The 144,179-nt window shown below is 25.5% G+C and overlaps 16 protein-coding genes and 1 long non-coding RNA gene across 27 annotated transcripts; 5 read left to right on the plus strand and 12 right to left on the minus strand.

Moving 5' to 3' along the window:
- Positions 1–52: 52 nt before the first annotated feature.
- LOC114930272 (uncharacterized) lies at positions 53–3,283 on the minus strand. Its single transcript, XM_029302021.2, has 4 exons — positions 3,204–3,283; positions 2,150–2,409; positions 1,155–1,452; positions 53–633 (listed from the first exon to the last, which is right to left on the minus strand). The coding sequence occupies exons 1-4, from the start codon at positions 3,226–3,228 to the stop codon at positions 68–70; spliced, it is 1,149 nt and encodes a 382-aa protein (XP_029157854.2). The 5' UTR covers positions 3,229–3,283; the 3' UTR covers positions 53–67.
- Positions 3,284–8,306: 5,023 nt separating this feature from the next.
- LOC114930273 (uncharacterized) lies at positions 8,307–11,686 on the minus strand. 2 transcript variants are annotated; one of them, XM_029302025.2, is made up of 4 exons: positions 11,567–11,686; positions 10,388–10,565; positions 9,414–9,696; positions 8,307–8,896 (listed from the first exon to the last, which is right to left on the minus strand). In XM_029302025.2, the coding sequence occupies exons 2-4, from the start codon at positions 10,538–10,540 to the stop codon at positions 8,322–8,324; spliced, it is 1,011 nt and encodes a 336-aa protein (XP_029157858.2). In that variant the 5' UTR covers positions 10,541–10,565; positions 11,567–11,686; the 3' UTR covers positions 8,307–8,321. The 2 variants fall into 2 exon arrangements, with proteins under 2 accessions (XP_029157858.2, XP_029157857.2); XM_029302024.2 differs by having other exon boundaries at positions 10,388–10,650.
- Positions 11,687–16,051: 4,365 nt separating this feature from the next.
- On the minus strand, positions 16,052–17,900 carry LOC114930286 (uncharacterized). Its single transcript, XM_029302037.2, has 2 exons — positions 16,915–17,900; positions 16,052–16,451 (listed from the first exon to the last, which is right to left on the minus strand). Exons 1-2 carry the CDS (start codon positions 17,806–17,808, stop codon positions 16,197–16,199), a joined length of 1,149 nt encoding a protein of 382 aa, XP_029157870.2. The 5' UTR covers positions 17,809–17,900; the 3' UTR covers positions 16,052–16,196.
- Positions 17,901–25,885: 7,985 nt separating this feature from the next.
- Positions 25,886–27,721, minus strand: LOC114930288 (mevalonate kinase-like). Its single transcript, XM_029302039.2, has 2 exons — positions 26,678–27,721; positions 25,886–26,216 (listed from the first exon to the last, which is right to left on the minus strand). The coding sequence occupies exons 1-2, from the start codon at positions 27,572–27,574 to the stop codon at positions 25,962–25,964; spliced, it is 1,152 nt and encodes a 383-aa protein (XP_029157872.2). The 5' UTR covers positions 27,575–27,721; the 3' UTR covers positions 25,886–25,961.
- Positions 27,722–31,098: 3,377 nt separating this feature from the next.
- Positions 31,099–35,197, minus strand: LOC114930280 (uncharacterized). Of its 2 annotated transcripts, XR_014926493.1 has the most exons (3): positions 34,825–35,197; positions 32,280–33,361; positions 31,099–31,708 (listed from the first exon to the last, which is right to left on the minus strand). XR_014926493.1 is itself a non-coding variant. In XM_085490073.1 (2 exons), the coding sequence occupies exons 1-2, from the start codon at positions 32,473–32,475 to the stop codon at positions 31,140–31,142; spliced, it is 765 nt and encodes a 254-aa protein (XP_085346199.1). In that variant the 5' UTR covers positions 32,476–33,004; the 3' UTR covers positions 31,099–31,139. The 2 variants fall into 2 exon arrangements, 1 of the variants encoding a protein (XP_085346199.1); XM_085490073.1 differs by lacking the exon at positions 34,825–35,197 and having other exon boundaries at positions 32,280–33,004.
- A 1,221-nt stretch (positions 35,198–36,418) lies between these two features.
- Positions 36,419–44,488, minus strand: LOC114940055 (uncharacterized). Of its 4 annotated transcripts, XM_029314534.2 has the most exons (8): positions 44,099–44,488; positions 39,847–40,054; positions 39,720–39,755; positions 39,592–39,627; positions 38,511–38,755; positions 37,885–38,302; positions 37,184–37,449; positions 36,419–37,007 (listed from the first exon to the last, which is right to left on the minus strand). In XM_029314534.2, exons 2-8 carry the CDS (start codon positions 39,911–39,913, stop codon positions 36,651–36,653), a joined length of 1,425 nt encoding a protein of 474 aa, XP_029170367.2. In that variant the 5' UTR covers positions 39,914–40,054; positions 44,099–44,488; the 3' UTR covers positions 36,419–36,650. The 4 variants fall into 4 exon arrangements, with proteins under 4 accessions (XP_029170367.2, XP_029170368.2, XP_029170370.2 ...); XM_029314535.2 differs by lacking the exon at positions 39,720–39,755; XM_029314537.2 differs by lacking the exon at positions 39,592–39,627.
- Positions 44,489–45,467: 979 nt separating this feature from the next.
- Positions 45,468–49,363, minus strand: LOC114940047 (serine protease inhibitor 88Ea-like). Its single transcript, XM_029314525.2, has 4 exons — positions 49,133–49,363; positions 47,958–48,196; positions 47,112–47,433; positions 45,468–46,285 (listed from the first exon to the last, which is right to left on the minus strand). The coding sequence occupies exons 1-4, from the start codon at positions 49,158–49,160 to the stop codon at positions 45,657–45,659; spliced, it is 1,218 nt and encodes a 405-aa protein (XP_029170358.1). The 5' UTR covers positions 49,161–49,363; the 3' UTR covers positions 45,468–45,656.
- Positions 49,364–50,692: 1,329 nt separating this feature from the next.
- Positions 50,693–54,898, minus strand: LOC114940048 (leukocyte elastase inhibitor-like). The gene is made up of 4 exons (XM_029314526.2): positions 54,607–54,898; positions 53,688–53,917; positions 52,788–53,142; positions 50,693–52,134 (listed from the first exon to the last, which is right to left on the minus strand). The coding sequence occupies exons 1-4, from the start codon at positions 54,662–54,664 to the stop codon at positions 51,584–51,586; spliced, it is 1,194 nt and encodes a 397-aa protein (XP_029170359.1). The 5' UTR covers positions 54,665–54,898; the 3' UTR covers positions 50,693–51,583.
- A 1,163-nt stretch (positions 54,899–56,061) lies between these two features.
- Positions 56,062–60,232, minus strand: LOC114940046 (serine protease inhibitor 88Ea-like). Of its 2 annotated transcripts, XM_029314523.2 has the most exons (5): positions 59,948–59,991; positions 59,611–59,755; positions 58,824–59,059; positions 58,005–58,353; positions 56,062–57,096 (listed from the first exon to the last, which is right to left on the minus strand). In XM_029314523.2, the coding sequence occupies exons 3-5, from the start codon at positions 59,040–59,042 to the stop codon at positions 56,501–56,503; spliced, it is 1,164 nt and encodes a 387-aa protein (XP_029170356.1). In that variant the 5' UTR covers positions 59,043–59,059; positions 59,611–59,755; positions 59,948–59,991; the 3' UTR covers positions 56,062–56,500. The 2 variants fall into 2 exon arrangements, with proteins under 2 accessions (XP_029170356.1, XP_029170355.1); XM_029314522.2 differs by lacking the exon at positions 59,611–59,755 and having other exon boundaries at positions 59,948–60,232.
- Positions 60,233–61,812: 1,580 nt separating this feature from the next.
- Positions 61,813–65,029, minus strand: LOC114940045 (serine protease inhibitor 88Ea-like). The gene is made up of 4 exons (XM_029314521.2): positions 64,734–65,029; positions 63,908–64,143; positions 63,133–63,481; positions 61,813–62,814 (listed from the first exon to the last, which is right to left on the minus strand). The coding sequence occupies exons 1-4, from the start codon at positions 64,771–64,773 to the stop codon at positions 62,216–62,218; spliced, it is 1,224 nt and encodes a 407-aa protein (XP_029170354.2). The 5' UTR covers positions 64,774–65,029; the 3' UTR covers positions 61,813–62,215.
- Positions 65,030–66,146: 1,117 nt separating this feature from the next.
- Positions 66,147–70,079, minus strand: LOC114940054 (iripin-1-like). Its single transcript, XM_029314533.2, has 4 exons — positions 69,773–70,079; positions 68,848–69,083; positions 67,778–68,132; positions 66,147–67,126 (listed from the first exon to the last, which is right to left on the minus strand). The coding sequence occupies exons 1-4, from the start codon at positions 69,828–69,830 to the stop codon at positions 66,507–66,509; spliced, it is 1,269 nt and encodes a 422-aa protein (XP_029170366.1). The 5' UTR covers positions 69,831–70,079; the 3' UTR covers positions 66,147–66,506.
- A 5,341-nt stretch (positions 70,080–75,420) lies between these two features.
- On the minus strand, positions 75,421–90,565 carry LOC114932906 (uncharacterized). Of its 2 annotated transcripts, none has more exons than XM_085490077.1 (5): positions 90,264–90,565; positions 89,184–89,434; positions 77,821–78,136; positions 76,517–76,630; positions 75,421–76,320 (listed from the first exon to the last, which is right to left on the minus strand). In XM_085490077.1, the coding sequence occupies exons 1-5, from the start codon at positions 90,310–90,312 to the stop codon at positions 75,749–75,751; spliced, it is 1,302 nt and encodes a 433-aa protein (XP_085346203.1). In that variant the 5' UTR covers positions 90,313–90,565; the 3' UTR covers positions 75,421–75,748. The 2 variants fall into 2 exon arrangements, with proteins under 2 accessions (XP_085346203.1, XP_085346202.1); XM_085490076.1 differs by lacking the exons at positions 89,184–89,434; positions 90,264–90,565 and adding exons at positions 78,560–78,810; positions 79,666–79,993.
- Positions 90,566–91,484: 919 nt separating this feature from the next.
- On the plus strand, positions 91,485–96,761 carry LOC114940052 (serpin SMSB4-like). 2 transcript variants are annotated; one of them, XM_029314532.2, is made up of 5 exons: positions 91,485–91,675; positions 92,597–92,853; positions 93,314–93,662; positions 95,254–95,466; positions 95,532–95,828. In XM_029314532.2, exons 1-5 carry the CDS (start codon positions 91,639–91,641, stop codon positions 95,774–95,776), a joined length of 1,101 nt encoding a protein of 366 aa, XP_029170365.2. In that variant the 5' UTR covers positions 91,485–91,638; the 3' UTR covers positions 95,777–95,828. The 2 variants fall into 2 exon arrangements, with proteins under 2 accessions (XP_029170365.2, XP_029170364.2); XM_029314531.2 differs by having other exon boundaries at positions 95,254–96,761.
- A 2,330-nt stretch (positions 96,762–99,091) lies between these two features.
- On the plus strand, positions 99,092–100,650 carry LOC146719521 (uncharacterized). Its single transcript, XR_014926498.1, has 2 exons — positions 99,092–99,488; positions 100,574–100,650. It is a non-coding gene; the product is annotated as an uncharacterized LOC146719521 (long non-coding RNA).
- Positions 100,651–101,412: 762 nt separating this feature from the next.
- LOC114940049 (serine protease inhibitor 88Ea-like) lies at positions 101,413–105,567 on the plus strand. Its single transcript, XM_029314527.2, has 4 exons — positions 101,413–101,542; positions 102,401–102,657; positions 103,108–103,456; positions 104,558–105,567. Exons 1-4 carry the CDS (start codon positions 101,512–101,514, stop codon positions 105,160–105,162), a joined length of 1,242 nt encoding a protein of 413 aa, XP_029170360.2. The 5' UTR covers positions 101,413–101,511; the 3' UTR covers positions 105,163–105,567.
- A 7,195-nt stretch (positions 105,568–112,762) lies between these two features.
- LOC114940039 (leukocyte elastase inhibitor-like) lies at positions 112,763–116,136 on the plus strand. 2 transcript variants are annotated; one of them, XM_029314514.2, is made up of 4 exons: positions 112,763–112,834; positions 113,696–113,952; positions 114,401–114,749; positions 115,270–116,136. In XM_029314514.2, exons 1-4 carry the CDS (start codon positions 112,804–112,806, stop codon positions 115,842–115,844), a joined length of 1,212 nt encoding a protein of 403 aa, XP_029170347.1. In that variant the 5' UTR covers positions 112,763–112,803; the 3' UTR covers positions 115,845–116,136. The 2 variants fall into 2 exon arrangements, with proteins under 2 accessions (XP_029170347.1, XP_029170348.1); XM_029314515.2 differs by having other exon boundaries at positions 113,699–113,952.
- Positions 116,137–123,801: 7,665 nt separating this feature from the next.
- Positions 123,802–133,593, plus strand: LOC114940057 (serine protease inhibitor 88Ea-like). 2 transcript variants are annotated; one of them, XM_085490067.1, is made up of 5 exons: positions 123,802–123,873; positions 124,733–124,989; positions 125,441–125,789; positions 129,843–130,060; positions 130,137–130,269. In XM_085490067.1, exons 1-5 carry the CDS (start codon positions 123,843–123,845, stop codon positions 130,152–130,154), a joined length of 873 nt encoding a protein of 290 aa, XP_085346193.1. In that variant the 5' UTR covers positions 123,802–123,842; the 3' UTR covers positions 130,155–130,269. The 2 variants fall into 2 exon arrangements, with proteins under 2 accessions (XP_085346193.1, XP_085346192.1); XM_085490066.1 differs by having other exon boundaries at positions 129,843–133,593.
- The last annotated feature ends 10,586 nt before the right edge of the window (positions 133,594–144,179 follow it).

Consider the following 144,179-nt stretch of genomic DNA (forward strand, 5'->3'; position numbering starts at 1 on the left):
ATAAAGAAATTTCGTTGTACTACTTTGTTTTAAAAATAATTCAAACAGAAGCTGAAGAGAAAGTCACCTAACAATTTTTATTGACAACGCCAGTAAAAAGAATATATTGTTTGTTACACAACAACCAGACAAACGAATTTTCGTATTTAGTACAATTGTTATGTTCTTGCATTGATGTAAAGGACCCTCCAGATTCGGTATAGAATATATTAATTGCATTAGCAGTAACGTCCCTTGATGTGAACTTGATATATGCACGATGATTCGCACCGCCGAGATGCAGATTTTCTTTAGTAAAACCAAACAGGCTGGCTTTCTCTGGACTCAATACATGTTTGATATTCAACATTTCCAACAACTGATCGATTGGCAATTCGTGCTCCAGTTCGAAGTTATCGGGGTAAATCGTATTTTCTTCCGGCAATTTCTCCAATTCATTTTCAAACAGTGTTTCACGGAGCATTTCGGCTTGTTCTTTAGTTGCCAATCTTTTGACCAATCCAGAAATATCTTCATCAATTTTCCATATATTAGATCTTGCTAATTCCTGAGCAGCTGGAAATAATGCGAACAGCAACATCTCGTTTGTAAATACTATCTTAGTCACGAACATGCCGAATTTGCGAGATATGTCTGAAAAAAATTGTAAGACTATAAAAAAAGAGTAATAAAAGTTAATGGAAGCGGAATTACATTACTGCATATACTATTTCTGTTTATATCAACAATTTTTAAAAATCCGTATATTGTTTCTTGCACTCTCAAGATAAAAATGTATTGACTTAATCACATTGTGATCATATATTGAAAATTTAGAAATGATATATATAAATTCATATAAATTAGAGAAATGTACATGTGTGTGCGTTTGTTTATGTTTACTTTTAATCAACTGTAGAAAATGTTTTTTCATGCTAACATTTCTATTAGATTAAAATTATTATTATAAATTGTTATATAAAACGTCATCTATAAAATAAAATATTAATAAATATATATTACTAATGTTATGTATTTCATATAGATGATAGTATATAATATTTAGAAATATAAATTGATTATGAAATTAGTTAAAACAATTTCAATAATAGAATTAGATTAAAGGGATTTGAAGTACACACACATGTAAAATAAAATTAAAATGACATATTTACTGGTAGTACTGCTAGAGGGATACGCGACTGGTGTTTGGTGGCTTTTAAGCCGCAGTCCGTACGAAAGAATAAATTCCATATTGTTATTGAATGAGTTAAATACCACAGGTTGAGGGATGTATCCCTGCATCTCGTTTTTCAATACTTCATTAATATCATTCATTACATTAGGAATATTGGAATGATCAAACAATCTGCAATTTTCAGGAGTTAAATGGTTGTTTTTTTTGTAACATTTGGTGTCTTTAATCCAACAACAATGCTCTCTGCAACAAACGTCCATCGCATGGACGTTAACCTGGAACAATAAATATAAAACAATTTTTGATTATATTCTTTTCTCTTTTAAATAAAAGACTTTATCTATGGATTACATAAATTTATTTTTAAAAGTAGAATTTTATATTATATATACAATATTTATTCATATAATCATTTTCATAATGAATTTTAGTTTAATAATATTAAATATAATATTATGTAATATTTTAATATAACAGAATCCTTATCTTATCCAGATATTTATGTATATTAGGTTATTGAACTATTTTGATTAATAAAGTAGTAATTATATACTATTTTATATTTAAATACATATTATTGTTCAAAATGCACAATGACAAAATTTAGTTAAAAATAAAGTTTTTAATTCTTGACTTTCTATTTCTCTTAAAAATGCATTCGTAATTTCGGTCCCGCTGAATAAATTATTTAACAAATTATTAAAATTATTAAAATTTTCGGTTAGTCTTAATCAATTGCGTAATTCTATACAAAGCTATCTGAAAAACTAAAAATAAGCAGAAATGATCTGTTTCATTGTGTGTTATAATATTATATAAATATTTTAATACCCATTGATCGCGCATGTAATAATAGGTCAAATTATATATACTGTGCAAAAATGTTCCTACATTAACTAAAATTTCTGAAATAAGTCCTTGATAAACATTTTGAGAAATATTAAATATAAATCAGGCACAAATATTTTTTACCGTCTCTTCCTTTCTTTTCTTCTCTCGTATCTTCTCTCTTTCCTCCATTATTTTGTCTAATGCCCAGAATTTAGTTCCAAGATGTATCGGTAATTGAAGGATACTTTTCAATTGTTCTTTAGTCTCATTGCTGGATGCACGATAAACCATTATAAGTCCCTCATATAAGCTATTCGAACTAAACACAATATCTTTCCGTGGCATTATGTGAATAATTTTCTGCAGACATTGAAAGGTGAAATCGATACCTTCGATGACAACTGTTGATAAACATGGAAGACGAAAATGTGTTAATTAAGCTAAACTGACAAAAGCAGTAAATATAGATATTACAAGTAGAAAATCATAATTCATTTTACAATATCTCATCAAAATACAATTAAATTGATTTCTAGAAATTAAATGTTAATTTATTTTATATATATAAATATATAGTAATTAATAAGAAAAGACAACCGAAAAAGAAAGAAGAAAAGAAGGCAAAATATTAAATAACAATATCCGAAAAATATTGTATAATATTTGCCCATGTTTACTAATATATCTACATAAACTCTTCGAATTATTGTGTATCGATAAAATATAATCAATGCTAACAGACCTCAAAATCAAACACATGATTCTAGAAAAATTAAATCCAACGGATCGCAAAACTTATTATATGACTATTGTTAAGTTATATTATTCAAAAATTTTAAATAAAATAATATATATAGTAAATATTTGCGAAATAACAAATGTTTGTTATTTAAAATATTATTATTATTATTCATTAAATTGTTATATACGCGAGGTAAATTGGCGACAAACTTGTGTTACTTTATAATATATTATTTTTTGTGCAACCGGCACGCGAAAAGTCGCCCTTACGCATGATGGAATTTTAGAAAGAGCTCTCTCTCCACGCACACAAAATATCGTAATTAACATGTGCGGGTCATAAATCGGCCGAGAATGCGAAATGTCACTCGGCTTCGTTTCGTGCGCCAAACTTCCGCACTCTCGGCCGATTTACGATTTCCCGCACTTGTCAGCTAATATACTATTAACTCACCACTTGTCTTATAAAGTTCTGACATCGTGGTTTATAATGACAATTTTGCTGCTTGGATTCTATCACGTGAACTGAGAGAAATGCTGATGATAAACCAATTTTAACGAATTGTTGAGTGGTGTTAGGGAATTTCATTTAGTGAAAGAAGAAGAAATATTGTTAAAATCACATGTTCTCGTTCTGATTTCTAATTGGCTAACGACGATTTTGCGCGAGAAGCCAACCATGAAAAGCTTAATTTTCAAAGAATATTCGACTTATTTCTAAGAATGTTCGAGATATTCTTCGAATATGATTCATTCTGTAAATTATTTCGAAGAATATCAATTAATCTATTAGATACTATTAAATATTATTTCATGTTTCGCAGGTTTATGAAAACATTATATTTAATTTACAATTGAATAATATGTAGCATTAATTATATTAAAATTGAAAGTTTGTGCTAGATGTAATTATTATATAAATATGCGCATGTGAAATATATATATATATATATATATATATATATGCTTTTGTAATTGTTTTATATATCAAAATCCAATAAAAGTAATATGATAAGAATAAAGGTATATGAAAAGAGTACACAGAATAAATGCCATTTTTTTATTTTGACAATCTATAGTAGATCGAAAAAATGATGTGTGAAACGAATACAGTTAAAGTACATTATTGAAAAAATAATTTAAAACTACAATATTAAGTTAAAAGAGAGAAAATCATGCTCAACACATAAGAAACTTAACACTAACAATAAGTTAATATAAAACGTAATCGCTTAATTCGTAATTGGTATATTTAACGATTAGTATATATTATGTAAAACATTTTCTGTGTTCTTTCTGTTATAGATTCGTATCTTATAATAATTATAGATATGTAGGAAACGTTTATTGAGTTAAACAACATATATATTGTAATTTACCCAGATAGCCACAGTAATTATTATGACATCAAAATGATGTCATAATAATTACTGTGGCTATCTGGGTATAATTAGTATTATTTGTTAATTAATTCTTTTAATTTTTCCTAACTTAATTGAATATATTCTAACTTTTGTATTTAAGTCTTTAAAAATATTTCAAGTTTTGATTACAATTATAAACAGAAATTGTATATAACAGTGGAGGAATTTCTAAGATCAAAAATTTATTTAGTTCAAGAAGGAAATATCTGTATGTTACTAGATATGAGAATCTAAAAATTAATTAACAAATTGTGCGAATTATAAATGTAATTATTAATTAAATATTTTAGCTCAGTAATCGACTCGTTTATATTTTTGAAGAGAAAACATACTGAGAAAATTCTTTATTAATATCGGTATTTAATATTAAGATATGCATTAAAATGATTTATTAATTTGCATATTTATTTTATATATTCATTATTATTTATTTTATATTAATTTTTTCCTGTTGTATTATCAATGCACAATTACATTTTACAAATTTAAGAATTAACTAAATACATATGTACATAAATATATAAATGAATTTTGACACCGAATCGTTATCTCGTTTTAAAATATTTTTCATAGAATACATAAGAAATATGAATTATGTTTTAGATTCTTCTTTTAAATTAATTAAAATATCAAGAAATTATAAAACAACAAAATTCAAATGCAAGAGTAAATTAATAACAATCAATCAATCGACTATAACATTTTTGAGAAATCTTTGAAAATTGCACGATCTTTACTCCTTCCCTCAAGCTTCCAAAACCTTATAAATTTAATAGCTAGGAAACATTAAAATTCGACGATCTAAAAGAACTGATTCCTTTTTAATACGACTTGCTTTTACAATTAGAATATATTACGCAATATCCAATCCATTAGAAACTTCGATGATTACGTATTATTTTCAAATGTGTGCGTGTGCGTGCGTGCGTGCATGCGTGCGTGTGTGTGTGTGTGTGACTACAAATCTACAGATTTCTACTCAAAACATTGTCCATATTTATAGAAGTGAACATCAGTTCAACTCGTGCACTCAAAAAAAAATAAGAAAATTCAAAAATATACAAAACTTAATTTCCATATTGCCATGATCGAATTAACTTTCCAGTGCAACTTGCAGATTTTCTCCTTGGTCGAAATCTGTTTGAGCAGTTGGGTCAAATCGTTGACAATATTACTTTCCTGAAAAGAGTGGTCTTGCTTGTGCATCCGCGTGCAATATTCCAAAAATAACACGAACATCGACAAGATTTCAGTCTTGTAGTGTAACACGCTTATGTGTCCAGGTCATAATATACGTCTGAAAAAATGGAGAATCGAAAAATATTTAAAAAAAAATGATCCAGAAAAAAAAAAGAAAAAGGGAGGTCAGTGGATAAGAAATCGGAACTTGTATATAAAATAGCAAGCATTTTTATTATTCAAAACATTTTCTGTGTTTTTTTTGTTATAGATTTGTTCTTTTATTTTGTTATAGATTCGTTTCTAGATCTTTTAATACTTAAAGCTTAAAAATATGTACAAGACATTTATTAAGTTATTAAATAATATTTTAAATCCTCTTTTTAAGTTAATTAAAATATTAAGAATTTATAAAACAACAAAGCTCAAATGCGAGATTGAATTAATAACAATTATTCGAATTAATCGACTTTAAAATTTTTAAGAAATTTTTGAAGATTGCATGAACTTCACTTCTTTCCTCAAGTTTCTAAAAACTTATAAATTTAATAGTTAGCAAACATTGATATCAAGTGATAAGAAACAACAGATTTATTTTTAATACGACTTGCTCTTATTATTAGTATATATTACACAAAAACCAATTCATTAAAGATTTCGAAGTATACGTATTATTTTCTAATGACTACAGATTTCTACTCAGAACATTGTCATTATTTATAAATGTGAACATTGGTTCAACTTGTGCATGGCTCCAAAAAAAATTCAAAGAAATCCATAACTCAATTTCCGTATCGCTACAATCAAATTAGTTTCCTACTCGTTGAATTTAAGTTCCCCGGCGAAGATGTTCCGATGCAGCGTGTCGTAGTTTAGCCAAACGTAGGATTTCCTGGATTCATAGATGATACGGCTGAACAGCCGAAAATACTTCTTCCCAGTGTAAATCGCAATCGTCGTCCACCACAAAATCGCTCATCTGAATTTCGCTATTCAATAATTCTTCGGCACATAAAGCTGTCAACAGCTCGTGGATCAGCAGCTCCTCCTTTATCTCGAAGTTCGATCACATAATGAAATTAAAATAATTTTCCTTGGTTGAGTTATTTTTTAAAATACAGCGCAATTTGCGGATTCCCTCCTTGGTCGAAATCTGTTTGAGCAGTTGGGTCAAATCGTTGACAATATTACTTTCCTGAAAAGAGTGGTCTTGCTTGTGCATCCGCGTGCAATATTCCGATAACAACACGAACATCGACAAGATTTCATTGCAGTGTAACTCGCTTATGTGCAAGTCCAGGTCGTACTTTACGCTTGAAAAAATGGAGAATCGAAAAAGATAAAACAAAAATGATCCAGAAAAAAATAAGAAAAAGAAAGGTCAGTGGATAAAAAATCGGAGCTTGTATATAAAATATAGCAAGCACTTTTGAAAATTTATATAATATATATACCGAGCGCATTTAAATAAGTGCGAAAAATTTTAGGAGATGATTCTTTGTAAAAAGTTAAGGGAGTTTCTTGTATAATTATATAAGTACATTTATATCCCTCTTTGAGGAATTATACTTATTTTTCAAAAATAGAAATAAAATTTTTATTTTAATTTTTTTAAAAACTATTGATTTTAACTATTGATTGAAAAAGAAATTAAATAAATAAAAAAGTTTCTAAAGAAATCAAACTTTTTAACGCATATTTTTAGATGATCATATTTCGGTCCGTTAAAAAGTTTTGATAAAAAATTAAATACAAGTTGTTAGTTTTATCCCCTTAAAAACAAGTACGCAATTCTAGAGTACTTTCAACTATCAAATTTTAAGACTTGCCAAGTAATGATCATTAAATTAATCGAAATATAAATTTACTTGGCAATATATAAAATAATACCACATATACTCGTAAAATACGTATATTTTAAATCATTATTTATTCGAAAATCGACAGGAAATTTACATTTCTAGAAAAGAATTTTTAAATTCATCAATTTGAAAATTTAGTTCCACTTCTTGTTTATACGATCAGAAAAGTAGGAACAAACACGTTGTTTGATAAAGCACACACAAGTCTCTTATTTTATTAATTCAATCGAATGTAATTTATGCACTGGTAGCCGAGCCGAGTGTAAAATAATTTTGTCTTATAAATATACGTTAGTATTGGAAGATGTCTACAAACAAAATATTTATTAATTTAAATATACTAATTTATTATTTATTAATTATTTATTAATAATTTATTTACTAGTAAATAATTTGTTCTAAAATTTAAACTTATAGTTAAAATAATCCACATTTAATAGCTCTAGATATATAGATGATGAATATTTGCATTATTCTTAATAATAAAAAGATATAATAAATTGTTTTTTAGGAATTATTTATTGCTACTATATAAAGCTACATATGCATTTAAAACAGTAAATTGAATTATATTTATGATAGAAATGACAAACAACCGTTCCAGTACAAAAATTAGTACAAAATAATTTGTGTCAACAACTAAAATGACAAAAAGGTTTTTTTCACATTATTTCACAGTCTATTTTAAAGAGATAATTTAATAAATTATATCGCAATATAAATTATATATTATCGTTATATGGAATTTGTTTCTTGATTTTTTTATACGACATATAGTAAGTTATATCTTGCCAAGTGTGAATTTTAATGAATAAAATAAAATGAAGAATAAAATAAACGTTAACAATAAATCTATCGCAACAGTTATTCAATTGTAATCATATGTGACAATGTCAAAGTTTATATAACACGAAAATTTTATATTAATTTTAAATGTTATCTCGAACACATAATGTTCTCACAAAATTAAGTTCTTGAATTATTAATATTTATTTTACAAAACTGATACTTGCAAGATATTAGAAATACCTCACGAAACTATAAAGAAATTTCGTTGTACTACTTTGTTTTAAAAATAATTCAAACAGAAGGTGAAGAGGAAGTCACCTAACAATTTTTATTGACAACGCCAGTAAAATGAATATATTGTTTGTTACACAACAACCAGACAAACGAATTTTCGTATTTAGTACAATTGTTATGTTCTTGCATTGATGTAAAGGACCCTCCAGATTCGGTATAGAATATATTAACTGCATTAGCAGTAACATTTCTTGGTGTAAAGTTGATATATGCACGATGATTCGCACCGCCGAGATGCAGATTTTCTTCAGTAAAACCAAACAGGCTGGCTTTCTCTGGACTCAATACATGTTTGATATCCAACATTTCCAACAACTGATCGATTGGCAATTTGTGCTCCAGTTCGAAGTAATTGGGGTATATTGTATCTTCTTCCGGCAACTTTTCCAATGATGTATTTTCAGACAGTATTTCATGGAACATTTCGGTTCCTTCTTTTGTTGCCAATCTTTCGACCAATCCAGAAATATCTTCATCAATTTTCCATATATTTCCCATAGATCTTGCTAATTCCTGAGCAGCTGGAAATAATGCGAACAGCGACGTCTCGGAAGTTAATACTATCTTAGTCACGAACATGCCGAATTTGCGAGATATGTCTGAAAAAATTGTAAGACTATAGAAAAAAAGTGATAAAAGTTAATAGAAGTGGAATTATATTACTGCATAAACTATTTTTGTTTATATCAATTTTTAAAAATCCGTATAATGTTTCTTACACTCTCAAGATAAAAATGTATTGACTTAATCACATTGTGATCATATATTGAAAATTTAGAAATAATATATATAAATTTATATAAATTAGAGAAATGTACATGTGTGTACGTGTGTTTATGTTTACTTTTAATCAACTGTAGAAAATGTTTTATCATGCTAACATTTCTATTAAATTAAAATTATTATTATAAATTTTTATATAAAACGTCATCTATAAAATAAAATATTAGTAAATATATATTACTAATGTTATGTATTTCGTAAAGATGATAGTATATAATATTTAATAATATAAACTGATTATGAAATTAGTTTAAACAATTTCAATAATTGATTTAGATTAGAGGGATTTGAAATACACACACATGTAAAATAAAATTAAAATGATATATTTACAGGTAATATAGTTTACGTCTATAGGTGATTGGATTTCAAGCCGCAGTCCGTACGAAAGAATAAATTCCATATTGTTATTGAATGAGTTAAATACCACAGGTTGAGGGATGTAACCCTGCATCTCGTTTTTCAATACTTCATTAATATCATTCATTACATTAGGAATATTGGAATGATCAAACAATCTGCAATTTTCAGGAGTTAAATGGTTGTTTTTTTTGTAACATTTGGTGTCTTTAATCCAACAACAACGCTCTCTGCAACAAACGTTCATCGCATTAACCTGGAACAATAAATATAAAACAATTTTTGATTTTATCTTCTTTTCTTTTAAATAAAAGACTTTATCTTTAGATTACATAAATTTATTTTTAAAAGTAGAATTTTATATTAAATATACAATATTATTTCACATAATCATTTGTTTTATATTTTAGTCTTATATTAAATTATATAATATTATGTAATATTATAATTTAACAAAATTTTTATCCTATCAAGATATTTATGTATTTTAAATTGAACTATTTTGATTAATAAGGCAATATTTATACTAATTTTTATTTATATACATATTATTGTTCAAAATTTGCTCAATGACAAAATTAAATTGAAAATAAAGTTTTTAATATTTGACTTTCTGTTTCTCATAAAAATGCATTTGTAATTTTGGTCCCGCTAAATAAATTATTTAACAAATTATTAAAATTATTAATATTTTCAGTTAGTCTCAATCAGTTGCGTAATTTTATACAAAGCTACCCGAAAAACTAAAAATAAGCAAGAATGATCTGAGTTTCATTGTGTTATAATATTATATAAATATTTTAATATTCATTGATCGCGCATGTAATAATAGGTCAAATTATATAAGCTGTGCAAAAATGTTCTTACATTAACTTAAATTTCTGAGATAAGTCGTTGATAAACATTTTAAGGAATATTAAATATAAATCAGGCACAAATATTTTTACCGTATTTTCCTTTTTTTCCTTCTCCCGTATCTTCTCTCTTTCCTCCACTATTTTGTCTAATGCCCAGAAATTTGTTCCAAGATGTATCGGTAATAGGAGAATACTTTTTAACTGTTCCTTGGTCTCATCGCTGGATGCGCGATAAACCATCATAAGTTCCTCATATAAACTAGTCGAACTGAAGACAAAATCTTTCCGTGGCATTATGCAAATCATTTTCTGCAGACATTTAAGGATGAATTTAAAACTTCTTATTGGTGTTACTAAACATGAAGAACCAAAAAGTTATGATTAAACTGACAAAGGTAGTAAATAGGGATATTACAAACTGAAAGTCATAATTTATTCTACAATCTCATCAAAATCAAATTAAATTCAATATACTACTTAATTGGCATTGAATTTATTTGACAAGTAATTTGCAAGACAATGATTTGTTTTTCAACAATTCTCAATTTAATTTTAAATTTGTTAAAATATATAATAAAATATTTGCAACTATGTATATCTTAAAAAATTATTTAGATGTTTTTGAGAGAAATATAAATAAATTGCAATATTTATAGAAAAAAGATGCAATAGAAAATATTTTATAATTTTGCAAAATATTAAATAACAATATCCGAAAGACATTGTATAATATCTGCTCATGTTTACTAATATATCTACATAAGCCCTTCGAATTATTGTGTATCGATAAATTATAATCAATGCTAACAGACCTCAAAATCAAACACATGATTCTAGAATAATTGAATCCAACGGATCGCAAAACTTATTATATGACTATTGTTAAGCTAAATTATCCAAAAACTTTATATAAAATAATATAAATTATAAATATTTGCGTAAACAACAAATATTTGTTATTTAAAATATTATTATTATTATTATTAATTAAATTGTTATATACGCGAGATAAATTGGCGACAGACTTGTGTTACTTTATAATATATTATTTTTTGTGCAACCGGCGCGCGAAAAGTCTCCCTTACGCATGATGGAATTTTAGAAAGGGCTCCCTCTCCACGCACACAAAATATCGTAATCAACATGTGCGGGTCATAAATCGGCCGAGAGTGCGAAATGTCACTCGGCTTCGTTTCGTGCGCCAAACTTCCGCACTCTCGGCCGATTTACGATTTCCCGCACTTGTCAGCTAATATACTATTAACTCACCAATTGTCTTATAATTTTCTGACATCGTGGTTTATAATGACAAAGTTGCTGCTTGGATTCTATCACGTGAACTGAGAAGAAATGCTGATGATAAACCAATTTTAACGAATTGGTGAGTGGTGTTAGGGAATTTCATTTAGTGAAAGAAGAAGAAATATTGTTAGAATCACATGTTCTCGTTCTGATTTCTAATTGGCTAACGACGATTCTGCGCAAGAAGCCAACCATGAAAAGCTTAATTTTCAAAGAATATTCGACTTATTTCTAAGAATGTTCGAGATATTCTTCGAATATGTTTATTCCGTAAATTATTTCGAAGGAATAAAATAATTTATTAGATACTATTAAATATTATTTCATGTCTCGCAGGTTTATGAAAACATATATTTAATTTACAATTTAATAATATGTAGCATTAATTATATTAAAATTGAAAGTTTGTGCTAGATGTAATTATTATATAAATATGCGCATGTGAAATATATATATATATATATATATATATATATATGCTTTGTAATTGTTTTATATATCAAAATACAATAAAAGTAATATGATAAGAATAAAGGTATATAAAAAGAGTACACAGAGTAAATGCTATTTTTTATTTTTACAATCTTTAGTAGATAGAAAAAATGATGTGTGAAAAGAATACAGTTAAAGTACATTATTGAAAAAATAATTCAAAGCTACAATATTAAGTTAAAACAGAGAAAATCATGCTCAACACATAAGAAACTTGACTCTACTATGTTAATATAAAACGTAATCGCTTAAGTCGCAATTGGTATATTTAACGATTAGTATATATATTATGTAAAACATTTACTGTATTCTTCCTGTTATAAATTCGTATCTTATAATACTTATAGATATGTAGGAAACATTTATTGAGTTACAACATTTATATATGGTAATTTTTAATTAAAGAAGTTTCTTATATAAGTATATGGGTACATTTATATCCCTCTTTGAGAAATTATACTTATTTTCTAAAAATGAAAATAAAAATTAAATTTCAATTTTTATAAAAACTATTGATTTGATAAAAAGAGTTTTATTTTAAGAGTTTTATTGCACTAGAAATAGCAAAATAATCTGAAATACAAAAGAAAACTCGCGACTGAATAGTTTGCGTGCAAAAAGAGACAAGACAATCTGGATCGAACGGTCGATAGCTGAGTGTTCGGTTTTGACGACTATCGAAGTGAAGGACCCGTCAGCTAATTTGAAAGTTGTGTGGCTCGGCGAGACGCGCGATAAGACGCGCGAGCACCAGAAAAAGCATAAACAGTCGGAAGAAGCCGCTGCATGGCCTTCGCGAAAAATTGATAAATTTAAATACAAGAATAAAGTCGAAATACATAAGTATACTTTAAAGAATAAAATATGCTTTAAGATTTAAACAGTAATTTTCGTAGAAAGTAAAATTTATAGAAATCTTTTAACAGACGGTTTCAAAAAATCGAATCGTTTTGAACTATCGATAATCATTACATATGCACACAAAAGCAAACACACTCACTCACGGATTGGTATACATATAAACAAAATATCAAAATTAATCCTTTAAAATTAATGCAAACAATTATACATTTATTTATATATTATTATACAATATTCATATCATTTTATAGGTACATCATGATACACATATATATATATATATATATATATATATATATATAAAGGAAAAATAGATATATATTCGTGCAAACTTTATGTATAAAATAAAAAACTTGTAATTCTGTTAATGATAAAAATTATATCATTTTATCAGACTCTGAACTTTAATTTATATTTGACCATGATATCTGGATATTGGATTTATCGAATTTATTGAAAGTTCCGACAAAAAGTATTTTTCTATTATATTTATCATAATTTATCCAAATAAACGGAAAATTGCACTCGCGAGAATGTTCTCTTCAGTAAACTTCGCTTACATGAATATTTAATTTGTGACAGAAAATTAAAAATTAAAAATAAACCTGAGAATATAGAAAACTGTAGAAAACTGTCAAAATGATTCAGGATGAATCAATGAAATCGAAGATACATTTTTTGATATACCATCAATTTTACCTATAAAATAACGAGCATTTTGGTGTTAAATATTTAACACATTTATGTATTAATTTAACATATTGATATTGTGTTAATTAAACTTAAATGTTAAATTATTTAAACAATTGAAAAAAGATGTAGAAATAACATATTGTGCATCTATTTTCAATTTTACACAATAAATATGTTCTATTTTATTAGTGACAAAATTTATTTGTTACAATTTGCAGAAAAAAATGTTGATTGACAAGATTTATTTGTTAAAATTTACAAAAAAAATGTTGATTTTAAATTTTATAATATAAATGAGAATAATAAAATCTAAAATTAACATATTTTTAGTTAATTGAAACATTAAAACTATATGTTATTTTACATAATTTATTTTGAATTACTTGAAGATTTTGCAATTATTTTGTGTTAAGTATTAACACAGTATTTACGTCTCTATCTAACACATCTAAATTATATATTAAATTTGATATTATATTAAAAACACTAAAATTTCTGTGTATGAACCGTTTAAGACATGTGATATCTGTCAAATTTAATACAAATTTTTTAATTGTATACAGAATATGTACAATACATCATATTTACACGTCGAAATTTTACAATATATAAATATACAATATATAATGAAATAAAAATATACTTTTTTGTCAATTAGTACATTTAATTCAAATATTTTGTAAAATGTACTGTATATATATTTATGTCAAATTATAGTATTTATTATAATTAAATTGTATAATTTCGACAAATATAATAAGCTAAATATATCGCAATCTCTATTTTTTTACAAATCTCAAATATGAGAGCTTGCTTCGACTTAAAAATTAACTTAAAAAATTAACTTAATGAATCACGAATTTCGGTTTGAGAGTACTAAAGCAGAAATATTTTATTCTAATTATTTAATTATTTTATGAACTCAGTATATAAAACTGAAGATATAGAAGAAGGAATAGAAATACGTATATGTCTTGTTACATCAGACAATTTCTAATATTATGAAAATCCAATTGTAATAATTGTCGTAATTATTTTATGTCGCAGTAATATAATTATTTTCACACAAGTATTATTTTTTTCAAATAAAAAATAATATTATAATACGTATGCTAACTTTACTAATACTTTAATATCTCTCTATTACGGTTCCTGTTTAATTTTTTTAAATTTAAGTTACTTTGAATAATAAATTTAAAAATGGAAATACGTTGTAAATTAAAGAGTTTATGAAAATAAATTATACTATTCATATAACACTTAGTCTCTCAATTGTACTAAAAAAATGGTACTAAAGCACTGACAAAGAGAATTTTTCCATTAGGTATATGTTTGTCATAATTCAATCAAATAAATAGTAAGTTATGATAGTTCAAAAATATACGACATGTTTTTTTATTTGCGCTAATGAAATAAATATTAGTGTTATATTACTTGTAAAAAAATTAAAAGTTTTGAAAAATTGTTTCAAGATCCTAAAAAAAAAAAAATTTTAAATAAAAATAAAAAATTTTATTTAAAATTAACAATTTTTAAATAAAATTATCTTATTTGTTCTATTTTTTACACAAATATATACATCAATAAAACAAAATGCGCCAAATAGTATCTAACTCGACAACTGACAACCTTGCCCAACTAACTAATAGCGAATTTGGTTGGATGCATTAGTGCGCACTGAGTGCACATAAAGGTTATTGCACACAATTTTACAATGACATAAATAATTAAAAAAATAAAATAACATTAATAGTAAAAGCTATTATATTATTATTTATATTGAATAATTATAATAATAACTCTTATACTATTAATTATTTTTTTTTTTAATTACTTTTGTCATTGTAAACTTGTGACTGATAAATCTTTATATGAATTCAGTGCGCACTAGTGCATCCAATCGAATTCGCTATAATATATATATATATATATGTATATATATATATATATATATATATATATATACAATAAAATACATATTCACCTAGATATGTTCATCAGATAAATAACCCTGTTTATATATTTTATATTAGAATTCCGTTTTTTAAACTTCGCAAAAAAATAATAATTCAAAACTTTACGATACTTTTTTTCGTCACAATTTACATAATATAATTTAAATTATAAAACATCCTGTATATCAATTAATTTACAAATTGAAAGAGTTTTCCATGTTCATTACAGTGCATAATGTTGACGCAACATTATGATCAATTATATTTTCAATGTAAAATAAATTAAAAAATAAAAAAAAGTAATATTTTTTTAAATATTTTACATAAAAACTTCTCAATAATTTCTCGCTTTTAATTTCATAATTCAATACAACATAAAAAGAATGCTATCTTTAAGCAATAGAATATTTATATTAAACAAATTAATATATAATTGTTAGTCCTACTTTCTTGAAACTACTATTAATTAAGTGATTAAGTAGTGATCAAGCTAATAATCTTATGTCACATATTTCTTACATTTAGTCATTTGTCATTTATACATAATATACTTATTATTAGTCATTTATACATAATAATCGATAATTTTAGATTAATCATTCGTCAAGTTTCATTCCCTGACAACTGATGCTAGTATTTATAACATCAAAATTTTTAAATTTTAATACCATCGATATTTCCTCGATTTCGTCGTTTGTAATGCTCGGTGGTATTAAAATGTATACATATCGAGTTCCAAAACCTATAAGTCCCTCGAATCCAAAATTGTTCGCAGTTTCACAAATACGATTGAAGATCTCATTCGATAAATTATATTGCTTCAATAATAAGTGAATCAGTTGGAAGGATCGCTGCAAAACATGAAAAATGTTAGAAAACAGTATATACTATATTTTTTTTCCTTTATAATAATTTTAACAGATAAATATATGTACTAGACAATCTTGTTAACGCAGCAGCAAGGCTAAAAATGTATATGTATATATATATATATATATATATATATTTTATATTTATATTATTATTAATATAATAATATTATTATTATTATTATTATTATTATTATTATTAGTATTATTATTATTCATTATTAAAACTAATTATAAATATTTATTAGTAATATTTATTAATAATATATTATTATTATTATTATTATTATTATTATTATTATTATTAATATTAATATTATAATTTATTATTAAAATTAATTATAAATATTTATTATTAATATTTATTATTAACAATAATTAATTATAAATATATATATATGTATAATAAAATAATAATACCGTTTAATAAAAACATAAATGATACCTGTACTGAATTGTTACGCCGATAATAATTAACCAAATTGGGATCTTCGCGTCTATTGTTTATTAAGTGGAGCCAATCATACATTTGTATTGTTACGTTGTCTAACGTATTTAATATAGGCTCAAGCTCGAGAGGAGTTTCAGCTTTCAACGTTGACATTTGTTTCGCTCGAGTCCACTTTTCCTGGCGAATATTTGAGTCAATCAGCAATATCTTCATTCTTGTTATATAGTTGCACTCTAGATTTTCTGTGTGATTGATAAGTTGACCTTTTATTATATTGCCGAATATGCAAACGCTGGTATCGACCGACGCGCATTCGTTGTCTTGCAATTCCTCGTAAAATTTAGCATAAATTTTAACGCACTCCAAAAGAAGATCATGATCAAATTCAATTGGATTTTCCGACTGTAGATTCTTCCAGTATAAAAAACACGCTGCCAGACATACCGCGAAAGATGTCGAACCGCCAAGACCGGCGCCGATAGGTATTTCCGTAGACACTCGCACGTGAAAAGGTGTTATATTTAAATTCTGCTGGATAGCGATCATATAAAGCAGAAAAAAGCATATTATTAAACTAGATCTCTGCTCGTATGTTTTCCACATACCGTTTAAAGTAATCAAGGATTTCACGTTTTTAAGAATGCAGATTGGATCTGATTTTACGTTCTCTTCTTCAGAAAAGAACCTTTGAATCTTTTCGAAAGGTATATCCAACTTTAGATCAACATTAGGGAATTCTATCCTGATGTCTCTCGGATGAGGTAGCTCCCAAAATTCCAGTTTGGTACGAAGATCTAAGCTTGCTGTGACAAAATGTTTTCCATACATCGCCGAGTGCTCTCCGGATAGAATGATTCTGCCTGGTGTGGAAATTTTAAAATTAATCATCTTTCTTATAAATAGAAATATCACTTCTTCACAAAACTGATGTAACGTTAAATGGTAAAGTGATAATTTAATTTTTGTAACTCTTTTACAAACGCACTAAAGGGTTCTTATAAATTTTGAACTATTACATCTGTATAACGTAGCAAGACAAGAAACATAAAATGTACACGTTATCGCACACAAAAAGCAATGTTTACATTTCTTGTAAAATATCACTTTTACGTCTCAGTTGTGACTGATGTCGTCTCAGAATATATATATATATATATATATATATATATATATATATATATATATAACATTATCTCACAATCTTGGCTTAATTTAAATATATAATACAATGTCGAACAGTTTTAGGAAAATATTTTAGGAAGAAATCGTTGAAACACATATATGCTTATATATAATCCAATAATAATATATTATTTTTAATAAGACAATAATCAATTCTCTTATTGTTGTAAGCACATTTCAAATAATAACAAATAATGTTGATATAAGATTATAGTTTTTTAAAAACACATGTATAATATAAATGTGTAACATTATGTTACTATTAATCAAAAATTACAATAAATTAGAATTGAAATCAATGAATTAATATTTGACAATATATATAATCAAACATATGTTAAATGCGAAGTAAAATGTAAAATTTATTCGACAATTCATATGCTTATATCAAGAATATATTTTTACACTTTAAATTTAATCATATATTCGAAGTAAAAAATTAATGATACGTAATAGTAATAAAAAAGGGAGATTTACGAATGTAGTTTTATCTATGTTTATTAACATGAATACATTTGAACTTTATTTAATATTTAACGAACTTGAAAAGCGGTATTTTATTCTGGCAAATAGAATAAATGCACAATTCGAAGTCGATGTATTAGTATCGATAAAATTTAATAATGATTTAACATTTTATATAATTTAATATTTTATATTTTATATTTAACTATAAGGAAATTATGATGTAAGTATAACAAACATATATTTTTAAATTTATTTTGTATCTAAAATGCAAAATAATTAAAAAATATAAATAAAACTAGCAGATTTCAAAACAAGTACGTGATTCTAGAGTATTTTTCAACTACCAAATTTTAAGTCTTGTCAAGTGATGATTATTAAATTAATCGAAATATAAATATACTTAACAATATGTAAAATAATACCACAAATAAAATACGTATATTTTAAATCATTATCTATTCGGTAAATTGACAACAAATTTACACTTCTATAAAAGAATTTTTAGACCCATTAATTTAAATATTTAGTTCCATTTTTGTTTATACAGAAAATTAAAATCAAACATGTGATTTGATAAAGCACACACAAGACTCTTATTTAATTAATTTAATCACAATATTAACAATTATGATTTTGCTGTAGTTATTAACAACGTTACTATCAAATGTAATTCGTGCACAGGTAATCGAACCGAGTGTGAAATAATTTTGTCCTATGGATATACCTTCGTATTCGAAGGCGTCCACAAATAGAATTAAGTATTTATTAATAATTCCTTTTTTAGTAATTAGTTCGTTTTAAAATTTAAATTTATGATTAATTATAATCAATATTTAATAGCTCTAGATATACAGATGATAAATATTTGCGTTATTTTTAATAATAAAAAGAAATATTTATTATTTTTAAAAATTGTTTATTGCTATTATATATATATATATATATATATATATATATTAAAATCTATTTTAAGTTACAATTTAATCATGTAGCATTAATACTGAAATTGAAAGTGTTTTTATTAGCTAGATGTAATTATTGTATAAATATGCGCATGTTAAATATACATACGCTTGTGTAATTTTTTATATGCCAAAATAGAATAAAAGTATCAGGAATAGAAAAGTATATGAAAGAATACATTGATTAAATGCTGCATTTCCTTTTTTATTTTTATCAATCTTTAGCAAATAAAAAAATGGTGCGTGAAGAGGATATAATTAATGTGCATTATGAAAAATATAATTTAGGGCTACAATATAGTAAGTTAAAACAGAGAAAAATAATAGAACGTTATTACTTAATTCGTAATGTGTACATTTAACTATTAACATATATTATGTAAAATTTTTCTGTGTTCTTCCTGTTATAGATTTGTATCTTATAATACTTAAATCATAAAATATGTACGAGACAATGTTTTTATTGAGTTACAGCATTTATTTAATTCAGGAAGGAAACATCAGGAGAAAACGTTCATTTGTTATTATATCAATGGCGCTAGACGCTGTCGTATTTTTTGAATATGTTTTGCAACGTCGTAATGTTCACGTTGTTCACATATTTCGTATTGGTAAAGCCAACAATTTATCATTAGTATAATATCAGTATCGTTGGAATAACCGGAAGGGATGACTAAATGTTTTCTGAAATTAAGAAATTATTTGTGAAGTATTTTATTTTTCCACAGTTAAGAAAATTTCGATCATATCTGATTTGTCTTAGTCAAATTATTCGTGCAGACAGAATCTTCGTTAAATTTTAAAATAGAAAATTTACTTTATTCAAATTAATCTATATAAAAAGTAAAATTAAATACAGAATTAAAATATAACGATTGTAGTTTTTGGAGATTAAGATTGATCGCATTAAAAATATTGCTTGCGTATAAATACATAAAGCCATACAAATTTTAATTTTAATGTATTTGATCATAATATTAGCACCTACAGATTTACTAGTATATTTTGTAGAATGCTGCTAAATCAAAATGTAATTTTTGTACACTTGAGTCGAATATAAAATAATTTTATTTTTTCAGTATATCTGAATATTTCAAATATAAAATCTAGAACTGTGCGACTTTTATTTTAAGAAAGAAATTTTTCTATCTGGATCAAAGCATGTACATTTTTTATTAATGCTATAATTATTTAATTAATTAACAACTTATATTCTACTAAATGAATATCTGTATTTCTTTATAATATAAAAAAATTAATTATTTATTAAATAATTTATTAGTATTTAAAATTCCATACATTTATAACTATAAATTTGGTTATATATATTATACACATAATAAATTTTTTAGTTGTTCCTACTCGTACAAAATAACTGGTCCGAGAAATTAAATCTCTCAAATTTGTTATTTTACTAACAATTATATATAGAGATTAATTCTAAATTATATCAATGTTTATACCATTTCAAATTGCTCAAACATTTTTACATTGTAAGTGTAAATTTTGTGAAGAATAAAATTAATAAAAACACTTACAATCAGTTTAGGTCAAGATACATTTTCTCAGTAAACATATAATGACGTTCAAATGTTTCTCAATTTATTATACTCATCACAAAAGTACAATTTTTTATAATTAAGTCTAATATAAAATTTCAAGATATATATATATAGTTTAAATTAAGCATTTATATAATTACAATTTATATATTTGAAAATTGACTCTTATAAAATATATTGTAAAATTATAAAAAATATTATTTTATTATGTCATTTTAACTATATTTAAAAATCAAACTGCCGAAGAAAAAGATTAACAAGTGTCAGCTGGAGATCCTAACATTTTTATTTAACTTTATTGATAATACCGATGAAAAGAATGGCGTGAACAAATCTGTCATAGATCATCCAAACAAACGAATGGTTGAATTTAATGTTTCTATCAAGTTTTTTGAAATTATTAAAGCATCCTCCAAATTTGGTAAAGAACACGTTAACTGTGCTGGCGGTGATAAGATCCTCTGTCACTTTGATATAAGTACGGTGCTTAACACCGCCAAGTTTTGGATTTAAATGAGTGAAAGTATGTAGATCGACTCCGTGGGGTTCCAATATTGATTCAAAATTTAAATAGCTAAACAGATTCTCGATCTGCAATACGTGCTCAAGTTTGAAGTGATCTAGATATTTAATATTTTCTAATTTTTTCGTAGATGACTTTATGTTACTTAGCATTTTATAAAACTCCTTCTTGCTTTCTGTTGAGGTCGTCAATCTTTTGTTAAATCCGTCAATATTTTTATTAATTTGCCAGGTTTCGGAATCTTGCACAGCCGAAAATAACGCGATAAATGACTGGGTCTTATTTTTGAATGGTAACTCAGTCAGCAACATATTTAGTTCACGGGATACGACTAAATAAAAATTATTGAAACTATATATAATGTAACTAACAAAAAAAGGTGAAAGTAAAAATAGAAACAAAATTGTTATCTACAATATCTTGATTTCATAGCAACATTTTTAAAAAATTCGTATAATGTTTTTGCACTTTAAAAAAAAAGGTATGTACATTTATCACGTTTCCATGAGACATTGGAAAAACAATAAAATACACATAGAGCAACACTAGACACATATAGATGTGCTTGTTTTTGTGTGTATTAATTTTAAATAATTATATCAAAAAATTATTAATTAAGGAGTTTCTTATATAAGTATATAGGAATATTTACATCCTTCTTTGAGGAATTATACTTATTTTCTAAAGATAGAAATAAAAATTAAATTATAATTTTTTTTTTAAACTATTGATTTTATGAAAAAGAAAGAGTTTTATTTTAAGAGTTTTATTGCACTAGAAATAGCAAAATAATCTGAAATACAAAAGAAAACTCGCGACTGAATAATTTGCGTGCGAAAAGCGACAAGACAATCTGGATCGAACGGTCGATAGCTGAGTGTTCGGTTTTGACGACTATCGAAGTGAAGGACTCGTCAGCTAATTTGAAAGTTGTGTGGCTCGGCGAGACGCGCGATAAGACGCGCGAGCACCAGAAAAAGCATAAACAGTCGGAAGAAGCCGCTGCATGGCCTTCGCGAAAAATCGATAAATTTAAATACAAGAATAAAGTCGAAATACATAAGTATACTTTAAAGGATGAAATATGCTTTAAACTTTAAACAGTAATTTTCGTAAAAGGTAGAATTTATGGAAATCTTTTAACAGACGGTTTCAAAAAATCGAATCGTTTTGAACTATCGATAATCATTACATATGCACACAAAAGCAAACACACTCACTCACGGATAGGTATACACATAAATAAAATATCAAAATGTATCCTTTAAAATTAATGCAAACAATTATACATTTATTTATATATTATTATACAATATTCATATCATTTTATAGGTACATCATAATACATATATATATATATATATATATATATATATAAAGAAAAAATAAATATATCTTCGTGCAAACTTTATGTATAAAATAAAAAACTTGTAATTCTGTTAATGAAAAAAATTATATAATTATATCAGACTCTGAACTTTAATTTATATTTGACCATGATATGTGGATATTGGATTTATCGAATTTATTGAAAGTTTCGATAAAAAGTATTTTTCTATTATATTTATCATAATTTATTCAAATAAACGAAAAATTGCACTCGCGAGAATGTCCTCTTCAGTAAACTTTGCTTCATGAGAGTTTCTTTCATTCGCTTACATGAATATTTAATTTGTGATAGAAAATTAAAAATTAAAAAAACCTGAGAATATAGAAAACTGCAGAAAAGTGTCAAAATGATTCAGGATGAATCAATGAAATCGAAGATACATTTTTTGATATACGATCGATTTTACCTATAAAATAACGAGCATTTTGGTGTTAAATATTTAACACATTCATGTATTAATTTAACATATTGATATTGTGTTAATTAAACTTAAATGTTAAATTATTTAAACAATTGGAAAAAGATGTAGAAATAACATATTGTGCATCTATTTTCAATTTTACACAATAAATATGTTTTGTTTTATTAGTGACAAAATTTATTTGTTACAATTTGCAGAAAAAAATGTTGATTCACAAGATTTATTTGGTAAAATTTACAAAAAAAAATGTTGATTTTAAATTTTATAATATAAATGAGAATAATAAAATCTAAAATTAACATATTTTTAGTTAATTGGAACATTAAAACTATATGTTATTTTACACAATTTATTTTAAATTACTTGAAGATTTTGCAATTATTTTGTGTTAAGTATTAACACAGTATTTACGTCTCTATCTAACACATCTAAATTATATATTAAATTTGATATTATATTAAAAACACTAAAATTTCTGTGTATGAACCGTTTAAGACATGTGATATCTGTCAAATTTAATACAAATTTTTTAATTGTATACAGACTATGTACATCATATTTACACGTCGAAATTTTACAATATATAAATATACAATATATAATGAAATAAAAATATACTTTTTTGTCAATTAATACATTTAATTCAAATATTTTGTAAAATGTACTGTATATATATTTATGTCAAATTATAGTATTTATTATAATTAAATTGTATAATTTCGACAAATATAATAAGCTAAATGTATCGCAATCTCTATTTTTTTACAAATCTCAAATATGAGAGCTTGCTTCGACTTAAAAATTAACTTAAAAAATTAACTTAATGAATCACGAATTTCGGTTTGAGAGTACTAAAGCAGAAATATTTTATTCTACAATATATATTTAATTATTTTTTGAACTCAGTATATAAAACTGAAGATATAGAAGAAGGAATAGAAATACGTATATGTCTTGTTACATCAGACAATTTCTAATATTATGAAAATCCAATTGTAATAATTGTCGTAATTATTTTATGTTGCAGTAATATAATTATTTTCACACAAGTATTATTTTTTTCAAATAAAAAATAATATTATAATACGTATGCTAAATTTACTAATACTTTAATATCTCTCTATTACGGTTCCTGTTTAATTTTTTTAAATTTAAGTTACTTTGAATAATAAATTTAAAAATGGAAATACGTTGTAAATTAAAGAGTTTAAGAAAATAAATTATACTTTTCATATAACACTCCTTCTCTCAATTGTACTAAAAAAAAATGGTATTAAAGCACTGACAAAGAGAATTTTGCCATTAGGTATATGTTTGTCATAATTTAACCAAATAAATGATAAGTTATGATAGTTTAAAAATATACAACATGTTTTTTATTTGCGCTAATAAAATAAATATTAGTGTTATATTACTTGTAAAAAAATTAAAAGTTTTGAAAAATTGTTTTAGGATGCTCAAAAAAGAAAAAATTTTAAATAAAAATAAAAAATTTTATTTAAAATTAACAATTTTTAAATAAAATTATCTTATTTGTTCTATTTTTTACACAAATATATACATCAATAAAACAAAATGCGCCGAATAGTATCTAACTCGACAACTGACAACCTTGCCCAACTAACTAATAGCGAATTCGATTGGATGCATTAGTGCGCACTGAGTGCACATAAAGGTTATTGCACACAATTTTACAATGACATAAATAATTAAAAAAATAAAATAATATTAATAGTAAAAGCTATTATATTATTATTTATATTGAATAATTATAATAATAACTCTTATACTATTAATTATTTTTTTTTTTTAATTATTTTTGTCATTGTAAACTTGTGACTGATAAACCTTTATATGCATTCAGTGCGCACTAGTGCATCCAATCGAATTCGCTATAATATATATATATGTATATATATATATATATATATATATATATATATATATACAATAAGATACATATTCACTTAGATATGTTCATCAGATAAATAACCCTGATTATATATTTTATATTAGAATTCCTTTTTTTAAACTTCGCAAAAAAAGAATAATTCAAAACTTTACGATACTTTTTTTCGTCACAATTTACATAATATAATTTAAATTATAAAACATCCTGTATATCAATTAATTTACAAATTGAAAGAGTTTTCCATGTTCATTACAGTGCATAATGTTGACGCAACATTATGATCAATTATATTTTCAATGTAAAATAAATTAAAAAATAAAAAAAATAATATTTTTTAAAATATTTTACAAGAAAACTTCTCAATAATTTTTTGCTTTTAATTTCATAATTCAATACCACATAAAGAGAATGCTATCTTTAAGCAATAGAATATTTATATTAAACAAATTAATATATAATTGTTAGTCCTACTTTCTTGAAACTACTATTAATTCAGTGATTAAGTAGTGATTAAGTTAATAATCTTATGTCACATATTTCTTACATTTAGTCATTTGTCATTTATACATAATATACTTATTATTAGTCATTTATACATAATAATCGATAATTTTAGATTAATCATTCGTCAAGTTTTATTCCCTCACAACTGATGCTAGTATTTATAACATCAAGATTTTTAAATTTTAACAGCATCGATATTTCCTCGATTTCGTCGTTTGTAATGCTCGGTGGTATTAAAATGTATACATATCGAGTTCCAAAACCTATAAGTCCCTCGAATCCCATATTGTTTGCAGTTTCACAAATACGATTGAAGATCTCATTCGATAAATCATATTGCTTCAATAATAAGTGAATCAGTTGGAAGGATCGCTGCAAAACATGAAAAATGTTAGAAAACAGTATATACTATATTTTTTTTCTTTATAATAATTTTAACAGATAAATATATGTACTAGACAATCTTGTTAACGCAGCAGCAAGGCTAAAAATGTATATGTATATATATATATATATATATATATATTTTATATTTATATTATTATTAATATAATAATATTATTATTATTATTATTATTATTATTATTAGTATTATTATCATTCATTATTAAAATTAATTATAAATATTTATTAGTAATATTTATTAATAATATATTATTATTATTATTATTGTTATTAATATTAATTTTATTAATGTTATTAATATTATTTATTATTAAAATTAAGTATAAATATTTATTATTAATATTTATTATTAACAATAATTAATTATAAATATATACATATATGTATAATAAAATAATAATACCGTTTAATAAAAACATAAATGATACCTGTACTGAATTGTTACGCCGATAATAATTAACCAAATTGGGATCTTTGCGTCTATTGTTTATTAAGTGGAGCCAATTATACATTTGTATTGTTACGTTGTCTAACGTATTTAATATAGGCTCAAGCTCGAGAGGAGTTTCAGCTTTCAACGTTGACATTTGTTTCGCTCGAGTCCACTTTTTCTGGCGAATATTTGAGTCGATCAGCAATATCTTCATTCTTGTTATATAGTTGCACTCTAGATTTTCTGTGTGATTGATAAGTTGACCTTTTATTATATTGCCGAATATGCAAACGTTGGTATCGACCGACGCGCATTCGTAGTCTTGCAAAAATTCCTCGCAAAATTGAGCATAATATTTAACGCACTCCGAAAAAAGATCATGTCCAAATTCAATAGGGTTTTTCGACTGTAGATTCTTCCAGTATAAAAAACACGCTGCCAGACATACCACGAAAGATGTCGAACCGCCAAGACCGGCGCCGATAGGTATTTCCGTAAACACTCGCACGTGAAAAGGTGTTATATTAAACTTCTGCTGGATAGCGATAATATAAAGCAAGTAAAAGAATATTATTAAACTAGATCTCTGCTCGTATGTTTTCCACATACCGTTCACAGTAATTAAGGATTTCACGTTTTTAAGAATGCACATTTGATCTAATTTTACGTTCTCTTCTTCAGAAAAGAACCTTCCAATCTTTTCTAAAGGTATATCCAACTCCAGATCGACATTAGGGAATTCTATCCTGATGTCTCTCGGATGAGGTAGCTCGCAAAATTCGAGTTTGGTACGAAGATCTAAGCTTGCTGTGACAAAATGTTTTTCATACATCGCCGAGTGCTCTCCGGATAGAACGATTCTGCCTGGTGTGGAAATTTTAAAATTAATCATCTTTCTTATAAATAGAAATATCACTTCTTCACAAAACTGATGTAACGTTAAATGGTAAAGTGATAATTAAATTTGCGTGACTCTTTTACAAACGCATTAAAGGGTTTTTAAATATTTTGAACTATTAAATCTGTATAACGTAGCAAGACAAGAAACATAAAATATACACGTTATCGCACACAAAAAGCAATGTTTACATTTCTTGTAAAATATCACTTTTACGTCTCAGTTGTGACTGATGTCGTCTCAGAATATATATATATATATATATATATATATATATATATATATATATATAACATTATCTCACAATCTTGGCTTAATTTAAATATATAATACAATGTCGAACAGTTTTAGGAAGATATTTTAGGAAGAAATCGTTAAAATACATATATGCCTATATATAATCCAATAATAATATATTATTTTTAATATGACAATATTCAATTCTCTTATTGTTGTAAGCACATTTCAAATAATAACAAATAATGTTGATATAGGATTATAGTTTTTTTAAAAACACATGTATAATATAAATGTGTAACATTATATTACTATTAATAAAAAATTACAATAAATTAGAATTGAAATTAATGAATTAATATTTAAAATATATATAATCAAACATATGTTAAATGCAAATTAAAATGTTGTAAAATTTATTTGACAATTTATATGCTTATATCAAGAATATATTTTTACAATTTAAATTTAATTATATATTCGAAGTAAAAAATTAATGATACGTAATAGTAATAAAAAAGAGAGATTTACGAATGTAGTTTTATCTATGTTTATTAACATGAATACATTTGAACTTTATTTAATATTTAACGAACTTGAAAAGCGGTATTTCACTCTGGCAAATAGAATAAATGCACAATTCGAAGTCGATGTATTAGTATCGATGAAATTTAATAATGATATTTAACATTTTATATAATTTAATATTTTATATTTTATATCTAACTATAAGGAAATTATGATGTAAGTATAACAAACATATATTTTTAAATTTATTTTGTATCTAAAATGCAAAATAATTAAAAAATACAAATAAAACTAGCAGATTTCAAAACAAGTACGTGATTCTAGAGTAATTTTCAACTACCAATTTTTAAGACTTGTCAAGTGATGATTATTAAATTAATCGAAATATAAATTCACTTAACAATATGTAAAATAATACCACAAATAAAATACGTATATTATAAATCATTATCTATTCGATAAATTGACAACAAATTTACACTTCTATAAAAGAATTTTTAGACCCATTAATTTGAATATTTAATTCCACTTCTGTTTATACAAAAAAGTAAAACCAAACATGTGATTTGATAAAGCACACACAAGACTCTTATTTAATTAATTTAATCACAATATTAACAATTATAATTTTGCTGTAGTTATTAACAACGTTACTATCAAATGTAATTCGTACACAGGTAGTCGAACCAAGTGTGAAATAATTTTGTCCTGTGGATATACCTTCGTGTTCAAAGGCGTCTACAAATAGAATTAATTATTTATTAATAATTCCTTTCTTAGTAATTAGTTTGTTTTAAAATTTAAATTTATAATTAATTATAATCCATATTTAATAGCTCTAGATATACAGATGATGAATATTTGCGTTATTTTTAATATTAAAAAGAAATATTTATTATTTTTAAAAATTGTTTATTGCTATTATATATATATATATATATATTCATTAAAATACATTTTAAGTTACAATTTAATCATGTAGCATTAATATTGAAATTGAAAGTGTTTTATTAGCTAGATGTAATTATTGTATAAATATGCGCATGTTAAATATACATACGCTTGTGTAATTTTTTATACGCCAAAATAGAATAAAAGTATCAGGAATAGAAAAGTATATGAAAGAATACATTGATTAAATGCTGAATTTCCTTTTTTATTTTTATCAATCTTTAGCAAATAAAAAAATGGTGCGTGAAGAGGATATAATTAATGTGCATTATGAAAAATATAATTTAGGGCTACAATATAGTAAGTTAAAACAGAGAAAAATAATAGAACGTTATTACTTAATTCGTAATGTGTACATTTAACTATTAACATATATTATGTAAAATTTTTCTGTGTTCTTCCTGTTATATATTTGCATCTTATAATATTTAAATCATAAAATATGTACGAGACAATGTTTTTATTGAGTTACAGCATTTGTTTAATTCAGGAAGGAAACATCAGAAGAAAACGTTTATTTGTTATTATATCGATGGCGCTAGACGCCGTCGTATTTTTTGAATATGTTTTGCAACGTCGTAATGTTCACGTTGTTCACATATTTTGTATTGGTAAAGCCAACAATTTATTATTAGTATAATATCATTGTTGGAATAGACAAACGAGGTGACCAAATGTTTTCTGAAATTAAGAAATTATTTGTAAAGTATTTTATTTTTCCACAGTTAAAAAGTTTCGATCATTTCTGATTTGTCTTAGTCAAATTATTCGTGCAGACAGAATCTTCGTTAAATTTTAAAATAAGAAATTTACTTTATTCAAATTAATCTATATAAAAAATAAAATTAAATACAGAATTAAAATATAACGATTGTAGTTTTTGGAGATTAGGATTGATCGCATTATAAATATTGCTCGATGAAAGCGTATAAATACATAAAGCCATACAAATTTTAATTATAATTTATTTGATCATAATATTAGCAATTACAGATTTACTAGTATATTTTGTAGAATGCTGCTAAATCAAAATGTAATTTTTGTAAACTTAAGTCGAATATAAAATAATTTTATTTTTTCAGTATATTTGAATATTTCAAATATAAAATCTAGAACTGTGCGACTTTTATTTTAAGAAAGAAATTTTTCTATCTGGATCATAACATGTACATTTTATAATTAATGCTATATTATTTAATTAATCAATAACTTATATTCTACTAAATGAATATCTGTATTTCCTTATAATATAAAAAAATTAATTATTTATTAAATATTATTAGTATTTAAAATTTTATACATTTAAAACTACAAATTTGGTTATTTATATTATACACATAATAAATTTTTTAGTTGTTTCTACTTGTACAAAATAACTGGTCCGAAGAATTAAATCTTTCAAATTTGTTATTTTACAAACAATTATATATAGAGATAAATTCTAAATTATATCAATGTTTATACCATTTCGAATTGCTCAAACATTTTTACATTGTAAGTGTAAATTTTGTGAAGAATAAAATTAATAAAAACACTTACAATCAGTTTAGGTCAAGATACATTTTCTCAGTAAACATATAATGACGTTCAAATGTTTCTCAATTTATAATACTCATCACAAAAGTACAATTTTATAATGAAGTCTAATATAAAATTTCTATATATATATATAGTTTAAATTAAGCTTATATATAATTACAATTTATATATTTGAAAATTGACTCTTATAAAATATATTGTAAAATTATAAAAGATTTTATATTATTATTTCATTTTAATTATATTTAAAAATCAAACTGCCGAAAAAAAAGATTAACAAGAGTCAGCTGGAGATCTAACATTTTTATTTATTTTTATTGATAATACCCATGAAAAGGATGGCGTGAACAAATCTGTCATAAATCATCCAAACAAACGAATGTTTGAATTTAATGTTTCTATCAAGTTTTTTGAAATTATTAAAGCATCCTCCAAATTTGGTAAAGAACACGTTAACTGTGCTGGCGGTGATAAGATCTTCTGTCACTTTGATATAAGTACGGTGCTTAACACCGCCAAGTTTTGGATTTAAATGAGTGAAAGTATGTATATCGACTCCGTGGGGTTCCAGTATTGTTTTAAAGTTTAAATTGCTAAACAGATCCTCGATCTGCAATTCGTGCTCAAGTTCGAATTGATCTGGATATAGGATCTTTTCTAATTTTTCCGTAGATGACTTTATGTTATTTAGCATTTTATAAAATTTCTTCTTGCTTTCTGTTGAGGTCGTCAATCTTTTGATCAATTCGTCAATATTTTCATTAATTAGCCAGGTTTCGGAATCTTGCACAGCCGAAAATAACGTGATAAATGATTGGGTCTTATTTATGAATGGTAACTCAGTCAGCACCATATTTAGTTCACAGGATACGACTAAATAAAAATTATTGAAACTATATATAATGTAACTAACAAAAAGAGGTAAAAGTATAAATAGAAACGAAATTGTTATTTACAATATCTTGATTTCATATCAACATTTTTTTTAAAATTTGTATAATGTTTTTGCACTTTAAAAAAAAGGTATGTACATTTATCACGTTTTTATGAGACTTTGAAAAAAAAATAAAATACATATAGAGCAACACCGGACACATATAGATGTATTTGTTTTTGTGTGTATTAATTTTAAATAATTATATCAAAAAATTATTAATTATTATTAATATTATTGTTAAATAATTATTATTAAAATTATTTAAAATAATTAAATTTATTAAATAATTATCAAAAATGTTTCATTATTTCTAAATTTTTATTAAATAAATATAATTCAATGTTTACAAAATATTATAGTATGCAATATATCTATCTCTTTCTTCTTTTTTTTTATTTATTTGAAAACAACTAAATAAAATTATAAATAGGGTTGATATAAATATAAAAAAATAAAAATATTTCTTATCTGATAAAAAAATAAAATTAAAATAAATGGCATCTATACCTGTTCTAGGTTGTCGTTGAAAATAACTTTCCGGCATGTTGGTAAGAAATTCATGTTGTTGTTGAAACGTGTCGTTTCTGAAGCAAAGTACGGACGACAGAATAAATTCCATAGATTCATTGAAATTGTTAAATTTTATGGGTTTGGGAACGTAATTTTGCAGCTCGTTTTGCAGTATTTCATTAATGCGATGCATTAAATTAGTCTGAACGTTGAAATCTAATTCTGTGAATTTATTTGAATTAAAAAAATTTGACGTGATATCTTTTATTTGTTTGGCCTTATTAATCCAACAGATATTTTGATTATAAAATCCGTTCGAATCTTCTCTATTCTGAAATATGTATTTTTTAGTAGTATCAATTATTCAAAAATTGCTTAATGATAAAAAAAGGGAATTCTAAGTTTTTCTAAACTTTCTGAAAAATATATTCGGATTTTTGTCATCCTTTTAATACATTATGTCACAAGCTTTTAGTATCAATGGATAATACGTTGAATATCAATGAATTTTACGTTATTTTATACAAAACAGTCTAAAACAAATTAACTCGAAACTTCTATTTCCGTCATTTCCCCATCAAGTTTTTAAAATAAAAAACTTATAAATTATTATATGTTAGTATAAATATTTTTATATTCATCCATCTCATAATAAAAAGAATCACTTTTGTTGAGCAAAACGTTCGTGCAATAAAGATCCGCAATTCTAATTGTAAGATGTATTATTTATAAAAAATTCTAAAAATTCGAATATGTAGATATGAAATGCTTTTTGACATATCTTTGATATCTCGTTATAAATAATATAATGCAATCATTTGCGGCAAAATTGGTTATCTCCTTCATTCTTTCGGCTATGTTATATGTCACCCAGAAACTTTTGAGTATATCATCAGGCAATTTAAGCACATATTTTAAACGTGTATCGGTGTCACCATCACTGGATGCAAAGTAAATCATCGTAAGTCCCTCATATAAGCTGTACGGACTAAAGGCAATATTGCCGGATCTTATATTATTCGCATGATGCAAACAATCGAGCGCAAAATCGAAACGTGCTTCTTGTAGTTCTAGAACGCCTGATTTAAACATAAAAGACAAAAGATGAAAATTAGAAAGAAAAAAGTTAAGTTGAACTGACAAAGGCGATAAAAAAGATATATATTACATAAATAAGTAATTACATTTAATTATATAATATTTCATCAAAAATTAAATAAATGCAATATACAACTCAATTGGTGTTAAATTTATACCACAGTTATTTTGCATGTCGTTAATTTATTTTTATCGCAATTCTTAATTTAATTTGAAATATAATAAAAATACTCATTTATAGAATTTTTCTACGAAAAATTGTAAATATACGAAAAATAAGATTTTGAAATATTCTCGTCAGCGATATGACGATTTTAATATAGTCATCAATGTCACGATATCATAGAATAAATATAACTTGTGTCAAAACTTTAAATACTCATTTATGTACAAATAAATTCAAAACAAACAAATTACGTATAATAAATTTAAAAAATTAGTCTGATGTATATACATTGACTCTTGGATTAAAAACAGCTTTGTATAATAAAATTATTAACAAATGTTTATATATATTATTATTAAACAATTATTAATAAATATCTAATTTTACAGACGTATACTTTTCTAAACTTATATAATGCTATTACTATAAAATATAATATTATATAATATTATAATTAAATATAATATTATAAATTGTAAACATTAAATTATATATAAATATATTAAATGTTATTTAAAATGTTATAAACATTCGATAATAAAAGTTAATCAAAAGGAGGAAAAAAAAGATAAGATTTTAAATAAAGATATAAATAACAAATCGGTCGTTTGGATATTGTTATCCTTGTTAATCTTCTAATTATTACCTTTATTTATTAATATGCTATATCACATAAAAACTTTGAATTCTGTGTATCGAAATTCCGAGATACAGTACTTGACTCATTAGTCATTTTCAGAAAGTAAAATGAATAAAAATTTCGTAATTGATAGATATATTATTTGTTATCAAAAAAATTTAATTATAATATTTTACAAATAAAGATAGAGAAATTTTATTCTGCGAAATAAATTCATATAATATTTCTACAATTATTCAAATATATTTTTATCATTTATAACACAGACCATAAAATTTTTATAAACTTTTAATAAACTAATTTTATATATAAACTCAATCTATTTTAAATTTATCTAAAAAAAAGAAACAATTTTCTAAAATAAGAATTAATACCAAGAAACATCGAGAAAGAGCACATAGTTTTAAAAGAATCGAATCTATGGGTTCGCAAAACTTATTAAGTAACAAAAGGAAAGGATGATAATAATCATTAAAAATATAAAAGCAAACATTCATCTAAATATTTTATATAAAATAATATCATAAGAAAATATTTCTATGGCAACACAAATTTTATTTTATTAAAATTATTATTATTCTCTATACCATAAAATTGACAATAAAATTACATGATTGTTTAAATATTTTTTAACTCACTATGTATGAAGTGTTCTGTTCGTGCCATGTTGATTTATAAATTGGCGAAGCTGTCGAGTTGACTAAAATCTTGAAATGATGCAACTTTAAAAAACTGATTGGATGTATACTGGTAACTTTAGTCAAGAAAGGTCGATTATATTGTTTAGACACATTTTATTTTACGATTTTTGATTGGCTAACGATGATTTTCTGCGCGAGAAACTCGTTATGTGAAACATTTCAATTTCTAAGAACCGTTTGTTTTATCCGTGGAACTCTTTAAAAATCGTTTTTTGTAGTTTAAAATTCAAACGTATTATATATATAGTTACTGCTTTATCCAAATTTATCATCTACGTATTATCCGGCAATAATATTAATGCGTTCTAATTTAAATTATGTTTTATACCCTTTAAAATACTTATTTATTACTATATAAAATGTAAATATACGTTATCTCATGCACGATATATAATGTGATTACTAAAATATAAAAAATATATTTATAATGTACACGTCAAATGAATAAAGAACTAAAATTCTATCATCGAACCTGATGATGTGTAATTCAGGAAGAGAATCACAAATTGATTTAATAATATATTATTTAAAAAATAATGTTAAATGACTTATTAGTCATGACATTATTAATAGCGTAATTAATAAAATAATTAATGACAAAATTACATAAAATAAACTATAAGGTAGAACGTACGATCAAAAATATTTGATAGGAAAAAATAGTACATTCTATTATTATTTATTACCACAATTAATACTATTAAAAATTTTGTAGACATATAAATATACATATAATATACACATTAATACAATGTTTAATTTTAAGAACGATTATTTCGGTTTTAAATTTTATTTTTCGTTTAAAAAAAAAATAAGTTAATAACATTTATGAGATGTACTATAAATAAGTAGGTACATATGTATATTTATACGTTTTGGCATTAGAATTTCTGATTCCGTTTCATTTCACGCATGCAAAATATTGTATAGTAATTGTAAAAATCACAGTACATATTAATTCACTTCCTTACTGAAAATTATCATCTATAAACAATAACAGACAATAATATCAGTGTCTTTTAGTAAAAATTGTGTTTTACAATCTTATCTCGAATTAATTGAGAAAGCAAAAAAATTCAGAAAATTATAAAATTCCAAAGCAAGAATAAATTTACGATAATCGCACAAATAGAGTATATTTTTAAAAAGATCTGAAGACTACGAGATTTTTATCTCTCTTTCTCGAGACACGAAAAGTCAGAATTTAATGGAAAGTAAATATTAACTTTGAGTAACAAAATTGACTTATTTCATTAAGCTACATATGATTAACAGAAATTTCTAATAAAATATGTATAGAATCGAATGATGCATATCAACTCAAACCTATAAAAAAATTAACCGAGAAAGAGAAAAATATAATAGCTTCGATAATTACGTAATTTTCCATATCTGTTTAAATTATTATAATATATATAATTATTTTCATATTTATTTAAAAAATATATAAAAGACGTAAAATTAATTATATTTAATTAAATAAAGTTTATCACAATGAATGAATTATAATTAGTAAATAGAAGGACAACTCTTTTAACGATTCTGAAAACTGAAGAGATCGATTTATTTAATTAAGCTACATATGATTAACAAAAATTTCTAATACATATAGAAGATAAAATAATACATGCAAAGTGAAATCGATAAGAAGTTAAATCAAAAAAGAGAAAACATGTAATAAAAATTTGATAATTACGTCATTTTCTAATACACTTTTGTTGCTGCAGTCTTAGAATCGAATCGTGCAATTGTGAAATTAATTTTTATACGATCTTCTCGAACATTTCAGGATCCGATTTTTTAGGATTTTGGAAAACACCGATAAAAAAGATTTCTCGAAATTCTTTATCATAGATAAACCAGACGAACGGATAATCGTTGTTCACTTCGAAGATGTTAGGTTTCTGTTCAATCCCTTCTTCTGTGCAGATCGAGTTGATCGCACACAAGTTGGTGTGATTCCCCGTAATGTCGACACGAACACGGTGCACAAGATTCAACTTGTGTTCATTTTTGGCGTTTCTAGTACGATCTTTCCACAGATCAATTGCGCCAGGCACGAATAATTCTTCCTTGTCTAGAAATTCCAGCAGATTAGGAATTTCCACATTTGTCTCCACCTTGAATAATAATTATTAGATCTAATTAGAATAATTGGGATAATTTCTAACTACGTGTTTAAAATTTTTAATAACACTAATTTTGTTATTTGTAATTCTTATATTTGTTTTTTTTTCCTCAATTTTTAAATTATAAATTAAAATGTGTCTTAAGCAAATAGTTCTAAATTGTTTACCTTGAAAGTCGGCCATGTTTCAATGCCTGTATCATCTCCTTCTAATGCCTTAACTCCATGTAGCAGCTCTTGCAACACCACGACTCCGTTAGGTTCCAACAATCGGAGTACTAAATTAAAAATGTCATCTTTGGTGATATTTTGTTTAATCGTCCACGTATCTGAGACCAATGTAGCAGGTAACACGACGTACAGCGACGTGCCATCTCCTTCATCTCTTAGACAGGGAAACTCGCTCACGTGTATTGCTAATTTTTTCGAGAAAACTAAAAAAAAAATTTATATTATGAAGAGCAATAAAAGATGCTAAAGATAGGTAAATCAATGAAATCAAAAATAGATTATTTGCTCATTAAAAATAAATATTTTTCAAAATACATATAAGAATTCATATTTTTAACAATTTAGAGCTTTTTGCATAAAACACATTTTAATTTGTAATTTAAAAATTAAGAAAAAAAACAAATATAAAAATTGCAAGTTACAAAATTATTGTTATTGTTTTTAAGAATTTTAAATATGCAGTTAACAATTATCTTTATTATTCTAATTATCTAATAATTATTATTCATTACAATTTAAATTATTTATCAATGCACAATTTTTTAATTTCTTTATTAATAAATTGGTATTTGGACCTAATACCTAAAAGATTATAGTAAATAAAATATTAAAATAAAATTAAAAAATGGCATCCTTACAGCCTATGCGCTTTCGTTGATAAATATGAGCCGCTAATGAAGGCATTGATGATGCGACAGATAGAGATGAGGCTGTTGAAACTTTTTCGAATTTTTGTGTATAGCGGAATATATTTGTTAATACAAGTTCCGGCGATTTTCTTCGGTTCAGAAATACTAAAGGTTCAGACATGAAAGATGTTGTATAAACCTTCATGTATTTATTAATATGTGTTATTCTCTCGATCTCATTACGGCCTGCATTGTGCATAATATCAAAAAGTTCAAACTTCTTTGTATTATTAAAATATCTTGAAACTTTAGAGTTTCGGTTTCGTCGTCTTTTTTTATTTCTAGATCTTTTAACTCTGAAACTAGTCCAACAAAAACACTGATCCATAGAATAAGAAAAATCTTCATCTTCATTTTCTCTTATCAACTGATAACATAAAATAAAAAATTAAGTGAGACCTTTATTTATTTTAAATAATAAATATTTCTTTTTTAAATCGCCTTATTAATAATGTATACTTTTAGAATTGCAAAGTTCGCGTTTGATAAAATTTTTTTTATTTTAAATTTTATATAGAATGTAAAGTTTCTAATTATTTTCCATTATTGTATTATTTTTTGTAACTATTATTTACCTGTGCAAAGCGGTGTCTATAAGATGTATAATTTTCTATCTTAGGTTTAATCCAATGTTTGAAATAACTTGATTTAAAAATGATGCGTTTCAAGAGTTCCTTACTGTCATCATAGACCGTTAAATAAATTCTAAGAAGTCCATCATGAAGGCTAAACGGACATGACACAACATCATTCTCGCTTTGCATAATTTTATACAACCATTGGATTGCAAATTGGAAACGCATTTCCTTTATTTGATCAACTAGCGAATATAAAAGTAAAAATTAAATTTATTAAATAATCAAAGAAAAAATATGTTACAATAAGAAAGTAAATTAATTATAATACACTAAATTAAACTAATCATAATTGACAAGATATAATAATTAACAATACATATAAATGCAAAATACATTAGATGCAAAAACTGTGTGTCGAATTTCATTCATTCAATTATCTTGCATATGGATCTATAAATTTTGTTACACGTACAAATAAATTTACACATGCGATGCGATAAAATCAATATAAATTAAATAACATTATATAGAAAAAAAAGGAAAAAGATTTGCAAATGTATTTTTACATTTACTAAATTAAATATATAATTGCCTATTTTCTTACTTTGTCTATATGTAAACTCGTAAAACGGCGATTTATTTATATTTCCGATACAAAAACAATGAAATAGATGGATTATTAATGTTGAAATAATGATAAATATGAAAAAAATTATTTAATATGTGTAATAATGAGAAGTTACATTTTGTAATATAATTTTATCTATCTCTTTTATTTACACAAATATATTTTTGGCTTGAACACTGATGAGCTCCTTGATCTTAAACTTGTTTTGTTTAGTATATTTAAAAATTGATACAATTCGCTAATATAATTAATGCTATCAGATTTCGAAAAATAAAGTACGCGTGATTATTCACTACATTGCATCTTAATATATATGTATTTTTCTTATATATGTATTCTTAATAGATATGTATTTTTGCATCTTAATATATATGTATTTCAGATTATTATCAATTCGAAAAATTTGACTAATATTAAACAAAAATTTTATACAAAAATCTTCGGACTTACCATCATCTTCCCAATCCGATATATCTTCTGATATATCTGCATAATATATATGTATTTTAGATTATTTATCAATTCAAAAAATTGAACTAATATTAAACATAATTTTATACAAAAATCTTCAAACTTACCATCATTTTCCAAATCCGATATGTTTTCTGATATATCTGCATAATATATATGTATTTCAGATTATTATCAATTCAAAAAATTGAACTAATATTAAACATAATTTTATACAAAAATCTTCAAACTTACCATCATCTTCGCAATCCGATACCGACGGGCCCAGTCCGTCTTTTGATGGACCTGCACACTCAGCCATTTTGTTTAAAACGTTCTAACAAAATTACAGATGAACGCAAAACACACAATTCTTTATTTAATAGCTTATCACAATTACTCCGTCCACTCGAGATGCTTTTCTCCGTGATTCTGACGACCGTCAAACTGACAACTTTGACATCTGAAACGGTTCTCCGGCTTTACATTTTACCCTTGACGAAAGGAAACATTATTCTCCGGATCAAAACATATACACATAAACACGAATACACATGAATTCATATACCCACATTAGTATATATATATTGTACGTACGAAATATATTATTTGATTCCTATTGTCAAAGATTCAGAAATTATCTATAAAATTTAATTATAAACTAATCGTCATCTTATATATTATGATACAAAGATATTATAAATAAACATGCAAATTATTGTCCAGGCATTCTCGCTAAATAGATTATATTATTTAATATTATTTAATATATATTATTATACGTTATCTTTATAGAAATGTGTTAGAAAATTATTTAAAGTTGTTAAATATACGCATGCAAATTAAATTTAAGCTTTTATTATTTTTTTTAATATTTATAAAGACGAAAAAGTATATATATATTATTTCATATATATATATATATATGAAAAGAAAGCTTTACACGTATAAAAAAAAAATTCTATTTTCAGTTACATCAATCTTTGTAAATGATAAAAAATTATTATAATTACGATATAATTAAAGTCTATTATACAAAAAGAATAACGCTATAACACTAAATTGAAGAAAAAGAATTATACACAAAAAATTTGAAGAAATATAACAAAATTGAATTTATAATTAATTATAATCGTACCTTTTCACTTCCAAATCACACACATAATATTGTATAGAGAATGTAAAGTTCATATATACACAGTGTACGTTAATTTACATCCTCATCGAAATTGACAATATATTGCGACAGACAATAATAATCTTTAATCAAAACTATGTTTTTCCCTGAATCAATTAAAAATGCAAGAATAAATTAAGATTATAATAAAATTGATGCGTTGGATGGAAAAAAGACACGTGTTGATATTATATATCCATTTGACGTCGAAAATTAATCATTTTCACTCTATTGACGTCATGTGTAAAAAAAAGTATCATAATTTGACATATACAATTATATTTAACGAAATGGATATATGTTTCGAACTATTTATTGTAATATGTTTTATTTGAACTAATATTCAGTAAGCGTCTTGTGCATTCTGGTTCGGAGACTAAGTCACGATTGGATACTACAATAGTTGAGATTGATGAACTTACAAATTCCCCCAAATAATTTCTTAAAATTTTTACTCTCTCAACAGATAGATCTATGTATGTTTAAAACTACATGTGCATGTATTATAATTTAGTTTATCTAATATGTGTGTGTTTGAAATTGCAAATTATGTAATGCGTTTATGTGGATAAAACAATTGAAAATTAAACTAAAAAATTAATATTAAAATTTTTCAAATATATTTTAAATATATTTATTTGTACGAAAATAATTTATCATAGTAATTGATTAGATTTTTTTTCATTCTGTATCGTAAAAAAAAACGATTTATTTTAACTTGTCTTTCACGCGCGAGTTTGGGACCGCGCCTTATCGCACGTAGTAAAGCGGGAAGCACACTCTTGCATAAGCGCATAAGAAATTCGATTGGTTGAATTTCTTGTGCATACATTTATAGACCAATCAAGATTTTTATGCTTACGCTTATGCTTATGCGCCTATGCAAAAGTGTGTGCTCCTCGCTTAATACTCGGCAGAGGGCGTGCTTAGGAGCCCTCCACTCGGGAGAGCGGATCAGAGCTGACTCGATCGCGGAGAGAAGCGGACGCAAGCGTGAGGCGACACGTTTGTCTCGAGAACAAAGGCGTCCAGTATATTTTACCCGCGATAACGCTATTAGTTACCCTTAAGTGCAACGAAACTAGCTTGTATTCTAACCGAAGCAAATAAATATTGTGAAAGAAGAAGAGTCAAAATTCTTTTCGACCACACAGTCGCTGACGCACTCCTTCCAGAGTCACGTGTGGCAAGCACATGCCCTCAGCGTAATCATTTTTCACGCAACACATTTTGTGATTAATATATATATAATAATGTTTGAAACTAATCAGTTTTTTTTTATCTTTTTGTAGTGAAAGAATCAGATTTGATTTTACTTCAAACAATTCCGAATCATATAAATAAATAAATATATAAATATAATTTTATTATTATATATTATTATTATAAACATATATATATATTAATATTTATATAGCATTATATATCATTATATAATAATTAGTTCTTATATAGTTATTTTATAGTACCTATTACTTTTACGATTTAACTTTAGTTAATTTGATTTAATTAACTGCAACGTACAAAATGTATATTATATTATATATGTGTTTATGTGCTTCAATGCAATATTTACTTTGTAAACACTTTGCGATAAAATACTTTGTGCAATAAATAGCATTTATTGTATAACTAAATAGTTTTTTTATTAATATTTAATATATTTACAAATTACATTTAGCGATAAAAAAGACGTTATCAAATAATTTGCTTTATGACGTATATGTAATGACATCAACAGTCTGTGACATTAATTTGTCACTTTTTATTATATTATATATTTATTTTTATATATATTTTATTTATTATATTATATATTTATTATATTATATTATATATTATATATTATATAATTGTTTTAATAAACATTTAATAAATGTACAAAAGGTAATTCAATAATTAATTACATTTATTTAAATAAAGTTCCACGTAATGAATTTAATTATAATTAGTAAAAGAAGGGGACAACTTTTTTACGAAGATCGAAGATTGTAAAGTACATATATGTATATATACATTCGATTCCGCAACTCCATGGCTCCTTTACGCTTCGACAATCAGTGGACCAAATAAAAAATGTTATCTTTAGTGTGACCGTCCATTTGTCTGGGATTATTTTAGCAGGTAACACGATTGTCGCCCAGTGGCGTAGCTATCAGCCGGGAAGTCGAGGCACGTCCCGGGGGCCCTTAAATATCCAATGGCTCGATTCTTGAATTTATTTGCAAAAGAAACGTATGAATTCAGTTTTTTGTAAAACAAATTTTACTTTTATTTTTAGCAAGTAAAAACATTTATATATTGATAAATTTAGAAACACAGAAATTAATACACTAATATTAATATTCTTAATATTCTTTTACAAAAAATGTAAGAAACGTATAAATTCAGTTTTTACAAAAAAATTGTAAGTTAATTAGCTAAAAGCTAAGCAGCTTGCAACTTTTCTATATAAGAGCCGAATTTGCGTATACGTTTTTTTTGCCACGGGGCCCCCAAAGTAGCTACGCCACTGGTGTCACCATTATTTAGTGGAAACTCATTAACTCATGAATTCATTAGTTGGGGAGGGTATAATTTCAAATCTCTCCTTGGGGATTAATCAATTAAAAAGAAAGAAAAAATGCGATAATAAGCAAATTAGGGGTACAAGATACCAAGACTAGTCTTGGTCTTGTCTCGAAATTCGAGACAAGATCAACACAAGATTTTAAATTATCAAGACAAAAATATTAAGACAAAATTATCAAGACAAAATTATCAAGATTCTTGTCAAGAAGTCTTGGTTTTTAAAAAAGTTATTTAATCGTTTCCGATCTCCGAAATTCTAATTACAAAAAATGTGGAAATAGGCGGGAAAAACAAATTTTACTTATTGTTAGCAAATAAAAACATTTATATATTGGTAAATTTAGAAACACAGAAATTAATACAGTAATATTAATATTCTTAATATTCTTTCAAGTAAAATCATGTTTAAAAGAAATATAAATATTTATAAATGAAATTGTTAATATTAAAGAAGATTTTACCCACAAAAATAAATAATTATCTTATTATATCATATCATAATATATTAAATATTATTTTAGTTTTATATTTTTAGTTAGTATTATATTTAAATATTATTTAGACAATTTAGTGAATTAGATAAAAATTGTTAAAAAATCGAGACAAGACAAGATTTTTGGTACAAAAATTTTCGGGAATATTGTCTTGTCTTGGGTCTCGTGCAACCCTAATGCAAATGTTTCAATAATAATGAAATAATAACGTATGTCCGCGTCAATCACATGGATACGCGCCTTAAGTAAATGCAAGTTAACTTACCTCGTATTTGGAGGATGTCTTGCTGCAGTTGTCTAGTTCGCTTCCTGCAGACTGACGGCCATTAGAATGATTCGAGAAAACCAAAGAAGCGTTTTATGCAAAACCCAAGCAAGAAGCAATTGCAAGCCCTTATTGTAAAGAATTTGCTAATTCGCACGTGGTGTTACTCCACGTGGTAGGCTTCTTCTGTTTCGCTTCTTTTTTGACCCAATCTCAAATACGACTTACGGCCATTAGCTGGTTATAATTGAAATTCAAAAATAGAATTAATAAAGGGGTACGATCAGCGGGTATACTGTATAATTAGGTCCACAATGGACAATGGATCACAAAGAAAAAAATGTGTGCAGACAAAACACGTTTGAACACATCAACGGACGCGAACAAACTCGTTCTGCTAGCCGGTGCTAGCACAAAGCACAGACACCATGTAGCGAGCCTGCCTGTTCTCCCACTCATTTTCATGGAGGATGGACTGAATCCTTAGTTCCGGAAACTGAAAGAAACTGCAGGACAAAATAGATGAAATGGAAATATCAAATAATATAGAAATCGATAAAATGAAAGATTTAAAAACAGAGTTTTGTTGTAATTAACAATCAAAGTTCTTATTTAAGGAGATGCCGGGACCGTTGGCCGAATTCCGACGGTTAGCGCCCTCATTTGAGTGGAACTAAAATTGTCGATAATTATCGCATTATTGCATGCGGTCGGTAAAAACATCATCCGGCATTCCCTTAATAAGGTTTATTTTGTCTGAGTTTATTGTTTTTTTAAAATCGTTGCAGAGTTGTTCATTTTTTTTGGAGCGGACAAAACCGGAAAAAAACCTGGAAGGGAGACAGATCTGGATCCCAATTCTACTTTCACGAGCTCTCGTCGAAACGATGGCAGCATCGTTTAGAGATAAATTTTAGCCTCGATTAATTTTACAAATAAATATCTAATGAATATCCCATCTATAGACGATTCGTTCAATAACTAATTAACAATAAGACATAACAATATTAAATATAATGTAAATGATGAATGTAACTCATAAACTGAATCCTATATTTAATTCGTAATACTAAATAAGATAACAAAAATATAATACACTAAAATAATAATAATGGCGTGCGTTTTTAAATATGGCACGAAAATTAAAAAAAAATAATATAAGGAGCAATAAAAGCTGGTAAAGATAAATAAATCTATGAAATCGGAAATACATTTTTCAAAATACACATAAGAATATTTGATATTTTCAAGAATTTAGATCTATTTGCGTTGAATACAATTTATAAAAATTGTTACAATAATTTATAAAATGGTTACAATAAATAAAAATTGTTGTAAAATATTTATCTATTGCAATACGAGTGTGCAAACATTTCATGATATCTAAATTTAATTAATAACACGAAAATTATAAAATAAATTCAAATACCTACAAACTTTAATATACATTTTTATATTAAGAATTAAGCTTTTATATAATTATTATTGCTTATGTTGATTTCAAAATTGAAGTTTACAAAATATCTTATCTCGTATATTATTTTATTTTAATTCTATTTTAAAATGAAACTGAAGCAGAACGAGTACGCAATAAAAGGCTGACTGGTTCCTGCTCGGGACTCTTATTGATCACGCCAGTGAAAAGAATGGTGCGGTTAAATTTATCATAAATCAGCCAAACGAATGAACGATTCTGTTTGGTGTAGCTTGTATCCTTACAATACGTTTTAAATAGTGTAAGTTCGTCTTTGGTCAGAAACATATTTATCGCTCTGGCGATGACGTTGTCTTCTGTCACCTTGATGTATGCACGATGCATGCAACTACCAAGCAGCAGATTTTCCTGAGTAAAATTATTTAGCTCGGCTACGTTGGGCTCCAATAATTGAAGAATGTTCAAATTGAACAACAGTTGACTGACCGGCAGTTCCTCCTGCACTTCGAATATATTTATTGGGTGTATAAAAGTCTCTCTTGACAACTGTTCCAACGACGTGTTGTCGTCCAGCATCGTATAAAAATCTGTCATTGTATCGTCGGACGACAATTTTTTAATCACTTCAATTAAGTTCTCATTAGTTTTCCAAGTATGAGAATTTAGCTGCTCAGCCGGAAATAACATATAAAGCGACTGCTTAACACCGAATGGTAACTCTGTCACGAACACTTTTAGTTTGGAAGATAGACCTAAAATAATTTTTTTTTGAAACTATATGCCACAAAAAAGTGAAAATAAATGAGCCAAAATAGATTGTTGGCTTATCAATATCTTGACTTTATCGTCAAAGATTTTTAAAAATGTAAAGATTATTGCATTCTTAAAATTAAATAATAATTATTATTATTTAAAAATAATAATAATAATAATTTAAATAATAAAAATAACAATTTAAATAATAAAAATAATAATTTAAAATTAAATAATAATAATTTAATATATAATATAATAGATTTAAAATAATTTTTTTTGAAACTATAATGCCACAAAAAAGTAAAAGTAAATGAGCCAAAATAGATTGTTGGCTTATCAATATCTTGACTTTATCATCAAAGATTTTTAAAAATGTAAAGATTATTGCATTCTTAAAATTAAATAATAATAATTATTATTTAATAATAATAATAATTTTAATAATAATAATAATAATTTAATATATAATATTTAATTTTGAGAATGCAAATATTGCATATGTAATAATAATTAATTACATAATTACAATTCGATCACATATAAAAAATTTAAGAATAAAATTTGTAGATATCAGAAACATGTGTGTGTTTAATCTTATAAGAAAAGAAATTAAAAATATTTTATTATATTAAAATTTTGATCTGACTAAAATTAATATTATAAAATTTAATGCTGGATTTCATAGACAAAGCTTTCAAATATATTGCCTGATCAGCCAATTAAAATTAATTGAATAAAATTTGATCAAATAAGATTTTGTTGTATACAGTTTCTGTAAAGATATAAATAAAATAATATTAAAATAAGTAATGTATTTCTTACTGATTTTAGGTGCTCTCAATGAATTATTTTCTAGCTCAAAAAGATTGTTAGCCTGTTGAATTTGGCCTTTGAAACAAAGTACGGACGACAAAATAAATTCCATATTTTCAGTAATGTTTTTAAAATTTATGCATGAAAGTAAACAATCTTGCATTTCATTTTTCAATACTGTGTTAATTTCTTGCTTAAAATTAGAAGTGGAAGGATCTAACTTTAAACACTTCTGTGGATTAAATAAAGTTGATGTGACATCTTTTAAATTTTTATTTTTGTGAATCCAACAAATCTTTTGGTCATAATATTTGTTGAATTTCTCCCTGTTCTGAAACAAAAAATATCCAAAATTAGCCGATTGCAAAATCTGTTTTAAATTCGTTTGTATAGATTATACCAGGCAAATAATAGCTTTTTTTCCAAAACTTTATTATATAAAAATGTCTTAATGACAAAATTGTAATTTTTAGCTTTTTAGATTTTTTCTTTCGCTTAAAAATATATTTCATCTTCAACTGTTAATAAATTATTTAATGTGATACAGTTTTCTAGTCTAGTTTCAATCGATTATATGTTATTTTATGCAAAACTGTCTACAGAACAAATTTAGCAATCTAGCAACCTATTTTTATCATTACTTATTAGCTTTTAAAGAAAGAATCGGAAACGTTTCATTATGTTAAAAAATAATTTTATCTTAATATTTATCCATCATTTAGTAAATAATCAACGATTTTATCACAATAAATCTTAAAATCGAAAAATTCTGAGATAATGATTTATGAAAATCTTGAAGATTTTAATGTGACGATAAATCATGTACAAATGTTTTTGACATATCTAATTACTTACATTTTTTCTTATCTCCTTTGAGTAGTATGATAACCAATTAGCTTTGGCAAAGTTATCAGGCAAATGTAAGATGGTTTTTAAACGTTTTTCTGTGTCACCATTGGATGCAAAGTAAACCATCATAAGTCCCTCATATATACTATACGGACTAAATACAAAATCTTGCAAGGGCATCATTTGCATAAGCTTTTCCAGACATTCAACGGCGAATCGATTACGGCTTAACTTTTGTTTATACGCTGATAAACATAAAAGACAAATAAGAAAATTCGACTAAAAAGTGTAATAAGCATAGATATTACAGGTAATAAATCACATTAATTATACTCATCTCATTGCAACCAAATTAAATTAATGCAAGGTGCAACTTGATCAGTGTGGAATTTATTCAACAATTAGTTTGCATGCCAATTATTCGCATTGATTTATTTTTGTCGCAATTCCTAATTTAATTTTAAACGTCAAATACAAAATACTCAAACATATTTTTATCAAATATTTATTTCTAACGAATAAAATTTTTTACTAAATAATATATATATATATATATATATGTTTGTTAAAATTAAGACAATTAAAATATAAAAAAAGGAAGTTCCTAACTTAACATAACAAAATTGATAACAATATAGAAATGACAGATTTTGGCTTGTTTTGTTTACTAATATGGCTACATAAAAACTTTGTTAAATTGTCTGTCTTTTCCAGAAAGCAAGATGAATAAAATTTGTGTGATCGATGGTCATATTATTTTTTATCGAAAAAATTAAATTATAATGTTTTATAATTTTTGTATTTAACAAAATCAGTTTAAAAATAATATCTACACTCACTTAAATAATATTTATTTATCACATACATTAGAAACCGAAATTATAGAATTTCTTGTATATAAATTTAATGGAAACGAGAAACACTTTTCTAAAATAGAATCAATACTAATATATATACGAAAAAATGCACGTGATTTTGAAATATTTTCAATTTAACATGAAAGAGTATGAATTTTAATTAATAAATTTATGTATAAAATATTAGTATAAAAAGCTTATTTCGGTGTGTATTTTTATATGTGTGTGCGTAAAAATAAATATTTTATTTAAATTTTATTTATTCGAAATTAAAATAAATCTACGCTAAAATTATGTAATTTTATCATATATTTTTCAACTCACGAATTAAAAATTCTTCCATTGTTGACATGGTTTATACAATCGCAAAGCTATCAAGGCTCGATTATAACTTGAACTATAAGGATTGCTCGAGTTTATTGTTGTTTCGACAAATTGTTTGGCTGTAATGGTTCATCTAGATAGGAAGAATCACAATAATGTGGCGGTTTCTGGTTAGCTAACAATGATTTTGCGCAAGAAACTTGCTATGTAAAACATTATTTCAATTTACACGAATATTATCCGTGAAATAATTTGAAATACTTTTTGAAGATACAAATAAAATAATTATTTATATGTATTAATATTTTAAAATTTAATAAGTATATATATAAATTTAATTTTTTTAATAAGTATATAAATTAATATAATTTAATTACATTGTAACCATTGTGGTATCTGTAGAATGCTAAACCCCAATGTTTTTAGAAACTAGAAAATAGATTTATTTAGACAAATTTAATTCACGCATCTACACATACGGTACCTTTTTTAGATTGAAAAATAATTTATAGTTATTAACAAATACGCATGCAAATAAAATATAAGCTCTTGTTATTTTTTCAAATATTTTAAAGAAAATATATGAAAAGAAAGTTTTACATGTGAAATAAAAGGTAAAATTTTTATTTTCATTTACATCAAATTTTGCAGCTAAAGAAAATTATTGTAACTGTAATATATTTAAAGTCCGTCATACAAATATATTAACGCTGTAACACTAAATAAAAGAAAAAATTATGCACACAAAAAATTTAAAAAACTACAAATAAAGAGTTGTATTTATGATTAATTATAATCATTCTTTTTCACTTTCAGATCGCGCATATAAAATATTGTATAGAGGTTGTAAAACACTTTACATAATATACATATGCAGTGTATATTAATTCACTTCTTTATCGAAAATTATTATCTATGGCAATATATGATAATATCAATATTTCTTAATAAAAATTATATTTTCAAATCTTGTCCTAAGTCAATTAAAAAAGCAAGAAATTAAAATTGCGGCGTTGGATGAAAAAAGGACACATAGGCTGATATTATATATTATATAATATTATATAATTATTTTAATATTTATTTGATAAATATATATAAAAAAGGAAAATCAATAATTAATTATTTTATTAAATAAAGTTACATTTAATGAACTTAATTATAATTTGTAACAAAAGGGGCAATTTTTGTTATGATTATAAAGAACGAAGAGATTGACTCATTCAATGAAACTATATGATTATAGAAATTTCTAATAGAATATATAATATATAGAACATAATATAATGCATGCAAATTGAAATTGATAAAAAGTTGAATCGCAACCATTAGATAACATCTAAATTTAATTAATACGAAAAAAGTATACTTGAATTCAAATATAAAATTTAATATAATTTTTGTATAAAAAGTATAAGCTTTTATATAATTATTATTTATCTATATTTTGAAATTGAAACTTATAAAATATCTCACATCATATAATCTTGAAAAACTCGTGTTATTTTTTTAACAATTTTTAAAAATTAAATTAAAGAAGTGTGCGAAGTAATGCTGTAATTCCAGCTCAAAATTTTTATTAATAATGCTAATCACATATTTAAGAGGAGAAGAGAGTATATTTTCTATTATATTTTTTATATCACTTACACAATTAATACTATTATCAATTTTGTTGACACTATTTAAATACATATGTATAATATGCGCATTTATACAATATTCAATTATGAAAGCAATTATGAAGTTTGTTTCTGCTCTAAATATATTTTCCAATTAAAAAATAAAATAATGGCATTTAAAAAGTATTATAAATAATTACGTAGATATATTTGAATATTTTTACATTAGGATTTCTGATTCCATTTCAAAATGCGCACATAAAATATTGTGTATATATTATAAAACACCCTACATATATACGCAGTACATATTAATTCACTTCTTTATCAAATAATTATTGTGTGGCAACAGACAATAATATCAGAGTTTTTTTTACTAAACACTATGTTTTACAATCTTGTTCTGAATCAATAAAAAAAGTAAGAAATATAGCAATAAAATTATAAATAAATTTATAAAGTATAAAAATAAAATTGTATTCCAATACAAAAATAAATTTACGAGCATCGCAGAAATTTTCAAAAAGATCTTTGCAGACTACGAACCTTTCTCTCATTCTCGAGTTTCGAAAATCTATAATTTTAATAACAAGCAAATATTAAATTTGAATGACGAAGAGAGTGATTTATTTCATTAATTAAGCTACGATTAATAGAAAACCCTAATAAAATAAATCGAGAATAACATATAATGAATTCTCGTAATAAAAAGTTGACTCGAGAAAGAGAAAAAATGTAAATCGCTTTCATAATTACGTCATTTTCCAATACACTTTTGCCATCGCAATTTCTCATGATGGACCAATTAATTTATATACGACCGTCCAACTTAGAACTTGTCGGATTTTTCACAAACACCTATAAAGAGAATTTCTTGAATTTCTTTTTCATAGATGAACCAGATGAACGGATAATCGCAATCCACATAGACTTTTCTGGGACTCGGTAAGAACGCTCGTTCTTTACAGATCACGTTAATTCCACCAGCTTTGGTGTTCTCTTCCGAAACTTTGACACAAGCACGGTGCACACCTTGGATTATGTGTTCCTTGCTCCTATTTCTCGAACTGCCGGATGATTTTTCGAAGGCCTTAAGCAGGTCATGGATTTTCAGACTTATTTCCAACTCGAAGACCGGGCATGTCAGGAGATCTGTATCATCTTCTTTCTTCGATATCGTCTTGAGCAGCTCCCGCAATTTCATGATATTCTCATAGTCCGAAAAATGATCGGTCAAACGGCGTAGGTCATCGTGTCTGATATTTTCTTTGATCTTCCATTGCTTTGAAATAAACGAAGCCGGTAACAATATATATAGCGATGTGTCACTTTTCTCGTGGGGAAACTCGCTCACATGCATTTTAAATTCGGGCGAGAAGGCTAAAAAAGGTATTTATAATATAAGGAACAGTAGAAGATATAGATGAATCAATGTAATCGGAAATACATTTGGTTATTGAGAATGAAATTTTTAAAAATTGCACAGAACAGTTCACATTTTCAAGAATATAAAATTATTCGCGTAAACACAGATTTTAATTTAGTATATAGAAAATAAAAAAGTTACAAAATTAGTGCATTTAAACATTCCAAACATTTAGCAATTACTTTCATTATTTAAAAATGTATCATTTATTCAAATTAAATCATTCATCTCAATGCATATAATATTTTAATTTTTTTTTTATCGATAAATGCACATTTTACATACATTCTACTGTGACAATTTCTTTACAATTGCTGCCCATAAAATAATTTTTTCTGTTGTCTTTTAGGCTTTTCAAGTACAAAGATATATTTATATTTTATTTTAAATAGACAAAAATTCAACATTTTCTTAATACTTGAAAAGACCTTATTAAGACCTTTTTATTTATTTTCGCGTTATTTTATAAAATGATTAAAGCCGCGTGCTTATTACCAAATAAAATATATTTACAAAATATAATTTGTTTATAATAAATTAAAAAAAATAAATATTAAAAATATTATGGTAAATAAAAGAGTTAAAATAAAAAGTTTGGCATGCTTACAGCTTCTGCACTTTCGTTCTAAAAAAATCCTTTTTGCTGATTTGCCAGATGAACTGGCTATTGGCATTGCTTCGAACTTTCTTTCATCTAAACGGAAAGTATTTGTCAATATAAGTTCTATCTTCGTGGTATTTTCGTTCAGTTCCACGGGATTAGAAATGATCCCTGATATATATTCCTTCATAATTGCATTAATTTCCCTTATTTGCACTTGCGGAGACTCGGTAAAATGTATTTGTTCAAACTTGTCGAAACAATGATTAATCTTAAGATGTGAATATTTTGAATTATTTTCAATCCAACATAGAGAGTCAGCAATATAATAAGCGTCAGACGCGTTTTCACATTTATCTAACTAAGAATGTCAAGAAAAAGATATAAGTTAGAATTTTTTTTTTTTTTTTAAATAATAAATATTTGTCTTCTCAAAATTGTTTTATTAAAGCTTTAATGAAACAATTTAATTTAATAAAACCTAGGTTTTATTCTTATATGCATATCTTATGTGTGTACGTATTATACTCTATAATAGTTAATTACTTCATTTAAATTGATCTAAATAAACAAATAGTCATATGTATCGAAATGTTTCAATAAATGTCTCTGAATTTTATTAAAAAGCAACTCTTTATTTGAATTAATCGATGGCAGATTTAACATTTTAAAGAATTTCAAGAACTTTTATTTCTCTTAAAATTATATCTGTATTTCATGTCATCGCTATCATTGTTGAATAAATCACTTTTTTAGAGTTGCAAATTTTGCGTTTGATAAAATTGTTTTTACGTATAATTGAAAATAGTCTAGGATGTAAATTTTTAATCTTTTTTTATTATTGTATGCATTATTATTATTATTATTATTTTTTTTTTTTACAAAAAATACATAAGGATTATTTACCTCCTTTTTTCTTTTATTGTGCATATATTTTTTTAACGTATCACCCGATAAATTTTTTAGTTTAAGGAGTTCTTTTAGGTTATTAATGTTACAATCGAGCATTGCACAGAGTCCGTCATACAGGCTATTTGGACATAAGACAATATTTTTCTCGATCTTTATAACTTTACGCAGACATTGTATCGCAAACTCGAAGCGCCTTTCCTTTATTTTATCATCTATGAAACACACTTAAAAAAAATTCAATTAATTAGAAGAAAAAATATTACAATGAGAAAATAATTTCATTATAATGCAACTATTAACTAAACTTATATCATGAATTATAACAATTTGCAATATATGTAAATGAAAAATACATTAAATGCAAAAACAATATATTGAAATAAATCTTTCAATTATCTTGCATACGTAGAGATAAAATTACACTTACATTTAATTTCACACTGGTAATGCAATAAAATCAACATGAAATAACAATAAAAAGAAAAAGGTAAAAAAGAATCGCAGATTTATTCTTACGTTTAAATTCGAAGTAGATTGATTATTATTGATGAAACTTGAAAGTAATATTTAATTTTTAACAACAAAAAAATTGTATTCTGTAACATAATTTTATTTATCTCATTTTTTCTCAACTCAAATATACTTTTTACTGTGGATGCTGACGAAGTTATATCTCAAACTTATTTTGTGTATATTTAAAACTATAGATACATTTTTTTTAATATATGCTTAATACAGATTTTACACGAAGTGATGTTCACTGAATTTTATCCGAATGTAAATTTACTTGAAAACAATATTTGACATATTAACACAAATATATATTAGCATCTTAACGTATATTTTAGATAATTATCAATTTAAAAAATAGACTGCTATTAAACATAATTGTATACAAAAATGTTAAACTTACTTCTTTTTTCTTCTTTATCGTCCTTAGCGCATTCTATTTGCTCCAAATTCTCGCTCATATTGTTTAAAAATAAATGTTATAACAAAATTGTGTAAAAAGTTATAACAGATAAACGCGAAACACAATTCTTTTATTTATTAGATTCTCACAATATTATTTTGCAACTCTTCTTCTCACGTATTATTAGTTATTTTGAGTGTGAGTTTCTTCGCGAAAAATTGTATTTAGTGCCAAATAATTTCGTCCGCTCGATACCTTGGTCTGTGATTGTACTGAAGAACTTGCAAATCTGAAGCCGTTCTCTGGCTTTACATTTTGTCCTCAACGAAGGAAAACATTACTGTCAGAATCAATACATGTAGAAATAAACACGCACGAATACACACACACAAAGCATCACATATATAAGAAACATACTATTTGATTTTTAGTGTCAAAAAATTCACAAATTATTTATGAAATTAAATTATAAAAATTATAAATATTTTTTATTTTATACATATTAAAAATATATTATTATATATTAATATATATTTATATATAAATTATATTGTTAATTATATTACTATAAATTATATTACTACTACATTATAAATATAAATTATTAAATAGACAAAAGATTTCAAATTCGAGTTTGATGGATTATAATTGATAAAATTTAAAAGAAATATTTAACTTGTAACAAAATGAACAAATTTTATTCCGCAATACTTTCCTTCACGCGTATCCCTACACATTATTATATTTTAAAATTAAATTTCCTTTTTATATATTTATAAAGCTGCAAACAATTCGATAATATAATTTTTGTATTTTATTAAAATAAGATGCTGCAATCTTAATTTATCTTCTATACGTATTTTAAATATTTAAAATTGGAAAGAAAATATTTTAATATTATATTTGATTTACCTTTTGTTGAATCCCATTGAATTACTCGCCAAAAGTGTACCGCTTTTGATAGATCTTATTATTTCGAAAGACCACTTAAAATTGACGATATTTGCCGCATTTGCGGTATGATAACATACGAAAATGAAACACAAGTTATCATGTAAAAATCTACATGGTTATAAAAGCAAGAGTCTTATTTGGTCATTTATCAGATCGGATGTTTTATATCTTTCTATTTTTTACCGGATTTGTTTTTTAAAATATATTTTCTTAAAAAAAATTTAACTGCACTAAATAAAACTGAAAGAGATCTATTTCTGGTACACGATTTAATAAGGAAAAATAAAAGGAATTTTTTATTTATTACAAATAAACAACATTTGAGTCATAATTTGATCAAAAAGATACATATTGTAATTATTTTAAAAAAAACTGAATTTTCACTGGTCTATCGAAATTAATAAGTTATAATCAAATAAAATGTTAATGCTTTCTAATGTATGTTATGTTTTATGTCCTTATTTATATATGGGAAAAATAAAAAAATGTTAAACAGTAAAATTCAAATTATACAATAATTTAATCCTCTCTGATAGCACTCTAAATACTTTTTTACAACTGTAGAGAATACGAGTTTTCATTTGTTTAGTTTAGTTCTTAAAGTTTGCAAAACAAATACAGACGCACAACGCACATAAAATTTTTATTAGTTTTTGAAATTTACAAAATTAAGACAAGTTTACAATAAATTAAAATGACGATACGATTACTTCGTTAGCCTCCTAAACTTTGAACAAAAGTTGTTTTAGTTGTATTTAGCGCACAAAATAAAATACATGTCAATTAAATCACCAAGAGGTTAAATCGCATAAGTGGTAAAAAGCGCTTCAACAATTTCCTATCATTTTGCAATGCGTAACTACGTAGATCTGTTAAATAAAATCGTTTCAAATTGTATATTCTATTCGTGTATCCTCCGAATGAAATTTGTATCCGATATCTAATATGTACTCGCAAACTTATTAAAAGCGCCAATAAAGAGAATTTCTCGACGCTCTTTGTCATAAATCAGCCAAACGAAGGGATGATTACAATTTTCGTTTTCTATTTCGGTGCTCGGAGAAGATCCCGGTCCGTGGTGAATCAAGGTTGCCGCACTCGCCGAGATGTCCTTCTGCGTGACCTTGACTTGAGAACGGTGCATGACATTGCCGATGCGCACACTGAGTTGATCTCCCTCAACGGTGGAAGGATCCAAATCGATCGCGTCCGACTCCAACAATTGTTTAGCGCCTAATGCTAGCAGCAACTCACGGATTGTCAGATTTTTCTCCACTTCGAAGGACGGCAACAATGTGAAAGGTGTTTCGACCTCTTCTGATAACGGTTCACTTCTATCTAGCACTTTGTGCAATTCGCTGAATTCCTTGGTTAAGAATTTCTTGATCAAAACGCAAATGTTAGTTCTGGAATCCTTATACTTGCTGATCCTACATTTGCCTGAGATTAATGAAGCAGGTCTGAACACGAACAGTGATATCTCACGGCTCTGATAATAGTGTTCGTTCACGTGTATTCCCAAATTCTTATGGAAGTCTAAAATAAAGCATTATAAATATTAGTAAACTACAGAAATTAAATCCATCATATTTTATATGAATGAAAAATTTTTAACACGTAAACACATTTTAAGGAAATATTGAACAATTAAAAATAAACTAAATGTCAAAGTGGCGAAAATCAAAATTATCTTTTTCACATTTAAAAAAAAAAAAAAAATACAATTGCAATTTTATTTAATCTAAAGACAGTTAAAATCTTGAAGATGAGTTTAACTGGTTTTAGAATAAATAAAATGGCAATTGTTTTTTTTTTATATATAAAAAAATTCATTTTTCATTGTTCAATATTTCTCTTGAAGAGTTTAACTATCTTCAGAATAAATAATATTGCAATTGTATCTTTTTTTTGAAAATAAGATAATGATATAATTTTGGTTTTCGCCACTTTGATAATTATTTTATTTTTAATTGCTCAATATTTCATCAAAATGTGTTTGCGTGCATATATATATATATATATATATATATATATATATATACACACATATTTTCCTTTTAATACAAGAGGACCAACTGATAAAAAATTTTTTCATTGCATTTTTTCAAATCCATGTTTCATATAAATGAAAAGTCTTTGACACGCAAACTTATTTGAATCGAACATTAAACTATTAAAAATAAAATAATGTCAAAGCGATGAAAACCAAAATTTTTTTTTAATAATTTCAAAAAACATTTAATCTTAATTCTATTTTTACTAAAGAGAATTTAACTCTTCAATACATACATATATATATATATATATATAGATATACACTTTTTCCTTTTAATGCAAATCAACACCAATTGATAAAATTTATGTTTTGTTTCAAAGTAATTGAAAAAATTCTGTCATAATTTATATTATTTAAGTTAAGAGACATGAAAATATGATATGCTCACAGCTAATTCTTCGTGCGTCAATGCGACTTGCTACAGTTCGTGTATCAGCTTCAGCAGCCGGTAAATATCGAAATTTTTGAAATCTGCCACGGATGACTGTCATCAATGTAAATTCGGTATCTGGTCTAATTACGGCTAAGCTCGAGGGATCACTCATGTAATTATGTACCGCATTCTTTAATACTTTATCATTAATGTGATTTGTTTCCCATTCATGATACGTGGACAAATCAAATTTTATGACTGATGTGTATATAAAATGATATAATGCATAATATAAATCTAAATCAAATTGAATAAGACATCTAACATCGTAACTGTAATGTTCGGGATAATCCTGAGATGCATTCTGGAATAGAAAATGTTAAATTAATATTTATAAGATATTTATTTCTTCCTTGAAAATAGATATATTATATTTATAAACTGCTATCTTTCAAATTTTTATTGTTGCAAACATTATATTTATATGTAGCTATATTCGTTAGCTTACTTTATTTCAATTAATCAAAGTGAAATAATATGTGAGAATAATAAAGATACTTTAATGTAAAAAAATTTTAGAATTAAACAAAAAATCTACCATTAAAAAACTGCTCATTAACAAATTTAAGATGCGACAAAGAGTTGAATTATAATTAAAAAAATATATTTCTCTTTAATTAACACAATTAACTATTTATTGGTCTTTCAAATTGGCGGTTCTTTTTACGAATTTATTTTTATATGTTATTTTATATACAAACTGCAAATGTTGACACTTTTCTATTATATTATAAAATACTGCATCTAATTCAAAAATGGGTCAAAAATATTTACCTTCGAATATTTGATATGATCACCGTAATTCATCAAATCTTGTTTGCTGATCTCCGTTAGGAGAAGAATATTTTTTAGGCGCTTCTCAATATCACCTTTAACCATTAAATATATTATTAAAAGTCCTTTATATATGCAAGGCGGACTAAAGACAATATTTTCCTTTGGATTGATCTTCATTATAACATCCAGACATTTAAACGCAAACTGGAAACGCATCTCCTTCAATATATTTTCTAGCGTATAGAACAGATAAATAAATTAAAAAATAGAATTAAAAGAAGGAAATATTAAAAACAGTTAGTAATTGAATTGTAATAAATTAAAGTTAAAATTTATAAACACATTTTGTAAACTCCCTCAATTAATACAATTAAATATATGTCGAAATCAGAAGCATAATGTATCGAAATTTATTCGACAGATGCTTTTTAAACACATACAAATAAATATCACAATTCATATTTAATATTAAAATCAAAATGATAGAATCAATAATAGACATTGAGACATTGAAAACAATATAAAAACGGATAATAACTAATATATTGTTATCATTGTTTAATAATATGACTTCTTTAAAACATCATTTTTACCATGACTATGTTTAAACATGGTTCAGTATACATATCGAATTTAAAAGACGATATTTCCTTTTAATTTAAAATTTTTTAATATATAATATATAAAAAATTTAAAATCAATGGAATATTGTAATAAGACTAGAAAGTAATATTTAATGTCAAACAAAATAAATGTTACATTTTGTAATGTTTATATATCTTACGTTATAACGTTCTCTTAAATATATTTTCTACCGTGAAAACAGACGAAGTCATACGCCAAAATTAATCTTACATATATATATATATCTAAGTTATAGTTGATGCAGATTTAGAAAAGATTATGTTAATTAAATCTTTTTTAATTACCTGTCAAGAAATAGACATTAAATTATATAAAAATATAAATTCTTTAGGCAAATGCAACAAATGCTACAATTTATGTATATGCATAATAATAAGTGAAAAAAAAGATATATTCATAACAAGATATATTTTAGATTATTGTTTCGATAAATTAACCCTATAATTATATAATTATACAATAATTTATGAACTTACGAATTCTTGTTGCTTCTTCCGGAATCATCTTTTTCTTCATTCTGTTTTAGTTACAAAAAAGCAAAGGAAGAGAGAAAAGTGTACGAAGTCCGCAAATGTTTAGTTTAACAAATTTTAATGGAAATATTATTTTGCAATTGCAGTCTCACAGCTTTGTTATGGAATCTAACTTGTATGATAATTATAATTAAACCAAATGTAAAATTAATTTGTCCTTTTGGTATATCTTGTTGCCCGATATACTTTTATATATAATTTTTAATCTGAAACTGTCTCTCACTCCATTCTTCATAGACTGAAGGTAACTGTTCGAGCAGTATCATAATATATACACGAACACACTCACACAGAGATAACAATATACCAAACATATTTTACTAACGTCAAAAATTCGAAATTTAGTTATATCAATTTTTATGATTATAAATATTTATAGTTAATAATTATTTACAATTAAAATTTTTTAATTTTTTACATTTATGTAATTATACTCACCCACACACATATACGTACGTAGTGTACGTAAAATTTTAAAAAGTCAAACATTCATCGATTCTGTTCATGTTGGACAATAAAAAGTTAATAAAATATTTTTGCAGAAGAAAAAATAATTATAATTTATATTAAACTGTAGCAACATTATAACAGATTTAATATAAAGTCAAGAACATCGCATTGTTACATATATTTGATGAATCTCTCTTTTCTCTTTTAAATTTTGATACTACAATTAACATTCTTACAATTTTATAAGCAATATATAAATATATGCACATTAATATATATCGTTAAATTTTGAATATGTACAATTTCTTCGTTTCTAAATGATATCCTACCATAGAATAAAAATAAAATAATTTAAGGAATTATATCTATCTATGAGGTCGAAAAAAATATGTCTTTTTAGGGATTTTTATTTTAAACTGAAAAATTTTTTTAAAATATATGATTAATCATTTAAATGTATACATTTTGAAGATTCTATAATATTTTTTATTACAAAATAAGAAAAAATATCAGCGATTTTTACGAAAGCACTTTGTAAATTTTTTGCGATGACCACTGTAGCTTTGAGCTTGTTCATCTAAAATGAAAAATTGGAGCAAATTTGGTTAGTATATTAGTTTATCTAGTGCCCGATTGTTCATTATCGCGAAAAATTAATTTGGGACAAAATGGCGGTTGTTTAAAGTTAAAGTATCGATTTTTGACCCAAAAAATCGTTCATTTTTATCTGTAAAAAAACTACGCAACGAAAAAAAAGCCAGGATCGGGCACTAGATAAACTAATATACTAACTAAATTCGCTCGAATTGTTTATTTCAGATAAACGAGCTGCAGTGGTCACTGCAAAAAAACCAACAAAAAAATGCTCTCGAGGAGATCGCTGATATCTTTTTTGTTCTTTATATTTTGTAATAAAAAAAATACTATAAAATCTTCACAATGTATACATTCGAATAATTAATCATTTATTTAAAAAAATCTTTCAGTTTGAAAAGAAAAATTCCTAAAAATACATGTTCTTTTCGACCTCACAAGTAGGTATAACCACTTAATAAATGTTATGACGAAAATGTTATACAAAAATGCATACATGCACAAGTGCATAAATGTATACGTATGAATACATATGAATTTATAAGTATGTGTCTGCAGGTATATATATAAGTATATATTTTCACTGGTTTTTATCGAAATTTATAAGTTATAGATATAATCAAATAATAACGTCAATGCTTTCTAATGTAAGATGTGTTCTATGTTCTTGTATAGGAAATGTAAAAACGTCAATATATAGGAAAAGTAAAGAAATATAAAACAACAAAATCCAAATTATAAAATTATTTAATCTGATAGTACGCTATATATATATATTTTTTTTTTACAACTGTAGAGAATACAATCTTTCATTTGCTTTTAGTTTTTGAAATTTGCAAAATTAATACGGGCGCATAGCGCTTTATTAAATTTTTTAAATTTTCGAAATTTATAAAATTAAGACACGTCTACAATAAATTAAAATGACGAAACAAATATTTAATCAGTCCTTAAATTTTGAACAGAAGTTTTTTACAGTTGTATATTGCGCAGAAAATACAATACATGTCAATTAAATTACCAAAAGATTAAATCGCATAAGTGGTAAAGAAAGCTTCGACAATTACCTATCATTTTGCAATACTTAACTACAGATCTGTTATATAAAATCATATCAAATTGTATATCCTATTCGCGTATCCTCTGAATAAAATTTGTATCCGATCTCTAATGTGTACTCGCGAACTTATTAAAAGCGCCAATAAAGAGAATTTCTCGACGTTCTTTGTCGTAAATCAGCCAAACGAAGGGATGATTACAATTTTCGTTTTCTATTTCGATGCTCGGAGAGGATTCTGGTCCGGTGTGGATCAAGGTTGTCGCACTCACCAAGATGTCCTTCTGCGTGACCTTGACTTGAGAACGGTGCATGACATTGCCGATGCGCACACTAAGTTGATCTCCCTCAACGGTGGAAGGATCCAAATCGATCGCGTCCGGTTCCAACAATGGTTTAGCGTCTAATGCTAGCAGCAGCTCACGGATTGTCAGATTTTTCTCCACTTCGAAGGACGGCAACAATGTGAAAGGTGTTCTGACCTCTTCTGATAATGGTTTACTTCTATCTAGCACTTTGTGCAATTCGCTGAATCCCTCGCTGGTTAACAATTGCTCGATCAAAACGCAAATGTTAGTTCTGGAATCCTTATACTTGCTGATCCTACATTTGCCAGAGATTAATGAAGCAAGTCTGAACACGAATAATGATATCTGACGGCTCTGATAATAGTGTTCGTTCACGTGTATTCCCAAATTCTTATGGAAGTCTAAAATAAAGCATTATAAATATTAGTAAACTTTACAGAAAGCAATTAAGACGAGAAATACACTTGTCCTCTCCGTATAAATCATTATGCATTTTTTCGAATCCATAATGTTTTATATAAATGAAAAGTCTTATTTGAATTGAACATTAAACTATTAAAAATAAAATAATTGTCAAAGCAATATATATACACTTTTTCCTTTTAATGCAAATCAATACCAATTGATAAAATTTATGTTTTGTTTCAAAGTAATTGAAAAAAATTCTGTCATAATTTATATTATTTAAGTTAAGAGACATGAAAATATGATATACTCACAGCTAATTCTTCGTACGTCAATGCGACTTGCTGCAGTTCGTGTATCAGCTTCAGCAGCCGGTAAATATCGAAATTTTTGAAACCTGCCACGGATGACTGTCATCAATGTAAATTCGGTATCTGGTCTAATTACGGCTAAGCTCGAGGGATCACTCATGTAATCATGTACCGCATTCTTTAATACTTTATCATTAATGTAATTTGTTAAATGCTCAGAATTTCTGAACGAATCTAATTTTGTGGCTGATGTGTACATAATATGATATAATGCATCTTGTAAACATATATTAGGTGTAATAAAACAGCAAGCATCGTAACTGTAATGCTCGGGATAATCATGAGATGCATTCTGGAATAGAAAATGTCAAATTAATATTTATAAAATATTCATTTTTTCCTAAACAATATATCTATTATTTTTAAACTGCTTCTTTGGAATTTTTATTGTTGCACATATTATATGTATATGTAGCATTCGCCTTATTACTTTATTTGAATTAATCAAAGTGAAATAATGTGAAAATAATAGAGATACTTTAATGTAAAAAATTTTAGAAAATTAAACAAAAAATCTACCATTAAAATTTTGCAAAAAATTATATTTCTCTTTAATTAACACATTCAACCATTTATTCTGATTGGTCTTTCAAATTGGCGGATTCTTTTACACATTTATTTTTATACGTTATTTTATATACAAACTGCAAATTTTGATACTTTTCTATTATATTATAAAATACTGCATCTAATTCAAAAATGGGTCAGAAATATTTACCTTTGAATATTTGATATGATCGCCGTAATTCATCAAATCTTTTTTGCTGATCTCCGTTAATAGAAGAATATTTTTTAAGCGCTTCTCAATTTTACCTTTAAGCATTATATATATTATTAAAAGTCCTTCATATATGCAAGGGGGACTAAAGACAATATTTTCCTTCGGATTAATCTTCATTATATCACCCAGACATTTAAACGCAAACTGGAAACGCAGCTCTTTCACTATATTATCTGGCGTTTAAAATATATAAATAAATTGAGAATTTAAGTCAGAAGTAAGGAATATTAAGAATAGTTAGTAATTGAATTATAATAAATTAAAGTTAAAATTTATCAAAACATCTTATAAACTCGCTCAATTAAAAATATATAATTAATGTACAATTATGTATTCTATATATATTTACAACAGTGAAAGCATACCAAATCATATTTTTAAAAAATATTCTATATATATTTACAACAGTGAAAGCATACCAAATCATATTTTTAAAAAAATCTGACAAATATATATATATATATATATATATATATATATAAAACAATATACGATTAAGTTAATTATAGTTGATGCAGATTTAGAAAAAAATTACGTTAACTAACGTTAATTAATCTATTTTCAACACTTGCTATGCATTAGCCTTAATTACATTATATAGTAATATAAATTCTTTAGACTAGCGCTACAATATATATGCATAATAATAAGTAAAAAAAAAAGATATATTTACAACAAGACATAATTTAGATTTTTTTGTCGTTTCGAATTATAAATTAACTCTATAATTATATAATTATTATACAATAATTTATGAACTTACGAATTCGTGTTGCTTCTTCCGGACTCATCTTGTTTTTCATCCTGTTTCAGTTACAAACTAACAAAAATGTAGAGGAAAAAATGTGTCGTACCAAGTTAACAAATGTTTAATTTGACATCTTTGGTCTTACTGTCTTGCTTGCGTATTAATAATAATTAGAGCTGCTATGTAATGTAACTTTAATGAGAATTAAGACGAATATGAAATTATTTTCTTCTTTTGGAATATATATTTTGCCGGATATTCTTTAATATAATTTTATATCTAAAACTGTCTCTCGCTCGATTCTTCGTAGACTGAAGGTAAATGTTCGAACAGAATCCTAATATATATAGCAACACAATCACACCCGTACACAGATAACAATATACCAAAACATATCATTTTACTAACATCAAGAATACAAAATTTAGTTATAATTATATCAATTTTTATTATTATTAATATTTATGATTAATAATTATTTATAATTAAATTTTTTTTACAATTATACACACCAATTATACATTACACATGTAATAATATTATAAAAACATAAATTAATAAGCAAACGCACAAATACATACACACACATATATGCATATAGGGTACGTGAAATATAAAATAGTTAAACATTTATCGATGTTGTTAATATTGGACAATAAAAAAATGAAATAAATAAAATATTTTCTAAAAAAATTGAATTATAATGCATATTGAGCTGTGGCAACATTATAACAGAATTAAAATAGAGTCAAGTACATCGCGTTGTTACACATATTTAAAAGAAAAAGATGTGTTTATCTTTTTTCTCTTTTAAATATTGATACCACAATTAACATTCTAACAATTTTGTAAGCAATATATAATATGTATATGTATGTATACGTATGAATATGTATTTATAAGTATGTGCATGCAGGTATATATATGAGTATTTATTTTTACTGGTTTATCGAAATTTATAAGTTATGCACATAATCAAATAATAATATCAATACTTTTTAATATAAGTTTTGTTTCATATCTTTACCAGTAGATAAGTACTTAAAATACAATTTTTATTTTAATATACTTATTGGAAAAGTAAAAAATAATAAAACGATAAAATTCAAATTATAGCATTAATTAATCGAATAGTACGTTTTATATATATATATGTATATTAAAAAAAAATATACAATAATTTATGAACTTACAAATTTGTGTTGCTTCTTCCAGACTCATTTTGTTTTTCATCCTAAAAAAATATGTCAAATATATATAATATATAATATATATATATATATATATATATTTTATATATATATATATATATATTATTTTTTCAGAATGAAGAAAAAGATGAGTCTGGAAAAAATATTTTTTTCTCAACAGTTGTTAAAGCATATACATATATATATTTTTATACAACTGTTGAGAATACAGGCTTTTATTTTTCATAGTTTTTGCAAATTTGTAAAATTAATACAAACGCGCATTACATTTTGTTTTAATTTTCGCAATTTTTACCATTAAAACAAAGGCGCACAATAAATTAAAATAACGAAACAATTATTTCGTTAGCCCCTCTAAAATTTGAACAGAAGTTATTTATATAGTTGTATATTGCGCACGAAATACAATGCATGTCAATTCAAATCATCAAAAGTTTAAGTCGCATGAGTGGTAAAGACAGATTCGTCAATTACATATATCATTTTGCAATACTTAACTACAGATCTGTTATATAAAATCATTTCAAATTGTATATTCTCTTCGTGTATCCTCTGAATTAAATATGGTATCCGATCTTTAACGTGAACAGGAAGCTGCACTCGTGAACTTATTAAAAGCGCCAATAAAGAGAATTTCTCGACGAAACTTATCATAAATCAGCCAAATGAAGGGATGACCGAAATCGTTTTGGTCTATTTCGATGCCCGAAGAGGTCTCTAATCCGCTGTGGATTAAGGTTATCGCACTCGCCGAGATGTCCTTCTGCGTGACCTTGACTTGAGAGCGGTGCATGACATTGCCGAAGCACACTACGGGCAGGATTCCTTTAACGGTTGAAGGATCCATAAATATAGCGTCGGGCATCAACAATTGTTCAGCTCCTAATCCTTGCAGCAGCTCACGCATTGTCAGATCTTTCTCCACCTCGAATTTCGGCAACAAATTGTGTTCGGTGAGAAGTGTTTCGACCTCTCCTAATAATGGTGCACTTCTATCTAGTACTTTGTGCAACTCGCTGAATCCGTCGCTGGTTAACAGTTGCTCGACCAAGACGCGAATGTTGCTTCTGGAATTCTTATAATTGCTGATCCTACATTTGCCTGAGATTAATGAAGCTGGTCTGAGCACAAATAGCGATATGTTGCGATGCTCATAGAAGTACTCGTTCACGTACATGCTTAAATTCTCATAGAAGTCTGAAAAAAGGATCATAAATATTAGAAAACTACAGAACGTAGATAAGGTATATAAAACTGAAATACATTTGTCCTCTCCGTATAAAACATCATTCATTATTCAAAATTCATAATATTTTATATGAATCTTTAACACGTAAACACATTTTAATCAAACATTGAACAATTAAAAATAAAATAATTGTCAAAGTGGCGAAAACCAAAATTATATCATTATCTCATTTTCAAAAAAAAAGATACAATTGCAATTTTATTTATTCTCAAGATAGTTAAATTCTTTAAGAAAAATATTAAACAATTAAAAAGAAATTTTTTCATATTTAAAAAAAACAATTGCAATTTTATTTATTCTAAAACCAGTTAAACTTTTTAATTATATAATTAAATAATATATTAATATAATTAAAAAAATTAAACTTTTTAATAATATCTTTTTAATAATTTCAAAAATTTTATTTCAAATTTATTTATTGTAAAAAGAGTAAATTTTCTATAATATTTAACACTTCAATTTATATATTAATTTTTTTTTTCTTTTAATATTTGCGCACCAACTGACAAAAAATTTATATTTTGTTTCAAATTAATTGAAAGAATTATATCAAAAATTTAAATTATGTATAAGTTAGGTAAAATATAAATAGTGCTCACAGCTAATTTTTTGTGCATCAATAAGACTCTCTACATCTGGAGAATCAACTGCAGCAGCCGCTGAATCTTGAAATTTTTTAAACCTGCCGGTGATAGATGTCATCAAAACAAATTCAGTATCTTGTTTGACTACGGTTAAGCTCGATGTATCGCAAAAGTAGTCATTAACCGCTTTCTTTAATACTTTATTATTAATGTAATTTATTAAACACTCAGAATTTTCGAACAAATTTAAGTTTGAGACTGATGAAAACATAAAAGGAAATGATTGCTGATGTAAACGTATATTAGGTTTAATAAAACATCTAACGTCCTGACTGTAATGGGGAATGTTGATATGATCCACAGATGCAATCTGAAATCGAAAATATCGGAATTAATGTTTATGAGATATTCATTTCTTTCTAAACAATAGATCTATTATTTATAAACTGCTTCTTTCGAATTTTTATTCTTGCAAACATTTAAGTGTAACCATATTTGCAAGGTTACTTTATTTCAATTAATCAAAATAAAAAATGTGAAAATAATAGATATTTTAATAAAGAAAATTTCTGAATTTAAAATAAATCTATTATTAAAGAACTCATTAACAAATTTATGATGTGACAAAGAGTTGAATTGTAATTTTGCAAAAAATTATGTTTCTTTTTTATTAATTATTTACTTATTATTAATCTACAAATAAAAAGGCAATAAGAGCTAAATAAGTTCTAAACTAGAATTATATTTGTGAAAAGATTTATAACATAAATTATTAAATATTATACAGAAGTAAATTCGATTCGTCGAACAATCGAATCGAATTTACTTCTGTATAATATTTAATAATTTATGTTATAAATCTTTTCACAAATATAATTCTAGTTTAGAACTTATTTAGCTCTTATTGCCTTTTTATTTGTAGATTAAAATTTTCTAAAAAGCTGTTACAAATTATATTACTTATTATTAGTTTTTCAAATCGGCGGAGTTTTCTACAATAATTTTTACATGTTACATTATACACAACTGCAAATTTTGACTTTCCCATTATAGAATACAACATCTAATGCGTCAGGAATATTTACCGTGGATATTGTGGTAAAATCGCTGTAATTTATCAAATCTTGTTTGCTGATTTCCGTTAATAGAAGAATATTTTGTAGGCGTTTCTCAATATCATCTTTAACCATTATATATATTATTAAAAGTGCTTTATATATGCAAGATGGACTAAAGACAATATTTTCCTTCGGATTGATCTTCATAATATCATCCAGACATCTAAACGCAAACTGGAAACGCTTCTCTTTCATTATATTTTCTAGCATATAGAACAGATAAATAATTAAAAAATTAATATAAAAAAAAGGAATATTAAGAGTAATTATGATAATTGAATTGTAGTAAATTAAAATTAAAATTTATAAATACATCTTATAAATTCTTTCAACTAAAAGTACATATAATAAAAAAATGTAAAAATTAAAAGCATAATGTACCAAAATTTATTCGACATTTATTTTGAACACTTAAAGCAAAATTTTATTACAACTTATATTTAATATATATTGAAATCAAAATAATGAAATCATTAATATACATATTAAGACCATCAAAATATGAAACAATAAACAAGTTATACTTTGCAATATTTATATCTGTTTATAACGTTCTTCCAAATATACATTCTGCCTTAAAACCTGACAAAGTCATACTTGAAAATTAAACTTGTGTACGTATATATAAAACGCTATACGATTGGTTAAATTATAGTTGATGCACATTTAGAAAAAAATTACATTAGTTAATCTAATTGCAAGACTTGTCAAATCATAGCCATTAAATTATATCAATAAATAAATCTTTAGACAAATGCAACAATGTATAAAATAATATACTAGTAAATGAAAAAAACACTTTCAAAGCAAGATATTATATTTTGTATTATTGCTTCGATAAATTAACTCTATATATAATTATATGCATAATTTTTATAATCCATGTACATACCAATTCTATATGCTTCTTGCAATTTGTATTCTTGTAATGAACTCGTCTGGTTTCCCATCTTGCTTTAATTACGAAATAGCAAAAGCAAATACAAAAATGTGTCTTACGACGTTTGCAAATGTTTTATTTAACAGCTTTGATCGAAATATTACTTAACTATTGCAGTCTCACTCGTATTGCTAATTAGCGTTGCTATAGGATATAATACAATATATAATATTGCGATAATAATTAAACCAAATGTGAGATCAATTTGTCCTTTTGTATACCTTTTCGACTGAAATTTTTTATGTTATATTCAAATCTGATACCGTTCTCTTACTTGATTTTTCGTAGACTAAAGATGTCCGTTCTATCAAAATCATGATATATAAACATGAACACATTTCATATACAAATACACATAAAGAAGACAAGAAAACATATCACTCAATATTATGTAAAATTCCAAAATTTATTTATACTTATATAGTTTAACTAAGTTATAGTCTGCAATATTTATACTAATAAAAACGTTCTTTCAATTATACTTCTTGCCATGATAGCAAAGTCACACTTTAAAATTAAACTTGTCTGTATATGTATATAAAATGCTATACAATTTGCTAAATTATACTTGATGCAAATTTAGATCAAAAATTTTTAAATACAAGTTTTTTTTTCTGGCTTCTCGCGTCACGTCATAACAATATTTGCTTGTATAAAAGTTTCACAATTTATACGTACAAAATAAGACAGGTTCCTACAAAAGATTGCATAAAGGAATATTAGTGAGCTTGCAGAAATAAGTTTAGAAGTCTAATAAAAAAGCTATGGCTATGAGAGCACAGCCTATATTCTTTATATTAAATTCTGATAGGATAATTAAAATTCTTACAATTTTATAAGCAATATTAAAATATGGACACAATGATACATATAAGTATTGTTAAATATCGAAATAAACAATTTTTTCGTTTATAAACTGTTTTAGCATAGAATACGAATAAATTGATTTAATGAAATATATGACAGAAACAATATACATAGATGCATATACGTACATACAAACACTCATACACAAGTGCTTAAATTATGATGTATAAATATTTATATATACTTACATAAAAATATACTTATATAAAAATGTCTTTATATGTATGTGCATATGTGTACCTTTGAGAACGTATTTTAAATAATTTATCAGAACTTATAAAATATACATATTGTTACCTGATAATATCAACGCTTACTAATGTAAATTATGCTTTATGTCCTTATCAATAACTTAGAAAGATGAAAAATTATAAAATATTGAATTACATTGAAAAATAGATTAATTATAATCGAGTAACATCTACTCTATATATAATATTTTACATACATATTTTTTATACAACTTGCATGCTCAATTTTTCATTGTAGTCTTAAAAAAAAAACAGTATTAAAAATATAAAAAATTACATAAGTTGTTGAGAAAGATAAAACTAGAAAAACATGCATTTTTAAAAATTTATTATATTTAATAGTCTTAATGGAAATGTTTACAGTCTGAAAAATGTTTTACGTAAAACCACATTTTGATCAAATGTTGGGCAATTAAAAATAAAATAATTGTCAAACGGTGAAAATCGAAATTATATTTTTAATTTTGAAAAAAACATTTAATTATATTTTATTAATTTTATAATTTATTTTTTTATATTTAATTTTTTAATTCAAATTTGTTTATTTTCTCATTAATGTATGGATATCCGGGTAGAAACTTACAATTAGTGTCTTTGACAAATACCAACGCGACAAATTTCTTATAGCCACTGTTAAGCATCAAACATCTTTTTTTTATTATATATTTTTTACTATAACTGTTATTATATATTTTTCACTTACTATTATATATTGGTTAAATATTATATATTTTTATTATATATATTTTATTATATATTTTTCACTTTTTGTTATATATGTTTTAAATATTATATACTTTTATTATATATTTTATTATATATTTTAAACTTTTATTGGGTACCCGGTGACAAGTTTATTGAAAATTAATTTTAAGCAGTGTTTTCTTTACAAAACACAATATGCTTTGTTTAGGAATAATAAAAAGTTATATTATAATAAAATTTATATTATGTAAGTTAAATAACATGAAAATATGGCGTACTCACAGCTAATGAATAAATAGTTTATAATTGGTATAACATATTGAGGATTCAAATTCTGGAATTCGCAACAGATGTAGGTAATTAAAAGAATATCATTAACTTGTTCACTCTTGGATAATCCCACGGGATAATGAAAGCATTCCTTTTTTATCGCTCTGCCTATTAATTCATTAACGTAATCTACTTTCAATGCAGAATTTTTATTCGCATCTAAACGAGTGATTGGTGTGTTAATAAAACGACGTAGTACACTATCTATTTCCGAATCATCTGTTTCATATTTCATCCAATACATAATGTTATGAGAGCACAATGAATGTTCCGGATAAACCACCAATTTTTTCTGCAACCAAAAATATCAAATAAAAAAATAAGATTTTTATATCATATTCCCAGTCATCAAATACTAATCATTTACAAAAATTGCTTCAAATTATTATTGGCGCAAATATTGTTTTCATAGATGCCTGTATATTCTTCAAAACAAAGTTTCTTTATTTTAAGAAATCAATATGAAAAAAAGATGATTAAAGGGTCTTTCATTTAAAACTAATTGCTGAGAAAAAAATTTAATTGTGACGAAGCTTCAAATTTTAACTTTGGAAAAAAATTTATTTTTCTCAACGCAATTAACTTTATTAATCTTTCAGATAAGAGGAGTTTATATAATTGCTTTTACATATTATTTTATACATAAACAGCAAATTTCGGCTTTTTTCCATAATGAAATGTATTATTTAATGCAAAAATACGATAGGATTGTTTACAGTTGACTCTTTTTTACTATCGCAGTAATCGATCAAATTTGCTTTGCTGATCCCGTTTAAAAAAAGAATATTTTTGAGACGATTTGCCATTTCTCCCCTTTCTCCTTTAATCAGTATACTTGTTAGGAAAAGACCCTCATATATGGAAGGCGGACTAAAGACAAAATTTTTATCCGGACTGACTTTCATAACTTCATGGAGACATTTGATCGCGAAATTGAAACGCCCCTTCTTTAGTTGAGTTTCTAGGAAAAAGAATAATAGATAAGTAAGTAAAAGATCAAATTCAGAAGAAAAAAACTAAAATAAAGTCAACAGCATGTAATATATTAAAAATTAATCGACAATTATTTTTAACGCGCATAGCTAAATTCTATTATAACTCATATTTAATATAAACATATTTAAAATAAACATACAACTGAATCAACAATAACTATATAAGAACACTTGAAGCAGTAAAAAAAGGAAAATAACTTATGAAATGTGTTTAACAATATGACTATGGTTTGAACACCGTTTCTTTAATAACGAATTTTACTTACATTTAAAAAGTCTATGCAAAACTTAAAATCGATTAATTTTATTATTAATAAATCTTGAAAGAAATATTTAATGATAAATAATAAAGAAATTACATTCTACAGTAATTATATCTAAAATTCTAATGATCTTTTCTTCTTTCCTGAAAGCTGACTTATTGTTAGTCATATTTTAAACTTCAATTTATTGTGCAATATATATATATATATATAACGTTTTACAATTCCCTAAATTATAATCGAGGCAGATTTAGAAAAAAATTATGGTTAGTCAACCTAATTGCAAGACTTGTTGTAACAGCAAGCCATAGTTATTAAATTACATAGAAATACCAATTCTTAAGTTTCTTCAACAATATATAAAATAATAAATAAAAGCAGTAACGTTTTTATTATACTTTATACTTTAGATTCTTAACTTCTTGATAAATCAACTCGATAAATATATAATTTCATAGAATAATATTTAAACTTACCAATTTCTCTTGCTCTCTCCTCACTCATTACGTTTTCCATTCTTTATTGTTATGAAATAAAAATTCAAAAACAAAAGTGTATGCCACAAAATTTGCAAATTTTATTTAACAGTTTGAATCGCAATATTATTTAGCAATTGCAGTTTCATTCAAGTATTGCTAATTAGAGTTGCTATATGATGTAATATTTGCAATGATATTTGAGGCAAATGTAAGATTATTTATTCTCTTTTAGGTATAAATACTTTCTTTTTCGCCTAAAATTTTGTAATATAATTTTCAAATTTTAATCCGAGCTTTTCCTCGATTCCTCGTAAACTAAAGATAATCTATCAAAACAATAACATATTCACAAAAATACAAACAAATTCACTCACGGATACTTAAACAGAACAAAACATATAATTTAATTTTAATGCCAAAAATTGAAAATTTATTTATAATTATATAATATTACATCTCACTTTGCGTAATACAATTATAAGAATATATAGTAATAGATAGACATACATATATGTATATATGTATACAAGTACATATATAGCGTACATCTAATGTAAAAGAATAAAAATTCATCGATTCTGTTAATGTTGGACAATTTAAAAGGATCTAAATAATATTTTACAAAAAAATTATATTATAATGCACAAAACGCTATACAATTTTATAACATAATTAAAATGAAGTTAATGACATCGCATTAATGACACACATATTTGAGAAAAAAACGTTCATTTATATTTCTTTTTATTAAAATAAATACAATCATTAACCAATTTGGCTATGAGAGCACAGCCTATGTTCTTTCTATTAAGTTCTGATAGAAAATTAACATTCTTACAATTTTATAAGCAATATTAAAATATGGACACAATGATACATATAAGTATTGATAAATTTCGAAATAAACAATTTTTTCGTTTATAAATTGTTTTAGCATAAAATACGAATAAATTGATTTAATGAAATTTATGACAGAAACAATATACATAGATGCATATACGTACATACAAACATTCATACACAATAAGTGCTTAAATTATGATGTATAAATATTTATATATACTTACATAAAAATATACTTATATAAAAATGTCTTTATATGTATGTGCATATGTGTGTATATATGTATACATATATGTATGTGTACCTTTGTGTCCATAAATAATACGTCATAATTTTTATGTAATTATATCCTTATGTGCATTACTATCTTAATCGTGCATTTTTTTGTTTAATTCAATATTTTTCTACTCAGTTTTTTAACAATTACATTAATGTTTAAACTTTTGTCAGTTTAATTTCTATTTTAAAATCAAATTGATTAGCATAATTACACTTTTAATATATTTTATGCATCACCTTTTGTAAATTACATATAATATTCAAAACTAAAATTTATATACGAGATTATATATAAAACATTACAGAAAAAAATATTTATGTTATTTGTATAATTATATATAGGAGAGTCAATCAGCAATATATGAAATTATATACAAAGTAATAAAATGATATATATATATAAATAATTATATATACAATTATATATATAAACAATTATATATATATACGTAATTTTATATATTTTTTATATAATTATACATTATGACAAATAATTACATACAAAAAAATTATTATCAGGATACACAATAAGTATAAATATAAACAAAATATTTATACATATGGATATGTATGTACATATATGTATCCTTATATATTTTCAGTGCTTTATAAAATATACATATTGTTACTAAATAATATCAATGCTTACTAATGTAAGTTATACTTCATCGCCTTATAATGAGTAAGTTAAAAAGACAAAACCATTTTGCTCGGCACTATTACAAGTGCCGACATAGAGAATTTCTTCTTGTAGTGTGTCATAGATCAGCCAGAGAAAAAATTCATTGCAATTTACGCTGACTACTTCGGTGTTTGCAGAGGAGTCTTCTTCCCTGTGCATCAAGATCATCGAGACCACATCGCTCCCATTTTTTGACATATCTACAATTTCAAATTTGGGTTTATCGATAGAATTTCAAGAAGACTCGTCGATCCGCCGCTTTTTGCTTGGCGAGCAGCCTGATGTACTTGGCATATCCGCCGATACAGGTTTAGTAACACGCTCGGTATTATTACAACTGCCAACATAGAGGACGTCCTCATAAAATGGTTGAGCGATCATCCAGATGACTGGATTATTGCAATTTATGTCGACAATATTGGAATTCGAAGGAGGGTCTTCTCCTTTGCTGCTAATCAATGTCGTCGCATGCACGACCACTTCTTCACTTGTAGCCTTAATGTGAGAACGATGCACGGCATTGCGGATTTTCACACGGGAGTTATCCCCAAATATAGTATCCAGTTCGATCATTTCGGACGTTAATAATGGTACATTTAATGTTTCGAGAAGCTCACGGATTGTCAGATCTTTCTCCAACTCGAAAGGCAAAGCATGCATAGAATTTGTTGTTGTAGTACTGTCTATCGCACCTGGTGCGTTACATGTTAACACATTGCGCAGTTCTCTGACTCCCTGCACGGTCGACAATCTTTGGGTAAAATTTAAAAGGTCAGCGTGGCTGATGTTCTGAGTGATCTTCCAATCTGAAAATAAGTTTGTTAAATTAACAAATATTTAGTTCAAATGGATCAATTATTTGAAACAAATAAATATTTATTTGTTTTGAAAAGGATTTTCTTATATTAAATAAGTATTTTTTATATCAAATAAATATTTAATTGTTTCAAATAAATGATATATTTAGATGTATTAAATTAAATATTTGTTAATTTAACAAACCTGTTTTTTTATTGCACTTTTCGGTTGACGAAGCAGGTGCGAAGATATATAGCGACAAATTTGATTTTATGTCAAATAATTCGGTCACGTGAATGTCCAATCGTGGATAAAAATCTAAAAACAATATTAAAAATGTAGATAACTGTATAAATATAGTGCTGATATAAAAATCCCGAAATACATTTGTTCTTTACGATTAGAACATTATACATTTTAAAAAATTCATATTACATTAATTTCGCTAAAGGAAACTTTTCTTTCTCGTAAACACCATAAACTTTTTATTAATCTTTTATTTTGGCGGAGTTTACACAATTATTTCTATGTTATTTTACACAAAAACTGTAAATTTTTACTCTTCTCCATGATAGAATATATTATATGTAATGAAAGAAATGCATCAGTAATAATTATCTTTCTGTTTTTTTACTCTTCTGTTGTTTTATAATAGCAATAGTATTACGTTCCGAAATAAATGTTTTTTACGTAAACACATTTTGATAAAGCGTTCAACAATTGAAAATGGAGTAACTGTCAAAGCGGTAAAAATTAGAATTACATTTTTAACAATTTTAAAGAGAGAGAGAGAGAGAAACATTTATTTACAATTATATTTATTCTTTCTTTTATATTTAATGTTTCAATTCAATAATTATTTACATTTTCATTAATATAATGATATAATATAAAGATATTAATTGAATTTTTTCGACAAATTCCAACTGTTACATGTTTTTTACAGCAGCTGTTAAGCATTGAACATCTTTATCATATTACGTCAGAGACGACAAAATTTTACAAAGTATAATATTAATATTTTAACTTTTATTATGTACCCGGACAGAAGTTTATTGAAAATTAAATTTTGAGGTAGTGTTTCCTTCAAAAAACATAATATATTTTATTTAGAGATAATAAAAAAGGTCACATTATAAAAAGTTTTACACTATGTATGCCAAATAAAATGAAAATGATAATTATTTTAATTGTTAGAAACTTACAATTTAAAATATATATATATTTTTATATCTCTTTTATAGTTTATATTTCTTTATAACTACGTTTACATAAGCAATCTAAAACTAATATTATCTACAAGTTATCTAGATAAACCATCATATAATTGTTATCTTTTATCTATATATATTTTAAACAACATTATCTTCACACATCTTATCTAAGTTAATATTTTATCTTATCTTTATTTGGCTAATTTTAGCTAAATAATTTAAATTTTATAAAATCATCTAAGCACAATATAGATTATATATGTTAAATAAAATGAAGATATATGTGATACTTACAGCTCGTAATAAGTCGAATTGTTTTTGTGGCAGCAAAATCGAATTTGTTACTGATAGAGGTCATCAAAATAATATCTTGTTCGTCATCAGGTAATGTTATGCGCTCATTAATTAATCCTTCTACCGGTCTGTTTAATAATTTATTAACGTGGTTTATTTTTGCCTCACAACTTATGTACTGTTTTGAGTTGATCATTGGATTGTTAAAGAAATAAAATATTGTCTCACCGAGTTTAGATGGACATTTTTTTTTGTTAAGGTCCATCCAACATCTAACGTCATAATTGCAATTCTCGGAATAGGGTTTCCATTTTAGCTGAAACCGAATATATAGAATTAATGTTTGTAACATATTCACTTTTTCTACATAATGGACAACAATTATTAATAAATCGCTTCATTCAAGTTTTATTTTTTGTTTGCAATTATTGTATTTATATGTTAGCATATATATTTTTACAGTATATATATATATATTAGTATATATTTAACACGAAAAAAGCCAAAATTATAGATTTTTCGGATAAGAAAAATTTCTAAAATTGAAGAAGCTATTGTTACAAAAATTGGTCACTGACAAATTTAAATTGTGACAAGGCGTTGAATTTTAATTTTGCTAAAACATTTTCTGTCAATGCAATAAAACTTTTAATAATCATTCAGATTGACGGTGTTTACATAATAAATTTTATATGGCGGAATATATCATACAATGCAACAATGCGTCAAGAATATTTACCTTTTTGTCTGTTCTATAAGAATAATAGTTAATAAAATCTGTTTTGCTGATGATATCCATGTATTCTGGTCCTAAATAAAGAATCATTTTCAGGCGCTCCGAAATTTCACCTTTACTCAGAAGAAATGTCAGAAAAAGTGCATCATGTAGGCAAGCCGGACTGAACACAAAACTTTTATTCTGATTGGCACCCATGACCTTATGCAGACACTCCATCGCAAAAGCTAAACGTCCTTTCTTTATTGTTTTTTCTAGTGAATAGAATAGATACAGAATAAATAATAAACTTAAGAAAAAAAATTAATATTAAGTAAAGCTATAGTAATTTAATTATAATAATTTGCAATAAAAAATATAAATGAATATCTTAAATTAACAATTTAAAATATTTATTTATATTATTTATTGTAATTTACTATAATTAAATATTTTTAATTAAACATATGTTAAAATTAAAAGCGTAATGTACTGATACATTTTTGATAATTATTTTAAACGCGTAAAATAAAATTTTATTATAACTCACGCTTAAGTTTAAAATCACAAAACAACAAAATCAATAATGTATATGTGAAGACACTCGGGACTATAAAAAATTAGTAAAATAACTAATGTGCTGTTATCAATATTTAACAACAGTGCTACGTTTGAACGTCGATAAACATGACAAATAAAGAACCGGCAATTATATTTTGAAAAATTGTTAATATACAAAACTTAAGTCGAGATCGACGAATTTTATTGTTCAAAAATCTTTAATATTTAACTGTAATATTTAAAGACACAAAATAAAAAGTTTTATTCTGCAATAATTATATCTAAAATTCTAATGTTCTTATTGCGTTTATATGTTTATATATTTAAAACGTTGTTCTATTATTTTAATAATAATTGATACAATTTTAGAAAGAAATTACGTTAATCTATCCAAGACCTGTCATTAGCTATTAAATTACAATACATAGAAATGAATTTATTGGGTAACAATACATAATATAAAAATAAAAGCATAAACATTTTTATATTACTTTATATTTTAAATTATTATTTTTTTGATAAATAAACACAATAATTACTAAATTTTATACAATACTATTTAAACTTACCAACTTCTTTTGACCTCTCATCACTCATCTCATTTTTCTCTCGGTCCATCCTGTTTTAGTTATGAAATAGCAATTGTCAAGAACAAAAGAATGTGCTACAATATTAGCAAATTCTAATTAACAGTCTTGATAGCAATATAATTTAGCAATTGCCGTCTCGCTCGCGTCTTGTTAATTAGCGTTGATATAAAATATAAGTTGCGCGACAATAATTTAGGCGAATGTGAGATTATTTTAATGTATTTTCTCTCTCGTTCGTGATTCTTTTGTATAGTGTCAAATCAGGAAGTTTTCTTGCTCGGTTCTTCGTAGACTGAAAATAACTGTTCTAGCAGAATCATAATATAAACTCACGAAAACAAACACTCATGTACGGATACACATAAAGAAGACATTAAAACATATCATTTATTATTGATGTTTAATATTCAAAATTTATATATAATTATATAAATACATGTCATCTTACATTTTGTAATACAATTATAAAAATATATAGTAATAAGTAGACATACATACATGTGTGTGTATATATATATATATATATATATATATACAGGGTGTTCGGTAACAGGTGGGCCAAAATGTAAGGAGTGATTCTACATGATAAAATAAGACGAAAATCAAGTATGACAAAATTGCGTTCGAGACTTCGTTTATTAATTATAAATATTTTACACTTTGCAAAATATACATCAACTGTTACGATGTAAGTTTTTGTATATTTATGCGTCACAGTGTATTTTGACGGCGACTCTACCGATGTACCTTACGCACGCCAAATATCGGAAAATTGCCGTGCGTCAGGCGCCCTTAATGCGAAGTTTAAAATATTTATAATTAATAAACAAAGTCTCGGACGCAATTTTGTCATTCTTGATTTTTGTCTTATTTTATCATGTAGAACCACTTCTTACATTTTGGCCCACCTGTTGCCGAACACCCTGTATATATATTTGTAGCGTACGTCTAATATAAAAGAATAAAAAATTCATCGATTCTGTTAATGTTGAAAATATATCAAAATAATATATTTTATAAAAAAATTACATTATAATGCATAGAACTGTGCTACATTATAATAAAGTTGAAATAAAATTAATGACATCGTATTGTTACACATATTTGAGAAAGAAAGGTTTAATTATCTTTCTTTCTATTAAGTTTTGTTAGAATAATTAATATTCTTATACAATATTATAAGCAATATTGAAATATATACACAATACATAAGTATTGTTCAATGCATAAATATTTTTAAATTTTGAAATAAACAAGTTTTTTTTTATAAATTTGTTTTAACATAGAATACGAATAAATTGATTTAATGAAAATAATTATATGTATCTTTCGGGACGTATTTTTAGTAATTTACCGAAATATACATTTTGTCACAAATAATAATAACAATACTTTCTAATGTAAGTCATGCTTTATCTTCTTATCAGTGAATTAGTAAGGCGAAAAAGTATAATACTCTAAATCCCAAATTATAAAATAGGTTAATTATAATTATGTAACATCTATTTTATGTATATACATATATACACATATATATATATATATATATATATATATATATATAATGCTATACGATTGCCTAAGATACTTGATATAATTTAGAAAAAAAGTTAGTCAATCTAATCGCAATAAGATCTGCCAAGTAAATTGCTATTAAATTTTATGGAAATATAAATCCTTGATACAACAATTTATAACATAATGAATAAAAGAAGAAACATTTTAATGTTACTTTATATTTTTAATTATTACTTTTTCAATAAATCGACTCTATAATTTCATAATTTTACAATAATTTTTAAACTTACCAACTTCTCTTGACTTCTCGTCTCATCTTGTTTTTCCATTCTATTTTAGTTATAAAATAGTAATTATCAAGAAGTAACCTTGTTAACTTCAAATCTGTATAATTCAAAAAGTACTTAATGAAAAAATGTTTTATTATAGTGTTTTGGAAAGCTCTCGAGATAAGCTATAAGAATATGCAATAAAAAATAGGAGGCAAAATGCATTCTAACTGAAGATATTAGGAGGATCCGATACTTTTCGATGACCCTGTATGTATATACACACATATTTAGCGTACGTCTAATATCAGAAAGTCAAAAATTCATCGAATCTATTAATGATGGACAATAAAAATATATCTAAATAACATATTTTATAAAAAAAAGGTAAATTATAATGCATAAAACTATACTACTTATAACAAAATTGAAATAGATTTAATGATATTGCATTGTTACACATATTTGAGAAAGAAAGATTTAATTATCTGTTTTTTAAACAGACAACTTTAAAAAATACGGGCTTTCTGGTTTTTATTTTTAGAATATTATAAATTTATTGCATGCATACTGTTATGTGGGTTGATGTAATCCGATTCAACTACACCGTGATTTTATATATGTTTTGTATTGTCTTTATTATTACTTAATTCACGAACTATAAGTCCGTGTATACTGTGCTTTTAGTGTTTCCATATAACTCTAATCGTTAGCTACTTTTAGCTTAGTACGCTAAAATCAGAACAGAACCGAGAAGAACTGTGTCGAACTGACAATCGTTCTCTTTCTTCCAGGATCCACTATCTCTTCTCTTGCTTATTCTAATAACGCCTCATCGGCCTGCCTGATCGTGGTTTAAAAACTATTGGTTTGTCTTCGGCTATTTGGTATATAATTACAATATAACTACAATATAATATATGTAATATTAAAAATGTTACATCTATGAGTGGGAAATTACAACTAACATATACGTTACATGTAACATGCTTAAGTATATAACATTTATATACTGTGTTTGCTGGGTATCTGTCGATACAATTTGATAATCGGTGCAGGCACTATTATTACAACTGCCGACACAGAGAATTTCTTCTTGCAGTCTGTCGTAGATCAGCCAGACGAAAGGTTTACAACCTTTTCTATTTGCCATCCACAGAGGCATTCTCCACCGCTACGGATCAAGGTCACTGCGCCTAGAACCACATCATTTCTTGTAGCTCTTATGTGAGAACGGTGCGAAACATTGTTGATGTACACCTCGGGACCATTAATCATCCACGGATGACATGATCGGCATTTAGTTTGCAATTCGAGCATTTCGGACATCACCAATTTTTCGACGTTTATTGATTTTAATAGATTACGGACTGGCACATTTTTCTCCACCTCGAAAAAAAAACGAAAAATTTTGGGAATATGTAAATTCTTTTAATCTCGATGCTCTACTATTTCTTAACAGCTCGCGCAAATTGTTCATTTCTTTGTTGGTCGACATTCGTTGGATCAAATAGAAAAGATCATTGCTGCTAATGTTCTCAATGATCTTCCATCCACCTGAGCCTAACACAGCAGGTAGGAACGTAAATAACGAAATGTTGGCATTATTATAGGGTATGTCCATCACATACATACATGCTCAGTTTTTCATGGTAGTCTAAAAAAAACGTTAAACCTATACTGAAAAAAATATTTGTATAAAAAAACAAGGTTATACTGGCCTTTTTTCGACCCAGCATAATCATGCGATACTACTAGCCATATGGAATATTGAATATGTTTTTGTTATATAAATATATTATTATATATATTAACAAATTACTTTTAGATATAAACCCGAAAGCAATACTTATTAAAAATAAACGTAAACGATATTCTCTCTACATAACGTTCTGTTTAGGATTTAATTGAAAGAATAGATTATAAAAATCTTGTTATGTATGTTAAATGAAATAAAAATATGGCGTGCAATTACAGCTTATAATTTGATTGTTTCTAATAGTCGATACATTTGATGCTTTAGCTTGATGAGCCGATGAATTACGGAATATGAAGACTTCGTAGACTGAAAATAACTGGTTCATTGGAATCATAAAATATATACACACGAACGCAAACTGTCTCTTATACAGATACATAGAAAAGGAAGACATCAAAAGAAATCATTTATTATTGTCTAATATTCAAAATTTATTTATAATTATATAATAAAAAAAAATACACATATATGTACATGTATATATATTTATATACATATATGTATGTATATATATATATATATATATATATATATATATATATATACATAGCGTATGGCAAATATAAAGAAACTAAAAAATTCATTAATTCTGTTAATGGTGTTACATCCTGGTAAAAAAAATTTTTATGTATATAATTATTTTATGTATATAATTATACATATAAAATATGTCCATAAATAATTAGTTATAATTATATGTAATTATATCTCTATATGCATCACTGTAACATTTTAATTATGCATGTTTTAATTTAATTTAATATTTATGTACTCATTTTTTTAACAATTACATTAATGTTTGAACTTTAATCAGTTTGATTTTTTATATTAAAATTAAATTAATTAGCATAATTACACTTTCAAAATATTTCGTGCGTCACCTTTTGTAAATTACATATAATATTCAAAACTAAAATTTATATACGAGATTATATATAAAACATTACAGAAAAAAATATTTATGTTATTTGTATAATTATATATAGGAAAGTCAATCAGCAATATATGAAATTATATACAAAGTAATAAAATGATATATATATATATATATATATATAAATAATTATATATATAATTATATATATATATATATATATACGTTTTTTATATACTTTTTATATAATTATACATTATGACAAATAATTACATACAAAAAAATTATTATCAGGATACACAATAAGTATAAATATAAACAAAATACAATATTTATACATATGTATAAATATATTAATATACTTATTAAAATTCGCAAATGCTAATTAGCAGCTTTGATCTTAATATTATTTAGCAATTGCCGTCTTGCTCGCTTATTGTTAATTAACCTTGCTATATTGCTTATAATTTTTACAATGATAATTGAGACACATGTGAGATTATTGTATCATTTTTATGTATCTTCTATTACTTGAGATATTCCTCGTAAACTAAAGATAATCTATCAAAACAATAACATATTCACAAAAATACAAACAAATTCACTCACGGATACTTAAACAGAACAAAACATATAATTTAATTTTAATGCCAAAAATTGAAAATTTATTTATAATTATATAATATTACATCTTACTTTGCGTAATACAATTATAAGAATATATAGTAATAGATAGACATACATATATGTATATATGTATACAGGTACATATATAGCGTACATCTAATGTAAAAAAATAAAAATTCATCGATTCTGTTAATGTTGGACAATTAAAAAGGATCTAAATAATATTTTACAAAAAAATTATAATGCACAGAACGCTATACAATTTTATAACATGATTAAAATGCAGTTAATGACATCGCATTGATACACATATTTGAAAAAGAAACATTTATTTATATTTCTTTTTATTAAAATGAATAGAATCATTAATTAATTTGGCTATAAGAGCACAGCCTATGTTCTTTCTATTAAGTTCTGATAGGATAATTAACATTCTTACAATTTTATAAGCAATATTAAAATATGGACACAATGATACATATAAGTATTGTTAAATTTCGAAATAAACAATTTTTTTGTTTATAAATTGTTTTAGCATAAAATACGAATAAATTGATTTAATGAAATTTATGACAGAAACAATATACATAGATGCATATACGTACATACAAACATTCATACACAATAAGTGCTTAAATTATGATGTATAAATATTTATATATACTTACATAAAAATATACTTATATAAAAATGTCTTTATATGTATGTGCATATGTGTGTATATATGTATACATATATGTATGTGTACCTTTGTGTACATAAATAATACGTTATAATTTTTATGTAATTATATCCTTATGTGCATTACTAGTCTTAATTGTGCATTTTTTTATTTAATTCAATATTTTTTCTACTCAATTTTTTAACAATTACATTAATGTTTGAACTTTTATCAGTTTGATTTCTCATATTAAAATCAAATTGATTAGCATAATTACACTTTTAATATATTTCATGCGTCACTTTTTGTAAACTACATATAATATTTAAAACTAATATTTACATACAAAATTATATATAGAACATTACGTAAATAAATATTTATGTTATATGTATAATTATGTATAGGAAAGTCAATCAGCAATATATGAAATTATATACAAAGTAATAAAATGATATATATATATATATATATAAAATAATTATATATACAATTATATATATATACGTAATTTTATATACTTTTTATATAATTATACATTATGACAAATAATTACATACAAAAAAATTATTATCAGAATACACAATAAGTATAAATATAAACAAAATATTTATACATATATATAAATATATTAATATACATATATATATGGATATGTATGTACATATATGTATCCTTATATAATTTTAGTGCTTTTTTAAATATACATATTGTTACTAAATAATATCAATGCTTACTAATGTAAGTTATACTTCATCGCCTTATAATGAGTAAGTTAAAAAAACAAAACCATTTTGCTCGGCACTATTACAAGTGCCGACATAGAGGATTTCTTCTTGTAGTGTGTCATAGATCAGCCAGAGAAAAAATTCATTGCAATTTACGCTGACTACTTCGGTGTTTGCAGAGGAGTCTTCTTCCCTGTGCATCAAGATCATCGAGACCACATCGCTCCCATTTTTTGACATATCTACAATTTCAAATTTGGGTTTATCGATAGAATTTCAAGAAGACTCGTCGATCCGCCGCTTTTTGCTTGACGAGCAGCCTGATGTACTTGGCATATCCGCCGATACAGGTTTAGTAACAGGCTCGGTATTATTACAACTGCCAACATAGAGGACGTCTAAATTTGTGTTAGCGATCATCCAGATGACTGGATTATTGCAATTTATGTCGACAATATTGGAATTCGAAGGAGGGTCTTCTCCTTTGCTGCTAATCAATGTCGTCGCATGCACGACCACTTCTTCACTTGTAGCCTTAATGTGAGAACGATGCACGGCATTGCGGATTTGCACACGGGGATTATTCCCAAATATAGTATCTAGTTCGATCATTTCGGACGTTAATAATGGTACATTTAATGTTTCGAGAAGCTCACGGATTGTCAGATCTTTCTCCAACTCGAAAGGCAAAGCATGCATAGAATTTGTTGTTGTAGTACTGTCTATCGCACCTGGTGCGTTACATGTTAACACATTGCGCAGTTCTCTGACTCCCTGCACGGTCGACAATCTTTGAGTGAAATTTGAAAGGTCAGCATGGCTGATGTTTTGAGTGATCCTCCAACCTGAAAATAAGTTTGTTAAATTAACAAATATTTAGTTTAAATGGATCATTTATTTGAAACAAATAAATATTTATTTGTTTTAAAAAGGATTTTCTTATATCAAATAAGTATTTTTTATATCAAATAAATATTTAATTGTTTCAAATAAATGATATATTTAGATGTATTAAATTAAATATTTGTTAATTTAACAAACCTGTTTTTGTATACCACTTTTCGGTTGACGAAGCAGGTGCGAAGATAAATAGCGACAAATTTGATTTTATGTCCAATAATTCGGTCACGTGAATGTCCAATGGTGGATAAAAATCTAAGAACAATATTAAAAATGTAGATAACTGTATAAATATAGTCCTGATATAGAAATCCCAAAATACATTTGTTCTTTACAATTAGAACATTATACATTTTTAAAAATTCATATTACATTAATTTCGCTAAAGGAAACCTTTCTTTCTCGTAAGCACCATAAACTTTTTATTAATCTTTTATTTTGGCGGAGTTTACACAATTATTTCTATGTTATTTTACACAAAAACTGTAAATTTTTACTCTTGTCAATGATAGAATACATTATATGTAATGAGAAAAATGCCTTAGTAATATTTATCTGTCTGTTATTTTATAATAGCAATAATATTACATTCCGAAATAAATGTTTTTTACATAAACACATTTTGATAAAGCGTTCAACAATAAAAAATGGAGTAATTGTCAAAGCGGTAAAAATTAGAATTACATTTTTAACAATTTTAAACAGAGAGAGAGAGAGAGAGAGAGAGAGAGAGAGAAACATTTGATTACAATTATATTTATTCTTTTTTTCATATTTAATGTTTCAATTCAATAATTATTTACATTTTCATTAATATAATGATATAATATAAAGATATTAATTGAGTTTTTTTGACAAATTCCAACTGTTACATGTTTCTTACAGCAGCTGTTAAGCATCAAACATCTTTATCATATTACGTCAGAGACGACAAAATTTTACAAAGTATAATATTAATATTTTAACTTTTATTATAAACCCGGACAGAAGTTTATTGAAAATTAAATTTAGAGGTAGTGTTTCTTTTAAAAAACATAATATATTTTATTTAGAGATAATAAAAAAGATTACATTATAAAAAATTTTACACTATGTATGCCAAATAAAATGAAAATGTATGATAATTATTTTAATTGTTAGAAACTTACAATTTAAAGTATAAAAATATTTTTATACGTCTTTTATAGTTTATATTTCTTTATAACTACGTTTACATAAGCGATCTAAAACTAATATTATCTACAAGTTATCTAGATGAACCATCATATAATTGTTATCTTTTATCTATATATATTTTAAACAAAATTATTTTCACACATCTTATCTAAGTTAATATTTTATCTCATTTTTATTTAGCTAATTTTATAAAATCATCTAAGCACAATATAGATTATATATGTTAAATAAAATAAAGATACATGTGATACTTACAGCTAATAAGTTGTTTTGTCTGTGTGGCGGCAAAATTGAATTTGTTACTGATAGAGGTCATCAAAATAATATCTTGTTCGTCATCAGGTAATGTTATGCGCTCATTAATTAATCCTTCTACCGGTCTGTTTAATAATTCATTAACGTGGTTTATTTTTGCCTCACAACTTATGTACAGTTTTGAGTTGATCATTGGATTTTTAAAGAAATAAAATATTGTCTCACCGAGTTTAGATGGACATTTTTTTTTATTAAGGTCCATCCAACATCTAACGTCATAATTGCAATTCTCGGAATATGGTTTCCATCTTAGCTGAAACCGAATATATAGAATTAATGTTTGTAACATATTCACTTTTTCTACATAATAGACAACAATTATTAATAACTTGCTTCATTCAAGTTTTATTTTTTGTTTGCAATCATTGTATTTATATGTTAGTATATATATTTTTACAGTATATATTTTAGTATATATTTAACATGAAAAAAACCAAAATTATAGGTTTTTTGGATAAGAAAAATTTCTAAAATTGAAGAAGCTATTGTTACAAAAATTGGTCACAGACAAATTTAAATTGTGACAAGGCGTTGAATTTTAATTTCGCTAAAACATTTTCTGTCAATGCAATAAAACTTTTAATAATCATTCAGATTGACGGTGTTTACATAATATATTTTATATGGCGGAATATATCATACAATGCAACAATGCGTCAAGAATATTTACCCTTCTGTCTGTTCTATAAGAATAATAGTTAATAAAATCTGTTTTGCTGATGATATCCTCGTATTCTGGTCCTGAACAAAGAATCATTTTTAGGCGCTCCGAAATTTCACCTTTAATCAGGAAAAATGTCAGAAAAAGTGCATCATGTAGGCAAGCCGGACTGAACACGAAACTTTTATTCTGATTGGCATTCATAATCTTATGCAAACACTTCATCGCAAAAGCTAAACGTCCTTTCTTTATTGTTTTTTCTAGTGAATAGAATAGATACAGAATAAATAATAAACTTAAGAAAAAAAATTAATATTAAGTAAAGCTATAGTAATTTAATTATAATAATTTGCAATAAAAAATATAAATGAATATCTTAAATTAACAATTTAAAATATTTATTTATATTATTTATTGTAATTTACTATAATTAAATATTTTTAATTAAACATATGTTAAAATTAAAAGCGTAATGTACTGATACATTTTTGATAATTATTTTAAACGCGTAAAATAAAATTTTATTATAACTCACGCTTAAGTTTAAAATCACAAAACAACAAAATCAATAATGTATATGTGAAGACAACCGGGACTATAAAAAATTAGTAAAATAACTAATACACTGTTATCAATATTTAACAACAGTGCTACGTTTGAACGTCGGTCAATACATGACAAATGAAAAGAACCAGCCATTATATTTAAAGATACTAATTATGCAAAACTTGAGATTGACGAATTTTATTGTTCAAACAACTTTAAGTAATATTTACAGGCACGCAATAAAAGTTTTATTCTGCAATAATTATATCTAAAATTCTAATGTTCTTATTGCGTTTATATATTTAAAACGTTGTTCTATTATTTTAATAATAATTGATAAAATTTTAGAAAGAAATTACGTTAATCTATCCAAGACCTGTCATTAGCTATTAAATTACATAGAAATGAATTCATTGGGCAACAATACATAATATAAAAATAAAAGCATAAACATTTTTATATTACTTCATATTTTAAATTATTATTTTTTTGATAAATAAACACAATAATTACTAAATTTTATACAATACTATTTAAACTTACCAACTTCTTTTGATCTCTCATCACTCATCTCATTTTTCTCTCGGTTCATCCTGTTTTAGTTATAAAATAGCAATTGTCAAGAACAAAAGAATGTGCTACAAAGTTAGCAAATTCTAATTAACAGTCTTGATAGCAATATAATTTAGCAATTGCAGTCTCGCTCGCGTATTGTTAATTAGCGTTGATATAAAATATAAGTTGCGCGACAATAATTCAGGCGAATGTGAGATTATTTTAATGTATTTTCTCTCTCGCTCGTGCTTCTCTCTTTTGTATAGTTTCGAATCAGGAAGTTTTCTCGCTCGGTTCTTCGTAGACTGAAGATAACTGTTCTAGCAGAATCATAATATAAACTTACAAAAACAAACACTCATGTACAGATACACATAAAATAGACATTGAAACATATCATTTATGATTAATGTTTAATATTCAAAATTTATATACAATTATATATAAGTGAATTCCAAGTATCCGTTTCTCTAGCTGATTTATGACAGCAACGAGACATCCTCTGCATCGGCGTTTGCAATAAATCTATTTTATAGTAGGCTTAAATCAAGATGATTATCACAGATTAAGATACGATTCGGATATGAAACGGTTATTAGGAATATAGATCTTTTAATTATTCAAAAATGCTGTAACTACATTGTTAAAAAAAATAACCGAAATGAGATTAGTCGTTTCTCATAGTTTTTTAAGTTTTTATATAAATTAAGTTTTTTAAATTATTTTATCATTTCACGATTTTGAGAAATTTGTATAAAATTGTATAAAATTTTATAATTTTACAGTCAATTTATTGAATATAAAATAATCTAAAATATAAGTTGCAATGAATAAATATTTATATATGCTGTTGTCAAGTTTTATATTTTGATGTAAGTATTATTTTAGCGTTTTAAATATATCTCAATAAATTAAATTTTAAAGTATTACTTCCTCACTTTTCATCGCAGAAAATAAATTTGAATAAACGTAAAAATTAGATAAAATATGTAGATTATAATTTCTTTTTGTTAAATATTCAATATTAAACAAACATTTAATGTAGTCATTGAATAATCATTATAAAATATATTTAGGTTTTTTTCACACATTTTTGCATTAATAAAAATGCGTCAAAATTTATATATTTATATTATATAGAAATATGTAGCTCTGGATTTAAAAAGAAAAATTTTAGACAATGCAAATGTACAAAAGCGTTAAGTCACATCTAATTTAAGTTTTCGCGCACAAATTACATTCGGCAACAATATACGCATGCGCCACATAATATAAATATATATAAAGACGGCGGCTACATAATATCGAGAACCAAACAGACAAAGCAAGCGTTTGCCACAATTTTGCTATTTTACAACCTAAAATGGAGCAGAAAGATAAAAAGAATGAAAAGACAATTGGTAAGTTGAAAGATCGTTTACAAAATTATGCAATTTTGATTTCGATTTTACAAACAGTTAAGAAAAATGTCCAATGATATTAGCCTTTGTGCAATATTATTCTTTTAACATACTTTTCTTAAATAATTTTATAAATTTCAACGTAATTTAGAGAACATAGCATAACAAGCCTCATAATTTATTAGATTCAAATTGAGCCATGTACATTATTTCGAAGACTGATGGCATTTATATTTTATGGTACATTTTTGCGTTTTAGGTATAGAAGAAGTAAATTTAATTTTAATATATGACTTTCACTGCGTAGACGACAAAATTATATTTGAATAACTGTCAGACCTTTTTAGATAAATAAAATTATTACAGATTATATTTTTTTTTATTGTTAAGTATCACATATTATTATTAAATATAATCAATATTAAAATCACACGAGCTCGAATTTTGCATTTATTCTACTTGTAGAAAATGTGAGCAAAATATTTTTCTTAGAGTTCGTTATGTATACATGTTAATAAACATAAGTAATAATAAGCTTGGAAAACTTGACTTCGACGTAACTAGCAAATTATATTTAATTATTTCACGACGTTTCTGTATATAAGTAATAATATATTTGCGAGTCTCTTTCTCTATTTTTTTTTCGATTATTTTTATATTGTTGATTTTAATGTTTCTCGAGTTTAAAATTAAATTTGTGATATCATAAATATGTATTTATCTATGTATACATTTGCAAATTACTTTCAATACGTTACATTTTTTACTTATAACACCGTTTTAATTTCAAATATTGTGATACATTATCTAATAATTAATTTATTAATCGTATTTTATCCTGACCTTCTATTTTCAATTATATACATTTTTCGTCAATTTTACTTTTTTTTCTTTCATATTATTTTTTGTATCCTCTATCAGAAGAAATATTCACGGAGGCGCTTTTCAAGTTCTCGATCAAATGTCTACATAAATATGAGTTTTACAATTCGGAAGACAGTTTTGCCTTCAGTCCATATAACTTATATAAAGGACTATTTTTGGCTTATCTTACGTCCAGTGGTGTTATCGAAAAGGACTTAAAAGAAATCCTTTTTTTAACGGAAGTGTCGGAAAAATGTGACTTGATAGATACTGTTAATTTTGATAAAAGCTTTGAAACGGAGATGACCGCAGAGGTAAATAATTTTGAAGCATTTTAGCATAAATTGATAGAAACAATATTGGAACAAAATTTAAAATTTTCATGAGATTTTGTATAAATTACAAATAAATTTATTTTAAAAAAATTAAGAACTTTACCACTCTAAATAATTTATTAAGCAATAAAAGTAATAAATAAAATATATTTATGCAAAGTAGGTTCGAAACTTTGATATTATACATTTTAAATCTTACAACAATAAATGAAATTCAGAAAAAGTTTCTTATCGAGATATCTAATTTAGAATTATTTATATAAATTAATAATTTAAATTAAATAAGTAGACGCGATTTTACAATAGAATAAAAAACGTAACATAAAGATTCAGCCTACTTGAATAGAAATGTAAATAAAGCGATTTAGATACACCACAAATATATTTTATTTATAAATGATGTGGAATCTCACAAATGTTTGATGTCTTTTTATTTTAGGAAAATGCATCTGCATCTGCGGCTGAATGCGATTACGAGAGCAAAAGTATGTGTTTTATTGAAAAAAGTAAGCTTTCCGAAGATCCTTCACAGATAAACAAAATTTTTAACGGTGGATTCGTAAACTTGGACGACGATACTAACGCGAATATAAATCGAATCAATAAAGAAATACAATGTCAGACAGAGAACTTTCATAGTCCGCAGAAATTAGGCGCGTTCAATAGAAATATGGATATTGTTTTGATGACCGTACTCCGTTTAAGCAAGCAAAAATTTCTTTCAATCGGCTATCAATCTGATGCATCAAGTGCATGGACTGATCCTGATAAACGGATGTTTAAATGCAGTGAGTATTTTTTCATTACTCATGTTTATATTTATAATAAATCTATTTATAGTTAGATTTTTATAATTAATTAAGTAAAAAAATTCTGTCAACATATTATTTCAAGCACACCATTTTATCTCTTTATCTCTTCTGGCAATAAACTGGTTTCCAAAGCTATATTAAATATTAAATATAACATTAAATATATAATATTAAATATTAAATATATAAATATTAAATATTAATTATATAATATATAAATCTAAATTATATAATATATAAATTAATATATAATATATATAATATATAAATTATATAATATATAAATTTAATATCAAATATTAAATATAATATTTAATATATAATATTAAATATTAAATATAATATTTAATCTCAGAAATAAATATTTTTATCGACTCTCAATATAAAGAATATAAGTATGCTGTCTTCTAAGCCGGGCAATAGAGCCAAGGAAACGAAACGAAAAATTAATTAAACGGAACTGTATATCAATTTAAGATCCCAAAGTTCCACATATAAATTAATTTCGAAACTTACATATGGAGAAATAAGCGGGAAAAATATAGGTCCGAAAAAATATAGGTTCCCGCTTCAGCGACTTTTCGGACCTATATTTTTCTCGCTTATTTCTCCATATGTAAGTTTCGAAATTAATTTATATGTGGAACTTTGGGATTTCAAATTGAGATACAGTTCCGTTTAATTAATTTTTCGTTTGGTTTCCTTGGCTCTATTGCCCGGCTTAGAAGACAGCATACTTATATTCATAATATTTAATATATAATATTAATTATTAAATATAGTATTAAATATATAAGTATTAAGGAGATGCTATATCTGTTTTATTGATAAATATTATTTTCATTTAACTATTTTTTGGTTATGTATGGAACGAAAAATTCTTTACTAAAATTAAAGTATCCATAATAACAAATCTTGACTAAATATGTACATAAAAAACCAAGAAAATTAAATAATTACAGTTTTCTTTCTCCTCTACATTCCCATACAGCACCGTTAGATTGCAAAAACATTACAACAATCTTTCACCGCAATATTGCAATATTGCAAATTCACTGCAAAATGTTGCTACATCATTGCTGTTGAATTGCAGCAATGTTAAAATATCCGCTTTTTAGAAGATGATAAAATTATTGATTATCGTTAACATCTTTTATTGTACAATATTGCAAAAAATTATTTTATTACAGTATTATACCCAGCAAATACCAGGTTACAGTTATATAATTGTTAGTTGTAATTTTCCACTCAACAATATAATTGTTATAATACATGTATTATATTTTTGAGTGGAAAATTACAACTAACAATTATATAGCTGTAACTTGATGTTTGCTGGGTATATATATGTATATATATTACAATATATAAATTATAGAATTTGGATTAAATGCATTATTTCCGAAATATTAATGTCATGTTGCTACAAGTGTGCTGGAATTTTGTGCACCTATATCTCTGCGATGCCTTTATAATGTTGCATTGCAACTTGCAACATTGCAACGTTGCTGCAATATAATTGCAATAATCTGTGCTGTATAAATTTTCAATAATTTTTCTTTTCCAGGTTTGCATACGAAATTAAACATGTTTGTAGTCGAGTTTCCCTATAAGAATGGAAATACATCGCTGTTCGTGTTGGCACCCTGTTTCTTCGACGCAGACGACAAGTGGAAAGTGATCCGTAACCACGTTGGCATTTCCAATATGATCAATGTATTGTCGACCAAAGAAGGAATGCTCGAATTGCGCAAGGTGTTAGATCATCAGACTTCATTAGGTAAGGTTAAAAATTTTTCATATTGGCCGGTCTTCGAATTGGAGAAAAATTTCAATATACGCCAGCTGCTGCGAGCGATAGACTGCCAACGATTATTGAGGTCCGACGCCGTCAATCTGGACAATTCCTTCGCAAAAGACGGACACAGGGTGCATTTCGGCAACGTCGTGCACCGTACTCATGTCAAGGTCACAAAAGAGGCCACCGTCGCGGGCGCGATGACTTTGATCACCGGACAAAGCTCCTTTCCGAACTTGAGTGTAGTAGTCGACGTGCAATCCAAATATCCGTTTGTCTGGCTGATTTATGACGAAGAGTATCGAAACATCCCCTTTATCGGCGCTTGCAAAGAATTCGACTAAGCTGTTTTTTTTTCTTTTAGATGAGACGAACGAATATATATTAAATTCGTAGGTATACGAATCGGACATACAATACTATGAAACGAATGCTATAATAACAGATTTGTAGTTACTACAAAATGCTGCAATTGTTGAAGCTATAATTTATTTCGAGTCAATCTTTTGTCGATTTGAGTTAAAGGGATTCTAAACGCCGTCCTGTTTTATTGATAAAACATTGGTTTCTTTTTATTGGTTAATTAAAATAATAAATGCTTTTCTATAATTAAAGCACATATATAGAAAACAAAGTGCGAACCTACTGCGTGATATTATATCCAAAATGTTTTGTTTAATTAAAAATTTAAAATTTTATTTTATTATTTACATATTGTAAAATAAAATATAATACAATATGAAATTGGTCGGTTCGCGTATTATTTCTATATGTACTGTAGTCGTGAAGAAGCATTTATTATTTTATTCAACAAATAAAAAGAAAAGGGTGCACAGAAATGATGATTTATCGATAAAATAGAAAAGAATTTAGAATCAAATTTTGTTAAGATTTCGGTGACATAAATCAATCTTTGGTAGCATAAAAATGTACATTCGCTTGATATTAAATTAAATAATTGTTATAATGGCATAAAAATTTACATTTGTTTGATTTTAAATTAAGTTACATTTATGAATCTTCGGAAGATTGAGAGAAGAAGAAAACATCGTATCGCTTAAAGTATTTCGAAAATATAATTTGTTTGAGTATAGGCATTAATTTATTCTCACATTTTTTATTTTATTCTTGAATATTATTGTTTTACAATTGTTTCGTTTTATTACTGTCGTTATTACTGTCGTTTTTTTTACTGATCAAAAGAACATAATATATTAGAAAAAGTTGATGTGATTATCTGATAATATGTAAATGTTAAATTTCAGTAAATTAGAAAATATATGTGGATATATGTATTTACACATACATATGTATGGTATATGTTTATGCATATAAATATATATATATACATATATATGCATTGAATATTTTTATATACGTACATATTGTATTTTTAAAATATGTATGTACATATATGTATATTGTATTAATATGTTATATACATATATTTATTTAAATGCATTTAACATATGTATGTATAAATATTCAATATTTTTGTCAAAATTGTCATGAAATTATTTATATCGGGAACGATAGGGGAATTGTTAGGAAAACACCATTTCTTGTATATACCATATCATGATGTACGAAATAACGTTTATTTATATAATTATAAATAAAAAAACATATTTGGCTTTAAAAGCAAATGATATGCTTTGATGTATAAAATAAATTTTATGCCGTTATTACATTATTTAAAAATATGCTATACGTCAATATAAATATATTCAAGAGTAATATAACCCGAAATTAGTCCGACTTTGCGGACTTAGCTAATTTTCACAAACGCAGTTATCTACAAAAAACGACGTGGTATTAAGAAAATTTGAAAACATTATTTAAAAATATGCCATTATAACATTATTTAAAAATGTACTATACGCAGACAAAAATATATATTTGTGAGTAGTATAACCTGAGATTAATCCGACTTAATAGACTAACGATAAGCTAACTTTCACAAAAATATATTTACCAAAAACAAAGTAGTATTAACAGATTTGACGACATTATGCATAGATATGCTATACGCCGACACAAATATATTCGTGAGTAGTATAACTCGATATTAATCCGACTTAACAGATTAAGACAGATGTCTATACTAAACTAGATTACCAACTATTTGAATAGTATGACTTGCGTTGTATGAAGTTTCCGATTGTATGAGAGAAAATTGCGGCGATTCTGTGTGTCAAACTTGACATTTATGTGAGTTTTACATATAGTGTCTGTGTGTATCAGCGTGGCCAAGAAATGTGCTATTGTTTTATTTCTTCTGACAGCAGTTTTTATGACAGCACTATTTATGACAATTTTATCGATCATGCTGACATATTCAAGACTGCCGCTATTTTCTCTCATACAACCGGAAACTTCATGCGACGCACGTCCGAAATTCATGTTAGCAATCTAGTTTATTATAGACGTCTGTAAATTAAATTAATTTTTACAAAAGTAGTTATCTACTAAAAACAATGTAGTATTAAAAAAATTTGACAATGTTATTTTAAAATATCAATACACCGACAAAAATATATATTTGTGAGTGGTATAACCTGAGATTAATCCGACTTAATGGACTAACAATAAGCTAATTTTCACAAAAATATATTTACCACAAACAAAGTAGTATTAACAGATTTGACGACATTATGTAAAAATATGCTATACGCCGACACAAATATACTTGTGAGTAGTATAACTCGATATTAATCCGACTTAATAGATTAAAACAGATGTCTATACTAAACTAGATTACCAACATGTCACTATTTGAATAGTATGACTTGCGTTGTATGAAGTTTCCGGTTGTATGAGAGAAAATGGCGACGATTTTGTGTGTCAAACTTGACATTTATGTAAGTTTTACATATAGTGTCTGTGTGTATCAGCGTGGCTATGAAATGTGCTATTGTTTTATTTCTATTGACAGCAGTTTTTATGACAGCACTATTTATGACAACAATTTTATCGATCATGTTGATATTTATGTGAGTTTTACATATAGTGACTATGTGTATCAGCGTGGCTATGAAATGTGCTATTGTTTTATTTCTTCTGACAACAGTTTATATGACAGCACCATTTATGACAATTTCATCGATCATGCTGACATATTCAATAATAATTTGTATAAAATAATAATTATAACACGAGAAAAACATTAGCGCTGTATATTTTAATTATCTATTTGTGAACCCGGAAATTAAAATTGTTTTATAATATAAAAAATTTTTATTCTTACTAGTGGATATTTTCTCAACTTCCTGCGCTCCATTTTAGGCTACATATATTGTGGCTGTATATATGATTGATTTGTATTTTTTCATGTATATTTTAAGTTGACTGAAAACTGAATAGAAAACTAAAAACTACTATGACGTTACAATAAAGGAAAACGCAAGAATAATTAGAATTAATAAAAAAAAATAAATCTATTTTTCATTTAAATTGCAAATTGCAACGAGGAAAAGAGCTCGGTCATTGAGAAATTTTATTTACTTCGTTTCCTACTTTACGCCATTCTGTTTAATTAGCTAATTTTTTTTCTATATTTCTATCAAAGTAATGTTGTGTTATCGCAAGCGGAAAAATTACACTGCTTTAAAAACAACGTCATTTATCGAAAAAATGAGTAAATAATAATTATATTGATTGCGTAATGCTTCTTGATTATTGGTTCTCCACTCATCCGGGATTTGTATAAATAACAGTCAAAGATGGCATCGGTTAGTACAGTTAATAAGCTCTAAAACCTCACAACTGAAAATGGCTCTGAAATTGATGCTCGTGGTGTGCATGTTGGCCATCGCTGGGTTAATGATGATGTCTGTGGTCGAGGCTGAATGCCGTTAAACAGGATGTCACGCTCACTCAGCTAGCGACTGGTGTAACGTTTTAGGACCAGGATATCGTGTAAAGAAATGGGAACGTTGCAATGGCCTCCTAAGGAAAAATGGAATATTGCTGTAAATAAAACGGCAATGGTAATTCAATTAAAGGTAAAGAATATTGTTAATGCACGCAGAAAATTTTCTTTTAAAATTTACCCTGAAAATCATGGTAATCGCGGATAATATACGGGAGGTCCAGCAGACTCATGAAAAAAATTCCCTCATTTTTTCGAATTTTCTTAAATCAGAAATTAATTTTTTTCTTGATTTTTTAATATTATTTTTTCCAAATATATAATTGCATATATCTGTATGTGATAAATCAATTAAATGTTAAATTATGAAATCCTTGAAATATTTTTGTCAACAATGAAAAGATTCGGTAGGTTAAACAAAAATTTAAATTAATTATACAATCTAATTGTGTACAATAATCAAAACAAACATGTAACTATAATTTAAATAATCACTTTTTTTATTTATATTATATAAATTTTTTTAGTTTTGTCTCTATCAAACACATTAAAACAAAATAATACGACGATGATAAATATAAAAGACGATGATGAAGATATAAATTAACAAACACGCTGTAGATGATTTTTAACAAGACAAGAAATTAGAGTCCTTGAAATCAAGAAAAAGTTTAAATTTATTTAATAAAAAATTTCAAATTATTGAGACAAATGTAGAATAATGTGAAAATATACAGATAAACAGTAAAATTTCCTGACTCTCCCTGACAATTCCAGATTTATAAAATTCTCTGACAATGCCCGGTTTTCCAGATTTCCCTGACCGCTAGACACCTTGATATGATATTGGAAAAATTTTATGAGTTTTTATAATTAATATTTATTATAATATATGATATTAATATGTACATAGCAAATTTTACTATGTACATAATAAAATTAATTGAATATATTTTATACATTATTGTAGTAGATATTAATACTTAATAATAATATTCTAAATAATAATAATTATATTCTAAATATTAAAACTTTTATTGTGGTAAATATTAATCAGAGAAACTCTTATAAAATTCTTCCAGTCCCATATTGTCTCATAATTATCATGATTCTCAGGGTAAATTCTAAGAGAATTCTTTCTGTGTGGTATTTGACAAAGTTGTAATTATTTGTTAACAATACATTAATTTTAATTAATTATTTATATTTTTTTTATAGACAATGACTTCGTCATAGGCCTAAAATGTACACCCAAAAGTGTCCACCAATAAACGATTATTAAATACAGAACAAAACTTGGTTTTATTTTCTTTTAAACAATTCCAACATAAAAAATCATCGAACTCTAAATGAAGACTGTCTTTTTTCGAATACTTTACTAATTACTTTTTGTTAGATTACTATTCTAAAAATTTCAATTATTGTATTTTTCATCTAATTGTAAATAATGCCAAATTGAGCAAAATATATAGAAAATATAGTAGTAGAGTTTATTCTTCAAATAAACAATATTAATATTTTTTGTGAGAAATATTGAAATTGTTCGTCATTTATAATTGTATAAAATTTTATAATTTTGCAGTCAATTTATTGAATATAAAATAATCTAAAATATAAGTTCCAATGAATAAAAATTTATATATGCTGTTGTCAAGTTTTATATTTTGATGTAGGTATTATTTTAGCGTTTTAAATATATCTCAATAAATTAAATTTTAAAGTATTACTTCCTCACTTTTCATCGCAGAAAATAAATTTGAATAAACGTAAAAATTAGATAAAATATGTAGATTATAATTTCTTTTTGTTAAATATTTAATATTAAACAAACGTTCAATGTAGTCATTGAATAATTATTTTAAGATATATTTAGGTTTTTTTCACACATTTTTGCATTAATGAAAATGCGTCAAAATTTATATATTTATATTATATAGATATATGTAGCTCTAAATTAAAATAAAAAAATTTTAGACGAAGCAAATGTCCAAAGCATTAAGTCACATCTAATTTAAATTTTCGCGCACAAATTACATTCGGCAACAATATACGCATGCGTCACATAATATAAATATATATAAAAACGGCTACATAATATCGAGAACCAAACAGACAAAGCAAGCGTTTGCCACGATTTTGCTATTTTACAACCTAAAATGGAGCAGAAAGATGAAAAGAAGACAATTGGTGAGTCGAAAGATCGTTTACAAAATTGTGCAATTTTGATTCCGATTTTACAAACAGTTAAGAAAAATATCCAATGATATTAGTCTTTGTGCAATATTATTCTTTTAACATACTTTTCTTAGGTAATTTTATAAATTTCAACGTAATTTAGAGCACATTGCATAACAAGCCTCATAATTCATTAGATTCAAATTGAGCCGTGTACATTATTTCGAAAACTGATGGCATTCATATTTTATGGTACATTTTTGCGTATTAGGTATAGAAGAAATAAATGTAATTTTAATATACGACTTTTACTGCGTAGACGACAAAATTATATTTGAATAATTGTCAGACCTTTTTAAATAAATAAAATTATTACAGAATATATTTTTTTTACTGTTACGTATCACATATTACTATTAAATATAATCAATATTAAAATCACACAAGCTCGAATTTTGCATTTATTCTACTTGTAGAAAATGTGAGCAAAATATTTTTCTTAAAGTTTGTTATGTATTAACAAAGATTAAAACGTATACATGTTAGTAAACATAAGTAATAATATATTTGCGAGTCTCTTTCTCTATTTTTTTTCGATTATTTTTATATTGTTGATTATAATGTTTCTCGAGTTTAAAATTAAATTTATAATATCATAAATATGTCTTTATCTATGTATACATTTGCGAATTACTTTTAATACGTTACATTTCTTACTTATAACGCCGCTTTAATTTTAAATATTGTGATATATTATCTAATAATTAATTTATTAATCGTATTTTATCCTGACTTTCTATTTTCAATATTATATATCTTTCGTCAATTTTACTTTTTTTCTTTCATATTATTTTTTGTATCCTATATCAGAAGAAATATTCACGGAGGCGCTTTTTAAGTTCTCGATCAAATGTCTACATAAATATGAGTTTTACAATTCGAAAGACAATTTTGCCTTCAGTCCATATAACTTATATAAAGGACTATTATTGGCTTATCTTACGTCCAGTGGTGTTATCGAAGAAAACTTAAAAGAAATCCTTTTTTTAACGGAAGTGTCGGAAAAATGTGACTTGATAGATACTGTTAATTTTGATAAAAGCTTTGAAACGGAGATGACCGCAGAGGTAAATAATTTTGAAGCATTTTAGCATAAATTGATTAAAACAATATTGGAACAAAATTTAAACTTTTCATGACATTTTGTATTAATCACAAATAAATTTATTTATAAAAAAATGGAGAACTTCACAACTCTAAATAATTTATTAAGCAATAAAAGTAATAAAAAAAATATGTTTATGCAAAGTAGGTTCGAAACTTTGATACATTTTAAATCTTACAAAGATAAATGAAATTCAGAAAAAGTTTCTTATCGAGATATCTATTTAGAATTATTTATATAAATTAATAATTTAAATTAAATAAGTAGACGCGGTTTTAGAATAAAAAAAGTAACATAAAGATTCAGTGTACTTGAATAGAAATGTAAATAAAGCGATTTAGATACACGACAAATATATTTTATTTATAAATAATTTGGTATCTCACAAATGTTTGATGTCTTTTTATTTTAGGAAAATGCATCTGCATTTGCGGCTGAATGCAATTACGAGAGCAAAAGTATGTGTTTTATTGAACAAAGTAATCTTTCCGAAGACCCTTCAAAAATAAACAAAATATTTAACGGTGGATTCGTAAACTTGGACGACGATACTAACGCGAATATAAATCGAATCAATGATGAAATACAATGTCAGACAAAGAACTTTCATAATCCGCAGAAATTAGGCGCGCTCAATAGAGATATGGATATTGCTTTGATGACCGTACTCCGTTTAAGCAAGCAAAAATTTCTTTCTATCGGCTATCAATCTGATGCATCAAGTGCATCGACTAAACCTGATAAACGGATGTTTAAATGTAGTGAGTATTTTTTCATTACTCATGTTTATATTCATAATAAATCTATTTATAGTTAGATTTTTATAATTAATTAAGTAAAAAAATTCTGTCAACATATTATTTCAAGCACACCATTTTATTTCTATATCTGTTCTCGCAATAAACTAGTTTCCAAAGCTATATTGAATATTAAATATAACATTAAATATATAATATTAAATATTAAATATATAAATATTAAATATTAATTATATAATATATAAAATATCAAATATTAAATATAATATAAGAGTTTTAACAAGACTCTGAAATATAAATATAAATTTAACGTATAAGACGGGCAACAAGAGCCAAATCGCGGATGACAATGCGTTATCCTAACGAAACTAAATAATTTTTCCGTTAGAATTAAATACCGGTGCACAAGGCACCAAATTTTACTTGGACACGGCCAAGATTTTAAATATGAAATAATCTCATATTTGAGATTTAATTTCAATACCCCTTTGAACCACCCTACGGAAAATAAATAAATGAATGCAAGAGAAAAATATAGATCCGAAATCCCGATTCAGCGATTTTCGGATCTATATTTTTCTCTTGCATTCATTTATTTATTTTCCGTAGGTAGGTTAAAAGGGGTATTGAAATTAAATCTCAAATATGAGATTATTTCATATTTAAAATCTTGGCCGTGTCCAAGTAAAATTTGGTGCCTTGTGCACCGGTATTTAATTCTAACGGGAAAATTATTTAGTTTCGTTTGGATAACGCATTGTCATCCGCGATTTGGCTCTTGTTGCCCGTCTTATACGTTAAATATTAAATATAATATTTAATATATAATATTATATAATAAATATAATATTTAATATAAAATATTAATTATTAAATATAGTATTTAATATATATATATATAAAGAAGATGCTATATCTGTTTTATCGATAAATATTATTTTTATTTAACTATTTTTTGGTTATATACGGAACGAAAAATTTTTTACTAAAATTAAAGTATCCATAATAACAAATCTTGACTAAATATGTACATAAAAAACCAAGAAAATTAAATAATTACAGTTTTCTTTCTCCTCTACATTTCCAATAATTTTTCTTTTCCAGGTTTCCATAAGAAATTACAAATGCTTGTAAGCGAGTTTCCCTACAAGAATGGAAATACATCGCTGTTTGTGTTAGCACCCTGTATCTTCGACACAGACGACAAGTGGAAAGTGACCCCTAACCACGTTGCCCTTTCCAATATGATCGATGTATTGTCGACCAAAAAAGGAATGCTCAAATTGCGCAAAATATTGGATCATCAGACTTCATTAGGTAAAGTTAACAATTTTTCATATTGGCCGGTCTTCAGATTGGAGAAAAATTTCAATATACGCCAGCTGCTGCAAACGATAGACTGTCAACGATTATTGACGTCCGACGCCGTCGATCTGGACAGTTCCTTCGCAAAAGATGGACACAAAGTGCACTTTGGCAACGTCGTGCACCATATTCACGTCAAGGTCACAAAAAAATCCACCGTCGCGGGCGCGATGACTGTGATCACCGGACTAAGCTCCGTTCGGAACTTGAAAGAAGTAGTCAACGTGCAATCCAAATATCCGTTTGTCTGGTTGATATATGACAAACAGCATCGAAACATTCTTTTTATCGGCATTTGCAATGAATTCAAATTTAAAAATTTGAATTCAAATTTAGAAATTTAGAATCAAATTCTGTTAAAATTTCGGTGACATAAATCAATCTTTAGTAGCATAAAAATGTACATTCGCTTGATATTAAATTAAGTTATTGTTATAATGGCATAAAAATTTACATTCGTTTGATATTAAATTAAGTTACATTTATGAATTTTCGAAAAATTGAGACAAAAAGAAAACATCGTATCGCTTAAAGTATTTCGGAAATATGATTTGTTTGAGTATAGTCATTAATTTATTCTTACATTTTTTATTTTATTCTTGAATATTATTGTTTTACAATTACTTCGTTTTATTACGGTCGTTATTACTGTCGTTTTTTTTACTCATCAAAAGGACATATTATATTAGAAAAAGTCGATGTGATTATCTGATAATATGTAAATGTTAAATTTCAGTAAATCAGAAATTATATGTGCATATATGTATTAACACATGCATATGTATGGTATATGTGTTATGCATATAAATATATATATATATATATATATATATATGCATTGAATATTTTTATTATATATACGTACATATTGTATTTTTAAAATATGTATGTACATATATGTATATTGTATTAATATGTTATATACATATATTTATTTAAATGCATTTATGTATGTATATATATTTAATATTTCTGTCATAAAATTGTCATAAAATTATTTATATCGAGAACGATAAAGAAATTGTTAAAAAAACACCATTTGTTGTCAAAATTTAATATTATATATTATTTACATAGTACAGCTTATACAATTAGTAGAAATATTATTTTTATAATGTGATAAATTATAACATATTATTTTTATATTGTAATAAGATATAAATACAATTGAATTGTCTTTTTCTACTTTATATATGTATAACCATATGCTTAACACTATGTTATTTCTAATTTTGCTGTAATATTGATATGGCATCATACTTTATTTTAAAATAATGAATCAAATGAACATCTTTTGTTTTTATGGTTACAATTATAACAGAATAGATAAATGTTTGATTCTTTTTTACTTGATATATGCTACATGCGTATATAGGTGTCTATCTATTTTTTTATATTTTCATAATTATATCATGATGTACAAAATAACGTTTATTTATACAATTATAAATAAAAAAAAATATTAAGTTTTAAAAGCACACACACACAAATGATATGTTTTGATATAAAAAATTAATTTTATGCCGTTATGACATTATTTAAAAATATGCTATACGCCAATAAAAATTAATTCAAGAGTAGTATAATCCGAAATTAGTTCGATTTTGTGGATTAGCTAATTTTCACAAACGCAGTTATCTACAAAAAACGATGTGGTATTAAGAAAATTTAAAGACATTATTCAAAAATATGCCATTATGACATTATTTAAAAATGTACTATACGCAGACAAAAATATATATTTGTGAGTAATATAACCTGAGATTAATCCGACTTAATGGACTAACAATAAGCTAATTTTCACAAAAAAATATTTATCAACAACAAAGTAGTATTAACAGATTTGACAACATTATGTAAAAATATGCTATACGCCGACACAAATGTATCCGTGAGTAGTATAACTCGATATTAATCCGACTTAATAGATTAAGACAGATGTCTATACTAAACTAGATTATCAATATGTCACTATTTGAATAGTATGACTTGCGTTGTATGAAGTTTCCGGTTGTATGAGAGAAAATGGGGGCGATTTTGTGTGTCAAACATTTGACATTTATGTAAGTTTTACATACATATAGTGTCTGTGTGTATCAGCGTGGCCATGAAATGTGCTATTGTTTTATTTCTTCTGACAGCAGTTTATATGACAGCACTATTTATGACAACTATTTCATCGATCATGCTGATATATTCAAGACTGCCGCCATTTTCTCTCATACAACCGGAAACTTCATGCGATGCACGTCCGAAATCGATGTTAGCAATCTAGTTTATTATAGACGTTTGTGGATTAAGTTAATTTTCACGAAGGTAGTTATCTATTAAAAACGATGTACAATAGTATTAAGAAACTTTGACGATGTTATTTTAAAATATCAATACGCCGACAAAAATATATATTTGTGAGTAGTATAACCGAAGATTAATCCGATTTAATGGACTAACAATAAGCTAATTTTCACAAAAATATATTTACCACAAACAAAGTAGTATTAACAGATTTGACAACATTATGTAAAAATATGCTATACGCCGACACAAATGTATTCGTGAGTAGTATAACTTGAGATTCGTCCGACGTAATGTGAACTAAGTTAATTTTTACGAAAATGGTTCTTTATTAAGAACAATGTAGTAATGGTATATTTTAATGACATTATTTAAAAATATACTCTATGCCGATATGACATTATTTAAAAATATATTATACGCCGACAAAAATATATTTGTTAGTAGTATAAACTAAGATTATTCCAACTTAATGAACTAATCTAATTTGCAAGAAAGTAGTTACTTACAATAAATAATGTAATATTGAAAGATATGAGGACATTATGTAAAAATATGCTATACGCCGATAAAAATATATTCCTGAGTATTAAAACTCGAAATTAGTCCGATTCAATACTTTATCCTAATTTTACGAAAGTAATTATCTACCAAAAAACGATGTAGTATTTAGAGATTTAACGACATTATTTTAAAATATGCAATAGGCAGACAATAATATATTTATGAGTAGTACAGCCCGAGATTTGTCCGATTTAATATCTTAGTTAATTTTCACGAAAAGTTATCCTATAAGAACAATTTAGTTTTGAGAAATTTTAATGACATTTATTAATTAAACCGAGGTTAACGTAACATCACACTATGGTGTTATTTAAAATCGAAAGTTAAAAGTTAAAAGAGAAACACGTCCCATCGTTATGATGTTGAAAGTTAAAAGTTAAAAAAGAAACACGTCCCATCGTTATGATGTTGAAAGTTAAAAGTTAAAAGAGGAACACGTCCTATCGTTATGATGTTTCTTCTGAAATCAAGAACAATTTAGTTTTGAGAAATTTTAATGACATTTAAAAATATATTTTATGCCTATATGACGTTATTTAAAAATATGCAATACGTCGACAAAAATATATTCGTGAGTAGTATAACCTGAAACTAATCCGAGTTAGTGGGTTAAGTTTATTTTCAGGTAAATAGTTATCTATCAAGAACAATGTAGTATTGAAAAATTTTGATGCATGATAAGATTTGATAGAGCAGTTTTCTTCTATAATGAGGGATGTAGTTAGAGAATGGTGTCAGATTTGAAAATTATACAAAAAACACTCAGACAAAAAAATTCACTACCAATGCAAACATTTCATGTAATAGCAGCGTTGATTATCATTAAGTGAGTAAGATTATAATTGTTAAATAATATAACAATCAAAACTGCTTAACTTTCCGATTTTCCTATTTTATGAACAAATTGAAAATTATAAAATTTGTCATTAGACGGGATGGGGGAAGATTTCGAAAAAATTTTAAATTTTGTAAAATTGAAGTACACAGGCATAAAGTGCATTAAAATCCGAGGTACTTCTGTTTCAAACATTTTTTTATTTTGTTTATGTGATATTCTCTTGAAAAAAAAATTTAATTTTTTTATAAGGGTGAATCACCCTTTAAACCTTCGATTGGGCACGTATAAAAAAATACGTGTACCTTGAATTTGTGTACTTTATAACATAGTTTAAGAAAAATCAAAGCGGCGTCGGACACTTGTGATGGTTTCCTTGTTAGTAACTTTATATTAAATATAAATATATGTACTGCGATCTTCTTTTGCAGTTTGTTGTAAACAATAAAAATAAAAATTACGCGTTTTCGTAGTATAAAATTTTTTTGTAGTTTAGTAACTTATTTAATTAATTTATTGAAATTTCGACCTAACTGGCCAGTACAATTTAATTAGAAACACTACGTTTCGACACTTAGGTACAAGTTCTTTTTAAGTGTAACTGCACAAAAAAAATATACAATGATTAAGATATGAAACAATAATTTACAAAGTTGTTAACGAAGAAATTTGAAATAATATAAAAATAATGTAATGTACCTTTCAAGATGTTAATTCGACAACAGTAAAATTACTAATGTTAAACAGGAGACAAGTAAATCAATTTAAGTCAAACGTTAAAAACACAATAATATTAAAGTTCGATAATACAACGAAATAAATAAATAAATAAATAGACAATTATATACTGTAGACCAACTTATCATAAATTGGATTTAGATTTCTGTGTTCTTTTGATAAAATATATAACTATACACTAAAAATATTTACTATGTACATAGTAAAATTAATTAAACATATTTTATATCATATTGTAGTAGATATTATTATTTAATAATAATATTCTAAATAATAATAATTATATTCTAAGTATTAATATTTTTATTGTGGTAAATATTAATCAAAGAAACTTTTATAAAATTCTTCCAATAATATAAAAAATCGCGAAATTTGCTATATAATATAGTTACTATTGCATTAAAATATATTAAATTACCCAATAATAATTTGTTGAAAATAATATTTATAACACAAGAAAAACATTAGCGCTGTATATGTTAATTATCTATTTGTGAAGCCGGAAATTAAAATTGTTTCATAATATAAAAAATTTTTATTCTTACTAGTGCATATTTTCTCAACTTATAAAATTCTTCCAGTTCCATAAAAAATCGCGAGATTTGCTATATAATATAGTTACTATTGCATCAAAATATATTAAATTACCCAATAATAATTTGTTGAAAATAATAATTATAACACGAGAAAAACATTAGCGCTGTATATTTTAATTATCTGTTTGTGAAGCCGGAATTTAAAATTGTTTCATAATATAAAAAATATTTATTCTTACTAGTGGATATTTTCTCAACTTCCTGCGCTCCATTTTAGGCTACATATATTGTGGCTGTATATATGATTAATTTGTATTTTTTCATGTATATTTTAAGTTGACTGGAAACTAAATAGAAAACTAAAAACTACTTAGACGTTACAATAAAGGAAAACGAAAGAATAATTAGAATTAATAAAAAAAATGAATCTATGTTTCATTTAAATTGCAAATTACAACGAGGAAAAGAGCTTGGTCATTGGAGAATTTTATTTACTTCGTTTTATACTTTACGCCATTCAGTTTAATTAACTAATTTTTTTTCTATATTTCTCTCGAAGTAATCTTGTGTTATCGCAAGCGGAAAAATTACACTGCTTTAAAAACAACGTCATTTATCGAGAAAATGAGTAAATAATAATTATATTAATTGCGTTATGCTTCTCGATTATTGGTTCTCCACTCATCCGAAATTTGTATAAATAACAGTCAAAGATGGCATCGGTTAGTACAGTTAATAAGCTCTGAAACCTTACAACTGAAAATGGCTCTGAAATTGATGCTCGTGGTGTGCATGTTGGCCATCGCTGAGTTAATGATGATGTCTGTGGTCGAGGCTGAATGCCGTTGGACAGGATGTTACGCTCACTCAGCTGGCGACTGGTGTAACGTTTTAGGACCAGGATATCGTGTAAAGAAATGGGAACGTTGCAATGGCCTTTTAGGAAAAATGGAATATTGCTGTAAATAAAACGGCCGTTTTATTCAATTAAAGGTAAAGAATATTGTTAATGCACGCAGAAAATTTTCTTTTAAAATTTACCCTTAAACATCATGGTAATCGCGGATAATATACGGGAGGTCCAGCAGACTCATGAAAAAAATTCCTTAATTTTTTCGAATTTTCTAAGGTCAGAAATTAATTTTTTCCCTAACTTTTTAATATTATTTTTTCCAAATATATAATTGCATATATCTGTATGTGATAAATCAATTAAATGTTAAATTATGAAATCCTTGAAATATTTTTGTCAACAATAAAAAGGTTCGGTAGTTAAAACAAAAATTTAAATTAATTATACAATCTAATTGTGTACAATAATCAAAACAAACATGTAACCATTATTATTTAAATAATCACTTTTTTTATTTATATTATATAAAATTTTTTAGTTTTGTCTCTATCAAACACATTGAAATAAAATAATACGACGATGATAAATATAAAAGACGATGATGAAAATATAAATTAACAAACACGCTGTAGATGATTTTTAACAAGACAGAAAATTAGAGTGCTTAGAGTCAAAAAATAGTTTATATTTATTTAATAAAAAATTTTAAATTATTGAAACAAATGTAGAATTTTAAAAAAATTCATATAAATAGTAAAATTTCCTGATTTTCTCTGACAATTTCAGATTTATAAAATTTCCTTACAATGACCGATTTTCCAGATTTCCCTGACCGCTAGACACCTTGATATGATATTGGAAAAATTTTATGAGTTTCTTTAATTAATATTTATTATAATATATGATATTAATATGTACATAGCAAATTTTACTATGTACATAGTAAAATTAATTGAACATAATTTATACATTATTGTAGTCAATATTAATATTTAATAATAATATTCTAAATAATAATAATTATATTCTAAATATTAATATTTTTATTATGGTAAATATTAATCAGAGACACTCTTATAAAATTCTTCCAATGCCATATTGTCTTATAATTATCATGATTCTCAGGGTAAATTCTAAGAGAGTATTCTCTGTGTGGTGATTGATAAAATTGTAATTATTTGTTAACAATACATTAATTATAATTAATTATATATATTTTTCTTATAGGCAATGACTCCGTCATAGGCCAAACATTTACACTCAAAAGTGTCCACCAATATACGATTAATAAATACAGAACAAAACTTGGTTTAATTTTCTTTTAGACATTTCCAACATAAAAAAAGCATCGAACTTTAAATGAAGACTGTTTTTTTTCGAATATTTTACTAATTACTTTTTGTTAGATTACTATTTTATAAATTTTAATTATTGTATTATTCATCTAATTGTAAATAGTGCCAAATTGAGCAAAATATATAGAAAATATAATTGTAGGGTTTATTCTTCAAATAAACAATATTAATATTTTTTGTGAGAAACATTGAAATTGTTTGTCATTTGTAATTGTATAAAATTTTATAATTTTGCAGTCAATTTATTGAATATAAAATAATCTAAAATATAAGTTGCAATAAATAAATATTTATATATGCTGTTGTCAAGTTTTATATTTTGATGTAAGTATTATTTTAGCGTTTTAAATATATCTCAATAAATTAAATTTTAAAGTATTACTTCCTCATTTTTCATAGCAGAAAATAAATTTGAATAAACGTAAAAATTAGATAAAATATGTAAATTATAATTTCTTTTTGTTAATTATTCAATTTTAAACAAACGTTCAATGTAGTCATTGAATAATTATTGTAAGATATATTTAGATTTTTTTCACACATTTTTGCATTAATGAAAATGCTTCAAAATTTATATATTTATATTATATAGATATATGTAGCTCTGGATTAAAAAGAAAAATTTTAGACGATGCAAATGTCCAAAGCGTTAAGTCACATTTAATTAAGTTTTCGCGCTCAAATTACATTCGGCAACAATATACGCATGCGCCACATAATATAAATATATATAAAAACGGCTACATAATATCGAGAACCAAACAGACACAGCAAGCGTTTGCCACGATTTTGCTATTTTACAACCTAAAATGGAGCAGAAAGATGAAAAGAAGACAATTGGTGAGTCGAAAGATCGTTTACAAAATTATGCAATTTTGATTCCGATTTTACAAACAGTTAAGAAGAATATCCAATGATATAAGCCTTTGTGCAATATTATTCTTTTAACATACTTTTCTTATGTAATCTTATAAATTTCAACGTAATTTAAAGCACATTGCATAGCAAGCCTCATAATTCATTAGATTCAAATTGAGCCGTGTACATTATTTCGAAGACTGATGGCATTCATATTTTATGGTACATTTTTGCGTATTAGGTATAGAAGAAATAAATGTAATTTTAATATACGACTTTCACTGCGTAGACGATAAAATTATATTTGAATAACTGTCAGATCATTTTAAATAAATAAAATTATTACAGAATATATTTTTTTTATTGTTAAGTATCACATATTACTATTAAATAAAATCAATATTAAAATTACACCAGCTCGAATTTTGCATTTATTCTACTTGTAGAAAATGTGAGCAAAATATTTTTCTTAGAGTTCGTTATGTATTAACAAAGATTAAAACGTATACATGTTAGTAAACATAAGTAATAATATATTTGCGAGTCTCTTTCTCTATTTTTTTTTCGATTATTTTTATATTGTTGATTATAATGTTTCTCGAGTTTAAAATTAAATTTGAGATATCATAAATATGTATTTACCTATGTATACATTTGCAAATTACTTTTAATACGTTACATTCCTTACTTATAACGCCGTTTTAATTTCAAATATTGTGATACATTATCTAATAATTAATTTATTAATCGCGTATTTTATCCTGATTTTCTATTTTCAATATTATATATTTTTCGTCAATTTTACTTTTTTTCTTTCATATTATTTTTTGTATTCTCTATCAGAAGAAATATTCACGGAGGCGCTTTTCAAGTTCTCGATCAAATGTCTACGTAAATATGAGTTATTCAATTTGAAAGACAATTTTGCCTTTAGTCCATATAACTTATATAAAGGACTATTATTGGCTTATCTTACGTCCAGTGGTGTTATCGAAGAAAACTTAAAAGAAATCCTTTTTTTAACGGAAGTGTCGGAAAAATGTGACTTGATAGATACTGTTAATTTTGATAAAAGCTTTGTAACGGAGATGACCGCAGAGGTAAATAATTTTGAAGCATTTTAGCATAAATTGATAGAAACAATATTGGAACAAGATTCAAAATTTTCATGACATTTTGTATAAATCACAAATAAATTTATTTATCAAAAAATGAAGAACTTCACAACTCTAAATAATTTATTAAGCAATAAAAGTAATAAATAAAATATATTTATGCAAAGTAGGTTCGAAACTTTGATACATTTTAAATCTTACAACAATAAATGAAATTCAGAAAAAGTTTCTTATCGATATATCTAATTTAAAATTATTTATATAAATTAATAATTTAAATTAAATAAGTAGACGCGATTTTAGAATAAAAAACGTAACATAAAGATTCAGCCTACTTGAATAAAAATGTAAATAAAGCGATTTAGATTTACGACAAATATATTTTATTTATAAATGATTTGGGATCTCACAAATGTTTGATGTCTTATTTTAGGAAAATGCATCTGCATCTGCGGCTGCATGCGATTACGAGAGCAAAAGTATGTGTTTTATTGAAAAAAGTAAGCTTTCCGAAAACCCTTCACAGATAAACGAAATTTTTAACGGTGGATTCGTAAACTTGGACGACGATACTAACGCGAATATAAATCGAATCAATGAAGAAATACAATGTCAGACAGAGAACTTTCATAATCCGCAGAAATTAAGCGCGCTCAATGGAAATATGGATATTGCTTTGATGACCGTACTCCGTTTCAGCAATCAAAAATTTCTTTCAATCGGCTATCAATCTGATGCATCAAGTGCATCGACTGATCCTGACAAACGGATGTTTAAATGCAGTGAGTATTATTTCGTTATTCATGTTTATATTCATAATAAATCTATTTATAGTTAGATTTTTATAATTAATTAAGTAAAAAAATTCTGTCAACATATTATTTCAAGCACACCATTTTATCTCTTTATCTCTGCTGGCAATAAACTGGTTTCCAAAGCTATATTGAATATTAAATATAACATTAAATTCATAATATTAAATATTAAATATATAAATATTAAATATTAATTATATAATATATATAATATCAAATATTAAATATAATATTTAATAAATAATATTAATTATAAAATATAGTAAGTATTAAATATATAAGTATTAGGAGATGCTATATCTGTTTTATCGATAAATATTATTTTCAGTTAACTATTTTTTGATTATATACGGAACGAAAGTTTCTTTACTAGAATTAAAGTAACCATAATAACAAATCTTGACTATATATGTACATAAAAACCAAGAAAATTAAATAATTACAGTTTTCTTTGTTCTCTACATTTCTAATGATTTTTCTTTTCCAGGTTTCCATAAGAAATTACACATGCTGATAGGCGAGTTTCCCTACAAGGATGGAAATACATCGCTGTTCGTGTTGGCACCCTGTTCCTTCGACACAGACAACAAGTGGAAAGTGATCCCTAACCACGTTGCCATTTCCGATATGATCAATTTATTGTCGACCAAAGAAGGAATGCTCGAATTGCGCAAGGTGTTGGATCATCAGACTTCATTAGGTAGGGTTAACAATTTTTCATATTGGCCGGTCTTCAAATTGGAGAAAAATTTCAATGCACGCCGGCTGATGCGAGCGATAGACTGCCAACAATTATTGACGTCCGACGCCGTCGATCTGGACAGTTCCTTCGCAAAAGACGGACACAAGGTGCACTTCGGCAACGTCGTGCACCGTACTCATGTCAAGGTCACAAAAGAGGCCACCGTCGCGGGCGCGATGACTGTGATCACCGGACAAAGCTCCCTTCCGAACTCGAGTGTAGTAGTCGACGTGCAATCCAAATATCCGTTCGTCTGGCTGATTTATGACAAACAGCATCGAAACATTCTCTTTATCGGCGTTTGCAATGAATTCGACTAGGCTGTTTTTTTTTCTTTTAGCTGAGACGAACGAATATATATTAAATTTGTAGGTATACGAATCGGACATACAATACTATGAAACGAATACTAATAACAGATTTGAAGTTACTACAAAATGCTGCAAGTGTTGAAGCTATAATTTCTTTTGAGTCAATTTTTTGTCGATTTGAGTTAAAGGGATTCTAAACGCCGTTTTATTGATAAAACATTGGTTTCTTTTTATTGGTTAATTAGAATAATAAATGCTTTTCTATAATTAAAGCACTTATATAGAAAACAAAGTGCGAACCTACTGCGTGATTTTATATTCAAATTGTTTTATTTAATTAAAAATTTTAAGTTTTATTTTATTATTAACATAATGTAAAATAAAATATAATACAATATAAAATTGGTCGGTTTGCGTATTATTTCTATATGTACTGTAGTCGTGAAGAAACATTTATTATTTTATTTAACAAATAAAAAGAAAAGGGTGCACAGAAATAATGATTTATTGATAAAATAAAAAAGAATTTAGAATCAAATTCTGTTAAGATTTCGGTGACATAAATCAATTTTTCGTAGCATAAAAATGTACATTCGCTTGATATTAAATTAAGTTATTGTTATAATGGCATAAAAATTTACATTCGTTTGATTTTGAATTTAGTTACATTTATGAATCTTCGGAAGATTGAGAGAAGAAGAAAACATCGTATCGCTTAAAGTATTTCGGAAATATAATTTGTTTGAGTATAGTCATTAATTTATTCTTACATTTTTTATTTTATTCTTGAATATTATCGTTTTACAATTGTTTCGTTTTACTACTGTCGTTATTACTGTCTTTTTTTCACTGACCAACAGGACATATTATAATTGAAAAAATCGATGTGATTATCTGATAATATGTAAATGTTAAATTTCAGTAAATCAGAAAATATATGTGCATATATGTATTTACACATACATATGTATGGTATGTGTTATGCATATAGATATATATATATATATATATATGCATTGAATATTCTTATATACGTACATATTGTATTTTTAAAATATGTATGTACATATATGTTTATTGTATTAATATGTTATATACATATATATTTATTTAAATGCATTTATGTATGTATATATTCAATATTCTCTTGTCATAAAATTGTCATGAAATTATTTATATCGGGAACGATAGGGGAATTGTTAGGAAAACACCATTTGTTGTCAAAATTTAACATTATATATTATTTACATAGTACAGATTATAAAATTAATAAAAATATTATTTTTATATTGTGATAAGATATAAAATATTATTTCCATATTGTAATAAGATATAAAAACAAATGAATTGTCTTTTTCTACTTTAAATATGTATAACCATATGCTTAACATTATTTTATTTTTAGTTTTGCTGTAATATTGGTATGGCATCATACTTTATTTTAAAATAATATATCAAATGAACATCTTTTGTTTTCATGGTCCAATTATAACAGAATAGATAAATGTTTGATTCCTTTTTACTTGATATATGCTACATGCGTATATAGGTATCTATCTATTTTTTTATATTTTCATAATTATTTTTTGATGTACGAAATAACGTTTATTTATATAATTATAAATAAATAAAAATTTTTGGCTTTAAAAGCAAATAATATGTTTTGATGTATAAAATAAATTTTATGCCGTTAAGACATTATTTAAAAATATGCTATACGCCAATAAAAATATATTCAAAAGTAATATAACCCGAAATTAGTCCGACTTTGTGGATTAGCTAATTTTCACAAACGCAATTATCTACAAAAAACAATGTGGTATTAAGAAAATTTGAAGACATTATTTACAAATATGCCATTATAACATTATTTAAAAATATACTATACGCAGACAAAAATATATATTTGTGAGTAGTATAACCTGAGATTAATCCGACTTAATGGACTAACACAATAAGCTAATTTTCACAAAAATATATTTACCAAAAGCAAAGTAGTATTAACAGATTTGACGACATTATGTAAAAATATGCTATACGCCGACACAAATACATTCGTGAGTAGTATAACTCGATATTAATCCAACTTAATAGATTAAGACAGATGTCTATACTAAACTAGATTACCAACATTTCACTATTTGAATAGTATGACTTGCGTTGTATGAAGTTTCCGGTTGTATAAAAAAAAATGGCGGCGATTTTGTGTGTCAAACTTGACATTTATGTAAGTTTTACATATAGTGACTGTGTGTATCAGCGTGGCTATGAAATAGAATATTGTTTTATTTCTTCTGACAGAAGTTTTTATGACAGCACTATTTATGACAACAAATTCATCGATCATGCTGACATATTCAAGACTGCCGCTATTTTCTCTCATACAAACGGAATCTTCATGCGATGCACGTCCGAAATCCATGTTAGCAATCTAGTTTATTATAGACTTTTGTGGATTAAGTTAATTTTCACGAAGGTAGTTATCTACTAAAAACGATGTAGTATTAAGAAAATTTGACGATGTTATTTTAAAATAGCAATACGCCGACAAAAATATATATTGGTTAGTAGTATAACCTGAGATTAATCCGATTTAATGGACTAACAATAAACTAATTTTCACAAAAATATATTTACCACAAACAAAGTAGTATTAACAGATTTGACAACATTATGTAAAAATATGCTATACGCCGACACAAATGTATTCGTGAGTAGTATAACTTGAGATTCGTCCGACGTAATGTGAATTAAGTTAATTTTTACGAAAATGGTTCTTTCTTTAGAACAATGTAATAATGGTATATTTTAATGACATTATTTAAAAATATACTCTATGCCGATATGACATTATTTAAAAATATATTATACGCCGACAAAAATATATTTGTTAGTAGTATAAACTAAGATTATTCCGATTTAATGGACTAAGCTAATTTGCAAGAAAGTAGTTACCTACAATAAATAATGTAATATTGAAAGATATGAGGACATTATGTAAAAATATACTATACGCCGATAAAAATATATTCCTGAGTATTAAAACCCGAAATTAGTCCGATTCATTACTTTATCCTAATTTCACGAAAGTAATTATCTACCAAAAAACGATGTAGTATTTAGAGATTTAACGACATTATTTTAAAATATGCAATAGGCAGACAATAATATATTTATGAGTAGTACAGCCCGAGATTTGTCCGACTTAATATCTTAGTTAATTTTCACGAAAAGTTATCCTATAAGAACAATTTAGTTCTGAGAAATTTTAATGACATTCAAAAATATATTTTATGCTTATATGACGTTATTTAAAAATATGCAATACGTCGACAAAAATATATTCGTGAGTAGTATAACCTGAAATTAGTCCGAGTTAGTGGGTTAAGTTAATTTTCAGGTAAATAGTTATCTATCAAGAACAATGTGGTATTGAAAAATTTTGATGCAGGATAAGATTTGATAAAACAGTTACCTTCTATAATGAGGGATGTAGTTAGAAAATGGTGTAAGATTTGAAAATTATACAAAAGACACTCAGACAAAATAATTCACTACCAGTTCAAACATTTCATGTATAAGCAGCGTTGATTAACATTAAGTGAGTAAAATTATAATTGTTAAATAATATAACAATCAAAACTGCTTAACTTTCCGATTTTCCTATTTTATGAACAAATTGGAAATTATAGAATTTGTCATTGGACGGGATGGGGGAAGATTTCGAAAAAATTTTAAATTTTATAAATTTGAAGTACACTGGCATAAAGTGCATAAAATACCGTTACTTCTGTTTCAAACATTTTATTTATTTTGTTTAAATAATATTTCCTTGCAAAAAAAAAAATTCATTTTTTCATAAGGGTGAACCACCTTCTAAACCTTCGATTGGGCACGTATAAAAAAATACGTGTACCTTAAATTTGTGTACTTTATAACATATTTCAAGAAAAATCAAAACGGCGTCGGACACTTGTGATGGTTTCCTTGTTAGTAACTTTATATTAAATATAAATATATGTACTGCTGTCTTCCTTTGCAGTTTGTTGTAAACAATAGAAATAAGAATTACGCGTTTTCGTAGTAAAAATTTTTTTCTAGTTTAGTAACTTATTTAATTAATTTATTGAAATTTCGACCTAACTGGCCAGTACAATTTAATTAGAAACACTACATTTCAACACTTAAGTACGGATCCTTTTCAAATGTAACTGCACAAAAAAAATATACAACGATTAAGATATGAAACAATAATTTACAAAGATGTTAACGAAAAAATTTAAAATAATATAAAAATAATGTAATGTACCTTTTAAGATGTTTAATCGACAGCAGTAAAATTACTAATGTTAAACTGAAGACAAGTAAATCAATTTAAGTCAAACGTTAAAAACACAATAATATCAAAGTTCGACAATACAACAAAATAAATAAATAAATAAATAAACAATTATATACTGTAGACCAACTTATCATAAATCGGATTTAGATTTTCTGTGTCCTTTTGCAAATTAATGTTATTCTTATATTTTTTAATAAAAAACATTTCCGCTAATTCTCTCTTCCTTCTATGTTTTTCGCAATGCAAAATACTAGGTTTCATCCACCTAAAATATATAACTATACACTAAAAATATTTACTATGTACATAATAAAATTAATTAAACATATTTTATATCTTATTGTAGTAGATATTATTATTTAATTATAATATTCTAAATAATAATAATTATATTCTAAATATTAATATTTTTATTGTGATAAATATTAATCAAAGAAACTTTTATAAAATTCTTCCAGTACTATAAAGAATCGCGAGATTTGCTATATAATATAGTTACTATTGCATCAAAATATATTAAATTACCCAATAATAATTTGTTGAAAATAATATTTAGAACACAAGAAAAACATTAGCGCTGTATATTTTAATTATCTGTTTGTGAAGCCGGAAATTAAAATTGTTTCATAATATAAAAAATTTTTATTCTTACTAGTGCATATTTTCTCAACTTATAAAATTGTTCCAGTACTATAAAGAATCGCGAGATTTGCTATATAATATAGTTACTATTGCATCAAAATATATTAAATTACCCAATAATAATTTGTTGAAAATAATATTTATAACACAAAAAAAAAACATTAGCGCTGTATATGTTAATTATCTGTTTGTGAAGCCGGAATTTAAAATTGTTCTATAATATAAAAAATATTTATTCTTACTAGTGGATATTTTCTCAACTTCCTGCGCTCTATTTTAGGCTACATATATTGTGGCTATATATATGATTAATTTGTATTTTCTCATGTATATTTTAAGTTGACTGGAAACTAAATAGAAAACTAAAAACTACTATGACGTTACAATAAAGGAAAACGAAAGAATAATTAGAATTAATAAAAAAAAATGAATCTATGTCTCATTTAAATTGCAAATTGCAACGAGGAAAAGAGCTTGGTCATTGGAGAATTTTATTTATTTTGTTTTTTACTTTACGCCATTCAGTTTAATTAGCTAATTTTTTTTCTATATTTCTTTCGAAGTAATCTTGTGTTATCGCAAGCGGAAAAATTACACTGCTTTATAAACAACGTCATTTATCAAGAAAATGAGTAAATAATAATTATATTAATTGCGTTATGCTTCTCGATTATTGGTTCACTACTCATCCGAGATTTGTATAAATAACAGTCAAAGATGGCATCGGTTAGTACAGTTAATAAGCTTTGAAACCTTACAACTGAAAATGGCTCTGAAATTGATGCTCGTGGTGTGCATGTTGGCCATCGCTGGGTTAATGATGATGTCTGTGGTCGAGGCTGAATGCCGTTGGACAGGATGTCACGCTCACTCAGCTGGCGACTGGTGTAACGTTTTAGGACCAGGATATCGTGTAAAGAAATGGGAACGTTGCAATGGCCTTCTAGGAAAGACGGAATATTGCTGTAAATAAAACGGCCGTTTTATTCAATTAAAGGTAAAGAATATTGTTAATGCACGCAGAAAATTTTCTTTTAAAATTTACCCTGAAAATCATGGTAATCGCGGAAAATATACGGGAGGTCCAGCAGACTCATAAAAAAAATTCCTTAATTTTTTCGAATTTTCTAAGATCAAAAATTAATTTTTTCCCTAACTTTTTAATATTATTTTTTCCAAATATATAATTGCATATATCTGTATTGGATAAATCAATTCAATGTTAAATTATGAAATCCTTGAAATATTTTTGTCAACAATAAAAAGGTTCGGTAGTTAAAACAAAAATTTAAATTAATTATACAATCTAATTGTGTACAATAATCAAAACAAACATGTAACCATAAATTATTTAAATAATCACTTTTTTAATTTATATTATATAAAATTTTTTAGTTTTGTCTCTATCAAACACATTGAAATAAAATAATACGACGATGATAAATATAAAAGACGATGATGAAAATATAAATTAACAAACACGCTGTAGATGATTTTTAACAAGACAGAAAATTAGAGTGCTTAGTGTCAAAAAAAAGTTTATATTTATTTAATAAAAAATTTTAAATTATTGAGACCAATGTAGAATTTTGAAAAAATTCATATAAATAGTAAAATTTCCTGACTTTCTCTGACAATTTCAGATTTATAAAATTTCCTGACAATGACCGATTTTCCAGATTTCCCTGACCGCTAAACACCTTGATATGATATTGGAAAAATTTTATGAGTTTTTTTAATTAATATTTATTATAATATATGATATTAATATGTACATAGCAAATTTTACTATGTACATAGTAAAATTAATTGAACATATTTTATACATTATTGTAGTCGATATTAATATTTAATAATAATATGTCAAATAATAATAATTATATTCTAAATATTAATATTTTTATTATGGTAAATATTAATCAGAGAAACTCTTATAAAATTCTTCCAGTGGCATATTGTCTTATAATTATCATGATTCTCAGGGTAAATTCTAAGAGAGTTCTCTCTGTGTGGTGATTGATAAAATTGTAATTATTTGTTAACAATACATTAATTATAATTAATTATATATATTTTTTTTATAGGCAATGACTCCGTCATAGGCCAAACATTTACACCCAAAAGTGTCCACCAATATACGATTAATATATACAGAACAAAACTTGGTTTTATTTTCTTTTAGACATTTCCAACATAAAAAAAGCATCGAACTTTAAATGAAGACTGTTTTTTTCGAATATTTTACTAATTACTTTTTGTTAGATTGATAGATTTTATAAATTTTAATTACTGTATTTTTCATTTAATTGTAAATAGTGCCAAATTGAGCAAAATATATAGAAAATATAATTGTAGGGTTTATTCTTCAAATAAACAATATTAATATTTTTTGTGAGAAACATTGAAATTGTTTGTCATTTATAATTGTATAAAATTTTATAATTTTGCAGTCAATTTATTGAATATAAAATAATCTAAAATATAAGTTGCAATGAATAAATATTTATATATGCTGTTGTCAAGTTTTATATTTTAATGTAAGTATTATTTTAGCGTTTTAAATATATCTCAATAAATTAAATTTTAAAGTATTACTTCCTCACTTTTCATCGCAGAAAATAAATTTGAATAAACGTAAAAATTAAATAAAATATGTAGATTATAATTTCTTTTTGTTAATTATTCAATATTAAACAAACGTTCAATGTAGTCATTGAATAAATATTGTAAGATATTTTTAGGTTTTTTTCACACATTTTTGCATTAATGAAAATGCTTCAAAATTTATATATTTATATTATATAAATATATGTAGCTCTGGATTAAAAAAAGAAATTTTAGACGATTCAAATGTCCAAAGCGTTAAGTCACATTTAATTTAAGTTTTCGCGCACAAATTACATTCGGCAACAATATACGCATGCGCCACATAATATAAATATATATTAAAACGGCTACATAATATCGAGAACCAAACAGACACAGCAAGCGTTTGCCACGATTTTGCTATTTTACAACCTAAAATGGAGCAGAAAGATGAAAAGAAGACAATTGGTGAGTCGAAAGATCGTTTACAAAATTATGCAATTTTGATTCCGATTTTACAAACAGTTAGAAAGAATATCCAATGATATAAGCCTTTGTGCAATATTATTCTTTTAACATACTTTTCTTATGTAATCTTATAAATTTCAACGTAATTTAAAGCACATTGCATAGCAAGCCTCATAATTCATTAGATTCAAATTGAGCCGTGTACATTATTTCAAAAACTGATGGCATTCATATTTTATGGTACATTTTTGCGTATTAGGTATAGAAGAAATAAATGTAATTTTAATATACGAATTTCACTGCGTAGACGACAAAATTATATTTGAATAACTGTCAGATCATTTTAAATAAATAAAATTATTAGAGAATATATTTTTTTTATTGTTAAGTATCACATATTACTATTAAATAAAATCAATATTAAAATTACACGAGCTCGAATTTTGCATTTATTCTACTTGTAGAAAATGTGAGCAAAATATTTTTCTTAGAGTTCGTTATGTATTAACAAAGATTAAAACGTATACATGTTAGTAAACATAAGTAATAATATATTTGCGAGTCTCTTTCTCTATTTTTCTTTCGATTATTTATATATTGTTGATTATAATGTTTCTCGAGTTTAAAATTAAATTTGAGATATCATAAATATGTATTTATCTATGTATACATTTGCAAATTACTTTTAATACGTTACATTTCTTACTTATAACGCCGTTTTAATTTCAAATATTCTAATACGTTACCTAATAATTAATTTATTAATCGTATTTTATCCTGACTTTCTATTTTCAATATTATATATCTTCCGTCAATTTTACTTTTTTTCTTTCATATTATTTTTTATATCCTCTATCAGAAGAAATATTCACGGAGGCGCTTTTCAAGTTCTCGATCAACAGTCTACAAAAATATGAGTTTTTCAATTCGAAAGACAATTTTGCCTTTAGTCCATATAACTTATATAAAGGACTATTATTGGCTTATCTTACGTCCAGTGGTGTTATCGAAGAAAGCTTAAAAGAAATCCTTTTTTTAACGGAAGTCTCGGAAAAATGTGACTTGATAGATACTGTTAATTTTGATAAAAGCTTTGAAACGGAGATGACCGCAGTGGTAAATAATTTTGAAGCATTTTAGCATAAATTGATTAAAACAATATTGGAACAAAATTTAAAATTTTCATGACATTTTGTATTAATCACAATTAAATTTATTTATCAAAAAATGAAGAATTTCACAACTCTAAATAATTTATTAAGCAATAAAAGTAATAAAAAAAATATGTTTATGCAATGTAGGTTCGAAACTTTGATACATTTTAAATCTTACAACGATAAATGAAATTCAGAAAAAGTTTCTTATCGAGATATCTAATTTAGAATTATTTATATAAATTAATAATTTCAATTAAATAAGTAGACGCGGTTTTAGAATAAAAAACGTAACATAAAGATTCAGTGTACTTGAATAGAAATGTAAATAAAGCGATTTAGATACACGACAAATATATTTTATTTATAAATGATTTGGTATCGCACAAATGTTTGATGTCTTTTTATTTTAGAAAAATGTATCTGCATTTGCGGCTGAATGCGATTACGAGAGCAAAAGTATGTGTTTTATTGAAAAAAGTAAGCTTTCCGAAAACCCTTCACAGATAAACAAAATTTTTAATGGTGGATTCGTGAACTTGGACGACGATACTAACGCGAATATAAATCGAATCAATGAAGAAATACAATGTCAGACAGAGAACTTTCATAGTCCGCAGGAATTAAGCGCGCTCAATGGAAATATGGATATTGCTTTGATGACCGTACTCCGTTTTAGCAATCAAAAACTTCTTTCAATCGGCTATCAAACTGATGCATCAAGTGCATCGACTGATTCTGATAAAGGGATGTTTAAATGCAGTGAGTATTTTTTCATTACTCATGTTTATATTCATAATAAATCTATTTATAGTTAGATTTTTATAATTAATTAAGTAAAAAAATTCTGTCAACATATTATTTCAAGCACACCATTTTATTTCTATATCTGTTCTCGCAATAAACTAGTTTCCAAAGCTATATTGACAATTATAAATATAACATTAAATATATAATATTAAATATTAAGTATATAAATATTAAATATTAATTATATAATATATATAATATCAAATATTAAATATAATATTTAATATATAATATTAAATATTAAATATAATATTTAATATATAATATTAATTATTAAATTTAGTATTTAATATATACGTATTAAGGAGATGCTATATCTGTTTTATCGATAAATATTATTTTTATTTAACTATTTTTTGATTATATACGGAACGAAAAATTCTTTACTAGAATTAAAGTATCCATAACCTATGTAAAATCCTATGAAAAATTAAACATTGCAAACTCATGTAGAATCCTATGAAAAATTAACCATTGCAAACCCATGTAGAATTGTATTAAAAATTATCCATTGCAAACTTATGTAGAATCCTACATTGCAAACCCATGTACAATAGAATTGTATGAAAAATTATCGATTATAAACCCATGTACAATCGTAACAAAAGTAATGAAATAAAAAAAAAATTGCGCCAAATGAAAGTAGAAACTTGTACCAGTGGAAAATTAAAGTTGCAGACATATATAGAGTCGTATAATGAATCAGTAAAAATTTAAATTTGCAAATGTAGAATCGTACCATAAAAAAACTTATCTTTTAAAAAAAAAGATAAACAAGATGCCAAGTCCATGCGCCATGTGAAAAAGAAATAAAAAAATTTTAGTTAAAAAAACTGGGCGCGCTGCTAAGTTTCAAAATTACAATGCATCTTAAAGTAACATTAATTAATTTAAACACAAAACATATTTTAACTGTAATGAGTTTAAAAGTAACAATTTAATTTTAATATTGTTAGAATATTATTTAGCAGCGCTCCCAGTTTTTTTAACTAAAATTTTTTTATTTCTTTTTCACATGGCGCATGGACTTGGCATCTTGTTTATCTTTTTTTTTAAAAGATAAGTTTTTTTATGGTACGATTCTACATTTGCAAATTTAAATTTTTACTGATTCATTATACGACTCTATATATGTCTGCAACTTTAATTTTCCACTGGTACAAGTTTCTACTTTCACTTGGCGCAATTTTTTTTTTATTTCATTACTTTTGTTACGATTGTACATGAATTTATAATCGATAATTTTTCATACAATTCTATTGTACATGGGTTTGCAATGTAGGATTCTACATAAGTTTGCAATGGATCATTTTAATACAATTCTACATGAGTTTGCAATGGTTAATTTTGCCTAGGATTCTACATGGGTTTGCAATGATTAATTTTTCATAGGATTCTACATGGGTTTGCAATAGGATAGGATTCTACATGGGTTTGCAATGGATAATTTTTGTTAATGGCGTGCCCTTAACTGGTCGCCTTTTTGTACCTTTTTTTAAAGGTGAGTTTTTAGAGATTATATCATTCATTTTTTAATATTTTTATGACCGGAATAGAACAATTATTAAGCATGTTTATCTAAACTTCTTTGCTTAAAATGATGCGTACAATCATATCCTAGAATCCTGATCATTCCTCCTAAAGCACTCTATTTATATAAATTTACCCATATGTGTGTGTGTGTGTGTATGTGTGTGTGTGTACTAATGTCGAGCATTTTTTATACATTTTCTATTAAATTTAGATAAAAGTTGCAGGATTTCGAAAAAGAAAAAGTTGACACAGACTTTTTCCTAAACGGCGATTTTCAAGGTTATTTAAAGGTCACTTATATTTTCAAAATAGAATTACCTTAATTTTTCTCATATAAATCGATTTAACTCGCAATATTTACTATAAAAAGTTGTAAAGGTATAATTTTTACATAATCTTACATAAACTTCGAAATATTACAAATATTTTATTTTATGAAATATTTCAGTTTATGTAAAATTATGTTAACTATCTTTTAAATTATTCACTTTTAGCCATCTTACCCTTACAACCTTTTATAGTGAATATTGCAACAAATTGGTTTATATATATAATATATATATACCATCAGTTATTATTAATTGATGTTTACATTTATTTTTAGACTTACTAGAGCTCAAATGCTCCACATTTTTTGCAAAAACTGTTTATTCTACATATTTCAAATATGCTTTTAAATGATGATTGGATATTTCCTTTTTTTAATTATTTTTATTATTATTTTTCAATCTCAATCAACTTTTATAACTTTATGCCAGCACTGATACAAATGCATGTGTCTTTATTTTTTTTATTATTTTCATTATTATTTTTCAATCTCAATCAACTTCTATAACCTTATGCCAGCAGGATACAAATACATGTATGTCTTTATTATTGTATCAACTCTTGTCTTTTCCATGTAACCATGTCTTCATAGTTTGAATTATCCCTTCATCTTCTCAATCTTTCGCAGAAATTTAATTAATTAAATACACTTCACACGAAATAAAGTTTGCTGGAAGATATACAGCAAACGATAACTGTAAAAACATGATTACGTGGAAAGAACAAGAGTTGGTACAGTAAAGGCAAGTAAGTAAGTACATGTAATGTATCGTATTGGCATAACGCTATATCCGCGGAGCAGATAATGTGGCTGTAGAGGTAGTCTGCAGTGCAGCTAATGTGGACGTAGATGTTGATTGAGATAATTGTCTAATATAAAATAGAATTTAAAAATTTAGTTTAAAAAGCTGTTGCATATATAAATAAAGTTTATTTTTTCTAAATTTGGAATATGTTTAATTAATTAATTTTTTAAGTCTATGTTTAATAAATTTTTTAAGTCTGTATTCAATAATTTTATTCATTTGATAAATACATGTATGTCTTTATTTTGATATGTTTAATATAATTAGAAATTCATTATTAATTAGATATGTAAACTATAAATTCATATATAATATTTGAAAATATATGTGAATATTTAAATTTTTATCTTCTCCTTCCTCTCCTTCAATCTCTTTAATATCAATATGTGTATGTGTGTACACGCGCGCACATTTGTACGTATTTATTTAATTATTGGATAGTTGAGAGTACTTAATTGATAAAACATTATGACAATAATAATCCTTGTTTTTTTTTCTTATTATTTACTCAGATTTTTTTGTCTATCTTATAAGATAAACACTTTAGAGATTGAATATTTCAAGTAAACTAATTGTAAGTAAATTTCACATTAATGCATATAGATGTTTAATCATGAATGTACTAAATAAGTACACAAGACGAACAGTGAGTGAGAATGAGAGTGTTGTTTGAGAGAGAGAGAGAGAGAGAGAGAGAGAGAGAGAGAGAGAGTTAGCCAACATAACCCCGCACGCTGCCGATATGGCGGAGCGCCACTATCGCCATCTGTTGTAAAACGTGCGAGATGGACAAAATTACCACTACATGCATCTTGCATGTGTTGTGTACGTGTGATATATGTGTGCGCATGTGTTGTATACGTGTGAATACGTGTAACACGATACTACTATGTATGCGTGGTCGATGATGTGAATACGTGTAACACGATACTACTATGTATGCGTGGTCGATGATGATAATGATGATAATGATGACGGGGACGTTTCTTAATAGAAATTTTTCATATTTCGACTTTGCATTTATATATCTCTGCTTACAAATCACGTAGAGCAGTAATAAAGACACTTTTATTATATAATTCGAACTCAATCTATCGATTAAGTCTAGTATAAACTCGATTGCTTCAGCCATTATTGAGGATTCGAAATATTATAAAGACTCAAATGTCCGACTCGCGTTAAGATACACGGTGTCTCCGCTACGCCCTTAACTGGTCGCGAGACACTACCGTGTCTCTTGATAACAAATCTTGACTAAATATGTACATAAAAAACCAAGAAAATTAAATAATTACTGTTGTCTTTCTCCTCTACATTTTCAATAATTTTTCTTTTCCAGGTTTCCATAAGAAATTACAAATACTTGTAAGCGAGTTTCCCTACAAGAATGGAAATACATCGCTGTTTGTGTTGGCACCCTGTTTCTTCGACACAGACAACAAATGGAAAGTGATGTTTAACCACGTTGCCATTTCTAATATGATCAATTTATTGTGGACCAAAAGAGGAATGCTCGAATTGCGCAAGATCTTGGATCATCAGGCTTCATTATTAAGAGTTACAAATTTTTCATATTGGCCGGTCTTCGAATTGGAGAAAGATTTTAATATACTCCTGTTGCTGCGATCAATAGGCTGCCAACAATTATTGACATCCGACGCCGTCAATCTGGACAGTTCTTTCGCAAAAGACGGACACAAAGTGCATTTCGGTAACGTCGTGCACCATACTCACGTCAAGGTTACAAAAGAGGCCACCGTCGCGGGCGCGATGACTTTGATCACCGGAGTAAGCTCCCTTCCAAACTCGAGTGTAATAGTCGACGTGCAATCCAAATATCCGTTTGTCTGGCTGATTTATGACAAACAGCATCGAAACATCCTCTTTATCGGCGTTTGCAATGAATTCGAATAAGCTGTTTTTTTTTCTATTAGATGAGACGAACGAATATATATTAAATTTGTAGGTATACGAATCGGACATACAATACTATGAAACGAATACTAATAACAAATTTGTAGTTTCTACAAAATGCTGCAATTGTTGAAGCTATAATTTCTTTCGAGTCAATCTTTTGTCGATTTGAGTTAAAGGGATTCTAAACGCCGTCCTGTTTTATTGATAAAACATTGGTTTCTTTTTATTGGTTAATTAAAATAATAAATGCTTTTCTATAATTAAAGCACATATATAGGAAACAAAGTGCGAACCTACTGCGTGATATTATAGCCAAAATGTTTTGTTTAATTAAAAATTTGAAGTTTTATTTTTTTATTTACATATTGTAAAATAAAATATAATACAATATGAAATTGGTCGGTTTGCGTATTATTTCTATATGTACTGTAGTCGTGAAGAAGCATTTATTATTTTATTTAACAAATAAAAAGAAAAGGGTGCACAGAAATAATGATTTATTGATAAAATAAAATAGAATTTAGAATCAAATTCTTTTAAGATTTCGGTGACATAAATCAATCTTTCGTAGCATAAAAATGTACATTCGCTTGATATTAAATTAAGTTATTGTTATAATGGCATAAAAATTTACATTCGTTTGATTTTAAATTAAGTTACATTTATGAATCTTCGGAAGATTAAGAGAAGAAGAAAACATCGTATTGCTTAAAGTATTTTGGAAATATAATTTGTTTGAGTATAGTCATTAATTTATTCTTACATTTTTTATTTTATTCTTGAATATTATTGTTTTACAATTGTTTCGTTTTACTACTGTCGTTATTACTGTCGTTTTTTTCACTGACCAAAAGGACATATTATATTAGAAAAAGTCGATGTGATTATCTGATAATATGTAAATGTTAAATTACAGTAAATCAGAAAATATATGTGCATATATGTATTTACACATACATATGTATGGTATGTGTTATGCATATAGATATATATATATATATATGCATTGAATATTTTTATATACGTACATATTGTATTTTTAAAATATGTATGTACATATATGTTTATTGTATTAATATGTTATATACATATATTTATTTAAATGCATTTATGTATGTATATATATTCAATATTCTCTTGTCATAAAATTGTCATGAAATTATTTATATCGGGAACGATAGGGGAAATGTTAGGAAAACACCATTTGTTGTCAAAATTTAACATTATATATTATTTACATAGTACAGCTTATAAAATTAGTAAAAATATTATTTTTATATTGTGATAAGATATAAAATATTATTTCTATATTGTAATAAGATATAAAAACAAATGAATTGTCTTTTTCTACTTTAAATATGTATAACCATATGCTTAACATTATTTTATTTTTAATTTTGCTGTAATATTGATATGACATCATACTTTATTTTAAAATAATATATCAAATGAACATCTTTTGTTTTCATGGTCCAATTATAACAGAATAAATAAATGTTTGATTCTTTTTTACTTGATATATGCTACATGCGTATATAGGTATCTATCTATTTTTTTATATTTTCATAATTATATTTTGATGTACGAAATAACGTTTATTTATATAATTATAAATAAATAAAAATTTTTGGCTTTAAAAGCAAATGATATGCTTTGATGTATAAAATAAATTTTATGCCGTTATGACATTATTTAAAAATATGCTATACGCCAATAAAAATGTATTCAAGAGTAATATAACCCGAAATTAGTCCGACTTTGTGAACTGCTAATTTTCACAAACGCAATTATCTACAAAAAACGATGTGGTATTAAGAAAATTTGAAGACATTATTTACAAATATGCCATTATAACATTATTTAAAAATATACTATACGCAGACAAAAATATATATTTGTGAGTAGTATAACCTGAGATTAATCCGACTTAATGGACTAACACAATAAGCTAATTTTCACAAAAATATATTTACCAAAAGCAAAGTAGTATTAACAGATTTGACGACATTATGTAAAAATATGCTATACGCCGACACAAATACATTCGTGAGTAGTATAACTCGATATTAATCCAACTTAATAGATTAAGACAGATGTCTATACTAAACTAGATTACCAACATGTCACTATTTGAATAGTATGACTTGCGTTGTATGACGTTTCCGGTTGTATAAGAGGAAATGGCGGCGATTTTGTGTGTCAAACTTGACATTTATGTAAGTTTTACATATAGTGTCTGTGTGTATCAGCGTGGCTATGAAATGTGCTATTGTTTTATTTCTATTGACAGCAGTTTTTATGACAGCACTATTTATGACAACAATTTTATCGATCATGTTGATATTTATGTGAGTTTTACATATAGTGACTATGTGTATCAGCGTGGCTATGAAATGTGCTATTGTTTTATTTCTTCTGACAGAAGTTTTTATGACAGCACTATTTATGACAACAAATTCATCGATCATGCTGACATATTCAAGACTGCCGCCATTTTCTCTCATACAACTGGAAACTTCATACGACGCACGTCCGAAATCCATGTTAGCAATCTAGTTTATTATAAACTTTTGTGGATTAAGTTAATTTTCACGAAGGTAGTTATCTACTAAAAACGATGTAGTATTAAGAAAATTTGACGATGTTATTTTAAAATATCAATACGCCGACAAAAATATATATTTGTGAGTAGTATAATCTGAGATTAATCCGATTTAATGGACTAACAATAAACTAATTTTCACAAAAATATATTTACCACAAACAAAGTAGTATTAACAGATTTGACAACATTATGTAAAAATATGCTGTACGCCGACACAAATGTATTCGTGAGTAGTATAACTTGAGATTCGTCCGACGTAATGTGAATTAAGTTAATTTTTACGAAAATGGGTCTTTATTAAGAACAATGTAATAATGGTATATTTTAATGACATTATTTAAAAATATACTCTACGCCGATATGACATTATTTAAAAATATATTATACGCCGACAAAAATATATTTGTTAGTAGTATAAACTAAGATTATTCCGACTTAATGGACTAAGCTAATTTGCAAGAAAGTAGTTACCTACAATAAATAATGTAATATTGAAAGATATGAGGACATTATGTAAAAATATACTATACGCCGATAAAAATATATTCCTGAGTATTAAAACCCGAAATTAGTCCGATTCATTACTTTATTCTAATTTCACAAAAGTAATTATCTACCAAAAAACGATGTATTTAGAGATTTAACGACATTATTTTAAAATATGCAATAGGCAGACAATAATATATTTATGAGTAGTACAGCCCGAGATTTGTCCGACTTAATATCTTAGTTAATTTTCACGAAAAGTTATCCTATAAGAACAATTTAGTTTTGAGAAATTTTAATGACATTTAAAAATATATTTTATGCCTATATGACATTATTTAAAAATATGCAATACGTCGACAAAAGTATATTCGTGAGTAGTATAACCTGAAATTAGTCCGAGTTAGTGGGTTAAGTTAATTTTCAGGTAAATAGTTATCTATCAAGAACAATGTAGTATTGAGAAATTTTGATGCAGGATAAGATTTGATAAAACAGTTACCTTCTATAATGAGGGATGTAGTTAGAAAATGGTGTAAGATTTGAAAATTATACAAAAGACACTCAGACAAAATAATTCACTACCAGTGCAAACATTTCATGTATAAGCAGCGTTGATTAACATTAAGTGAGTAAGATTATAATTGTTAAATAGTATAACAATCAAAATTGCTTAACTTTTTAATTTTCCTATTTTATGAACAAATTGGAAATTATAGAATTTGTCATTGGACGGTATGGGGAAAGATTTCGAAAAAATTTTAAATTTTTTAAATTTGAAGTACACAGGCATAAAGTGCATAAAATACCGAGTTACTTTTGTTTCAAACATTTTATTTATTTTGTTTAAATAATATTTCCTTGCAAAAGAAAAAATTCATTTTTGCATAAGAGTAAACCACCTTCTAAACCTTCGATTGGGCACGTACAAAAAAATACGTGTACCTTAAATTTGTGTACTTTATAACATATTTCAAAAAAAATCAAAACGGCGTCGGACACTTGTGATGGTTTCATTGTTAGTAACTTTATATTAAATATAAATATATGTACTGCTGTCTTCCTTTGCAGTTTGTTGTAAACAATAGAAATAAGAATTACGCGTTTTCGTAGTAAAAATTTTTTTCTAGTTTAGTAACTTATTTAATTAATTTATTGAAATTTCGATCTAACTGGCCATTACAATTTAATTAGAAACACTACATTTCAACACTTAAGTATGGATCCTTTTCAAATGTAACTGCACAAAAAAAATATACAATGATTAAGATATGAAATAATTTACAAAGATGTTAACGAAAAAATTTTAAATAATATAAAAATAATGTAATGTACCTTTTAAGATGTTTATTCGACAGCAGTAAAATTACTAATGTTAAACTGAAGACAAGTAAATCAATTTAAGTCAAACGTTAAGAACACAATAATATCAAAGTTCGTCAATACAACGAAATAAATAAATTAAAAAATAAACAATTATATACTGTGGACCAACTTATCATAAATCAGATTTAGATTTTCTGTGTTTTTTTGCAAATTAATGTTATTCTTATATTTTTTAATAAAAACATTTTCGCTAATTCTCTCTTCCTTTTATGTTTTTCGCAATGCAAAATACTAGGTTTCATCCACCTAAAATATATAACTATACACTAGAAATATTTACTATGTACATAGTAAAATTAATTAAACATATTTTATACCTTATTGTAGTAGATATTATTATTTAATAATAAAATTCTAAATAATAATAATTATATTCTAAATATTAATATGTTTATTGTGGTAAATATTAATCACAAAGAAACTTTTATAAAATTCTTCCAGAATCATAAAGAATCGCGAGATTTGCTATATAATATAGTTACTATTGCATTAAAATATATTAAATTACCCAATAATAATTTGTTGAAAATAATATTTATAACACAAAAAAAACATTAGCGCTGTATATGTTAATTATCTATTTGTGAAGCCGGAAATTAAAATTATTTCATAATATAAAAAATTTTTATTCTTACTAGTGCATATTTTCTCAACTTATAAAATTGTTCCAGTACTATAAAGAATCGCGAGATTTGCTATATAATATAGTTACTATTGCATCAAAATATATTAAATTACCCAATAATAATTTGTTGAAAATAATAATTATAACACGAGAAAAACATTAGCGCTGTATATTTTAATTATCTGTTTGTGAAGCCGGAAGTTAAAATTGTTTTATAATATAAAAAATATTTATTCTTACTAGTGTATATTTTCTCAACTTTTTGCGCTCTATTTTTGGCTACATATATTGTGGCTATATATATGATTAATTTGTATTTTTTCATGTATATTTTAAGTTGACTGGAAACTGAATAGAAAACTAAAAACTACTATGACGTTACAATAAAGGAAAACGGAAGAATAATTAGAATTAATAAAAAAAAATGAATCTATGTTTCATTTAAATTGCAAATTGCAACGAGGAAAAGAGCTCGGTCATTGGGGAATTTTATTTACTTCGTTTCCTACTTTACGCCATTCAGTTTAATTAGCTAATTTTTTTCTATACTTCTCTCGAAGTAATTTTGTGTTATTGCAAGCGGAAAAATTACACTGCTTTAAAAACAACGTCATTTATCGAGAAAATGAGTAAATAATAATTATATTAATTGCGTTATGCTTCTCGATTATTGGTTCTCCACTCATCCGAGATTTGTATAAATAACAGTCAAAGATGGCATCGGTTAGTACAGTTAATAAGCTTTGAAACCTCACAACTGAAAATGGCTCTGAAATTGATGCTCGTGGTGTGCATGTTGGCCATCGCTGGGTTAATGATGATGTCTGTGGTCGAGGCTGAATGCCGTTGGACAGGATGTCACGCTCACTCAGCTGGCGACTGGTGTAACGTTTTAGGACCAGGATATCGTGTAAAGAAATGGGAACGTTGCAATGGCCTTCTAGGAAAGACGGAATATTGCTGTAAATAAAACGGCCGTTTTATTCAATTAAAGGTAAAGAATATTGTTAATGCACGCAGAAAATTTTCTCTTAAAATTTACCTCGAAAATCATGGTAATCGCGGATAATATACAGGATGTCCAGCAAACTCATGAAAAAAATTCTCTGACTTTTTCGGATTTTCTAAGATCAGAAATTAATTTTTTCCCTAACTTTTTAGTATTATTTTTTCTAAATATTCAATTGCATATATCTGTATGATAATTCAATTAAATGTTAAATTATGAAATCTTTGAAATATTTTTGTCAACAATAAAAAGGTTCGAAAGTTAAAACAAAAATTTAAATCAATTATACAATCTAATTGTGTACAATAATCAAAACAAACATGTAACCATAAATTATTTAAATAATTAACTTTTTTATTTATATTATATAAAATTTTTTAGTTTTGTCTCTATCAAACACATTGAAATAAAATAATACGACGATGATATATATAAATTAACAAACACCCTATAGATGATTTTTAACAAGACAGAAAATTAGAGTGCTTGGAGTCAAGAAAAAGTTTATATTTATTTAATAAAAAATTTTAAATTATTGAGACAAATGTAGAATAATGTGAAAAAATCCAGATAAATAGTAAAATTTCCTGACTTTTTCTGACAATTCCAGATTTATAAAATTCTCTGACAATGCTCGGTTTTCCAGATTTTTCTGACCGCTAGACGCCTTGATATGATATTGGAAAAATTTTATGAGTTTCTTTAATTAATATTTATTATAATATATGATATTAATATGTACATAGCAAATTTTACTATGTACATAATAAAATTAATTAAACATATTTTATACATTATTGTAATCGATATTAATATTTAATAATAATATTCTAAATAATAATAATTATATTCTAAATATTAATATTTTTATTGTGGTAAATATTAATTAGAGAAACTCTTATAAAATTTTTCCAGTGCCATATTGTCTCATAATTATCATGATTCTCAGGGTAAATTTTAAGAGAGTTCTTTCTGTGTGGTATTTGACAAAGTTGTAATTATTTGTTAACAATACATTAATGTTAATTAATTATATATATTTTTTTTTATAGGCAATGACTCCGTCATAGACCAAAAATGTACACCCAAAAGTGTTCACCAATAAACGATTATTAAATACAGAACAAAACTTGATTTTATTTTCTTTTAGACATTTCCAACATAAAAAAAGCATCGAACTTTAAATGAAGACTGTTTCTTTTCGAATACTTCACTAATTACTTTTTCTTAGATTACTATTTTGAAAATTTCGATTATTGTAGTTTTCATCTAATTGTAAATAGTGCCAAATTGAGCAAAATATATAGAAAATATAGAGTTTTAGGGTTTATTTTTTAAATAAACAATATAAATATTTTTTGTGAGAAATATCAAAATTGTTTGCCATTTATAGATTCTTCGTTCGAAATAAAAATATTTATAAAAGAGGCATATTTATTTTGTTCTAATTCATATTTCGTTTTGTGTAAAATTAATAATCAAAAAGTGTTTGAATCGATATTCAAAAATCAGTAATTTTTTCTAATTACCAGCACGCAGCGCGCGCTACGCTATTGATAATTAGTCATTACTTAAATAATATTAAAAATTAAATATAAAATGATTATATATATATATATATATATATATATATATAATCATAATAAAAAAAATCAATCCGTATGTTCTATTCACACGCGCGGACAAGGGTAATGCTACGGTGGCAATGGAAAGATCTCATTATATTAACAAAATGGAAAACGTTTTAAAAGATGTCAACACTTACACTATTGTTAAAAAAAATCCGTGCAAAAAAATAGAGAACGATTTGAATGATTTGTTGAAGAGATGGCTTAAGGAAGATTATATTTCAAAAAACGAATATTATAAATTACGTTGTAGTGATTCTCTCCTTCCAAAAGCGTATGGATTACCGAAAATCCATAAGGAAAACTATCCAGTTAGAATCATAGTTTCATCGGTTGATACAGCTCTATACTCGCTGGCTTCGTTTTTACAAAACACCTTACGAACTAGTCTACCCAAAGCGAAAAGTCATATTAATAATAGTTTTGATTTGTACAGCATATTGTCTGGTAAAAAGATTGATGAGAATGATAGGATGTTTTCCTTGGATGTGGTGTCTTTGTTTACGAACGTTCCTCTGGATCTTGCGATTGACGGTATTAACGATAGATGGGATCACATTGGAATAAATACTAAAATACCGAAAAACGAATTTTTGGGGGGTATAAAATTCATATTGACTTCTACATATTTTACATTTGATGACATAATTTATAAACAGACGTTTGGGACCCCTATGGGGTCACCGTTATCACCAATTATTGCAGACCTGGTTATGCAAGATCTTGAGGATACAGTTCTCAAAGCGTTGAATTTGGAATGTTTGTTTTATTTTCGTTATGTGGATGACATAATAGTGGCCACCTCTATGACTAATATGACTCAGATTGTGAATAATTTTAACAACTATCATGAAAGACTTAAATTCACGGTCGAACAAGAGGTTAACCATAGCTTGAATTTCTTAGATTTATCACTTAAAATTATTAATAACAAAATATATATAGACTGGTATCAAAAAGAAACCTTCTCAGGAAGAACGTTATCATTTTATTCAAACCACCCACTATGCCACAAAATAGGAATAATATATAACCTTGTAGACAGATGTCTATTGCTATCACATCCACTATTTTTTAATAAAAATTTGGAGTTAATTATTAATATACTCAGAAGCAATGGTTACCCTCTTGATCTGATTTTTAACAAAATTAATCATCGGATAGAACACATCATATCTAAGGGGAGCATTATAGAGAGACAGGCCAACATAGAAAGAACAAAAAGTATAAGAAATGACTCGGTCAATAAAAAATTCTTTGTCATTCCGTATATAGATGGGATCTCAGAAATGATTGTTTCCTCGGTAAAAAATAAAAATTGTATGGTAGGGTATAGATGTCTCAACAAACTGGATAATATTATTAAAGCGCAGAAAGATAAAACTAAACATCCATGCAATTCGAATGTGGTTTATAAGATCAGTTGCAATAATTGTAATGCATCTTATGTAGGCCAAACAAAGAGGCAATTGCAGACGCGAATAAAAGAACATAAAAATAATATTAGGTTGGACTCAACGAAACATTCAGTAATTTCTGAACACATAATAAATGAACATCATACTTTTAATTGGGACAATGTTAAGATCATGGACAACGAAAATAATTATTATAAAAGACTCATTTCTGAGATGCTACATATCAAGGAACAAAAAAATGGACTAAATTTAAACAAAGATACTGAGTTACTTAGCGAGTCGTATTTTGATATTTTGGATATATTAGCGAACAAGAAATAATAATAGGACAAATAGGACATTAACGAGTAAAACATAGATATTAGATCATATATAAACACGCACGCTCTCCGATCAAGTAGAGTTTAAAATGAGCTGTCTTTCTGTATTGTTGGTTTGTTATGTGTCATCCTTAATAACTGTTAATAAGTAGCAAAATTATCAAGAAGAACGATGATAGGTAAGCATACTACCAATTGTAGGGGATACATATTATAATTTGGACATGCGTTGATCGGTAATTTTTTATAAATCGCAGCGCCTACGGAACGGGTTAATTTCTCGCATATTATGTATTATTATTTTTAAATTTATCATAATTAAAATAAATCATCATTAATTGCTTATTTATATATATATATATATATATATATATATATATATTAATATAATAAGCAATTAATGATGATTTATTTTAATTATGATAAATTTAAAAATAATAATAAATTTTTAGTTTTTTAATTTTAGACAAAATTTGGATGTATATAAAACTACTCGTCAATTTGCAACTCCAACGGCAAGAAGATTCTTCAAAGACGATCTTTACAGTACACATTTTTAATTAAAAAAATGTGTACTTGCAAGAATGTAATAATAGGTGCCTCAAAGTTTCCGAATAATTCGCTGAAAAGTTTTTCTAAAAAAAAATTCTTCAAAATCAATCAAATTTTTGAAAGCTTCGAAACTGGTTCCCCTTAAGTTTGTTATCACAGTTATGAAGATTTTTAAATAAACTCCTAGAATGAGCTCGTTCAATGGGTTTGATTTGTATCTGTCAATCCAGTCTGAGAAACAGATTTGTCGACTTCATTAAAAACGTCGATGTAGAGAATATCTGCATTCATTTCCTCGTAAATTAGTCAAAGAAATGAGTAAGTGATATCCATACATGTAATTACAATATCGTTTGAACAAGTTTTTCCTGTCCGTTGATCACGGTTACCGCAGCCGCCTGACGTCCTCTTGCGTGACCTTGACACGAGCACGGACGAATTATGGATTTTAAATGGATAAATTATGTATCTAACGGACGAATTTTTGGTCTCATATAGACTAATTATGGATCTAATGGACAAATTTTGGATCTTTTATGAATAAATTTTAAATCTTTAATGAACATATTTTAGTTCTTTATTATACATGTATATCGCTGAAAATGACATTTAAAATTCATAAAGAAGAAATCTCCGCGATTTCTTAATAGATATTCATGAATCGTGACTGTTCGTAAATGTGGAGAGAAATAGCGCGAATAGATTTTACTGAAAATAATATTTAAATTATTCTTGAGATTTTCATTACTTTTATAAATGTTTATGTGCAGTGTTATGCAAGATGTAAATATTGTTTTTTAGTGAAATTCTATGAAAGTATGTTGCTTTAAGTATGTGTATAATGTTAAAGTTTAGCATTAATTTGAATAAAATATGTTGAATGATTAGTATCACTATTTTTAGATTAGTACTTGTTAGTCTTGTTTTTTTTATATTTCTGTCGTTTTCTGAAAGAAAATACTTTTACTTATATACAAAAAGCTTATATTTTCTATAAAGAATACTTCTATAACATCTCTCTTTTGCGAGGCTTTCACAGTCAAAATATACATACTATTTTGTTATTATATATATTATATATAAACATTTTAAAATAAAGCAATAATTATACATTTATATCATTATAGAAAATTCATCTAAATATTATATATTATGTTGTCATTTACTTAGTGCAATTTTTTAATTTCACTACTTTTTGATGCTAATATTTTAAGCTTTTCTCTCGTATGATTAATATAATTATTTAAAACAATTTTTTGATTTCATTACTTTTCGATGTTAATATTTTTATATTTTTCTAGTATTATTAATAAAAATAAATTATATTTTATAAATATAATTTTTGGGAAAATATTTTTGATGATGATTAATTTTTGCAAAGATTATTTTTGCTATAAACATAATTTTCGAGAAGATAATATTTTTGATTACAACTTTTTGTAGAGAACTATTTTTGCTGGCGAAAGATATAACTTTTCTTTTTACATCTGTGATGTCTTTTTTAGTGGTTTTAATTTGTCGAATGCATGAAAAATATTACTTAGCGAGACGCTACCGCGTCTCCTGATTTATGAAACTTTTTTAATATCTCGAATACTTTTTGAGAAAAGCAAGAAGCCGTTTTACATGTAAAGAATGCCTTAAAATCGTTCTTCGGCCGATTAAAAATTTCTAAATTCATCTACACATTTGTACTTCTTGTGTGTAAAATTCCTCGAATTCAGAATTTTCAGATTCGTAAAGTTTCCTAGTTATTTGACGTGACTGTATATTCTACACGCACAACGAACGTGAACGTAAACAAAACATAATAAGTCAAACGAAGGATACATATATTGAACGAAAATATGCAAAAAATTCGGTGGCTTATTGCGTGTTTTTATTACATTCAGTGATTCTATTTAGCAGTCGCGCCGCGAATCTCGACCGAGAAGGCAACATCGCGAGATGCTCCGTGTATTATCGCATAATCTTTCGTAATATAATCGCGATGTAAGTAGTTATCAAACGCGTTATCATTTCTTACGATTAGCTATTCAAATCGCACAATTAATTAATTTTCGCGCTTATTGCAATAAAGTATCGCAATCGTCTGATGAGTGGTATGTGAATGTGCGCGATTATAATTAATCATAAATTTCTTCGTAAGTGTTGTGCGAATGTTTGTGCCAAAAAAGTGAAGGAGTAATAAAGGATAAACGGTGAATAAAACAAGTCTACGAAGACAGGCGACAACAAAGCAGCTACTACAGTGAGTAATTTTTAATATACTTGTTTGGTTATTTACGCAGTGGTGATTTATTTTACAACTTAATAATGTAATACACAAATATTCTACATCTTATTGAAATATTTTTTATATTTAATAAAATATATTCTTTTATTTAATAGGTATTAATTATATATTATATGTATATTATAATATTTACATATTTTGTTTGAAACTTATAATTCTTTAAATTATTCATCATTCATAGAAATTATTATGAATTGAAATTTTATCTATTATATTTTTTTATACAAGTTTATATATAAATCAATTTTATCGGAAATCTTTAAAATAATTTCTTTCAATATTTGAATAATTGTTTAAAAAAATAGATTAAAATTTTGTCATACGCATAATTATTATATTTTGAAATACTCTAATTATATAAAAACTTTAAATGTCTTTTATTCATATTTTACAAAACAATTGTTATGATAACTTGTCGAGTTAGATTATTTTTTATTTTAAGAGATATGTTTATTTTAAGGTTTTGAATATATATAATAATATTATCGAAAATTTGCGTAGATAGAAAATAAAAACCCAATATGTGTGTATGTGTGTGAAGAATTTTCAATGAAATACAATTTAAATTAATTTGTATTTCTATATAAAATTTTTGCAAGACCGTGAACATTATATTGGGTAAAATAAAAATATGGAATGTTTTCAGCTAATTCTTTGTTCGACAATGCGACTGTCTACAATTCGAATATCAGCTTTAGCAGCTGCTGAATATTTAAATTTTTTAAATCTGCCACGAATAATTGTCATCAAAGTACTTTGATAAAAATATTATTTTGCATACTATTAATTGCAATATTATCTGAATTAAATTAGAGTCAAAAACAAAGCGTTGTTACACATATTTGAGAAAAAAAGATGGGTTTATTTTCTCTATTAAACATTAATAGAACAGTACTAATTCTTACAATTCTATTAGCAATATATAAACATGTACACAATAATATATATTTTAAATTTCGGACATGTACAATTTCTTCGTATCTAAATGATTCGACTATAGAATATATGTATAAAATAATTCAATAAAACTTATGACAAAAATATTATAAGCAAATACATACATCCAAAAGTGCATAAATATATATATATAATATATGTATACGTAGGTAAACAATATATAAATATGTATTTATAAATACATGCATGTATATATATATATATATATATATATATATATATATACATATATGTATGTATGTATGTATGTATGTATGTATGTATGTATGTGTTTATCTTTTGACTAGTTTATCGAATTTTATATATATATGTTATAGATATAACCAAATAATGTCAATGCCTTCTAATGTAACTTGTGTTTTGTCTCTATCAGTATATTAGAAAAGTAAAAAGTTATAAAACTATGAAATCCAGCTTATAAATCTAATTAATCAGATAGTACGCTATATATTTTTTTAACAACTGTAGAAAATACAA

Source organism: Nylanderia fulva, unplaced genomic scaffold, assembly GCF_048542155.1.
Source record: "Nylanderia fulva isolate GAGA-0341 unplaced genomic scaffold, ASM4854215v1 Scaffold96, whole genome shotgun sequence".
In the NCBI taxonomy this organism is placed as follows: Eukaryota; Metazoa; Arthropoda; class Insecta; order Hymenoptera; family Formicidae; genus Nylanderia; species Nylanderia fulva.

Bases quoted from the DNA above. Each gene is read 5' to 3' on its own strand.
- LOC114930272 (XM_029302021.2), bottom strand. From the start codon at position 3,228: ATGTCAGAACTTTATAAGACAAGTG. The intron at 2,410-3,203 runs GTGAGTTAATAG...GTTTATCAACAG, and splicing joins AGAACTTTATAAGACAAGTG to TTGTCATCGAAGGTATCGAT. The intron at 634-1,154 runs GTAAATATGTCA...AATTTTTTTCAG, and splicing joins TCCCTCTAGCAGTACTACCA to ACATATCTCGCAAATTCGGC.
- LOC114930273 (XM_029302024.2), bottom strand. From the start codon at position 11,591: ATGTCAGAAAATTATAAGACAATTG. The intron at 10,651-11,566 runs GTGAGTTAATAG...CTTCATGTTTAG, and splicing joins AGAAAATTATAAGACAATTG to TAACACCAATAAGAAGTTTT. The intron at 8,897-9,413 runs GTAAATATATCA...CAATTTTTTCAG, and splicing joins AGACGTAAACTATATTACCT to ACATATCTCGCAAATTCGGC.
- LOC114930286 (XM_029302037.2), bottom strand. From the start codon at position 17,808: ATGATTAATTTTAAAATTTCCACACCAGGCAGAATCATTCTATCCGGA. The intron at 16,452-16,914 runs GTATCATTTATG...CATGTTTTGCAG, and splicing joins GGCGTAACAATTCAGTACAG to CGATCCTTCCAACTGATTCA.
- LOC114930288 (XM_029302039.2), bottom strand. From the start codon at position 27,574: ATGATTAATTTTAAAATTTCCACACCAGGCAGAATCGTTCTATCCGGA. The intron at 26,217-26,677 runs GTATCATTTATG...CATGTTTTGCAG, and splicing joins GGCGTAACAATTCAGTACAG to CGATCCTTCCAACTGATTCA.
- LOC114930280 (XM_085490073.1), bottom strand. From the start codon at position 32,475: ATGCATCGCATTAATGAAATACTGCAAAACGAGCTGCAAAATTACGTT. The intron at 31,709-32,279 runs GTATAGATGCCA...ATTTTTATTTAG, and splicing joins TCAACGACAACCTAGAACAG to TCGTATCCTGTGAACTAAAT.
- LOC114940055 (XM_029314534.2), bottom strand. From the start codon at position 39,913: ATGGCTGAGTGTGCAGGTCCATCAAAAGACGGACTGGGCCCGTCGGTA. The intron at 38,756-39,591 runs GTAAGTCCGAAG...TATATTCGCTAG, and splicing joins ATCGGATTGGGAAGATGATG to TTGATCAAATAAAGGAAATG. The intron at 38,303-38,510 runs GTAAATAATAGT...TTATGTTATCAG, and splicing joins ATAGACACCGCTTTGCACAG to TTGATAAGAGAAAATGAAGA.
- LOC114940047 (XM_029314525.2), bottom strand. From the start codon at position 49,160: ATGTCAACAATGGAAGAATTTTTAATTC. The intron at 48,197-49,132 runs GTGAGTTGAAAA...TATGTTTATCAG, and splicing joins AATGGAAGAATTTTTAATTC to CGTATAAACAAAAGTTAAGC. The intron at 47,434-47,957 runs GTAAGTAATTAG...TTTTTGTTTCAG, and splicing joins CAAAGGAGATAAGAAAAAAT to AACAGGGAGAAATTCAACAA.
- LOC114940048 (XM_029314526.2), bottom strand. From the start codon at position 54,664: ATGAGCGAGAATTTGGAGCAAATAGAATGCGCTAAGGACGATAAAGAA. The intron at 53,918-54,606 runs GTAAGTTTAACA...ATTTTTTTTAAG, and splicing joins CGATAAAGAAGAAAAAAGAA to TGTGTTTCATAGATGATAAA. The intron at 53,143-53,687 runs GTAAATAATCCT...TGACATTCTTAG, and splicing joins ACAATAAAAGAAAAAAGGAG to TTAGATAAATGTGAAAACGC.
- LOC114940046 (XM_029314522.2), bottom strand. From the start codon at position 59,987: ATGAAGAAAAAGATGATTCCGGAAGAAGCAACAAGAATTC. The intron at 59,060-59,947 runs GTAAGTTCATAA...TCTATACGCTAG, and splicing joins GGAAGAAGCAACAAGAATTC to AAAATATATTGAAGGAGATG. The intron at 58,354-58,823 runs GTAAATATTTTT...TTTCTATTCCAG, and splicing joins ATCATATCAAATATTCGAAG to AATGCATCTCAGGATTATCC.
- LOC114940045 (XM_029314521.2), bottom strand. From the start codon at position 64,773: ATGAAAAACAAGATGAGTCCGGAAGAAGCAACACGAATTC. The intron at 64,144-64,733 runs GTAAGTTCATAA...TTTAAACGCCAG, and splicing joins GGAAGAAGCAACACGAATTC to ATAATATAGTGAAAGAGCTG. The intron at 62,815-63,132 runs GTGAGTATATCA...GCTTTATTTTAG, and splicing joins TGACGTACGAAGAATTAGCT to ACTTCCATAAGAATTTGGGA.
- LOC114940054 (XM_029314533.2), bottom strand. From the start codon at position 69,830: ATGGGAAACCAGACGAGTTCATTACAAGAATACAAATTGCAAGAAGCA. The intron at 69,084-69,772 runs GTATGTACATGG...TCTATATGCTAG, and splicing joins GCAAGAAGCATATAGAATTG to AAAATATAATGAAAGAGAAG. The intron at 67,127-67,777 runs GTGAGCACTATT...TCCTTTTTTCAG, and splicing joins TGATGCACAAAAAATTAGCT to ACTTCTATGAGAATTTAAGC.
- LOC114932906 (XM_085490077.1), bottom strand. From the start codon at position 90,312: ATGAACCGAGAGAAAAATGAGATGAGTGATGAGAGATCAAAAGAAGTT. The intron at 78,137-89,183 runs GTAAATATTCTT...ATTCGGTTTCAG, and splicing joins CTTATAGAACAGACAGAAGG to CTAAAATGGAAACCCTATTC. The intron at 76,321-76,516 runs GTTTGTTAAATT...ACTTATTTTCAG, and splicing joins AAAGTGCAATAAAAAAACAG to ATTGGAAGATCACTCAGAAC.
- LOC114940052 (XM_029314531.2), top strand. From the start codon at position 91,639: ATGGAGCAGAAAGATAAAAAGAATGAAAAGACAATTG. The intron at 92,854-93,313 runs GTAAATAATTTT...TTTTTATTTTAG, and splicing joins AAACGGAGATGACCGCAGAG to GAAAATGCATCTGCATCTGC. The intron at 93,663-95,253 runs GTGAGTATTTTT...TTTCTTTTCCAG, and splicing joins TAAACGGATGTTTAAATGCA to GTTTGCATACGAAATTAAAC.
- LOC114940049 (XM_029314527.2), top strand. From the start codon at position 101,512: ATGGAGCAGAAAGATGAAAAGAAGACAATTG. The intron at 101,543-102,400 runs GTGAGTCGAAAG...ATCCTATATCAG, and splicing joins AGATGAAAAGAAGACAATTG to AAGAAATATTCACGGAGGCG. The intron at 103,457-104,557 runs GTGAGTATTTTT...TTTCTTTTCCAG, and splicing joins TAAACGGATGTTTAAATGTA to GTTTCCATAAGAAATTACAA.
- LOC114940039 (XM_029314514.2), top strand. From the start codon at position 112,804: ATGGAGCAGAAAGATGAAAAGAAGACAATTG. The intron at 113,953-114,400 runs GTAAATAATTTT...GTCTTATTTTAG, and splicing joins TAACGGAGATGACCGCAGAG to GAAAATGCATCTGCATCTGC. The intron at 114,750-115,269 runs GTGAGTATTATT...TTTCTTTTCCAG, and splicing joins CAAACGGATGTTTAAATGCA to GTTTCCATAAGAAATTACAC.
- LOC114940057 (XM_085490066.1), top strand. From the start codon at position 123,843: ATGGAGCAGAAAGATGAAAAGAAGACAATTG. The intron at 123,874-124,732 runs GTGAGTCGAAAG...ATCCTCTATCAG, and splicing joins AGATGAAAAGAAGACAATTG to AAGAAATATTCACGGAGGCG. The intron at 125,790-129,842 runs GTGAGTATTTTT...TTTCTTTTCCAG, and splicing joins TAAAGGGATGTTTAAATGCA to GTTTCCATAAGAAATTACAA.